General features: G+C 52.5%; 3 protein-coding genes across 8 annotated transcripts; 1 reads left to right on the forward strand and 2 right to left on the reverse strand.

Moving 5' to 3' along the window:
- Nucleotides 1–732: 732 nt before the first annotated feature.
- Nucleotides 733–16,809, reverse strand: MAP1S (microtubule associated protein 1S). Its single transcript, XM_004761007.3, has 7 exons — nucleotides 16,665–16,809; nucleotides 15,220–15,321; nucleotides 13,650–13,732; nucleotides 12,713–12,853; nucleotides 9,782–12,143; nucleotides 1,744–1,979; nucleotides 733–972 (listed from the first exon to the last, which is right to left on the reverse strand). The coding sequence occupies exons 1-7, from the start codon at nucleotides 16,783–16,785 to the stop codon at nucleotides 817–819; spliced, it is 3,201 nt and encodes a 1,066-aa protein (XP_004761064.1). The 5' UTR covers nucleotides 16,786–16,809; the 3' UTR covers nucleotides 733–816.
- A 13,975-nt stretch (nucleotides 16,810–30,784) lies between these two features.
- Nucleotides 30,785–93,474, forward strand: UNC13A (unc-13 homolog A). Of its 6 annotated transcripts, none has more exons than XM_004761009.3 (45): nucleotides 30,785–30,971; nucleotides 40,143–40,172; nucleotides 40,800–40,899; nucleotides 42,795–42,912; nucleotides 44,170–44,293; nucleotides 44,920–44,993; nucleotides 45,889–45,943; nucleotides 47,899–47,934; nucleotides 51,039–51,246; nucleotides 54,539–55,078; nucleotides 55,338–55,446; nucleotides 57,102–57,148; nucleotides 60,072–60,150; nucleotides 60,314–60,319; nucleotides 60,771–60,842; nucleotides 61,096–61,315; nucleotides 61,886–62,113; nucleotides 63,034–63,175; nucleotides 63,300–63,469; nucleotides 64,007–64,122; nucleotides 65,135–65,298; nucleotides 65,689–65,839; nucleotides 66,140–66,208; nucleotides 66,517–66,606; nucleotides 66,823–66,957; nucleotides 68,556–68,689; nucleotides 69,949–70,034; nucleotides 70,212–70,338; nucleotides 71,006–71,102; nucleotides 71,477–71,620; nucleotides 72,385–72,465; nucleotides 73,008–73,085; nucleotides 73,307–73,395; nucleotides 73,860–74,012; nucleotides 75,177–75,300; nucleotides 76,207–76,212; nucleotides 77,784–77,822; nucleotides 78,952–78,981; nucleotides 80,374–80,430; nucleotides 80,797–80,877; nucleotides 81,767–81,914; nucleotides 82,892–82,948; nucleotides 85,728–85,820; nucleotides 86,742–86,901; nucleotides 88,606–93,474. In XM_004761009.3, exons 1-45 carry the CDS (start codon nucleotides 30,950–30,952, stop codon nucleotides 88,904–88,906), a joined length of 5,190 nt encoding a protein of 1,729 aa, XP_004761066.1. In that variant the 5' UTR covers nucleotides 30,785–30,949; the 3' UTR covers nucleotides 88,907–93,474. The 6 variants fall into 6 exon arrangements, with proteins under 6 accessions (XP_004761066.1, XP_012916190.1, XP_004761065.1 ...); XM_004761008.3 differs by having other exon boundaries at nucleotides 30,786–30,971; nucleotides 72,385–72,468; XM_013060736.2 differs by lacking the exon at nucleotides 47,899–47,934 and having other exon boundaries at nucleotides 72,385–72,468.
- Nucleotides 93,475–101,427: 7,953 nt separating this feature from the next.
- COLGALT1 (collagen beta(1-O)galactosyltransferase 1) lies at nucleotides 101,428–121,625 on the reverse strand. The gene is made up of 12 exons (XM_004761014.3): nucleotides 121,186–121,625; nucleotides 119,871–119,981; nucleotides 119,272–119,389; nucleotides 114,359–114,493; nucleotides 113,000–113,204; nucleotides 111,018–111,137; nucleotides 106,321–106,397; nucleotides 106,128–106,234; nucleotides 105,833–105,965; nucleotides 104,536–104,663; nucleotides 103,292–103,498; nucleotides 101,428–103,115 (listed from the first exon to the last, which is right to left on the reverse strand). Exons 1-12 carry the CDS (start codon nucleotides 121,446–121,448, stop codon nucleotides 102,848–102,850), a joined length of 1,872 nt encoding a protein of 623 aa, XP_004761071.1. The 5' UTR covers nucleotides 121,449–121,625; the 3' UTR covers nucleotides 101,428–102,847.
- Nucleotides 121,626–121,896: the final 271 nt, after the last annotated feature.

The raw sequence follows: 121,896 nt of genomic DNA on the forward strand, positions 1-121,896 counted from the left end.
CCATCTCCATGTGGCCTTCTTCTCTCAGTGTCATCTCTTTTGTCTCTTACGAGGACAACTGTCCTTGGATTTAGGGCCCATGCAGATAATCCCAAGATCCTTCACTTAATTCCATCTCTCTAATCAGTCCCACTCACGGACATCAGGTGACAGGACAGAGGCAAGCTTTCTGGGTTGCTGTCTAAGCCAGTGCACCTGACACCTTCTCTAACATTACGTTCTAGGTCTCCCCACACGGGCAGGGGGCGGGCAAGGAAGGGGGTTCTTTCAGGAATTGATGTCTTGTAACCTTTGGGTTTCTGATTCTTAAGACCTGACGTGTGGGACTCTCCTGCCATGTGGGACTCTCCTGCCATGACATTGATCATCTCTAGAAATGGAGAGGAACCTGTTTTCCCAGCTTTAGAGCTTAGAGCCTTGGGTTCAAATCTCACCCGGTCACGGACGCACGCGTGTGATGGAGGTCCAGCAGCTGCCCAGGGGAACCAGCTTCCCCACTGGGAAAATCAGCCCCTCATGGTCAGCAGCACGCAGCAGCTGCTGGTGGTCCCTGCCCAAGAGGCCCACCCACCCTGGGCCTGGGTCCTTCCATCCGCAACATGGAGGCCAGAGCGTGCCTCACCTGGGGGCTCCTAGGGCTGCCCCTGAACTGGGAGGCCAGCAGAGTGGCGATGACACCCCCAGACGCCGCCAAGTCTCCTGTCAGCAGAAGGAACGAAGGCTACAGCCGAGTGGGGTACCTGGTTTATTTCTGATGCGGGGGACTCTCGGGCAGTGGTCGACTTCGGGCTGAGGGGCTGGGTGGCGGGCACGGGGCTAGAACTCCACCTTGCAGGCGGGGAAGGCCTCGTCCTGCATGGACACGGTGCTGTTGCTGCCCAGCACGGTGATGCCCAGAGCCTGGTGCCGTGCGTGCGTCTCCTCATACCACTCGTGCATCGCCACCGAGTCGAAGGTGGGGATCAGGGTCACCTGCGGGTGGGACAGACGGCCCGGCGGTGAGGGGAAGCACCCTCGGTCCTCCTGGCCCGGGCCCCAGCTCCACTCCCCGCACCTCAGGCCCTCCTCCTCTGAGCACGTTGGCTCGGCTTCCCTTCTCCCCTACCCAGATGTCTGAAGCTGGGGGCCAGCCCAGCCCCGAAGTCCCTTCTCTTCTCTGCGGCACCCAGGGGAAGGGAGCCTCCCACGACACAAGACGCTAGGCCTCCCTCCAGCCCCTCCCCTGCACCAGCCAGGTTTGCTCCACCGCCCTGCCCTGCGCCTCGGAGCCCCCCTCCAGGCTCCCTCCAGGCTGCGGGGCTCCCGTGAGGCTGGGTGCCAGCCCGCTCACAGGCAGCATGAGGGCCAGGAAGCTCCTGCTTCCACCCAAACTTGTCTCCTGCTCCAAGGCTCTGCCTCAAGGCTTCCTCTGAGGACAACCGCAGCCCAAAGGCTCCACGTTCCAATCTGTCAGCCGCAGGGACACCCCGCCTATTCCTCCCCACCCAGCACCCACCCCCAGGCTGCTGCTGACAGACCATGTGGGTGCAACAGGAACAGAGTCCTGGGAGCAGGTGGGACCTCTGCGCCTGCTTTCACTTCCGTGGCCCTGGGGGCACAGCTTAGTCTCTCTGAGCCCCACTCCCTCTGCAGATGGCTGAGGGCCGCACAGACCTCATGAGATGACGTTCAACGGGAAGGTTGCAGGAATCGTGGACCCTACCTTCTGCCAAGATTGCCTGAGGCCCTGGAGTAGTCACGCACCTGGAGGTCACGGTCCCACTGCTGCTTGCCGGCCAGCAGGGCGTCCAGGACAGCCCGCATGCCCTCTTCCTTACGCTGGTCCTGGCCACTGATGACGTAGCAGAGCGCACGCACCCTCCGGAAGAACTCCTCGTCCAGCAGCCGGGCGCTGCTCCCGCTGGGCAGGTAGGCCAGGTCAAGGTAGACGGGGGAGCCAGGAGGGGCTGCTGACCCACCTGGTCGGCTGCCAGCTGACCCTGTAGTTAAGAAGGACAACGTCAGTCCTGAGCTTCTGGAACCAGGAAGGAGCCGAGCCCCAGCTCCCCCTACACCTCTCCAAGTGGTTCCCTCCTCAGAAGGCCTGTTCTCACTATCTTATAGTTGATAAGCTCTCCCTGGTGTGGACAGTTATTCAGTGGTCATATCCTCAGGGGCTAGTCCCTGGGTGCAGATACCCAGGGCCAAAGGTAAGGAAGGTAGAACGGGGCAACCAGGGATGGCTTCCCGGAAGAGGAGGTTTTAGAGCTTTGGCTGCCAAAGCAACTGGTACCTAGAACAATGTGCTGCTTCTACAGCATCCATCTGTTCAAGTACTCAAGTGGCCTTTTCGAGGCTTCCTGGCCAATACGCACTGGGGACACAGCAGTAAGCAAGAGAGACGAAAATCCCTGCCGCCAAGGGCAATGGGAAGACAAGAGTGGGTGTGGGGGGGACAGAACTACAAGAGAAAGAGCCAGGATGTGGCATGGCTCTCAGAGCCTCATCCATGGCCTTGAATCCAGAGTCTCGGTGAAGGGGGATAAGGCCCCCAGTCCTGTGTGTCTCATAAGCAACTGACTGAGGACACACCTGGATGTTAGGCCCAGGTGCTTGGCACCCTATGATCATACACATTGCCCAGCTCAGGGTGTGGGTCCAGAGGGCTGCCGAGGCATTTGCAGAATGAATGGCTCCCCCAGCTCTGGGCACGCAGCACCCCTCACTCACTGCTGGGAACAGCGGTGGTGAGGATCTTAAGACTCAGGAAGAGAAGCCCCTATGGCGACGGGAGGCTCACGGGAGAGAGGAGCCATGGAGGTAAAAGACTGAAGGGAAGCCGCAGGGGAGACGGACAGGGGCAGAGCGGGGCCCTCCGCACCGCCTGCTGGCGTCCATGCAGTTCTACCAGGTGCCCGTCTGGTTAAGTCCTCAGCTGCTCTTCTGCCACAGCGCAGAGCTGAGTTGTTGGGACAGAGGCCATCTGGCCTGCAGAGCTGAAAACGTTCATATTCTGGCTCTTCTGAGACACAGTTCACAGACACTAGCACAGAGGGTCCGTCTGTCCAAGGTGGTAGGAGAAGGAGACCCCAAGTGGCCAAATGGCCTGGCAGACTGGGCCCTGGAGGACTCCCAGCCTCCAGGTGCTAGCCTAGCCCCACAGGCCGGGAAGCCACCTGCCACCGTGCTGGGGACCCTTGACCTACCAACTCTCACAAGGGCTCGTCAGCTGCCTCCCTTGGAATGTGCCCAACAAGGGTAAGAAGCGGCAGCTCAGGTGGGCACTGAGGCTAGGAGCCAACGAAAGGCCATGGGTCGAGTGAAGCCAGAGTCACAGTCAGGGACACCCAGGCACCTGGAACAGGTGAGCAAGCACTCACGGACACGAGCTCGAGCTACGATCACTGCCAGCCATCATCACTGCTCTCCCATGAGCCCCTGGGTCCTTCTAGGCCTCCACCACCCTCTGCGGTGTCACCAACCACTGCAATGTGGCAGGTACGCGCGGAGAAGAGCAGGGGCTACAAAACACATGCGAGCATCCAGGGCTTTTCTTTTTTTTTTTTAAAGACTTCTTTATTTTGGAGCAAGAGCACAAGCATGAGTAGAGGGAGTAGCAGGCAGAGGGCGAAGCAGGCTCCCCACTGAGCAAGGAGCCCGATACGGGACTCGATCCCAGGACCCCAAGATCATGACCTGAGCCGAAGACAGACGCTTAACTGAGCCACCCAGGCGCCCCCAGGCATCCAGGACCTGGTGTGGCAATGGGAAGCAGAACTAGCTAGTAATTTTTCATATCGATGACACGCTGGAATATTCTGATAGAGCGGTAGGTAGGACAGCGTGAACTCAGCAGGATTCGGGGATGACAGTGCAGCAGCAAACGCGGGAATCTGCCTTCTGACCCAGAGGACAGGACAGTTGCGCCGGCAGCCCCTCCCCAACTTACGCTGCCCGACTTACATGAGCCGGAGAGACCGGGAACACTTTCTCTCCTTTTCTCCCTCCTACCTCCCTTCCTTTCTCGTCTTCCCCCTTCTGGGAGCCAGACATGCAAGGACTAAGTCATTCAAAAGCCACTGTGCTGAATCACTGGTATTATACACCTGAAACTGGTGGAACACCGAATGTTAACTAGATTGGCATTAAAATAAAAAACTTAATAAAAAAAACAAAAGCCACTTCATATATAGGGGATTTAGCATAGTCCTCACACACGCAGGAGAAAGGTACAGGCTCAGAGAGGACTTGAGAAGACTCTCAGACTCCCCCGCAGACTGACCGCCAGCACGGAAGCAGCACCCAGCATTAACCAGAGAAGCCACGTAAACCTCCCCCTGGGGAAGGGGGAGATTTGGATCTCTGGAGTTAACACACTATTAAATCTGAACATCCAGTTTCCAGCAACTGCAACAACCACAAGGGATAAAAAGAAACAGGAGAAGTACAGCCTATTCAAAGGGAAAAAAAGGAAAAAAAAATCAACGGAAACCAGAAAGGCCCGATGGCAGGCTTACTGGACAAGAACTTGAAAGCAACGGTCTTTTTTTTTTTTAAAGATTTTATTTATTTATTTGACAGAGATCACAAGTAGGCAGAGAGGCAGGCAGAGAGACAGGAAGGGAAGCAGGCTCCCTGCTGAGCGGAGAGCCCGATGTGGGACTCGATCCCAGGACCCTGAGATCATGACCTGAGCCGAAGGCAGTGGTTTAACACACTGAGCCACCGAGGCGCCCCGAAAGCAACGGTCTTAAAGACGCTCTCAGAAAGAAAGGAAGACACGCAGGACAGCGTTGCACAAACGAAACAAATGTCACCAAGGACACAGAAAACACAGAAAGAAACCGGAGAGAAATCCCGCAGCTGAAAAGTACAATAACTGAAATGAAAATTCACCAGAGGAATTCAATTCATGATTCCAACAGTGATTTTTGATGATAGGATGAGAGCAATTATCAAGTCCGAGGAACGCGGAGAGATGACGGAAGAAAGTGAGCAGCAGCTTCAGGGACTTGCAGGACCCCATTAAAAGGGCCAACACGCACATGGTGTCCCAGGACAGAAAAGGGCAGAATGACTATTTGAAGAAATAACGGCCCCAAACTTTCCTTGATCAAAGGTGTTAATATGAACGTCTAAAAAGCTCAACAAATTCCAAGTGGGATGACCTCAAAGAGATCCACAGTGAGACCCACTATAATCTGACTGCTGAAAGACAAAGAGCGAATCCCTTTGAGAGGAAGCAGAGATAAAGGGAAAGTTTATACCTAAAAATGTTTATATTAAAAAAGAAGATCTTTTGGGGCACCTGGGTGACTCCGTGGGTTGAGCCTCTGTCTTCAGCTCAGGTCATGATTCTCAGGGTCCTGGGATCGATCCCCGCACCGGGCTCTCTGCTCAGCGGGGAAACTGCTTCCACCACCCCCTCCCCGGCCTGCCTCTCTGCCCACTTGTGATCTCTCTCTCTCTCTCTCTGTCAAATAAATAAAATCTTAAAAAAAACAAAACAAAACAAAAACTCAACGTGACAACCTTTCATCCCAAGGAACTAGAAAAAGAACAAAAGGAAAGCTAGCCAAAAAAAACAAAACGATAAACAGAAGAGTAGAGATTTTAAAAATTTAGACTAGAGGGACGCCTGGGTGGCTCAGTTGGTTGGATGACTGCCTTCGGCTCAGGTCATGATCCCAGAGTCCCGAGATCAAGTCCCGCATCCGGCTCCCAACTCCAAGGGGAGTCTGCTTCTCTCTCTGACCTTCTCCTCGCTCATGTTCTCTCTCACTGTGTCTCTCTCAAATAAATAAATAAAATCTTTAAAAAAAAAAAAAAAGAAAAAAATTGAGACTAGAAAAACACAAAAGATAATCAACAAAAGCAAAAGCTGGTTCTTGACAGCCCTTTAGCTAGACTAAGAAAAAAGAACAAAGACTCAGAAGTAAAAGTGGGGACACTACTACCGACTCTACAGACACAAAAAGCATTATGAGAGTGTTGTGAACAGCTGTACAACCAACAAACTGGATGACCTAGAGAAAACTATACAGATTCCTAGAAACACGAAACCTACCAAGACCAAATCACAAAGAAACAGAAAAGCTGAACAGATTCATTGTTAGTAAGGAGACCGAATCAGTAAGTAAAACCCTTCTTGGCTTCACTAAGTTTCCACCAAACATTTAAAGGAGAACTAACATTGATCCTTCTCAAACTTTACCGAAACCACTAAAGAACAGGAACACATCTAATTCATCCACGAGGCCAGTGATACCAAGGTCAAAGACATTATGAAGAGAACTACAGACCAATATCTCTTATTAACCTTGATGCAAAAATCTTTGACAAATATTAGCAAGCCAAATTCAGCAGCATATTAAAAGGATCAGACACTGTGATCACGCAGGATTTATCCCTGGGATGCATGGTTCAACACACCAAAAAGAAAAAAAAAAAGAAAAAGAAAAATCAATATAGGCCCATGTTGGGTATAGAGATTACTTGAAAATAAAATCCTTTTTTTTTTTTTAAGAATTTATTTGTTTGTTTATTTGAGAAAGCGAGAGTGAGAAAGCACTGTTGGGGTGGGAAAGCAGCAGAGGAAGAGGGAGAAGCAGGCTCCTGCTGAGCACAGAGCCTGATGCAGGGCTCAATCCCCGGACCCTGGGATGATGACCTGAGCCAAAGACAGGTGTTTAATTGACTGAGCCACCAGGTGCCCCTTAAAAACAAAATCTTAAAATAAGAGAAAAATCAACACAGTACATCAGATTAACAGAATGAACTATAAAAAAAAATACACAATAATTTCAATTGTTACAGAAAAGGCATTAGACAAAATTCAACACCCTTTCATGATAAAAACCCTCAACAAATTAGGAGTAGCAAGAAACTGCCTCAACGTAATACAAGCCATACATGAGAAACCCACAGCTCATGTCACACTTGGTTAAAGACTATAAGCTTTTCTCCTAAGAGCAAGGACAAGGCAAGAAATGTTGGCTTTTGCCACTTCTAGTCAACACAGTGCTGGATACCTTAAAGTTATCTCTGTTCACAAAGGATATGCTCTTATGTGTAGAAAACTCACACGCAAACACACCCCCCCCATCTACTAGAATAAACAAATCCAGCAAAGTAGCTGGATAACAAAATTAACATACAAATCAGTTATGCTCCTATATGCTAATAGTGAACAACCTAAAAAGGAAATTAACAATTGCATTTACAATAGTATCAAGAAAGAATAAAATACTTAGAAATTAACTTAACCAAGAAAATAAAATATACAAAAACTACAAAACACTTCCGAAAGAAACGAAAAAAGTCATAGAAATTCACAGAAAGACATATCGTATTTGTAGACTGGGAGACTTACTATCCACTGAGCTGCTGGCACTACCTAAAATGACCTATGGATTCAATGCTGTCACGGACCAAGTGCCAGTGATGGCCTTTTAGAGAAAGAGAAAAATTTACCCTAAAACTCCTATGGAATCTTAAGGGATTCGAGAAGGCAAGACAATACTGAAGAATGAAGTTTGGAGGACTCACACTTCCTGATTTGTAAATTCACGGAAAAGGGATACCAATTAAGACAGTGTGGTACTGATGAAAGACAGATACGTAACAGGCCAAGGGAACGGAGAGCCCAGAAATAGAGCCTCACATATATGGTGAAATGATGTTTGACAAGAATGCCAAGACTGGTGCTAGCAAAACTGGATGTCCAGATGGAAGAGAATGAAGTCGAACCCTTATTTAGCACGACAGGCAAAAAATTAACTCAAATCATCAAGGAGCAAAATATAAGAACTAAAACCACAGAACTCTTAGAACAAAGCAAAAGCTTCAAGAGACTAAATTTGGCAATGATTTTTTTGGATAGGACACCAAAAGCACAGAGGAGAAAAAGGAAAAGGCAAACTGGACTTCATGAAAATTATAAACTTCCGTGCAAAGAGCACTGTCAACAAAATAAAAAAGCAACACACAGAATGGAAGAAAATATTTACAAATCATGTATCTGCTCAAGGATTACCTACAGAACATATGCAGAACTCCCGTAACCCAACAACAAGACAACCGGATTCAAAAAGGGCCAAAAGACCTAAACAGACATTTCTCAAAAAGAGATATATAAATGGCATGGCCGACAGTACAGGAAAAAGGTGCTCACTAATTAGGGAAATGCAAATCAAAACCACCGTGAGATACCACCTCACACCCATCACGCCGCCACGATCAGAAAAATACAGAAAGCAGTGTTGGCAAGGATGTGGAGAAACTGGAACTTTTCTGCACCGTTGGTGGGAGTCTAAAACGGTGCAGCTGCTGTGGAAAACAGTATGGCAATTCCTCGGAAAAAAAAAAAAATCAAAAATAAAACTGCCGTATGATCCAGCAATCCTTCTTCCGGGAATATACCCAAGAGTTGCAAGCAAGATCTCCAAAAGATATCCGTCCAACCGCATTCACAGCAACGTGATTCCACAGTAGCCAAAAAGCAGAAGCTCAGGTGTCCATCAGCAGGTAAATGAATAAAGAAAATATGGTACATCCACGTTGCAGAATAATATTCAACCTTAAAGAGAAAGGAAATTCTTAACCCCCCCCCCCCAAAAAAAAAGAGGGAAGCAAGTTATAACCCAGGCTACAGCACAGATGAACCACGGAGACACTCTACTAAGTGAAGTAAGATAAATACAGTATGATTTTCCTTACACGAGATCCCTAGCGTCGTTGGAGCCATAGAAACAGAAAGTGGAATGCATGAGTGGTGGGTGCGGGGGACTGGGAGAGGAGGAACGGGAGTTAGTATTTAACGCTTAACGCGGACAAAGTTTCAGTTTTGCAAGATAAAAGGAGGCCTGGACAGGGACCCTGGTGATGGTTGCACAACAACGTGAATGTGCTTGACCCTGAACTGTGCGCTTCGGCAAGGTGAAGTCACGTCGCGTACATTTCACAACTAAGGAAAACTGGGAGAAAAGTTACCATGGTGGACACAAGACTGCCGGTCTCTCAGAGGTGACTTACAGGGTGGCCCCTGGCTTGAGTCTGGGGAAAATAGATCTCAGAAAGGTCCCCACTGCCTGCACGACAAGGGTGGCCCGCTGTGCCCACAGGTCTTGCAGCACTGCAGCTCCTGAATCCCTGCTTCCCCCTCCCTGAGGAGCCCGGAATTTGGGTGCGTGTCAGGCAGAGGGGGCCAACGTGACCAGCCCCCCGCAGAAACCCTGGGCACTCCGTCTCTAATGAGCCTCCCGGGGAGGCGCCAACTCCCGCGGGCCACACAGCTCGCTGCTCCAGCATTAAGGCACCTGGTGTGACTACTACGCCAGGAGGCAGCTCTAGAAGCCTATGCCTCATTTCCCTCCAGGGAACCCCACGCCTTTACCCTCGCTGATTCTGTTCCATATGCTTTTGCTCTAATACAGTTTAGCCACAAGGAAGCCTGTGTATTGAGTCCTCCCAGCCCAGCATTGAATCTGGTGGTCCAATGGGCTTGGGAATCTCCGTACAAAGGGGTTAAATGTGCTATTAAAATTAATTTCAGCTGTTTCTTCTTACTCACCATGGCCCCAGCAAGTTCACGAGGACAGATCCGCTCACTTCTGTTTGCACCAACGGCACTGCTTAAATGCCTCGGAAGTACACGTGCCTCAGCAGCGAGCCAGAACTTCCGTGTTATATGAGAATCAGAGGCCCAGAGAGGGGGGTAGGTGTGACTGAGGCCACACGGCAAGGAGGGAACAAAGACTTGGGCCACTAACCCACTGTAGGACCCTGAGTCTTGGGTACTTACCAGATGGGCCCCGAGTGGCCGCCCTGGGGACTGACGACTTTCTGGACAGGGGTGCCCGACCTCCCTTGTCACTGGGCTCGCTCCGGGCGCTGAGCGGCCGACTGGCTCGGTCTCCACCAGCCGGTCCCTTAGTCTTGGCAGTGACAGATGGAGTGGCTTTGGAGGCGGCTGTGCTGGGGTTAGTGCGAGTCAGGGACTTCCGGGTACGGTTGAGGCCCTCTGCCGGCCGGGCCTGTTCAGGGGGCAGCATCTCGGGGTCCACCATGCAGATGCTGGGTGGGGTGGGCAGCGGCGGGGGGAACTTGAGGGGCTCGGGCAGCGGGTCACGGCGAGGGACCCCAAAGCCCTCCATGTCCTCATCTGAGTCTGCGGTCCCAGGGGCGGCAGGCAGGGGGTCCGAGTCAGACAGGGTGGGCAGGGACTCGCTGACAGATGTGGGGGGCGTCTCCTCTGCCCCTGGTGCTCCAGCCCGCTCCTGGGACCGAGCACTGCTATCAGAGCTGCCGGGAGAGGCAGGGGCCAGCGCCACAGGCACAGCCTTTCGGTGCTCAAACTCACAGGGTGACACCAGGCACAGGTCCACGTCGTGCGGGGAGGCTGATCGCCGGACCCGGGGGCCTCGCAGTGGGAGGCTCAGCCCAGCCTCGCCTGCACTGGCAGGAGGCGGCGGAGGCAGCACCTGCTCGAAGGAGACAGACAGGGACTCATCTACCTCTGTGGAGTGTGGAGAGCCCACCTCGGCGGGCAGCGAGGGCGTGGTCACTGTGGGTGAGGCGTCCGGCCCTGCCTCCCCACCACGCAGCGGGCTCAGCGACAGCCGCCCGCTGCTCTCGGCTGGGCCCTGCTGGGCTCCAGTAGGCGAGGGTGTACGTGGCCGGGGGGTGCTGGCATCCAGGAGAAGCTCCAGCGTCTTCTCCTCCAAGGCGCTGCCGTCCTCCCCAGGTGGGCTCAACCCCAGCTCCAGCTCCAGGCTGCTCTCCTGGCTGGGTGTGGCCACCAGCTGGGGCGCTGGGGAACTGCAGGGCTCTGTCGGGGGGCTGGCCTCTCCACACCGGAAGCTGGGGGGGCTGCGGGGCCCATTCGCCGCTGGTGGGACACCTGGGCGAGGGACATTGGGTGCTCGGCGGGGTCGGGGAGCTGCTGGGGCCCCTGCCTTCTTCACGCTGGCTGAAGCAGAGGCCACCCGGCGGACTTCCCGGGGCTGGGTCCGAGGGGCACTTGGCTTGGGGTCCTTCTTCACCTCTCGGGAGACCCTGACTTCTTTCTCTGCCCTGCGGGGGGCCTCAACCCGAGGCGGGTCCTTCCGGGCCACCCCAGGGCGCTCCTGGGCTGGCCTGCTGGGTGCTGTTGTCCGACCTTCTCTTCTTGAGCTGTCCCGGGAGCCCACGCTTTCCTTGCTCTCGGCTCGTCGAGGTCCCAGCAAGTCCTGGGGGGTCACCACGGGCTCCCGCAGGAATCCCAAGTGCTGCAGGCGGACCAGGCCATCCAGGAGGCGGGCGGGTGGGGTGCAGCCAGGGAAGAGCACACGCACCACCTTCTCCATGGGGCCGGCAGGGTGCCACACCAGCAGGGCGCACACGGAGGCCAGTGTGCGCTCGGCGCCAGCCGCGGGCGGGTGCAGCACATACATGTCCAGTCGTCCCACGCCCATCTTCTGAAAGAGCACGGTGGGCTCGGCCGGGAGTGGACCGCGGTTCAGAGTCAGGGGTGTGATGCCCAGCCGGGCCAAGAGGCTGAAGGCCAGCTCCGCCTCGTCCTCACCACTCACCAGCCGCGAGGCGGCAACACGGGCATTGAGGAACACGACCCCTAGGTTGGGGGAGATGAGCCTGCGAAGCCGGTCGTCCCCCGAGCCCCCATCGGCCGCCGCCTCCTCACGCTCTGCCAGCTTGCGTCGCAGCAGACTGTTGAGGCCTGGGAGGCTGTCAGCGCCCGCGTGGGTCACTAGCACCGCGTCCACCCGGTCCAGGTGCCGTACCAGCTTCCAAAAGCTTGACTTGGGGTTGGAGCCCCCATTGACCAACACAGTAAAGCCGTTGACGGCGAAGAAGGCGGCGTCACCGAGGCCACCTGGGAAGATGTAGCAGCAGGGCCGGGCGAGCCTGAGGAAGCCCACGGATGCAGGCGGCTCGAGCAGGTCAAAGGGAGACGGCGGCTCCAGGGACTCAGCCACATATTCCAGGAATTCACGCAGGCCCTCAGATGCCGGCAGCTGCACAGGCGGGTTCCATCGCAGCTGGAGCGCGCTGTGGAGGCCGAGCACTTCAGGTGACAGCTGGGCCCAGTCGCCGAAGGTCGGGCAGGTGATGGTGAGCTTGGGCAGGTCTGCAGGTGGGGGTGTAGATGCCAGGAGATCCCGGATCTGCGAAAGCGGGTAACAGTTAGAAGCACCCCCTGGGAAAACTAGGCCAGGACACTCCCATCCTGCATCCTGGGCCTGGGAGAATCCCTTGCCCAACCCGGTCACCCTTGGGACAAAACCCAGCCCTTCCCATGGTCGACAGAAATGTATGGTCTTGCCTTACCACCAGCTTCCCTCTCCCACCCTTTCTCTTACTCTCCCTACCCCAGGGCCTTTGTACTTCTTGTTCTTTTCCTACAGCACAGCTTCCTCCAGGGAGACCTTCTGGGCCCTCTACCTCCATTATCTGCTTCTGATCTCACCCACCGTTACATCACTCTCATAATGTGAAAAGGTGGTTTACCAGATAGTTTTGCTCATTTGTCCCATCCAGACTAAGGACCCTAGAAAGGACCCTACCCTCCTGGGACCTAGCACCTCGGGTGCCACTTGAAGTCTCTGGGAGGTCTGCTGATCTACAGGCCTAGCCTCAAATCACACACTGTAGTGGGTGGCGGGAACAGGTCACTAAGGCCACAGAGCCTGATGGGGACGAGCCAGGGGAAGCAGGATAAGAAGAGGTGGCTTACCTCTTTGTCCCCTAGGACCTGGAGGAAGTGGCGGAGCGAGAATCCCCCTGTTTGGAGCAGCAGTTCCCCTGTCTCTTCCAAGCAAGGCCCAGCCAGCACCAGCAGCTTGTGAGGGGCAGGGTCAAGCAGAAGATTCCGGAGCTGAGGAAGGGGAGATGGTTAAAGCCCCTACTCTGTGCAGTGACAAAGCCTGCACACCCCACCCCACCCCACCCAACCGAATGACCTCCAGCCCCAAATCTACATATAACCACCCTACCCCTGTCCCCGTCCTGGTACTCAACAGGAAGCTGGAGCCCTGCACTCCACCCCAAACTCCTGTCGCTCAACCTAAAGCCAGGTTCCAGTGCCTCCTCTTCCTAGAAGCCCACCTTTCTGGACTCCCTCCAGCCCACTTCTCTCTCTGGCCCAGCCCCAGTGCCAACGGAAGGAGGATTTCTGTGTCTGACTCTATCTCCTTCAGAGCTCCTCAAGGGAACAAAATGGAGTGTTTTTGATCAGAAGAAGGAACCTGTACAAGGGTCTCTAGAGGAGTGTCCTGGGGCTCTATCTTGCTCATCTTTCCCATGGATAACGGGGAAAAAGACACAGACGTCCATAAGCTGGAAGTACTAAGAAGTCAATTCAGACAACTCCGGGGGCCCAGCCAGGAGGGAGGCACGAAACGCAAGCACCAGTCAAGTCCTACCTTCCTGCCCCCAGATGCTCCCTGCTCATTCCTTCCTCCCAAACTCCAGTCTTTCCTGACTTCACCCACTCCCACCATCACCCCTAAGGAAGGAATAAACTACAGCCAAGGCCTTCCGGGGAGGCTTCCTGGAGGAGGGGGCGATGCTAGTGGGTGTCAAGAGGATTTCAAACAGCACAAAGCCAGGGCCGCAGGAAGGCAGGACTTGGGATGGCTCCAGTCCCAGCAGATTCCCAGACTGTTCCCTACCTCGTCACACAGAGACCTGTCTGATGGGTTCAGGAGGACCAGGGTCTCCAGGGTGTCTCCGCGGTGGTGCAGGCTCCGCTGGCCTGTGGGAGAATTGGGCGCAGTGAGTTTGGGGCTGGGCAGTGTGTGTGGGGCCAGACTGTCCTGGGGTCAAACCCTGCCTCCCTGTGTGACTCCAGGCAGCCACAAGCCCCTCCAGGACTCTGCTTCCCAGGAATCCTAGCCAGCAGGTCATCTGAGGATCAACAGGCACATGGTCAAGCTGCAGGTCAGGATGAGGTAAGAACAGGAAACCTGCCTGGGCAGGCCTCACACTGGAAACAACAGTACAACAGGCCTCCACTGCTCGCTGGCCCCAATTCAAAGCAATCAGCCCTATGGGGGATAGGGCTGGGCTGTCACCCCCATTTTATAGGCAAGAAGCCTGAGCCCAGCGAGGGCCAAGGAGGTACACCAGGAAGAGGGCAGACATGGGCAAAGACTCTGAGGCAGGACTGTCTGAAGATGAGGAAGTGGCAGGTGAGGCCAGAGTGAGGGGAGCATAAGGGAGCGTGGGGGAGCATGGGGGCAGGGAGGCCTCCTGGGCCATGAAGAGGGGAGTAGAGGTGATTCTGGAATATGAACCCTGGTCGGCCCCCCAGATCCCAGATGTTTCAAAAATGGAGCACCAGGCCTGAGGCTGGGGACCTTGTGGCACTGGTCAATCTTTTATCAGTTTATCACAGGCTTATCGTCATGTACGGATATTGCCCCATTCCAGTGGGGAAACCAAGGCATAGAGAGAGGAAGTAGCTGCCGTAGTCACACAGAGCAGACGAGATTTCCAGCCCCCGCCCCCTCAGTCCTGCGAGGGGTCAGGAAGCCACCAGGAACGGCCAGGACAATGAGGCGAAGAACACTTCCTTCCCCTCCTGCAGCAGCCTGGGGCTGACTCAATGGGCTGGCTGAGGCAAGAGGGGCCATGGGTGACACCTGGAACCCGGCCATCAGCTGCTCCATGCGATGGGTCACCCGGGCTCTGTGGGGCTAGTCCGGGCATCTGACCCTTTCTTTGATCTTGCTCCTTTCCCAGCTTCCCATCTACTGCGCACCTACTGTGCACTCAGCCCTGTATGGGGGACACGGCCATGAGCCAGGCACAGTCCCTGCCACAGGGGGGCCACATTCCACCTTCCAAGCCTATTTTGCAGCCCCTCGCTTCCCAAGTATCTTCCCACTTTGCCTGGGCCCTTCCCTCCCCTTGACACATCAGTCCCAGATGCCTCTGATCCAAAGAACCCACTCTTGGAAGTCACCCTGTCCCCCACCCCTCAACTGCCTCATCTGCAAAATGGGAACAAAATACAAGCTCCTGCCTAGTGTACAGCTGGAGTAAGCTGGCTGGAGCTGGGTCAGGGCCCACCCTGCTCTGCATGCTATAGATCGCAGCTGTATTATTACTGCTGTTTAGAGCTATACCTGACCACCCTCCCCCCCGCCATGCCTGGCACATAGCTGGCACTCAGAGAACACGTGACTAGCTCATGAGTGGAAGGGGAGCATTTCAGGCATGCAGGATCTCCAGTCTCACCTTTCACAATGCTGGAGAAGGTGGCAGAGTGCCGGGACACAAAAACCTTGAGCTGCTCATCAAGGCTGCAAATGCCAGGGTCAATGTCCCAGGACCGGATGCCTGTTGCGGAGGAGAGGGGGTAGGAGAAGTGAGGTAGGACTCAGCTGGGCTCCCCGGCTCTGAGAACAGTTTAATAACCAGTATCTGGGAAGTGGGAGCAATCCCAGCCCCTCCCCTCCACTTGCCCTCCAATGCAAGAGCCTGGAGACTCAGAACCACTCAAAGTGCCCTTAGATTTTCTGCATCGTTTCAAGGAACCCAAAGCATAACTCAGCATTTCAAAGAGAAGAATCAACAACAAGAATGCTCCCACCTCTAAACAGTCACTTGGTCCCCTCCATCATTGCCCTCACCCCCACCACTGGTCTCACAGCTTCTACAACTGGCCAGACACACTCCCCAGACACACTCCCACTGCTTGGCCTTTGCACCAGCTGCTCCCACTCTCAGGAGGCTCTTCCCTCTGCTTCCACCCTTCAGGTCCTCAGCCGTTTGCACTGTTCTACACACTCCTGACAGCAGGTGAGCTTAAAACTTGTTCCATCTCCTCGCCCACTTTGGGTCCATCCCCCTACCAGACTGTTGGCCCCGTGAGAGCAGAGCTGAACCTGCCTGTGGTCCCCCACACTATCCCAGCACATGAGTCGGGGGGGCGGGGACAGGATGACCCAGGCACAGACGACGACATTCCCAAGCATGAGGACCGAAGTGTGTGCTAACCTCCCATTTTACAGGAGCCAGACCGCAGGCCCTGTCCATCTGGGTGGGGGGGAATGAATGCCCTCCAAACACGGTGTGGGGTGTACCACGCCCGCCGGTTCCACCGTGCCAAGTGGCTGCAGGTGAACTTTGCAGGTGCACCTATGACTCACCTCCCCAGATGCCAAATCCCCTGGGCAGGCCGCGCCCGCCCACACCCCAATTAGCAAGCTCCTTGTGGAGCAACAGAAAGTGGGCCCCGGGGCTTCAGGCCCAGCCTCCGCACCCTTGTTCCTCCTTCCAGAACGTCCAGGATGCTAAGACCGGGGACTTCGAGGTGACCCCACCCTCCCTTCGGCCTGCCAGTCTGGCGGGAAGCAGAGTCGTCGTCCGCTGTTGCCCAATCACGCGGGTCCCAAAGCCCAGGTCCCGCGCGTCCCGACCCTGGGCTGCACCCCGGTCGGGGCGGGGCAGCCCAGCCCAACCCAGACCCGGGCACCGCCTTCTCCGTGGGCACCGAAGGCCTCAGCCCGCGCCATACGCCTAACGGTGAGGAGGACCGAGCTTCCCCGCCCCAGGATCCCGCCGCCCCCCAATCCAATCCTCTCCCCACCCCCAACCCGGCCGCCCCACCCCCCGGCCCTCGGGCCGAGACGAGCGACCGCGCCCGCCTCCCGCACCCCGCGCCCCCAGGCCGGCCCGACCTCGTTCGAGCTCCTCCAGAACATAGGCAAGCAGCCCCGAGCACCCGCACTCGCCGCCCACCACGAGCAGCAGCGAGCTCGGCGCTAGAGCCGCCCCGGGACCCACCACCGCCGCCGCCATCTTCGCGCCGCACTGACGCTCCGAGCGCCCACCCCGCTGGCCCCGCCCCTTAAAGGGGCCAAACCGGAAGAACTGAAGACCCCGCCCGGAAGCCTCCTCGCCCCTCATCTGCCACGGTCGACCCCTTCAGGTTTCCGGAGCTGGGGGCCGAGCACTGAAGTGGTTGTCTGACTCTTGGAGAGCCACCCTGGCCACCCCCTCCCAAGTGATCATTCCTTCGTCCGTCTGTCCATCCATCCATCCATCCATTCATTCAACAAGCTTTGACTGCATGCCTACCACGTGCTCTGCAAGAACTTACCACATCACAGTGGGCCCAGTCAGAACCAGGTCCCATACATGCTTATAGGTCCCTGGGTCAGGGCTTGAACAGAGAAAGAAAGTTATCTTATAGCTAGGGCTTTAAGGGATGTGTAGGAGTTTGCCAGGTATGAGTGGTGGGGCAAGAGCATATGAAGCAGAAATTAGAGCATGTGTAGAATTTTAGAGGTAGGAAAGTACGTTTGTGTTTGCAGCATACTCCCGAGCCCACTGGGTCCTGAAGCAGGGTAACATGCTTGCATCTATGTGCCAGACATTTTACTCCGTTAGTTCATCAAATAAATCTATGAGGTAGGTAATTTATTATGGTCACATCAGAGAGGAAACAGGCTTGGAGAAATGAGGTCATCAGCCTCTTAAGTGATAGAACAGAATTGAACCCAAGTGAGTCTGATTCTAGGTCCAGCCTGTGGCAGGCACTGACTGCCAGTCTCACGTGGGTCCCCCTCCTTCCCCAAACAATCTCATTCAACCCTTTTCTTTTTTAAACAATTTTATTTATTTATTTGAGAAAGAGAAAGAGTGTGTGCACAGGCAGGGGGAGGGGAAGAGTGAGAGGGAGAAGCATACTCCCCACTGAGCAGACACCACCCCCCTAAGCAGGGCTTGATCTGAACCCAGGATCATGACCTGAGCTGAAGGCACATGCTTAATGAACTGAGCCAAACAGGCATCATCCCTCATTCAACCCTTTAAACTATGGTGGCCACTACTTTAAAAATTACATTGCATCAAACTTTTTGACGGTTGCCTGTGCCCAGGAAGGGCTGGGTTGTCTCTCTTGGGAGTGAGGTCTCCATCTCTGGAGGCATACAAGACAAATGAAAAGGCCTGGGAAACAGGATTGGCCTCCTGCTATCCTTCATTATCTAGGGTTGTTCAGCCCAACTTCCTCCCTGGTCAGTTGCTGGCCACGTGCTATCTAACGTCCTAGTACTCCACTTCCTCTCTCTCTTTTTAGCCCTGGCATTCTTCCTCTATCCCGGTCCTTCCTTCTTAGCTCCCTCCCCTGTGTCCTGGCTGCATGTGATTTCTTGCATTATTGTTATGAGCAATAATAGGAATGGGAGTGTCAGTGTCAGGCTCTATCTCACCTATTAGGCTGGGAGCTCAGTTGGAGGCGGGGCCAGGCAGCAGCTTCTCTGGAGCCCTGACCTTCTGTAACACATGGCTGAGTATCCTGGAAATGCATGGTTAAGGCTTGTGAAATGAGGGTGAAAAGCCCGTTCATCCATCATTCATTTATTCATTGATTCTTTCATGTGTATTTATTGGTTGAGTTTGGACTTGAATCCAAGACCTTCTGACCAAAATCTGTGCTCTTCCTTCCCGCCCAAGGGTGTGAGTTATGATTGTGGCTATTAAATCTAGTTTGTCTTAAAGGGCCCTGAAGTGTGAGCATGTTCTCCACCAGGCTGTCTGATTTGGGAGGAAAGGTCATCCCCAAGGACTCTGGGGGCTGATGTTCTCAGTGTTCTGGAGTCCTGAGGTTTTTCTGTCCCAGAGTGTCACCCAGGTGGATGACCCCCAAATGGGAAATGTGAGGAGCATCTCCCCAGCTATGAAGCATCTGGGGCATCATTTCTGAGATCCCGGGCACCAGACTTAGGTCACTGTCCTTCTGCCTTTGTCTACCCCCAGCTCCATGCCTCTTTCAAGGTCATCCATCCCTAGAGGGATCAGATGACAGCATTTGTGGGGGGAAATGGAAACCTTAGCCCTCAAGACTGCTGGACACCCTTGTTTTCCTACCCTGGCAATTCTTTTCTTTTCTTTTCTTTTCTTTTCTTTTCTTTTTACGTTTTTCTTGAGGTTTAACTTAAGGCATGGGCAAGTTCACAAATGTCTAACATGGAAATCGACAAGGATGATGACCCTTTGATCAGGATCTAGGACATGCCCAGCTCCTGGCAGTTGCTTGGACTTCCCACCTGACGCTCCCCTCCCTCAAGGCAACCACTGCCCCGACCTCTATCATTATAGGTGAGTTTTACCTGGTTCTGAACTTCGCATAAATGGGATCACAGAGGGTGTCCACCCTTGGATCCTGCTTCTCTTATGGCGAGGAGCAGGTGTTACTCCTTTTCACGGCAAGGTAGTAGTCTCTGGTTCCATTTTTTTATGTTGCAGTAAAATACATATGACTTATTTTAACCACTTTAAAGTATGTCATTTAGTGACACATAGTACCTCCAGTTCACAATGTCTTGGCACCTTCACTGACACTAGCTCTGCAACTCTTGCATTCCCATTAGCCATCACTCCCCGTCCCCTCCCCAAAGCCCCTGGCAACCAGTATTCTACTTTCTATCGCTATAAATACATCCTTGACATTTCATACACTATCTGGCCATTTCTATCAGGCTTCCATCATTCAGCATATTGTTTTCAAGGTGCATGCATATTGTATCCACGTACGACTCCTTTATTCCTGACATTCCTGGTTTATCCATTCCACCATTGGTGGACTTTTGGGTGATTTGTACCTTTTTGCTATTGTGACTAATGCTGCTGGGAACATTCGTGCACAAGTTTTTGCTGAATACCAGCTCTCCATTCCCTTGCGTGTATGCCTAGGAGTGGAATCTCTGAGTCACATGGTAATTCTATGTTTAGTTTTTTGAAGAGCTGCCAGACCCATTTTCCACGGCGGCTGCACCATTTCACATTCCCGTCAGCAACGTATGAGGATTCCAATGCCTCCACGTCCTTGAAAAGACCTGGATTTTATCATCATCATTGTTACTATTCTTGTTATTAAAAGCTCTGGGTACCAGCTTTATACCGTTTGTCCCTTTCACCTGTCAGTGGACATTTGGGTTGTTTCCGTTTTGGGCTATAGTGGATGAAACTGTTTTGAGCCTTTTTTGTACATGTCTTTTGGTGACTATATCTCATTCTCCCCCCTCCCCCTCCATAAATGTCTAGGGGCAGGATGGCCGGGAGTTGGGGTAAGAGATGACTGGACTGCTTTCCCAAGTGGTCTGTGAGGTCCATCCATCCTCAGGAACACTTTGATTTTAGCCTTTTCAATATTTGCCTTTTTTCCTGTCCATCCTCTACCCCTCTCACCAATGCAGTACATCTGTCAACATCCTTTAAGCATGTGTGTTGAGAACACTAGTTCTCAGCACTGGGGAGGGGAACAAAACTATTGGTCCTGGGTGTGCATCACTCCCAGTCTGGGATTGAAGGAGCCTGAGGTCCCTGGGGCTGTATGCTTTATATATTAGTTAATTTTACCTTTGCAACGATTTAGGACAAAATCTCTGAGTAAACACATTTAATAAGTGGGCAAGAGAGATTGGGAGAAGTCAAGGGGCAGATTCGGTGTCCAGCACCCTGGGTTCCAGGATGTGAACCCAGGACATCTGACTCCAGGCCCTGCAATACTCATTCATCATTCGTTTGTTCATTCATTCATCCCCTCTGGAAACACTTCCTGATAACTCTCCTGTGCCGCTAAGAGGTCTCAGTCCTGGTTCCCAAGAAGACCTCAGTATGCAGGAGGAAGAGCTGTCCATGGATGTCCCCTAGCCCTGGGGAGTCAGGGTTGGGCTGGAGGGTGGGTTCAGGAGCTGGAAGAATTGCGAGTAGAGGAGTGAGGGCTTTGACTGGGGAGAGAGAGAAGGTATCCTCAAAAAAGGGACATTGGATCTAGGGTTTTGAAGAGTGCATAGGAGTTCATCAGGCAGATGATGTATTCATTAATTCAACAAACACCTCCAGCCAAATCCTCTTCTGCCAAACTCACCCTAGCCTGTTCCCAAGGAGTCCCCAGGCTGGGGGAGTCAGAACCACACAGATTCCCCAAAAAGTCATGGGTGAGGAGCAAGGAGAGGTGGAGCATAAGTATGCCCTAGAGGAGAGGAATATGGGGCCAACAGGAGTCTCCTGGGAGGAGCCTGTGGCTCCAATTCCTCTTCTCCAGAGTAGAAGGAACAGGTGCTGAATGGTTTTTGCTTTGGAATGTATTCCTTGGGTTAAATGAGGCCACGGTGGCATGATTCTGCCTCAAAGAGATGCTTGGGCCTGGTCCAAGCCACTTCCCAGCAATGCAGCATCAGTTTCCCCAGGTGATATATTTGGAATGGAAAACAACTATCCCCTCCCTCTGGGCCTGGTGGTGTAGTGGTGATGGAGGAGCATTGAATTGGTGGTTGTGGGTGGAGGTCCATGCAATTGAGACATTTGAGACCTGTGAATGGAGCAGGAAGGTCCCAACCAGATCTGGAGAGATCTAGGAGGACTTCCTGGGGGCAGCAGCACTTGAGGCAGGACTTGAGGGAGGAGAAGGAGTTGAGTACAAGTATGGGACAGGGAAAGGAGCACCTGGAGGAGGAAGAGCACTTCCTGTGGGGGAGAACAGCATGTGCAAAGGCTCTAAGGCCAGAACAGACTGGGTGTGTTGGAAGAGTACAAGCCCACAGAATGGCTGAGTGGGGTGACTGGGAAATGCAAGAGGGTGTAGCTGGGGAGGCTAGTGGGGGTTGGGTCACACAGGCCTCCGGGTCACAGGAAGATTTGTGGATTTTAGACTGAGGGCCATGGTGGGGACCCATGGAGAGTGTGGGAGCAGACGAGACATGGAACACAAACTATAAAAAACGACCATGAGCTGGTTCCAAGCATTTTATAAGATTAACGCAAGTCACTACCCCATTCCATTGTACAGGTAAGAAAACAGGAATTGACAGGGTAAGTGACATGCCCTGGATGACATAGCACGTGGCAGACCTAGGATTTGAATCCAGATGTCCTCAGTTTTAGAGCACTTAGCCAAGAGCAGCCCGGTCCAGGTAGTGGCCAGCTTGCCATCAGTTCCTTCTGCAAAATCGTTAAGATGTGGCACAGGGAGGAGGGGAGTTATGAGTGGCGGAGGCTGCATTTTGTTTGTTTATAATCCAGTCTTCTGCGAGGACTGCTGCTCCTCCAGCAACCCCACCCAAATAACGCAAAGCCGCCAGAAATGGCGATTTCCTCCCCTCTACTCTCATCCGCACTGGATCCGCCTAAACCCCACCCCCAGGGCGGATTGGACGGGACAGCGTTACCGACACCCAATGGTAGCTCAGGATACAAGTTCCCGCCCCCTCCTCTCCCTCAGGCCACTCCCCAACTCCGCCTCAGGACAGTCCGTAGACTGAGAGCGGGTGGAAGGGAGGTGGCTGGTTGTACCCGTTTAGGTCCCTGGGTTTTTGCAGAGGACCATGAAGTGGTGCTTCGAGCCAATATTGAGCACCCCATCTTCCGAAATGACGCGCGTCTCTTCCTTCCTCCCACACACGTGTGTGGAGTGCATACTGTGTGCCAGACCCTGTTCCAGGCCAGCCTTGGTCCTGCCTTCAGGAGCTCCTAGCTCGGTGTTCTCAAGAGGGCCTAAGTTTTAATACCCGGTTCATTCATTCATTATTCCGCTTGGTATATGTTCTTGAGCAAGAGGTGACCTGCTTGCATGGCTTGCAGTCTTGGAAGCTGTTAGAGGGGACAAAGATGGGTCCTGAGCCAGCTTCCCAACCCCAGGCAGCGCCATGTCCTTAGGTCCAGACCTGAACCAAGTCAAACAGTCACCATTGTAGTCGCATCTCCTATGCCACTAATGACCGGATCAGGAAATGCAAAGTCGAGGATGACACAAGGGTCAAGGGCGCGGAACCCAAGTCTGGTGGTGTTAAATCCCAACTATGTCCCTTCCGAGTTGTGTGACTGCCCTGTGCCTCAGTTTCCCCAATGCTTGAACCCCTATCATAACAGCCTCTGCCCGGTAGGGTTTCTGTGATATTAAATGATTTACAGCATGAAGCAAAATCCAGCTCCGCCCGTGCTAAACTCTCACCTGGTTATCTATTCTTGTAATTTATCGTCTTACTTTGGAAATCGACTGGCCACAGGTAGCTCACTTCAGTAGACAGCTGGCAGTGACAGAGCTGGGGTCTTCCCGTGGAGCCCACATCCAACCCCACAGAACTGTTTTCTGATGCATTGATTTTAACCCCAGTAAAGCTGACATCCTGTTCCTGAACATAATTAAACATTGATTCATTTGGGCTTTGCTGTTCTCCTTTTGCATTCTGAATCAGTGTGTGTATATCTGAGTCGCAACATTTTCATAGGACTCTGGAGTACTTGGGAGCTCTGGGCATGAAGGGTTGACACAGTCCTGCCTGACAGTGCCTCAGTGGTAGTCCTAGAAGCATGAGAGGCCGAAGCCCTGAGTTCAAGTCCAGCTGTGCCATACACTGCCTGTATACCTTGGGCAGATACCGGGGCATCTCTGATCTGTAGTTTTCCCACTTGTCAAAGTGACAGCATGACGACGGTCCCCTGTCGAATGTTCTTAGCCACCCATTACCACCACCCCACCCTGCCACGTCTGGGTTCAAGTCCACCAGTCTCCAGTTGATCTGTAGTGGGAAAGCAAAATTCAAAGGGGTGGCATGAATGAGGGTGCAGCCCTGGACTGGCGCACAGCGAGGAACTTGTTTGGGGGCAGTGGGGGAGCAGGGAACTGGAGGCTAGAGAGGGCAGAGGCCTTAGGTTCTTACTGATCTCTCCCCTGAGCTGAACCCAGGGTAAACAGCGGATGAGCCTCATGTACTCTTGGCATTCTCACATTGGACCTAGAACTACCTTGGCTCCCAGAGTCATTTCTTTGTGCTTCCGTTTTCCTCATCTGTAAAATGGACATGATTGTACCTACCTGGGGGGATGGCATCTAAGGTACACAGGAAGAGCCCAATAATTGTTGAGAAGGAGTTCTTGTTTTGTTTTAAACTATCATTGTAGGGGATTTGGGAGTACAGGGATTAAGGACCCCAGCGGGCTGCTGGGATTTGAATCCCAACTCTGCCATTCACCTGCTTGACCTTGGGCACGTGGCTCACATTTTGGCTCTGTTTCCCTCTCTGTAAAATCGGTTAAGAGGATTAAATGAGCGAGCATTTGTAGAATTCTGCGCAGTGCCAGTCTCCGCTAGAGAAGGTTCCTGCCTGCAAGTGGCCCTCAGCCTTGGGATTGCCCTTTGGCCCAGTGCTGCCACCTGCTGGTTACTCTGGAGACTTTGGACTGAGCTCCGCCTCCGAGCCTGGAGCCCCGCGCCTACTCCCTCTGGACCTATCTCATCTCTCCTTACTTCTTCCGGATAGTCCCTCACTGGAGCCCCCAGGTCAGGGCTGGGAACTTGCAAAGGGCCCGCACTGCCCGCGCGTCCCATTAGCTCTCTAGGAAGTAATTACCTCTTTAATCCCTATTTTGTGGGCGATAAACCAAGATTGTCCTCATTGACTTCTCTTTGTGATCACTGGCTTGAGGGCCCCAAGTAGGTCCAGCAATATGTACAGCCTCACAGCATTGGCGCTCACCTTGTCCTCTACCAGGAATACCCTGGAAGACGCTCTGCCCACTCCCCATTAAAAAGCTGAGTTCAGGGGCGCCTGGGTGGCTCAGTGGGTTGGGCCGCTGCCTTCGGCTCGGGTCATGGTCTCGGGGTCCTGGGATCGAGTCCCGCATGGGGCTCTCTGCTCGGCAGAGAGCCTGCTTCCCTCTCTCTCTCTCTGCCTGCCTCTCCGACTACTTGTGATTTCTCTCTGTCAAATAAATAAATAAAAATCTTTAAAAAAAAAAAAAAAAGCTGAGTTCACAGGGGGCGCCTGGGTGGCTCAGTGGGTTAAAGCCTCTGCCTTTGGCTCAGGTCGTGGTCCTAGGGTCCTGGGATCAGCCCCGCATCCGGTTCTCTGCTCGGCAGGGAGGCTGCTTTTACCCTCTCTCTGTCTGCCTCTCTGCCTACTTGTGATCTCTGTCTGTCAAATAAATGAATAAAATCTTAATAAAAAATAAAAATAAAAAACTGAGTTCAGTAGGTGCTGTGGAGGGAGAGCTTTCTCATCTAAAGCCCTTGGCATAGGAGTTGGGCAAGTTTGGGCCCCTGGGAATTGCCAGGAGCTCATTGGCTGGGAGGTGTGTGTGTGTGTGTGTGTGTGTGTGTGTGTGCGCGGTGCGCGCGCACATGCTCATGTTTGGTGGGGGGGGGGTCTCTACCCGTGTGTGTGCATGGCAGGGGAGGACTTGTACTTCTCACCAGTCTGTGTACTATCTCCCATTATTTGTCTTTCAATGACTTCTTTGTGGATTACATAGGATGGTAAAGAGAGCGAAACATCAGAAGCCAAGAAAAGAGAGATAGAAAGACAGTGAGTGAGGATGAGTTTGCAGAAGACTTGAGTGTAGATGCATAGGAAGAGGAGCCAGGGAAAGAGGGAGCTGAAGAGAAGAGAGTGTAAGAGAAAGAAGCAGCATGGTATAATTAAATGGAGGGCTGGGGTAGCTCAAATAAATAGCTTTGGAATTAGCAGAGCTGTTGGTGGGGGCAAAATAGGACAGTGGGACTTAAAAAAATTAATTGGATCTGAGTGATCAGTTTATCAGAGGCTTTGGCTGATAGAGGGAGATGACCTGTGGGTAATAGGGAACAAGAGAGATCAATGCACATCAGATTTGAGAGATTGTAATTCACATTAACAGATTAAACAAGAAAACTTACATAGGCATTCCAATTGATTCATGGAATGTAATTGCTAAAATTTATCACCATGTGTGACACAAGCAAAAAATCCTAGCAAACTGGAAATAGAAGTGGACGTCTTTGACTTGATTTTCCGTTAAAAACCTCCAGCAGGGGGCGCCTGAGTGGCTCAGTAGGTTAGGCGTCTGACTCTTGCTCTCCGCTGTGTTGCTATCTCCCAGTCATGGAAATCAGAGCCCCCAGCAGAGGGGCTCTGTGCTCGGTGCTAAGTCCGCTTCAGATTCTCTCTCCTTCTCCCTCTCACCCACGCTCTCACGCGCTCTCAAATAAATACATACATAAATAAAATCTTTAAAAAACACAACCAAAAATCTCCAGCGTATATATTTAGTGGTGAATATTGCAATGTTCCCTTTAAGATGGGCAGACAAGGCCAGGATGTCAATCACCATGGTGTCTGAGATGGTACTGAAGGTACTGGCCTGCAGCATAAGGCAGGAAAAGTAAATGAAAGGTCCAAGAATTGGTAAGGAGGAAATAAAAGTGTCTTATTTTCTTTACTGTGAAGGGAAAGATAGATTAAGTTGAAGAATTTTAAATTAATTCCATAGACCCAGAAAGAAGATTGGTGGTTTCCAGGGGTTGGGAAAGAGGAGATGGAGAGTGACTGCCAAGGGAGACAGGTTTCCTTTTGGGGTGATGGAAGAGTTTTATTACTAGATAGAACTAGTGGTTGTGGAGCGCCTGGGTAGCTCAGTGTGTTAAAGCCTCTGCCTTCGGCTCAGGTCATGATCTCAGGTTCGTGGGATCAAGCCCTGCATCGGGCTCTCTGGTTAGCAGGGAGCCTGCTTCCCTTCCTCTCTCTCTGCCTGCCTCTCTGCCCACTTGTGATCTCCGTCTGTCAAATAAATAAATGAATAAATCTTGGGGGACAAAAAGAGCTAGTGTTTGCACAACATTGTGAATGTAAAAAATGCCACTGAATTGCACATTTTAAAATGGTTAAATGGTAAATTTTGGTATGTGTATTTTGCAACAATAAAAAAAAGAGATTTTAAAACTAAGAGTTTCCTAGATACTCCTGCTCCAGGAGGTGGAGCATAATTCCCTTGTTTTGAAGGTGGGCTGGGCTTAGTGATTTGTTTATAAAGAGCAGAGTAGGGAAGGAGAAAAAGAATAACTTGACAGTGGATAAACTTGGCAGACAGCATGTTACCCAGATGATCAAAGTAAAAATCCCCTGTGATGTCACGTGAGTATCAGGGACCTCTGGTGACAATAAGGAAACCCCATCTCTGTGATCTTCCCCCCAAAAGTCCATAACCCCAGTCTAATAATGAGAAAACGTCAGATAACCCAAATCAAGGGACTTTCTGCAAAATACCTAATGAATACTCTTTAAATGTGTCGAGGTCATGAATAATAAGGAAAGACTAAGAAACTCACGTTTATCAGTTTATCACAGTGTACTATCACATTGGTCTCACATTTAGGCAGCGACCAAGGAGATAAAATGACTAAATACAGTGTAGGTCCTGGAGTGGATCATTGACTAGGAAGAGAACATTAGTGGAAAAACTAGTGCAATATAAAGTTTGCAATTTAGTTAATAATAAGTGCCAATGTAAATATTTTTCTTTTGAAATGTATATCCTGGAAGTAAGTACATGTTAGATGTTAACATTAGGGCAAGCTAGGTGAAGAGTATATAAAAACACTCTGTACCTTTTTACAGCTCAGTGCCTCTACAACTTTCTGTATATCTAAAATTTTTTCAAAATAAAAAGTTTAGGGGTGCCTGGGTGGCTCAGTGGGTTAAAGCCTCTGCCTTTGGCTCAGGTCATGATCCCAGGGTTCTGGGATCGAGCTCCGCATTGGGCTCTCTGCTCAGCGGGGAGCCTGCTTCCCTTCCTCTCTCTCTGCCTGCCTCTCTGCCTACTTGTGATCTCTGTCTGTCAAATAAATAAATTTTAAAAATCTTAAAACAAAAAAACAAAATAAAAAGTTTATTTAAAAAATTAAGAGATTCTGTTCAGAAAATGATTCCTAAATAGAATGAAAACAAGCCACAAAATTGGAGATTTTTTTAAACAACACATTAAGTCAACAAAGGATTCATATTTAAAATGGTTAAAGAGGGGCGCCTGGGTGGCTCAGTGGTTTGGGCTGCTGCCTTCGGCTCGGGTCATGATCTCAGGGTCCTGGGATCGAGCCCCGCATCGGGCTCTCTGCTCCGCAGGAAGCCTGCTTCCCTCTCTCTCTCTCTCTCTCTCTCTGCCTGCCTCTCTGCCTGCTTGTGATCTCTGTCTGTCAAATAAATAAATAAAATCTTTTAAAAAAATAAAATAAAATGGTTAAAGAGCCACACCCGTAGGAAATGACAGTCACATTTTATTTATTTATTTATAAAGATTATCTATTTTAGAGAGAGAGAGAATTCATATGAGCGGGGAGGGGCAAAGGGAGAGGGAGAGAGAGAATCTCAATTAGACTCCCTGCTGAAGGCAGAGCCCAGCAATGCAAGGCTCGATCTCATGACCCTGAGATCAGGACCTGAGCCAAAATCAAAAATCAGACTCTTAACCAACTGAGCCACCCACATGCCCTTTTTTATTCCTTTTTTTTTTTTTAAAGATTTTTTAAAAATTTATGTGACAGAGATCATAAGTAGGCAGAGAGACAGACAGAGAGAGAGAAAGGGAAGTAGGCTCCCTGCTGAGCAGGAAGCCCGATGCAGATGCAGGGCTTGATCCCAGGACCTTGGGGTCATGACCCGAGCCGAAGGCAGAGGCTTTAACCCACTGAGCCACCCAGGCGCCCCACCTTTTTTTATTCATTTTTTTAAAAAATGTAACTATTGGAGCATCTGGATGGTTCAGTTGATTGGGTGTCCTACTTGTGATTTCAGCTCAGGTCATGATCTTAGGGTTGTGAGATCGAGCCCTATGTCGCTGGGCTCCCTGCTCCCTGGGGAATCTACTTGAGATTCTCTTTCTCCCTCTGCCCCTCTCCCCCTCACATGTGTGTGCTCTCTCTCTAAAATAAATAAATAAAATATTTTTAAAAGCGGGTAAAAAAACTTGAACCATTTCATCCTAAGAAGTAACCAATAATCACATGAAAAGTTCCCCCTCATGAGCAGTAAGAAAGCAAATCAAACCGAAATGAGGCTCCAGTTCTCCCCCTTCAGTTTGGCATGATTCAAAAACTGGGAGTTGTCCAAGTGTTGATCAGGGTGTGGAGCAACTGAATGCTTATATGGCGTGAGTGTGATAAAAATAGTTGGAGGCATGTCAAAAAACAATCTGATGTTATCTCGTGCAGCTGAGCATGTGGGTGTCCTACAATCCAGCCATCTTACCATGTGCGCCAGCCTACATTTCCGAGAATGACTATAAAAGTTTGTGGTTTTTTTTTTTTTTTAACTCAAAGTGGAAGCAATCTTAAGGTCCACCAACTGGAAAGTAGATAAATAATCAAAGGTATAGTAAACCAAGAGGATACTATAGAGCTGTGAAAAATGCATCTATTTGAGCACACGCAGAAATGTAGGTGAATATCAGAATATCAGAATCATGTTGAGCAAACAAGTTAGTAAAATATGTGATCATTTTATTCTAGTTACATAAAGTCCCCAAACACACAAAATGAAAGCGTGTATTGTTTGTTGATAAATATGTGGTAAAACTGGAAAGAAAAGTAGGGAGATGAAAAAGAAAATTTAGGTAGTTCTTCTTTCTGAGGGGAGGGATGTTGAGGTAGGGGAGAGGCCCATGGGGTCTTCCACTGTGGTGGTAATGGTCTTTATTCAAGCCTATCATTGCTGCCTTTTATTCCTTACCTAGGGCTGATCAGTATGTAATAAAAATTGGAAAAGCAATGAGAGTTACAACAATGGGTAATAATATACATTACTATTCCAAGTTCTTTCAGTTGTTAACTTACATAACATCTGCAACTCTGTGAGGCAAGACCTGTTATTGTTCCCATTCTACAGATTGGGAAAATGAAGCATAGAGTAGTTACATGACTTGCCCAAGATCATGCTTGAGATCAGAACCAGAGTTGGGTTTTTTTTTTTTTTTTTTTTTTTTTTTTTAAAGATTTTATTTTTTTATTTGACAGAGAGAGATCACAAGTAGGCAGAGAGGCAGGCAGAGAGAGAGAGGAGGAAGCAGGCTCCCTGCTGAGCAGAGAGCCCGATGCGGGACTCGATCCCAGGACCCTGAGATCATGACCTGAGCCGAAGGCAGTGGCTTAACCCACTGAGCCACCCAGGCGCCCCCAGAGTTGGGTTTTAAGCACAGACCTCACTTGCGACTAACTCCATGTACATTCTGTGTTTATGAAATTCCTTCATGTGCACTGGGGGTAGGGGATTCTGTGGAGCTCAGCTTCTTGTGCTGTTCTAGACACTGGAGGTGCAAAGTGAACAGGTTTGTAGGAACCTGACGCACAGGGAACTGCCCAGCTAGGTAAGTGGGGAGCCCTGGAGAGCAGAGATGTGTTGGAGTGAGGGCTGAGTCAGGGGAAGAGTTGGTGGCTGAGGAATTTCAGAGGGTAGGGTCCACGTGGGGAAGTCAGGGAAGTCTTCCTGGAAGAAGGGATGTTCAAACAGGGTATTGATGGATGAATAGGAGTTTGCCAGTTACACAAGGGAGTGAAGGATGGGATCCAGTCTGAACGTGTGCAAAAATCCACAGGCTGAGTGGCTTAAAGAGTGAAACAGATACTCAGAAAGGAGACCTAGACAGGGAGTGGCAAAGACACAGACTGGACAGAGAGAGGCTCAGAGGGAGACAGATGACCAAAAGAGACAAGGAGACAAAAAGAGGAACAGAGAGACACAGGGAGAGAAAGAGATAGAGAAACAGGCAATGAGAGACACAGACATAGAGACAGCAGAATAGAGGGAAAGCGGAGAGACAGCAAAGAACTCAAGAGAGAGCCAGAGAACCCACAGAGCGATTCCAGGGGAGATGAAAACACGCAGAACCATTAGGGAACCTGAGTGGGACTGCTCTCTGTCCCTCTGGTAGGGAAGCCCTGGGGGCGGGGAACCCTCACCCGGCTCCGGCCCTTTAAAGCTCCCCCAAGCCTGCAGCGCCCCCGCCCCATCAGGCGTCCCTGGGCTCCGCCCGCCAGCCCCACATCAGCACCACGTCAGGAGCTGTCCGCACCCCCGGTGCTGAACCAAGATGGCCGGCGGCACAGGCCGGGCCCCGGCGTGAGCTGAGCGCGGGCTGCAGCCCCGGCCATGCCCTAGCCCAGTGGCCGCTAAGCTCTACCTAACAGAGCCGGCCCGCCGGCGACCTCGGAGACATGTCTCTACTTTGCGTTGGAGGTAGGAGGCAAGGCTGCGGGGCTGGGGACCCGTCTGGACACGGACGGGGCTCGGGGTCCGTGTGGATGCGGCTGGATTTCGGACGGGGTGACTCGAGTACACGCGGCTGGACTTTTGAGAGGGGAGCCAGCCCTTGTAGACACATCAGGGCGCCTGAGGGGGTGATCCGTGCAGATGTAGCTGCGTTCTCAGGGGGTCCTGGTGGCCACTGCTGGGGGTCGTACGGACGTGGCTGAATGCGGAGGCCCTTGTGGACGCCAGCAGGGACCTGGGGCTCTATCTGACTCCCTAATCTGGACTGGGGTATCTGTGTAGACCAGGTCATTAGGTGTGGAAGGGGCTGGGCTGGGTAGTTCGAATGAATCATGTAAGGTACTTGGAAGGAGTCCTGTGCAGTGAACTGGCTGTGGGTCCTCAGGAACGTGAACTAGCCTCAGAATTCGAAAAGGAGTGCAGAGAGAGGGGTCTCCAAGACCTGAGCATGTAAGATTTGGGTAAGGGGGTTTAACTATCAAGACAACGGTGAGCTCTAGGAATCTCCCTCCCAGCCTTGGGTGTAAAGAGTCCTGGGAAGGGGCTGGGGAACACCCTTCCCTACGTCCTAGGAGGGTTGTGACTAGGGTCTGGGGGCGCTTTTCGCTTTAACTCTTTGGACTCCCGAGTTGGGGCTGGGGGAATCGCCTGAGGGCCTCCCCACTCCCCACCCCCTCCAGCACTCCGAAATGCAAAACGTGTAACGGGCCTTCTCCATAGGGAGCCGACCCCTCGAGGGTGCAGTGCAGGTCTGCACCCCTCCCAGCATCCTCACCTCACCCACTTTGCGCCGAAGCGAGGTAGGGAGAGGTGGGGTGGAGCTATTTTGGGGCCCGAACGCCATCTGCACCGAGGCCCACGCCCAGGCCCACGCTCTGCGTTGGGTTTGGGGTGGGGGAGAGAGACACAGGAGAGACATGATCGTTGCCCCGGACTTCTGGGGTGGGGGCAGACCCAGCCTGTCAGGACTCGTGTGTCCTGAGCATTCTTGCTAAGAACTCGGGCTCTGGGAGACCTTGGGCGGCGGTGGTTATGACGAACAGGGGCTCAAGTCTTATAGAGGTCTCAACCTTGAGTTTCAAGGACTGGGGTCCACCCCCCTCACTCACACCTACTCCCTCCAAGAAGGCTGAGGTCAGGGAAGAAATGTGTTGGCCAGGCCTGAGATGTCAGTCTTCGAGAGACCTTAGGCAGCAGGGATTGTGCTGTATATGTGAGAGAGAAAGAGACAGACAGCTGAACACCGGCTTCCGCCTGGACCCCAGTGAACAGGCCCAGATCTGGGAACCGCCCCCGCCGCCCCTCCCCCTCCTCCCCTCCCCCTCTGTCGCTCCATTCACAAACCCTGCCCCGCCCGCTCCCTGCCGCGCGGCGACTTCCAGAGTGCTGTCCCGCGGGGCTGGGCAGGCGTGGATGCGGGTGTTCTTAAAGGGGCAGGGACCTGCTTTCTCGGAGCTCTTCCCCAACTGTATCTGATGGTGACAGAAAGGCCCATAGATAAAAAGCCAACTACCCCCTGACCTAAGGAGTTAAGGGAGTGGGAAGGTGCAGAGGATCCCCTGGAACTGCCAGGGGCTAGGCCTAAAGGAAGTCAAAGGTGAATGTCCAAAACCCCTATTGGCCTCTTCCCCTCCTCTAAGTTGCCTAAAAGTGGGGGCCAGGAGGTGGGGGGCAGCATCTGGTACTGGAGGAGGGGGTCAATGTGAGTGTTCCTGGCTGATTCTCTTCTCTGCTCCTCCCACCCCCACCCTACCCTGCCACACATCCTCCAAGTTGGGTTCCGTGAGAAGGTTTGCCTAGTTGTGTGTGTGTGTGTGTGTGTGTGTGGCGAGGGGGGGTGGTGGGGGGTGGGGGGTGGGAATCTCACCATTAACTCTGACGCAAACTGGAGGCTGGACTGCGGAGGTGGTGTGAGGCGGGGAGCAGTAAGAAGGGTGAGGCTTCCAGAAACAGAGGCCTGGGGGAAGAATTATGTTGGATGATTCTGTGGAACTTACAGGAAGGGAATCACCAGCAGAGTGAAGGGGTGTTGGTGGGAGGGGCAGGGCCTGAGATGTATGGTGGGTGGAATAACACTGAGAGAGAAAGGGAGAGGCAGAGGGGGAGACCAGGATAAATGGAGACAGGGTGAAATACTGGGGGGAGTGATGCCCAGAGTGGGGAGGCCAGGGGGATGAAGGGTTGAATGGGAGGGGAGAGGGGGGAAGGGGAGCAGTGGAGCTGGGCTGGGAGGGCTTTCCGTGGGTCTGAGTTCATCCTTGGAGATGAGGAAATTCCTATATCTCCAACCAGAGGTCCACTCATGTTTGCCCACACCTGTACACACATGCATTGAAACGCTCATACACAGACAGTCTGTGTCGACAGTAATGCCCAGGATCCATCAAAGCTCCATGAAGACCACATGCCTGTGAATGCACACTTATGGACACATGTGCACATTCATGTGTGTGTGTGTGAACACACACATGTACATGGGACACAGCCACTCTGCCACATAGACATGGCCCCTGAAATAAAGGCAAGTGTGTCCACATGCATGTACACAGACATGTGTCTATCTGAACATGCTTGATGCACGGTCACAATATCCATGTCACATAAAGATCCACTCATACCCTGACATACAGGCACATACCTAGGTATACCTGTTAGGACCCCAATCTCAAGAAACACACATGTGTACACATAAGCACATGCCAAGGCTACATGTGTACACGCATGAAGACACTTGCCTGGACATTCAAAGCAGCCCCTTCCAGCAGGTGAATGCTGGTGAGTACACAAAAGTAAACAAATACACATTCCATATTGTATATTCCATATACAACTGTATAACACACACATCCATACACACACAATATATGTTTCTAATTGACATTATCACCTGTAAGTCCTCATATACCTAAACTCACACATACTAGCATGTCCCACATACAGTCACACTGTACTCCCTGACACATATGTACAGATCATCACTTGCATTCAGATGGTACAAGTAAGCACATGTCCTTCCATGCACATATGTACATATATACACACCTGCCTGCCCTGGTAACACTAACAGATACACATGCAAACATACACACATGCCAACTCTTACATACATACCTGAAAGCAGGACATAGGACAACACCTAATATAAGTCTTGCCTCTGCCCCCTCTCATTTCTTTATCTTTGTGGAGTCCCAATGTTCCCCTCCCCCCCACAATCCACTTGCTAGGGCTTGGTAGAGTCCTGAGGCTGCAAATGCCAAGTACCACCTGCTTCCTTCATGAATTTATTCATTTATTTAATCAGCAAGCATTAGCTGAGCACTTACTCTATGCCAGGCACTGTTCCTGGAGACCCAGCACTATTCTGGCCTCATGCTGGTGGAGTCAGAGTGGGAGGAACAGGGAAGGGCTGAGGGAGCCACGGAAGGTGGTATCCTGGGCTCTCTTCCTTGCAGAAGCCTGTCTTTACCTGCAGCCTCCGCCCCCCAACATCCATTTGCCTGGGTTTCCGAAGATGAGGGGGAGCTAAGCAGAAGGGAAATGGTGCTCTAGGTGGAGGGAACAGCACATTCAAAATCATGGTCATGAGTATTCAGGTCTAGAGCTTCTTATGTACCTTACAACATTTTGCCAGGCCACTCAATGTTTTCAAAGGCTCCATAAATATTTCATGAATAAATATTGCATACAATTAGCAAATTCATAAACTAATAATATCAACAACAAGCCCCATTTATCTGGCTTTCTACAAGTATGGTGTTGAAGGCTTTTTGCCCACTGCTTTCTCTAATCCTCACAGAAACCCACTTTACAGATGAGGCAAACCAAGCCTCAGGGAGGTTCAACAACTTGCTTAGTGCCACAGAGCCAGAAATGTAGCTGTCTGAGTCCACAGCCTACTGGGGTTTGGGAGTGAAAGTTGAGCCTCTTCTTGGAGGAAGGGAAGCCAAATCCCTTTCATGGGATGAGAATCTGTCCTGGGATCACCTTCTTCCTTCAACCACTCAATAAAGAGATGTTTCATTTCTCCCTGATTCATTGTGGGTCTTCCTCTGCTCCTCTCCCAGGAAGTCTCCATAAACCCCTCTGCTCCTGGCTACCTTGTTTCTGATACCATGTAGCTGGGGGAGTTTGTATCTGGGTCTTTGCTCTCACTGTACTCATAAGATACTCTCCAGGGTTGGCTCTGATTCATCTTCAGGAGTGCAGTCTTAGCCCCTTCCCTAACTTGTACCTCACTTTTTTCCCACATACAATGGGGTTCCTCTGTGAGGTGCCAATCAGGACATCCCTAGTCCACCAGGCCTGGGTTCAAATCCCTAAAACCACCACTTCCTGGCAAGCCCTTTATCCTCCTCATTCCTCAGTGTGCCCATCTGTAGAATGGACACATGAATAGTACCCACTGCCTAGGTTTGCTAGAACTCCGGTGATATGAGACACGCAGAGCCTTTGGCACAATGCCTCATCTGTGGAAAGGGTCTGTAAGTGTGAGCCGATGACAGGAAAAATCGATGATGGTGTTTTTATTAATGGGGACTAAAAGCTTTCCGTGGGTGTAGGACATTTCCTGAGAGCTCACTGCGTTCTCAGGCCTGAGGAGGGCTCAGTAGTATACAGGATGTAAAAAGACGTCCAAGTTCATTGGAGGTAATTGGGCAGGGACAGGGATTCAGCACCGTGGACAGAGCAGGAATAGCGCCCTCCACACCATGGACAGCGCCCGCCTGTGCCGATGGGGCTGATCCTAGGACAGGGCTGCTGGAGGAGGAAATTCTGTCATTACTTCATTGAACACAATTTAATGAGCACCTACTATATGTCAGGCTTAGTTCTAAGTGGCATCCCCTGGCAAAAATACAGACAGAAATCCCTGCTAAGGTTCTTGGTGTGTTTATGTTTCACACCGAAGTCTTCTGTCGGGCTCCGGCTTATTTCTGTCAATGGAGGGTGAAAGCCCTCTCTCCCAGTTGAAAGCCAGTGGGGCCAGTGTCCTTACCACAAGGCTCATGTAGGCCATCAACATCACATATAAAACCACCAAACATCTTAAAATAGATTTCTGAATTCTGAATTCTTTCTTCCCTCTTTCTCCATCTTGTAGTGTCTTCTGACACCCAGTAAGCATGTCCCAAAGAGGGGATTTCAGGCACTTCCCTTGATGGTTGGCATCTACTCTTCACCTGCCCCCACTCCAAGCCTGGAAGGTCATGGAGGAGGTGCCCAAAGACTGCAATTTGTCTCAATTAGAATCCAGGTTCATCTGGACCCGCTCACTTAGAACCCCACCAAATAATACAGATAGTAATGATATTGGTAACGGTAATTATAAAAATATTGGTTATGACAGTATAATAAGCCCAATTCTAATAATGATGAAAAAGAAAGGGGAGCAGGAAGAGAAGGGATATGGGAGGAAGAGGAAGGGGGAGAAGGCCCTACTTCGCTCCATTTTCCAGATGCAGAAACAGAGTCCCAGAGCCTGGCAGAACCTATGGGAGTCTCCAGCCTGAGCCCCAGCTCCCACTGCCACTGATTCTGCCCTGGCCAGCATCTGCCTATGTAATCACATTAATCAGTCAGGGCTGATGGGGCCCCCAAGGGCCGTGCAGGCTGCTGACAGTGGTGAGGAAGTGTCTCCCGCTGGCCTGTCAGAGGGGAGGGCAGTGGGCACCTCCTCCACCCACCACTCCCAGCTGTCACATCGCCCACGCCCTCTGTGCCCACTTTATAAATAGCCTTGTGCGTGTGACCAGGAGCCGGCAGGAGAGGGGTGGTGCTTCCGCCCTGGTGACCCCGATACTGCAGCTCGGCTCCAGCTCGAGTTCCAGCAGCGCCAGTGAGCAGGGGGAAAGTGGCAGGGCAGAGATGTGATGCCTGTGGTGGTGAAGGCGACAGTGACTCGGACCATTTACTGCCTGGAAAGACGGAAGGAGATGGACTTGGTCCCTTTTCAGAGCCCCACCAGCCCCTGCCTGAGTCCCCTCCTCCTCTGAGCCCCACCTCTGATGACATTTGCTCCTCTGCCTTCCTGCGTCCCCTCCCCCACCAAGACCTTCCTCCAGCTCTGGAGCTTTCTTCCTTAGTCCTCTCTCCTGCACCCCCTGCCCCAAACCCCATATCCCCTCTGAATGCTCCTCTCCACTCTGAGCCCCTTTCTTGATTCCTAATTTCTTTCTGAGTTTTCCCCTCCTCCCTCTGAGTTCCTAGTGATGAACACATATTGAGGTCTTCATTCTGGACTCACTGAAGGAGCCTGGGAGCCGGAGCCTGGCCTCAGGTAGAGCACCCCCCAATATCACCCCACTGCCGGTGGGCCCCAACTGAGCTCACTACCCTCTGGCCCACTGAAGCTTAAGGAGGAGGAAAGTGGGTAATCTGAGGGAGTGGGGGACGAAAGAGACAGAGACAGATGGAGAAGGAAAGGAAGAGAAACAGAACCAAGAGGAGGGAAACAGAGACATTCCATCCCCCACCAGGAAGAGAGGATGGAGGACAGACCTTAGATGATCAGCCTCCTCTCTGAGCCCTGCCCCTGGTCTGTAAAAAAAGGATACAGAGCAGGAGCTGCAGGCCCGGGCCCAGGCCAGGCCTGGCTAGACAACAATCAGCCCCTCATCTCTCCCTCCAACCCTTCCATTCCAACTCTGCCTCTTCTTTTTGCTGGCCCTCCCTGGTGGACGTCTGTGTGTCCCTCTTTTTCTGTGTCTCTGAGTCTCTGTCTCTGACTCTCATGACTTGTTGTCTAACCCCTCCTCTCTGCTTCTCTTTCTTTCCCCATGTTGATCCCTCCATGTGTGCGTGCCTTTCTCAGCCTGTCTGTGTCTCTTTCACCATTCTTCTTCCCTGCCCTGCCCCTGCCTCTGCATCATCCCCACTCCCAGCTCCACAGTCGCCAGGTCTGCAAGCAGGAGCTCCCCTAGAAGGGAGGTCTGTAGCTCCTGCTAGGTATATTCCTAAGTGTCCCTGAGCTTCGCTCAGCCCCAGGGGTGAGAGGCAGGAAGTTGAGCTCCCTATAGGCTGAGTGAGGCTGAGGGTATGAGAGGGGGCCAGTGGGACAGAAGCTGAGCATGTCTTCAGGAGAGGGGCCTTTACATGTGAAGTTATGTGCCTTGAATGAGGAGGTAAGAAAGACAGCACACGATGACTAATTTAGGGGTGTGGGAGAAAGGGAGACAGAGACACAAAGATAAAAAAAAAAAAACAACAAACAGAGAGAAGGCCAGATCTAGAAAAACAGAAAGAGAGAGACGGAGAGAGAGATGGAGGTGGAGAGAGGGGGATTCACTTTCCCAGGTTCACACAGCACTGTAAGCTGAACCTGGATCCACCTGACTCCGTGCTGAAATGGTGCTCATTGCTCCCAATGTCCAGTCAAGGGCTTTGTCTGCACTCTAACCTCCCAAACCCAAACCCAGGTGTGATAAGTACAATGCACAACCCATTTGCATTTAAAGTTTCGGTTTTCTTGGAGGGCTGGCATTGGCATAGGAAGATAATCATTCTCTCTCTTGCTCTGCAACTCTAGGGAGCTCACTTAGTACTTCTGAGCTATAATCCCCCCCCGCCCCCCCGCCCACCAGACACGTACTCCGTCTGTCTACAACAGGAACAAACAGTATTTATGGCAAGTGTTTAGAACTACTCCACGTCCCTCACCCTTGATGGCAATTCTCTCTTCTCTGGTTTCATTCGGGTGCTTTTGCAAGACAGAAACTCAAGTGATGAGGACAGAGATATGAACCCAAGATGGGAGACCATGGCATTTTCCCAGAAAAGGGCTGAACTTGACTCTCAAAAGAAAAGAAAAAATAGAAACACAATTTTGTTTCTAGGAATTTATCCTTCAACTTACTGCACATACTCTTCAAGATGCACTGAGAAACAGAAAGTTTCTATAGAGGGTGTAGCATGCTGCCATTTATGTAGAAAATAAAATAATGTACACACGCACACAATCGCCGAATCAGAGACTGTCTCTCTCTAGCACTACAAGAACCTAGTAACACGGATTGCACCAGATGGGATCGTGAGGACTGGGGTAGAAAAGAGCCTTATTCTCATTGTATGCCATGGATTTTGTAAAATGTGCCTGTACTGCCTACACAATCAAAAATGTTCATTGAAAAGGAGAAAAGCAGAACTGTAGAAAGCAGGGGGAAAGAGCTCAGTTTGGGAGCTGGTTTTGGGTGGAGACAGAGTGAATGGTAGAGAAGGATGCTGGGGGCAACTGCAGGGTACGAGAGATGTTGAAAGTAAGTTTAATATCCTGTGAGAAAAGCCAGTAAAGAGTGGAATTGCTTCAAGTCACTGTGAGTTGATGCGAAACGTAAAGAGACTAGACCACATGGGACCCTGATGTATATTTGGGTTTCACCTTTCATAAACAACTTGGGCTGGACAAGCTATGTGGGCACTCTGGAGCCAACTCTCTGGACACTTCTGTTCCATCTTGCCCAGTCCCCTTTAAATATTAGACCTCAAACCCCTGGAGCATTTGGTAGGACAGACTGAGCTGGATAATTGGAGAAGTCTCACTAGCCTGACAAGTGGAGGGGGTCATTGGAGATTGTCTTTCTCCTCTCTCTATCCCTCTCTCCTTCCCCAACTGTTCTCTCTCTGCTGCAATCCTGGAGGGCTTCCTGTGGGAGGCCCCTCTTATTCTCTGCTCAGCTCCTTCTTTTGAATCCTGTTCAATTGTGGGTAAAGGCACAGCTGGAGGTGGGGGAGCTTTGCATGGGTTTGATGGGGAGGGATGAGGGACAGGAATTACGCCCAGGATCCAAATTTCCTTCAACCCCTAGGTCTGCCTGTACTCATCCGTCTGATGGCTTCTTTCTCTCCCTCTCATCCCTGCCTCCCTCCTCTCCTTCCTGTTTCTCTTTGTCTCCTTGTCTCTTTGTCTCTGTCTCTGATCTCATCTCTTGATCTTGCTTTTGTTTCTGTCTTCTGTTTGGTCTCTTGATCTGTCTCTTTTGCTGTCTATCTTTGCCCTTCCTCTTTGGCTCGCTCTTTCTGTGTCTCTCTCCTCTCTGTCTCTCTTGTTACATTTCTATTTTGGTGTGTCTCTCTGTGTCTCTGTCTCTCTCTTCTCCCTACTCTCTACCCATCTCCCTTCCCTTTCTTTGTCTCTCTCCACAGTCAAAAAAGCCAAGTTTGATGGTGCTCAAGGTAAGTGGCCTCTATTCCTGCCCTGTCCTGTGTTGTCTGTCTGTGTCTTGGAGAGATAGCGGAGGGGGTCTGAGCCAGTGACAGGGGTCTTGGGCTGCATGTCTGCTGAGCATCACAGAGTGTCAGACTTGGCCTGCAATCCCGAAGTCGCCCCAGCCATCTCCTGGAGAATCCAAAGGAGGTGGTGTTCACCTTGAGTCAGGGGCCCTTCCCAGGACCCTAAGAGACAGGGTGGGGATACTTAGATCTGTCTACAGGTGGGAAAAGTGAGGCTCAGAGAAGTGAAGTGAGTTTCCTACTACCAATTTTGTTCTACTATCTGGGGCTTCAGTCTTCCCAGCTAAAAACCCAAAGCTATTGTACCCAGTAATTTCTAAGCAGCAAGATTAGGCATCCCAAAATTCCACATGTCCCTCACCAAGACCCTTCCCTGGGCTCTGCGGGACTGGCGGGGAGGGACTCTGGGGTTTAAGCACAGAAACAGCTCAGTCTATTTCACCTCGTTATTGGACTGAGGCCCCAAATACACGGAGACCCTGGAGGATCACAGCAGGGTCATCTAGAGCTCAAGAATGGGCACAGGGGGTCCCCGAACCCCTGTGTTGACCTCCACTCTCACCACCACAGAGAAATTCAACACGTACGTGACCCTGAAGGTGCAGAATGTCAAGAGCACGACCATCGCTGTGCGGGGCAGCCAACCCAGCTGGGAGCAGGATTTCATGTTGTGAGTCTGCAGTGACCGGGCTAGCATGGCCTGGCCCCTCACTGGTCCCACAGAGCAGAGCCGGACACTTGCATGTCGTCTGGGACTCCACTCCCTCCTCCCTCGGCCCCATGTCCAGCCATTAGCATTGCCTCCAAAGCCCTTCCTAAATCCAGTTGCTTCCCTTTATCTCCATGGCCACCAGCCAAGTCCCTGCTGCCCGCCGGCCTCCGCCCCTGGCCTCCTGCTGCTGCCCGCCTCCTGCCTCCCAGCAATCTGTTCTCCTCCAGGCAGCCAGGGGGATATTTTTAAAACTGCAAATCACATCCTGTCACTCTCTAAACTTGCCGGTGGCTCATGGCTTGTGAACCTCAGAACAAAACCCACACTCCTATCCACAACACCCTCTTTCCAGGTCTGCCCCCTCTGACCTGCCAGTACCTCCCTCCATCACTCCTGGCTCACCTGCCCCAGCCACCTCCACCTCTGGACCATTCCCCCGACATGTCCAGCTTTTTCCCATCCAGGACCTTTTCGCTTGCTCTTCTCTCCTTCCCCCTCCCTCCAGCAGGGTCCTTCTCGACCTTCGAATCTCCACTGAGTCACCTCCTTAGGGAAGCCCTCCTTGACCACCATCCTCAAGCTGCCATTGGAGAGTAATTTCAGGCCTAGCCACCAAATATCACTTTAGTCATTTGTCTGATTTCTCGACACATTTCTGTTTCCTGGTTCCGGACTGTGAGCCCTAGGAGGGTGGGTCCCAGTTGGTCTCTGTCTCCACTGTGAGTCCCACCCCCATGCCAAGGACAAGGCATGGCACACAGCAGGTGGCTCAATAAGTATTTGCCTAACAACTGAAAGAACTCAAGACCTGGACCCTCCCCTCAACCTGGAGCCACTCAGGGCCTCATATTACTTCCCATCTTCTCTGATGATCACCAACAACATATTTTATGTCCTCTTCTAAGACTTTGATTAAATCTGTTTTCCCCACAGCCCTGGGAGGGAGAGTGCTAATCTGATCCTCATTTTACAGAAGAGGAAACAGAGGACCAGAAAGGCCCAACCACTTGCTCAGTGTCACACAGCCTGCACTTGGCAGAGCTGAGATTTGGACCCACACAGCCCTCAAATTCCTGAGCAGTGCTTGGCTGGGGACGAGCAGCGGTGGAGGCCATAAGAGAACTGAGAGTCAGGATCTTGAAACAGAGGAATTTGGGGAAAGAGGGGAGGAGCTGGCCCTACAATTCTAGGGAAGAGGTGAAGGGAAGAGACAGTGTAGTCCCCAACTCCCTGAAAGCTTGTTATTGAATGACCAGGTCACAGCTATATGCCAGGAGAACATTCATTAAGATAAATCTTTGGTAAATTGGTAAATCCAGTGAGCTAGATATTCACCAAGGATTTCCCCCAAATCTGTGTATTTCAGGGTGAGTCCTGCAAGGAAAGTGCCTAGAGATGGTATCATTCATGTTCTCATGGGTGTCCCCCTATGATTGAATAGAGATGACCCTGGGAAGGATGGAGACATCCTGAATACCCTCATCGTGGAGTAATAGGGAGCCACAGAGGGTGTCTGAGCCTCTTCCTCACTTAGCAAGTACTCTCGGGGTCTGAGGGCTCAAGGAATGGCCAAGGGAATTGGCGATACAAGAGATGTGTGATGTATTTCCCCACTCCTTCCTTCCCAACTTGTAATCCTGGTTCTGCTGTGATACCCTGAGCATGTAACTTAACCCTTTGGCCTCAGTTTCCCTTCTGTAAAACAAGAACCACTGTGTTACCTTCCTGGTAGGACTCACCCAGGCCTGGGTTTGAATTCCAGTTGGCTGTGTGTCCTAAGGCAGGTGAACTGAACTTTCTAAGACTTTACTCCCTCACTCTTACCCCGTCATGCCCCTCCCCTCTCTCCACAGCGAGATTAACCGCCTGGATTTGGGGCTGACAGTGGAGGTGTGGAACAAGGGTCTCATCTGGGACACCATGGTGGGCACCGTGTGGATTCCCCTGCGGACCATCCGCCAGTCCAACGAAGTGAGTGGAGGGCCGAGGGCTGGGGGGGAGTGCCTTGGAGGGGCCCAGAGGCCAGTGGCCTTCACAAGATGAACGTGTCTCTCTCTCCCCCAACAACGTTTGCGACGGTGGTTCCAAAGTCACCAGGGGCTGAACTCCTTCCATCCTGTTGCTCTGCCTTTCTCCCTGGGCAGCCCAGGACGGCTGCTGGAGGATCCCCATTACATCTGCATTGCCATCAGGGGAAGAAAAGGTGGCAAGGGAGGGGGCTCACCCTCCCCGTTAAGGGCCTAACCTGGAAGCTGCGCACAGCCCTTCACTCACATCCTATTGGCTAGAACTTCGTCACGTGGACACTTAGCTGCCTGGGAAATGTAGTCTTAAGCTGCACAGCCCTGGGCCCCACTGAAAATGTATTTCTATGGAAGAAAAGAGAAGGGTTATTGTGGGTAATTAGCTCGTTGTGCTGGGAGAAGGCTACACCAGTCCTGAAGTTACTAGACAATAACCTCGGCCTCCTCCCTCGCCTTCTGGCCTTACATCTCACCCCTTCCACTCAGACCCTTCATGCCGAGCCCACCGGGATCTTAACCACCCTAAGACCTCTCCTTGCCATCCCTGCTCATCTCCTTTGGGGTGCCTTCTTGATGGCACTCGCTTACATTGCCAGCCTCATCTCCCCTGCCCCCCTCCAACTTCCCCCCCTTGTAGGCCCCAAAGATGGTCTCTGAACCTTCGCATGTACTGTTCCCTGGGCTTCAAGTATCCCTTCCATCGCCCTCTAAGCTCAGCCCCCATGGCCTCTCCTCCAGGAAACTTCCCTCTGAATACCCCAGCCCCACCCCACCCCACCCCTGGCTCTGCCCGGACCTCTCCAGGCTGGAGGTGAGTGTGTCACCCTCTGTCTCCTGTGACCGCAGCACTGGTTTGTTCACTTTCGGTGGGGAGTTCTCCCCTGGATGGGCATCAGGACTTTTACTGGAAACTAGGGCCACATACGCCCATGACAGATGAGGCATAGTTGTGCAAACTTGGGACCACCCCTGCCTGGCCCCACAGGGCCTTCTCTCTGGGTCCCTGCCTCTGGGCTTCTTGGACCCACCATGTTGCCTTGGACCGGAACCTTCTCTCTGCGTCAGTTTCCTTGTCTGTAGTGTGTGGGCATGACCCTTGCTCTTGGGGTGAGGGTGAGAGTCGGGGGGCTGCTGGTCAGCATGTAGCACATCCCTGCTCCACCCTGCATCACTTCGGACACTGTCACCCCGCCCCAACCCCCAGGAGGGCCCCGGAGAGTGGCTGACACTGGACTCTCAGGTCATCATGGCGGACAGTGAGATCTGCGGCACCAAGGACCCCACGTTCCACCGCATCCTCCTTGACACCCGCTTCGAGCTGCCTTTAGGTGAGTGTGGGGTGGGTAGACAAAGGACCCTCACCAGACCCAGGGGGATGGCCAGGGCTGGGTGGGTTCAAGACTGCCCTTCCTTCTGAGGATGAAGTTTCCTGTCCCCGGAAGACAGAGTGTCCCCAGTTGCAGCGAGTCAGAAGGGCAGGCACCTGCCACGTGCAGAGCACACCACAGCCCCCCCAGGTCACCAAGGGCCAGCAAATGCTTCTTGATCCATAGGACTTGGGTCTGAACTGACCGGGGCTGGTCCCTGGTGAGGTCTTAGACTGCAGGGTGAGCTGGAGATAAAAGGAGAGACAAACAGAGACAAAGAGACATGTAGAGAAAAACAGCAGAGACACAGAGAGGCCTCTCTTCTTCTCTCGGAAGCAGCTCAGTTCTCTCCACAGCCTTTTTCCAAGAACCCATGGCTTCCCCACCCTTGGAATGCTAGGAGGCATCCCCTCTCTCTTCCGTTCATTCCCAAGGCAGCTCTGGGGCTGGGAAATGGGACACCACCTTGTCTTCCCTTCCTCTTCCTCCACCCCCTTGAGACCAGCCCATAGACCAGCAGGCTGCCCCGGCTGGAGGCGGAGGGGCAGGGAGGGGTTCCAGACTCACAGCCAGGGCTCTGCTTCCAGACATCCCCGAGGAGGAGGCGCGCTACTGGGCCAAGAAGCTGGAGCAGCTTAATGCCATGCGGGACCAGGATGAGGTGAGCATTGGAGGGGGGACTCTGTTCCTCTTGTGCCTGTCCCTCCCTCTGTCTCCCCACGTCCTCTGCTTTCTGTCTCTGTTTTGCTCTCCACTTGTCTGCCTCTGTGTCTCTAACTGGACAAAATCAGAGCCTCATTTGGTGCCTTCTCAAAGCACGGAGGACATCATAGAACACACAGTCCTCCAATGATGAAACGCTTTCAATCCGCTGGAGTCCTGCCCTTGCCAGATACCCCCAAGGAGACACGGGGCCCCGCAGCAGCCCTCACCTCCGTTCTCTGCCCCACACCCCTCAACTGCTTGGTTCATACTTTTGGGCTTTTCAAAGCTCTCCCCCACCAGTTTGGTCTCTGTGCCCCTGTTCTTCCATGGCAACCCCCTTCTTCTTGGCTTTGTATCATCACAGTGCAAAGACCCAGTGGGGGTCAGAAGGCAGCCTTTGAAGGCAAAGGCTGAGAAGAAAAAGCAGGCGAGACCAGAGCTCTCTTTAGTGAGAGGTGGAGTGCCAAAAGGCAACCCTCACATTAAAATAGTTTTTGTCCAACCTCATCCCTCCTGATCTTTCTTCTGCTCCTTGACTCAGTTTCCCCCACTGCTCTCTCTTTCTTCCACTTCTATTTTTTTCTTTCCCTCATCTGTGTTTCTTTCTTTTGCTATTCCTGTTTCTCACTCTTTCTGTGTCAGTGTCTGTGTGTGTGTGTGTGTGTGTGTGTGTGTGCGTGCGCGCATGCGCGTGCGTCTGTCTTTCTTTGTGGATATCTGTATCCTTCTCCTGCAGACAGAGTGATTTGGGAGGCAGGGGTAGTCAGGATGGAACAGAGCCGAGGACCACCTTGGTCATCTGGCTTCTGGCCCCTCCTGAGAGGAACTCTCTCTCCTTCCCTCCTTCTCAGTATTCATTCCAAGATGAACAAGACAAGCCTCTCCCTGTCCCCAGCAACCAGTGTTGTAAGTACCTCTCAATTCCTCCCTGGGCATCAAATGAAACCTCTTCCTTCCGCTACCCATGGCTGTCCTGTGTAACAGGCCACCCCCCCGCCCAACCCCCAGCCAGAGGAACGGATCCTAGGAGCACACAGTATTTGCTCTGGTGCAGTGGAAAGAAAAGATCTGGGGCTTGGATGTGAATCTTGCCTTGCTGTAGGGTCATAGGCACGCCGGTGTCCCTTTCTGACCTGCAGAGTCCCTCTCTTTGAAAGAGGGCATTTGACATTGCCCTCACTCTGAGAGCTGTTGGAAAGGCACAAGAGTCCTACTAGAGATTTGGAAAACACTTTGCAGACCCTTTAATTCCATTCATCAGATCCTGAATGAGGACCTATAGCTCATTTGACAAACTTTCCTGGGGCCCCCACAGACCGCATCCCCCCAAGCAGCCCACAGTCTGGTGGTATAGACAATCTTGCTAACACAGATACAACAGGCAGACATACAATGGATGAAGGCTGTTTCCTCTGTCCATTTTCTTAGATAGAGATCTTAGATAGGTCTCTGTTTCTTAGATAGAGAAACAGAGGCCCAAGAGGAGAAGTGACTTGCCCAAGGTCACACACCCAGCAGGAGACAGAGCTAGGATTTGAACTCAAGGTCTGAGGGGCTCCAGCTTTGCTTTTCTTTCCACTGCTCTGCATCTATGGACAATGTTGGTCACGTTCCTCTGACTACCGCCTCTCCACGAAGGCTGAATTTCTTGGGAGTGTTTATCTTCCTTGGCCCTGTGGATACTCAGAAACACCCAGGCCAGTTCTGCATGGGCCAAGGAGATGTCTGTCCCCTAAAAGCGCCCTCTGAGTCCCCTGGCGTGGGGAGGAAGTGACAAATCATATAGTCTCAGGGCAGAGCCCGCCTGACATTTTGACCCTGCCTTTCGACCTCTTTCTCCTTTTCCATCTGCTTCCCCCTCCCCCTTTCATCCCTTCTCACAGTCTCCCCTATATCCATTGTCGAACCCCATATGCCCAGGAGGGTAAGGATGGAGCCCGGTGTGTGGAAGGGCTGGGGGACCGCAGTTGGGAGCCCCATTTCCACACTAATTTGGGGGAGCTATTGAGAAAGTCCTCTGACTTCCCTACTTGAGGAGGGGTCATCGCTGCCCTAAGAAATTACTAACCCCCACACTGGTGAATGGGGTCACTGAAGGACGGTGGGGGGGGACAGTGTCAGGCAAGTGGAGGCAGGAGCAGATGACGAAGAACAAACACCTGGGCAGGTGGACTGACCTGAGGATTGGGTTCAATTTGGGAATGGAGACCTACCGCCAGCACTTACCTCCAAGTTCTCTTGAAAATGTTTCGTCACCGCCATTTCTTGGAGGAGGCAGCCAAGCGTCAGAGGAGACAGGATTCCGGTCCAAGGCACTTTTCCAAGACGCCGTGTGCTGGGGATGAGGGGATGAGGGAAGATGTGGTTCTCTCCCTGGTCCTCAGAGGCTGTGTGACTTCAGGCTGCTCACTCTACCTCTCTGAGCCCTGTTTCTTCACCTGTAAAATGAGCAGAATGATTAAAACCCACCCATCCGTGGTGTTTCAAAGTTTAGGTTTCCAGTTCAGTGTTTTCTTTCCTTGTATTCCAGAAGGGGGAGGGAGAGAGTGGGGAGTGCTTACCCCAGAGTTCAGAGTCGGAAAACCCTGGGCCACAATGCCCCCTTTTATTACTTCCTGGCTGAACTTAGGGCCTCTGTGAAAAATGGGGAAATCCCACCTTCCTCCCAAGGTGATGATCGAAGGTGTCACAGATGTCAGTGGTGAAAGTGCTATTCTGAGAAGATACTCAGGGCAGGAGGGGCTCGGGGTCCTGGGGTGGGAGGAGGAGATGGGGACAATGAGGAGGATGGGGGAGTCCCCCTCCCCATGCCCCCCCCTCTGCCTGCTCCCTTTTATTATCTCTGCCCCTTCTCTTTGTAGGCAACTGGAATTATTTTGGCTGGGGTGAGCAGCAGAGTAAGTACTCAGCTTGATGTTCTGGGAGGCCATGGGGAGGTGGGTGCCTTGGCCACCCTGAGGCCCCCCCGCCCCACCACCGAGGACGCAGGGAGCCTATGACGGACACACTGGGGCCTGAGGACTCACAAGGCCCTTCCTGTGCCCTCCTGTCCCTTGACATGAACGTCTGTCTTGAGGGTCCTGCTCTGTTTGGTGGGGAGTGGGCACCATTATTGGGGTGGGCGGACTCAGCTGGGAGGAGTGGGCCCTTAGACCAGAGACCTGCCTGTCTCCAGCTAGGCACTGTGACCCCTTCCCCCTGTTCCCCGTGTATAATGTCATCTCCTCTCCTGTGACTCCTTCCTCTTTTTGTCTCCCCATCTTCCTCCTCCACCTGGAAATGGGCCCCAATGTCACTTGGCAGCGGTAGGTACAGGGTGAGAGGGTCTCAGAAGAAGCAGCTGGGCAGGGGCCCCCGGGCACTTATCCCTCCAGAGACCTCAGCTTCCAGAGTTCCCCACCATCTTCTTCCGATCTAACCCCTGGTTGAAGGAAATAAATAACCCTCACCGCCCCCCCCCACCCCCCAACTCGATGTTCATTTACTTCCTGAGCAATAAACTCATTTTCCCCATGTCCTGCCCCTTCCAGGGAAATCTAGTCTTCTAGCCTGAGCATGAATCTACCTCCTTCCCTCTGCCCTGCCCACTGGGTGCTCAGATCCTAATGGACAACTTCCACTATGCCCTCCCTTTAGGACCAGGGAAACTGCTTTCAGATACTTTGATCCAAAACAACTTGTCAAAAGCCATTTTGGCCCAAATAGGCATTTGGCAAACAAGAATTCTTAACAAACACTTTGCCACAAACAAACAATGCAGTCAAACACAAGCACATTTTTGGCTGAAACCAATTTGGCAAAAGCTGAAAATTATGACAGTTGGGTCATTTCATTAAAACCAGAGTGGCTGGAAATGCTTATTGGGAATCAGGCAATTTGGACAAGAACTATTTGGTAAAAAGCAGAGTCTGGGTGAAAGCAGAATGAATCCAGTAGGAAGCAATTTGCCCCAAAACAAGACAGTTCGTCAGAAAAAAATTAATAACTTGGCGAACACGCCCACAGCCCCATGCAATTTGGTTGGAAACACCTTGGCTCAGTCAAGGACAGTTTGGTAGAAAAAATGCCCATTTGGCTTAAGACTATCTACCCAGGTAATTGGGTGGAAAACGAGTTGGTCAAAGGAGCAATTTGGTGACACTGACAAATTGTCCGGAGTTCCCTTGGGGGACTGTCTGGGTTTCATGGCCTCACAATGACACCCTGATGCCTGCAGATCTGAGCTGTGGAAATTCACATCTGCTTCTGCCTAAAATGGCCGCACCGGTGGCGCACAACACATCAATCAGATGGTTGGCCACAGATGATGGGGACAGGATAAAGAGCCTGTAGGTCACAGTGGCCCAAGTCAGCTGAGAAATCAGGAAGTCAGAATTACCTCGGGGAGGCTGGCTTTGCTAGCTGAAAATGAAGTTAAGTTTTCTCAAAAGGCAAAATAGGTTTGGGAATGAATCCAACTAGCTTTCTACGTGAAGGGTGAAATTAATTTTTTCAACAGTTTACCACATTTTAAAAAATGGACCTATTTGTCAAATATATGGAAACGGACACGATTAGCCGGAAAAAAATTAGAAGGTTAAAATAATAAGGCAAGAAAAACATACAAACATCTGGTAAATAAGCAAAAAAACCTTACAAGGATAAAAAGGGGCAGGCCACCCCTTTGGCAACTAATGTGACCAGTAAATTAATGCCACAGACAAGAGCCATAAGCCACCCAGTCAGGGGTTTAATTTACTTTTATTTTTATTTTTTTCGCAGCCTATTTTTTTTCGAGTGTTGCTTTCTAATTTATTTTATTTTTATCTTATTTTATTTTATGGAGAGAAGGAGAGAGAGAGCATGCGCAGGTGTGCCTGCATGCAGGTGGGGACGAGGAGGGGCAGAGGGAAAGAATTTTACGAAGGCTCCCCACTGAGCACGGAGCCAGACTGGGCTCCATCTCATGACCCCAAGTTCATGACCTGATCCAAAATCAAGGGAGAGACACTTAAGTGACTGAGCCACCCAGGAGGCCCTCATGTTGCTTTCTAAATAAATTGAGTCTCTCCAATCCCACCACAATCTAACATCCCTCCATACTGTCCCCTTTTTATCAAGGAAAACAAACCAGATGAAAACGTCCTTCAATTCTTATAAAATACCTGAAGTTCAGCAATTCCACTCTGTTGCATTTTAGCGACAGATTCTGAGTGTGGTGATCTTTTCTTTCCCCTTTTTTTTAAAGATTTTTATTTATTTATTTATTTGACAGAGAGAGAGAGAGAGAGAGAGAGAGGTCACAAGTAAGCAGAGAGGCAGGCAGAGGGAAAGGGAGAAGCAGGCTCCCTGATGCGGGGCTTGATTCCAGGACCGCAAGATCATGACCTGAGCTGAAGGCAGAGGCTTTAACCCACTGAGCCACCCAGGCACCCCCGAGTGTGGTGATCTTGCCTACCTAAGAATCTAATCCTTTTTGAGGGCTACGGTATCTGTCAGAGCCGCTTCTTTGTTCCGACACACGTGAGTTCAGATCTAGAATCCGCATTCTCGGACACCATGAAATCTCTGAGTGTTAAAGGAAATTTATACTCCACCTTGTCCTCCTGATCGCCCTCTAAACGTCCCCTGGAATGTTCGTGTGACTCACTGCCTGATGGAAAAACTCATCTTGTTTTCAGAAAGCCTGGACTTTAGCAAAGTCTATTTTCACATTTGAGCTGAAGGACACCCTCCAATTTGTCCTTGTCTTCCTCATATTGTAGGACCTACTTTGGACCCCTGACTATGAACCCAGTCTGACTGGCAAAGCAAGGTTTTCACCTCCCTTATCCTAAAGCCTCTACTTCTATTAACATGGCCCAAGATCCTTCATTCGTTCTGGCAAAGATTCCTCTTTTTGGGTTAGCAGCCAGTGAAGACTCCCTAGTCTGCGAAGTCTGAGAGACTGCATTTGGCCTCCATGGTGTGCTTTCTCTCCCTCCCCTCCTCACTGTCTTCCCTCCCCTCCTCTCTCTTCTAGATGATGACCCTGACAGTGCAGTGGACGATCGTGACAGCGACTATCGCAGCGAGACAAGCAACAGCATCCCACCACCTTATTACACTACATCCCAGCCCAATGCCTCAGTCCACCAGTATTCCGTCCGTCCACCACCCCTGGGTTCCCGGGAATCCTACAGTGACTCCATGCACAGTTATGAGGAGTTCTCCGAGCCACGGGCCCTCAGGTGTGTAACCCTGGAGGAAGGGATCCGTGTGTGTGCATGTGCGTGTACGTGGCTGTGAGTCCCAGAGTGGAGAGAGAAATAGGGGACCTGGGCGAGCTGGAGGGGGAGGTCAGTGGGTCTAGGAAAGCAGCATCCGTACTTTCTTTTAGGTAATAGAGTCCTTTCTTTACTCTTGATCTTATAAGAAAAATCTCCCAAGCTTGGTAAAAGGGGATCTGCTTTGGCTGAAGGAAGAGGGATAAGCCAGGAGGATCCTGAGAGGTGCCCCCAAAATATGGGGGTGCCTAGGCACTCCCTTTAAGGGCCCTGGTTTCTGTGTACTAACTGGGCAGGGGAACTGTGGGTAGGGGAAGAGACGGGCATTCATGGAGGGTGGTGAGGCATAGTGACATTGAAAGGAGCCCCGTAAGCAGGTGGTTCATGGTCCTGCCATGGTGGTGCCCGGTCCTCCCTAATGGCTTCACTCTGTGTTTCTGACTGGTGGCCATGGGCACGGTGACACAGAAGCTGTACCTTGAAAGTAGGCTGTCCCATATCTGTCCCCTAGGTGGGTCCCCTGGTCCTCCTGAGCCATGCCACTGCCCTGTACAGGGTGCTGGTCCTCAAGCCTCAGAGGCTGACCCTCATGCCTGCCGTCCTTCCTCGCTGTCCCGATGACCCCAGCCCTGGTTTCCAAACAGAACGGTGGCAAACACGATATTGAGCAGACTGAATATTTGTAAAGCACTTAGAGTAGTATCTGTGAGCACTACACGGGGACTGTTAGATACAAGGCACAAATAATAGCGTTTGGAGCTAACCATGCACCCGGCGCTGGACCGGTACCTTCCCTTCATCATCTCATTTTATTCTCTGGGTGCGAATACTATTGGTCCCATTTGGTAGACAGGGAATCAAAGCACAGAGAGGTTAAGTCACTTGTTTGAGGTCACACAGCTGGTAAATCATAAGGACTAGTGTTTATGGGGAACCTACTGGATACCAAGCAGTGGCTTGGTGTGATTTTTGGTTGTGGGTCTTTTCCCTAAGTATTTGTTCCTGGAAGAATACATCTCCTTCATGAAAGCATCACTTGCCTTCATTTGCATACTCAAGATGGCTTCGTGCGATTATGGGAACAAACTTTCAATGTGTTGGAAACAGCTGAGCATATAAGATATCAAATATTAATAAACTATTAACTCTTTTGGAAGAAGGAAAAGTCCTCTCTTGGAGAAAATGAGCTGGAGAGTGACCATAGCATCAGACCCAGAGAAAATGCCGGGAAGTGTTTGGTTGGAGGAGTCTGTCTACTGTGAGCATTCCTGGAACAGAATGCAGTGGGGGGGGGGTGTTGGAGAAAGAGGAGTCTCCTCCCCTCGTGCTGTGGTTAGGCCACGCAGGGGTGAGGGGAGACCTTTCAGAAGGAGGACAGGATGCAGAAGCAGAAATGGCCTGCATTCCCCTGAGAGTGACTCAAGCCACACTCCCCGGGCATCCTATGGCTATGCTGCCTAGTGCTGGGTGATCCGAAAGGCTAGGGATACAGAGCCAGACACAGACATTCCATTCCATAGGTCGGGGCTTGGCTGTAAGGAGGGATACTGGATACTGGATACTCTAGGAGTGGGGAAGGGTAGAGAGGGCTTCCTGGAGGAGGGTGCCTGGGAGATGGCCCTTGAAGGATAAATGAGTCCGAGGCAGAGGAAATGGCTCGGCCACGGATTGGGGAGGTGCAAGGTGCCAGATCGTGCAGGAAGGCCCTTGGGTGGCTAACTCGGGGGCATGGGAGCCAGGGGAAGCATCTGAATGGGGGTAAGAGTTGTGTTGGAACTCAGTATGGCAGAGCCAGGATGGAGGATGGCCCCAAAGCCAAGCCTGGGACAATGTATGTGGTGCCTGAGTTGGCAAGTGGACACTTCCAGAGCCATGTTGGGATCCCTGTCCCAGGCTGCCCCCTTACCAGGGGCCCCAGAATGTGCTGGGCTGGACTTTAGGGGTATTCATCAGCGGTGGGACTTTGGAGCCCTTTCCACCCAAGTAATACCTGCTGATCCCCACCTGTCTCCTGCCATCTACAGGGATGGGCACCAAAAAGCAATCAACTAAAGTCATAAACCAGCAAATGTTGGCTAAAGGGAGAAACCCCCATTTTGGTTGCTACAGCATCCCTGGGGCTGTCTGGGGAAAGGGGTTGCATTCACTGAGAGTGGAGGAAGTATTTAAGGCAAGGAATGATGTTTGTTGAGTGACTGAGTGAATGATTATAAGGGGGATGAGGGGTGGCCTATGTGTCATGCTGTGCACCCCCAGGCAGAGATAGAGATTTCTTCCTAGTCATGCCCAGCACGATCCAGGGGGGCTTCTTAGGAGCATATAAAGACCTGACTTGGCCAGAGGGTGGGGGAAACTCACTCAAAGAAGGGACATTTCATTGGGCACCAGAGGATTTTGCCCAGAGGTGGGCAAGAGTATAGGATTTTGGAGGAACAGTGAGAAAGCTAATGTGGCTGGAGCCGGGGGAGAGGAGGGAGCTTGTAGGGAGATGAGTTGGGGAGGCTGGAGGGTTTGGGCCACACTGGGTGTAGTCTGGGTGTGCCGCACGGCACAGACTTTATTCCAAGGGCTCTAAAAAGCTATAGTAGAGTTTGGAACAGGGAGGTATGCGATTGCATTTATGACTTGAAGGAGTCCCTCTGTGGCTTCCATGGGAAGCAAGTAGTGTTGGGGATAGGACGGTAAGGCTGCGCCTGGTAGAGGCAGCGGAGCCTGGACGAGGGTGGAGCCCAGGGTGCAAGGAAATGGATGCATTTTGCACGAGTTTTCAAGGTGGAGTTGGGGAGACCCCCGGCAGGGTTGGCTGTGAATGGAGGTTAAAGCAAAGAATAGAGGCAGAGAGGTGTGGGACCCGGGGTCATCAAGAGCCAGGCGTGGCCATGTTCAAGTTTCAGGAGCACTAAGTCTCCAAAGGCTGGAGATAAGGGCACTAATTGGGGTCCCCAGCACATGAAAGGAGCATTTGCAGCCTCCACGGTGCATGGACGGAGTGACGCACAGTAGGTCATCAGTGATCTCTAATAGCATCCATCAAGTTTCCTGCCTGTATCTCCAGACCGGAAATGGCCCGGAAAGCCGAGATTTTTGTTTCTTCCGTTCACAACTGTGTTTCCCGGGTTCGTAGGGCAGAACATGATTCCCGGTAGGGGCTTAACCGATACTGAGTGAATGACTGGGTGTTGGAACCTGTGTGACTGGGGCTGGGTCCAGCAGTGGCTCTGTGCCTCCGTCGCTGAGCCCCAGCTGGTTCCCACAGCCCCACCGGCAGTAGCCGCTATGCCTCTTCGGGCGAACTGAGCCAGGGCAGCTCGCAGCTGAGCGAGGACTTCGACCCGGACGAGCAGAGTCTACAGGGCTCCGAGATGGAGGACGAACGGGACCGGGACTCCTACCACTCCTGCCATAGCTCGGTCAGCTACCACAAGGACTCCCCACGCTGGGACCAGGATGAGGAGGAGCTGGACGAAGAACTAGATGAGGAGCTGGATGAGGACCTGGAGGACTTCCTAGAGGAGGAGGAGGAGCTGCCTGAGGAGGAGGAGGAGCTGGAGGAGGAGGAGGAAGTGCCTGATGACATTGGCAGCTATACCCAGCGGGAAGAGGTGGCAGTGGCTGAGCCCAAAGACTTTAAGCGTGTCAGCCTCCCACCGGCCGCGTCGGAGAAGGAGGAGAAGGCTCCAGCTGTACCTGCTGAGGCCCACGACGTGGCCAAGGCAGCCTCTGAGCCAGCCGCCCCGGAGGAGGTGCCCACAGCTGAGCGGGCACCTGAGCCCGAACCCCCCAAGTCTGAGGAGAGGTAAGGGGAAGGGACCAAGGGGCTGTCACGGGGTCAGTGGTGCCGTGATGGGGTCAGCATGGACCTGGGGAATGGAGGGGAGTTTGTCACAGGGTCGTGGCTGGGGAAGCAGAAGGGACACTGATGCCGTCAGAGGGGGTACAGATGGGCCGTTGTGTCTCTGAAGGGCCAGAGAGTCCACCAAGGGCCTGACGTCACTCCAGTGGCTGGGGGTCAAGGGAGGGCCGGCCCTGGAGCCTCATGACATCCCTTGCCTCAGTTTCAGGCGACAAGAGGATGAGGAAGGCCAGGAGGGTCAGGACTCCATGTCCCGGGCCAAGGCCAACTGGCTTCGAGCCTTCAACAAAGTGCGGCTGCAGCTGCAGGAGGTGAGTGAAAGCCGCCACCTGCCGGGTCAGGCCCATGTCCCGCCCACACCCGTGCAGGGACCAGACTGCTTACCTCCCCGCCACTCTCGTTCCCCTCCCACCCGGGGCCAGTTCCCAGACCCCGCCCACAAGAGCCACGACACGCCCATGGACAGCTTGGCCACGCCCACTCCGGCGCCCCCTCCACCTTCTCTGCACCTTCGTCTGTCCCGGTCTTTTCATGCTCCGCCCACACCAACCTGGCCCCACCCACACTCTTCTCTGTCCCCGCCCCCCCCGCCCCGCGCGGTTCCCCGCCCAGTTCCTGCCCAATCGGACCTCTCTCTGGCCCTAGCTACACCTTGGCTTCATCTGTCTCCGGAAGGGCCGTTCTCTGTTCTCACCCGTGCCTGCCTGTCCTCTTCCCCAACCAGCTGGCCCCACCAAGGCCCAGCCCAGTCTTCCTCATGGCAGCTCGGAATTTTGAGGGGGGTAAGAAGGAGAAGTGAGCTGGAACCTGGAGCTAGGTCATGGGTATAGCTATGTCGGGCGGGGGTCAAGTTCATGGGTAGGGGTAGAGGTTAGGGATGGGGATAGGGCTAGAGGTCAGAGTTAGGGCAGCAGTCAGAGATCAGAGGTCAGAGTTAAAATTGGTGTCAGGGGGAGGAATCGATTCCTGGGATAGCATTGGGTACCAGTGTCAGGGCTGGGGAAAGTTCTGAGGTCTGGTCAGAGAAGAAATTAAGTGAAAGATAGGTTGGCATTAGGGTCAGGATGGCTGTTCAGATGGGCGGCAGGATTGAGGCCATTCATTTACCTCTTCAATTGCTCAGGCCACCCTAGGCTGGGGACAGAGCAGTGCCCTTATGCAAGTGGCCCTTCCAAACTGGGGTGAGGCTGGCAATAGGATATCCTAAACAAATTCCCAAAGTCCTAGACCGTCACACATCAGAGCCGCAGAAACTTCAAATCAAATTTCTTATGTTTTAAAACAGAATTCTATTTCATTTTTAACGAAGTACTCCAGTCACATGGTTCTAAAGGTAAAGGGTAGAAAAGAATTTGCAGCGTAATTTCTACTGAATAACTTTGACTAAATCAGCAAATTAGATGAAAACAACAACAACAACAACAACAACCAACAGCTACTCTTATAATGGAACCAGCCATAGAACAAAAAGTAAATAAATAAATATGGGCAGACTCTCTGGGTTTCATAGGAGCATAAAACTAATCCAAGACCATCAGGAAGACTCCCTGGAGGAGGAGACACTTAAGGAGAAGTGATATGCAAAATACATCAATAATACTTCCAAAGAGAGGGCTGGACCCTCTCCAATCTTTGCCCACCATGCCACCCTTTAGTTGCATCAGAGATGGGGGTGTCAACCCAGGGTCTGCCCTGAGATCCAAATGACGAATGGAGGCTGGTCGGGTGCCGTAGGTGGAGGGCATACAACGAGCTAGCACATCTCAGGCAAAGGCCCTGGGGTACAAGATCAGATGAGCAGGTGAGGCTGGATGAAGGACAGAACCTTACGAGGGTTTGAACCAGCCTGTGAGAATCCTAGGACTATAGAGCATGAGCACAAAAGAGATGGGGAGCCTACCCTGCCCTGGGGAGACAGTGACCGTATCTCTGTCTCAGAGTGACCATATCTCTGTCTGTCCCACAGGCCCGAGGAGAGGGAGAGATGTCTAAATCCCTATGGTTCAAAGGCGGGTGAGTAACGGAATTGTAGGGGTAGAAGGAAGTTTTGAACCTAGAGCTTGAGGCTGCTTTGCATCATAGCCTCAGCCCCGTGAGGGGAGCAAAGGGTTCCATTTATTTATATATTTAAGATTTTATTTGTTTATTTGTCAGACAGGGAGAGAGAGAGCACAAAGAGTGGGAACGGCGGGCAGAGGGAGAAGTGGGCTCCTCCCTCAGCAGGGAGGCCTATGTGGGACTCAACCTCAGGACCCTGGGATCGTGACTTGAGCTGAAGGCAGACACTTAACTGACTGAGCCACCCAGGTGCCCCCAGGGGATTCCATTTAGATGCAGGACAGAGCGAGTGACAGATCAGGTGAAATCATGTAACCCCAGACAGAAACCAAAGGTAGTAACACATGGAATTCTTACAACAAACCCAGGAGGCCTGCTAGCCCTATTTTACAGGTGGGGAAATTGAGTCCAAAGAGGTACATGCCTTGTCCCAGCTGCTTGCTTTATTCAAGACCACTCCCCTCCCCCCGCACCTTCCCTCCCCCACTAGAAATAAATGCAGGATAAAGGAAAAGTCTATTTCCTGCAGTACACCTCTGTAATCCTGAAGTGTATTTTTTTTTTTGCTTTGATCGTTATTTATTTATTTATTTATTTATTTTTCAAGATTTTTTTAAATTTGAGAGTGACATAACAAGTGAGAAGGAGTAAAACAAACTCCCCGCCAAGCAGGGAGCCCAATATGGGGCTCAGTCCCAGGATCATGACCTGAGCTGAAGGCAGATGCTTAACCGACTGAGCCACCCAGGCGCACCTTGATTCTGTTTTTAAATATCTCAGATTATTGCTGTGGCTGCTGGCTCTCTAATGATAATTATTTGGTCTTACATGGAGCAAGTTGCCGTATCTAATTTCTTGAGTTTCTAATTTTCGGGGCTTTCTTTTCCTTCAGCGTTTGAGTGGTGAGGTTAGAAGATGTAAAAGATATTTTTAAAATTCCACTAGTGTTTTAAAAATAGCAGCAGGAAGGTGACTGCCTTCCCTTACATGTCCCTTGCACACAAAGGCATGAAGACAGAAGCTGCTGCTCCCAGATGAGCAGGTGTCCTGGGTTGGGAGCCCAGGACGCAGGGACTGACACGGGGATGTACGCGTGCTTTATGCAGGAAGTGCCCTCAAGAGAAATCTGTGAGGCGGGCAGGGCCAGGATGGGGAAGCAGCCAGGCACAGGTGTAGTTCAGGAATCAGCACACCTCTGCCTGCTGGAGCATACGAATAGCATCCCAGGGCTTGTCTGGAGTCATTGGCTGCCAGGCATCTCTCTCATTGGACAATGAGAAGCTTCTGGGGAGGAACCACACCTGAACCCTCTTTGAGATGAGAGCAGCTCTCAGTAAAGTGAATTCGTACAGGGCACAGAGCTCCTTCAGATCCACCAGCCACCCAGCCACACCAACACTGCCAAGAGGCCATAGTCTAGATTTCCAGTTCCTCTCTTCCCATCAGCTTTTTTTTTTTTTTTTAGATTTTATTTATTTATTTGACTGACAGAGATTACAAATAGGCAGAGAGGCAGGCAGAGAGAGAGGAAGGGAAGCAGTCTCCCCGCTGAGCAGAGAGCCTGATGTGGGACTCGATCTCAGGACCCTGAGATCACCACTCGAGCCGAAGGCAGATACTTAATGACTGAGCCACCCAGGTGCCCCAAGACTTTATTTACTTATCTGAGAGAGAGAGAGAGAGAGCACAAGCAGGGAGAGAGGGACAAGCAGACTCCCTGCCAAGCAGGTACCCCGACATGGGACTCGATTCTGGGACTCTAGGTCATGACCTGAGCTGAAGGCAGACACCTAACTCACTGAGCCTCCCAGGTGCCCCATTCCAGAATAGATTTTTTTTAAAGATTTTATTTATTTGAGACTAAGAGAGTGCACTAGTGGAGGAAACAGGCAGAGGGAGAAGCAGGCTCCCGGCTTAGCAAGCTAGATCCCAGAGTCCAGGCATCATGACTGAGTCAAAGGCAAATGCTTAGCCGACTGAGCTATCTAGGCATCCCCAGAATAGATTTTAAATACACATATCTATTTCCAATTCTGAACAAAAGGGAAGGTTTCATGAATATCTTTAGTATATTATTTAGTTTTGCTTAATTCAAATTTTCTTTAAATGTAGGCAACAGCATCATCTCCCCATTTCCCAGATGAGGAAGCTGACATCTAGTATCTTCATTCCCCAGGACCACTATAACAAACTACCACAAACGAGTAGCTTAAAACAACAAAAATAGATTCTTCTACAGTTCCGGAGGTCAGAAGTCCAAAATCAAGTTGCTGGCTGGCCCCTACTCCCTCCGATACCTGTAGGGGAGATCCTGTTCTTGCCTTGCTAGCTGCTGGTACTTGCTGGCAATCCTCAGGATTCCTTGGTTTGTAGATGTGTCACTCTAAACTCTGCCTCTTCACATTGCTGTATCTCTTTTATAAAGGGGTCCACCTAATCTAGTGTGACCTCATCTTAACTAATTTTATCTGTGATGACCGTATTTCTTTCTTTTGTTCTTTTTAAAAAGATTTTATTTATCTACTTGTCAGAGAGAGAAATCACAAGTAGGCAGAAAGGCAGGCAGAGAGAGGGGGAAGCAGGCTCCCTGCTGAGCAGAGAGCCTGATGCGGGGCTCAATTCCAGGACCCTGAGATCATGACCTGAGCCGAAGGCAGAGGCTTAACCCACTGAGCCACCCAGGCACCCCAATGACACCGTTTCTAAATAAGGGCACATTCTGAGGTTCGAGGGGGCTAGGACTTAAATGTATCTTTTTGGTAAACACAATTCAACCTTTAATACCCAGGGAGATCAAGTGATGTCCGGGCCTCAAGTGATGCCTGTTGGAGGAAGGAGGGAAGCCTGGGCCCTTGACATCCCTGTGTATGTCTTGCAGCCCAGGAGGTGGCCTCATCATCATTGACAGCATGCCAGACATCCGCAAGAGGAAGCCCATTCCACTCGTGAGCGACCTGGTGAGCGCCTATGCCCTCTCCTCCCCCCGCAGAGCAGTTCTGCCATAAGCAGTGCTCAATCTGCACAACTGCCCATGGCAGACCTGGGACTGGGAGCTGGCAAGGTGTTCTCTGGGACTAATGTAATCTGATTTCTACCCTACCTGCTGCATGGACACTTCAGGCCATGGTGAGTGATGGTGACCTCGGCCTCTAGTCTCTGTCTCTTCTCCAGGAATCACCCCCCGACACAACTAGGATCTTTCAACTGGCCCCAACCCATGGGTTCTGGGAGGGATGACCCTGTCATGTCCTGCAGTTTATGGATGGGAGAGAGAGCAGGTGACTCCCAACCTTGGTTCCTGGAGTGGCTGGAGATCATGCCAAGTGCAGCTCCTGAGTCTGGTGGGGAGGGGGGTGAGTCAGGGGTGTGAGGCTGCACACCTTCCAGGGTCCCTTCTAACCCAGAGTCTCTGACACTTTCCAATTCTTTGCTGGCTCTGCTCCTGCTGCTGTGACCTGTTTCCTCTTCGTGGCTGTGGCTTCAATCCGTGGCTGGTGGCTGTGGATTCTGCTTGTGGTGACAACCCCATGGGTGTGAATCGACCCCTGTGACTCCCTGGGTGATTTCCCTGCCCTAGTCCCTGGTCCAGTCCAGAAAAGCAGGCATCACCTCGGCCTTGGCCTCCAGCACTTTGAACAACGAGGAGTTGGTGCGTGGGGCCCTCCCCTTTCACTGGTTGAAGGGTGGGCTGGGCTGGGGCTTCCTGGAGGAGGAGGAAGGGAGAGTGTGGCAGAGACAGGCATTCCTAGCTCCCCATAATCTGGTTTCCAGAACTGGGTTGTGCAACATCCTGCCGACATGATCTGTGCCCAGGAACCGTGGTCCCACGGTGTATTATACTCAGCAAAGGGGTGAGGGCGGGGCAGGACAGCGCCCCATGCCTCCCCGCTCCTTCCCCTCAGAAAAACCACGTTTACAAGAAGACCCTGCAAGCCTTAATCTATCCCATCTCCTGCACGACGCCGCACAACTTCGAGGTGTGGACGGCCACCACGCCCACCTACTGCTACGAGTGCGAGGGGCTGCTGTGGGGCATCGCAAGGCAGGGCATGCGCTGCACCGAGTGCGGTGTCAAGTGCCACGAGAAGTGCCAGGACCTGCTCAATGCAGACTGCCTGCAGCGTGAGCGCGGGGCTGGAGGGGCGGGGCTCCGGGGTAGGGGCGGGGCTCCACGGAGGTGGGGGGAGGGGCTGGGCGGGGCAAGAACCAAGGCCGGACTCCTTGGCTGGAGGGTTGGGGCGAGAGGAGGGGAAAGGAGATGTGAGAGAGTCAGGAAGTAGTGGCGCGGGGCGCAGGGACTAGCTGAACTGTGCAAGGGATGGGCTTACTGAGAGTCAGCGGTTCCCCTGGAGAAAAATGGGTTAGGACTAGGGTTAGCTCGGGAAGGAGGGGGCTCAGCGTGGGGGGAGGAGTCAGAGAACGGGCGAGGTCTTGGCAGAAGATGGGGATTCAGAGGGGGAGGAGACTCCCGTAGACTGGTGGGGACTGATGGGTAAATGGGTAGGAGGATTCAGAGAGCAGGTAGAAAGTTCTTAGCAGCTCTAGCTTTGGGGGGGGGGGTGAGTCACCTGAGCCCCCACGGCTTCAAGTACCCTTGGCCACAGCCGAGGAAGTTCTGGAATGGGAGTTGGGTTTCTCCCTGCGGTGAGGGAGCGCACTCTGGACAGTGACTACTGCTGTCTGCGTCCACAGGGGCCGCGGAGAAGAGCTCCAAGCACGGGGCAGAGGACCGGACGCAGAACATCATCATGGTGCTCAAGGACCGCATGAAGATTCGGGAGCGCAACAAACCCGAGATCTTCGAGCTCATCCAGGAGATCTTCGCCGTGACCAAGACCGCGCATACGCAGCAGATGAAGGCGGTCAAGCAGAGCGTGCTGGACGGCACATCCAAGTGGTCGGCCAAGATCAGCATCACTGGTGAGGCCGCAGGGGTTGGGGGTGGCCACAGGGCCCCTTCTTCTCAGCGCCCTGTGTTTCCTTCTATGGCTCTTCCCTTTGCCGAGTGTACTTGAGTGTGTCCGTGTTTTTTCCACGTCCATGTGTGTATTGGTGCTCCGGGGGGGGGCGGGGGGGATGTATGCCTCCAAATGTGAGCCGCGCTCTGTCTTGGTTGGTGCCCCCACCCCGCCCCCAGAATCAGACTCCAAGAAGAGGAGTTGAGGGCACATTGTTTATTTGTGGGGTGATGCAACCCAGTTGAGAGTAGAGAAGTGGGAGTTGGGAAGTGAGACTGGGAGGGATGGAGCCCCACACAGGGTGCCAATGATCCCGCAGTGCTGTGGACAACTGGGGCTCAGACCTGTGTGCCCCACCCCCACCCCCTGGGACCATTGGGGGACAGTGTTGAGCTCACATAGCAGAATGGTCCTACCCAGGGGTGGGGGCCTTAGTGTCCAAACTCATTCAAGTTTCCCTGAAAGCAGACCCCAAGATGAGGATTTCAGGGCAATGGGTATCCAGGAGGTGGTCCCAGGAAGCCCCAGTGCAGGTGGAGACATAAGTCTGGGAGCCGGTAGGGAAGGAGCCCTGCAGGTGACTCCCTGAGCAACTGTAAGCTCAGTCCTGCTGGAGATTTCACAACAATGTATAGAATGTCCCTATCCAGGGGTGGCCCTGGGCCACGTCCCCATTCTGAATCAGCTGAGCGCTCCCTGGGTGTTAACTCTCTAGCAAGCCCTTGATGTCTTGTGGGTGTCCCCAGGGCCTCCTGTGGTCAGCACAAAGCCCTCAGACCATGTCACAGGTGTCTCCAGCAAGAAACCTGGAGCGTGTGGCAGTAACTCTTCTCAGCCACCTCACTCCTTGAGGCTCTATTTGTATTTGTCTTTGTCTTACAGTGGTCTGTGCCCAGGGCTTGCAGGCAAAGGACAAGACGGGATCCAGTGACCCCTATGTCACTGTCCAGGTTGGGAAGACCAAGAAACGGACAAAAACCATCTATGGCAACCTGAATCCTGTGTGGGAGGAAAATTTCCACTTGTAAGTGCCTGGCTGAACCCCTGGGTCCCCCGGGGGGAGCTCTCTGCTGGGGCAGCTGAAGGGGCTCCAAGACCAGGCTGTGCCTGCCACCTGACTCCAGCCTCCGCCTCCCCCCGCCCTGCAGTGAATGTCACAACTCCTCAGACCGAATCAAAGTGCGTGTCTGGGATGAGGATGATGACATCAAATCCCGTGTGAAGCAGCGGTTTAAGAGGGAATCTGATGACTTCCTGGGACAGACGATCATCGAGGTGCGGACACTCAGCGGCGAGATGGACGTGTGGTACAACCTGGGTGAGCATGGGTGGTGTTCTGCAAGGGACAGGGAGGGCACCCCAGGGAGCCAAATCGGGGAACGAGTGTCAGGAGGAATTAGTCTAGGAGCCCAATCTGATGGGGAAGGCAGTGGCTGTAAAGTTGTATCTGATGGGGGAGGCGGAGGCTGTAAGGCCCAATCTGATGGGGCAGGAAGCAAGACCTGGAGACCCTAGTTTGAGGAGAAAGGCACAGACCCAGGAATCCTGTCTAAGATGAATGGATTCTGGAGCTCTTGATCTGATAGGGGAAGCAGGGCCTAGGGCTCCTGGTTAAAGAGGAAGATGCAGACTCGGGAATTTAACTGGAAGCAAGGTCTGGAGTTCTAGTTGAAGGAAGAGATATGACCTAGCAAGTTCTAGGCTAATAGGAATGGCACAAGCTTAAAGAACCAATCTGAGAAGATACCCAGGTCTTAATCTCAGGGAGTCCAGGAGGGCTACAGTCATGCATACATTAAAATACCCCAGGCTGTGTTGGAAAGTTCTGCTGCAGCCATCCATTTCTGTTTTCCAGACAAGCGGACTGACAAATCTGCTGTATCGGGTGCCATCCGGCTGCACATCAGTGTGGAGATCAAAGGCGAGGAAAAGGTGGCCCCGTACCATGTCCAATACACTTGTCTGCATGAGGTGAGGCCCGCTGCTCTTCCCTGCCTTCAGAGCTCACTGTGATCTTCCAAATTGCCTCCACTTACCATTCCTGCCTGCCCTAGTTCTACCTTCCTCTTTCCGGCCACACCATCCACACTCCCTGGGCCTCTAAGACTGTCCCCCATGTCATTCGTTCTGCCTGGAAAACTCCTCCTTATCCAGCCAGCTTCAGGGTCCCCTCCTTCTGGAAGCCCTCCCTGACTTCCAGGCAGACTCTCACTACACAGCTCCAGGTCTCCCATCTGTTCCAGACCTGAACAAGGGTCTCCTGGAGATAATTCAGTTTGTTGAATGAGTAAAGGATTGAATGGACAAATGGACAATGAGTGGATAAAAGGACGAGTGGACAGACAGATATGTGGTTGAACTGTTGGAAGTAGAGATGAGTGGATGAGTAAATTTGGGGGCAAATTAGGTGGATGGATAGAAAGATGGATGATGGGTGAATGGATGGATAAATTGATGGGTAGATAAATAGGTGATGGATGGTTGGATGGGTGGATAGATGAATTGCTGTATGGACACATTAAGCTGTGGGTAGTTATAGGGGGTGGATGGATGTGTGGTTGGATTATTAGAAGGGAGGACTAGTGCATGGATGAGATTTTGGGAAGATGAATGGGTGGGTGTGTGGATGAATGAATGAATGAGCAGGCAGACAGATGGAAGGTGAGATAGATGGGTGGAAAGATGTAAGAAAGCATAGAGGAGTGGGTAGGTGGATTCTGGGGTAGCTAGATCTCTGAGTGAATGAGTAGATGGATAGGTAAATGGATGGGTGGCCAGGTGGGTGAAGTGTCACAAGGATGGGTGATTTGCTCGGTGGAATTTTTGGTAATTGAATGAATTGGTAGGTGGTGGATGGATGGAAGAATAGACAAATAAATGAATGAATAAATGAGTGGATGATGTAAGCTTCCCCAGACCTGGGATCTCTGACCCCTTGTGTCTCGATGCGCTTTTCATGATGCCTTCTCCATCTTGGTGGCAGAACCTGTTCCACTTCGTGACAGACGTGCAGAACAATGGGGTTGTGAAGATCCCAGATGCCAAGGGTGATGACGCCTGGAAGGTTTACTATGATGAGACAGCCCAGGAGATTGTGGATGAATTTGCCATGCGCTATGGTGTGGAGTCCATCTACCAAGCCATGACGTGAGGCTGCAGGCTGGAGTGGACGGGAGGGCAAGGTGCAGGAAACTGAGAGGGCCACCAAGTGGACCCTGGCAGACCTAGCAATGGAAGGGTTCTTGGGAGAAGGAGCCAAAGAGGATGTGGGTTTGATGGGCATTCTGTAATCCCCTGGAGGTTGGAAAGTGCCATTTCTAGGAGCTGAAGTGATGGGGTGAGAATCAGAGGTAGAGCAGAGATAGGGCAACCCAGAGAGGAGACAGAGAGAAACTTGGAAGACACAATCAGCCAGAGGGAATGGTTTGAGTGTCAGAGGGAGCCACTCACAGATGCTGTCTTAGAGGCGTTCTGGGGGGGAACACTGCCTGTCCTGGCTGGATGCCAGGCCCAGTTTCTCCCATTCCCTCCTACCAGCCACTTTGCCTGCCTCTCCTCCAAGTACATGTGTCCTGGGGTGCCTGCCGTCATGAGCACCCTGCTCGCCAACATCAATGCCTACTACGCGCACACCACCGCCTCCACCAATGTATCCGCCTCTGACCGCTTTGCTGCCTCCAACTTCGGGGTCAGTCCCAGGGACTGGGGCTGGGGGAGGAAGGAGAGCCCAACCCTGTGCTGCTCACACCCCGTGTGACTCCCTCGTCTCCAACCTGGACCTGACTTAGTGTGTTACTTTGTACCAGTCACTTGCCCTCTCTAAGCCTCAGTTTACCCCTCTGTAGAATGGAAACGGATATTACGAGGGTTCAGATAGGGGTGCACTTAGTTTATAGTAAGCACTTACCCAATATGGCAGCCAGCTTTAGCTGCTACACTTGAACCCCATGTGCCTGCTTCCATTCATCCCCCTCTCTTCCCTCCTCAGAAAGAGCGCTTTGTCAAACTCCTGGACCAGCTGCACAACTCCCTGCGGATCGACCTCTCCATGTATCGGGTGAGAAGTACATGCATGATGACTTGCCTGCTCCTACACATGTGTGCCCGTAGGGGGGAGCTCCCAGCCCATGTGCACATGGGAGGACCCATCTTAACATGTGGAATGTGTGCCTTTGACATGAGTACACATATGTGGGCTGCACCTGCCCAGTATGCATCCAACTAGAACCCCCTGGTTGCTTCAAGGTGTTCTCATGGACCCTCACATACTTCCTAAAACTTGGGGGTCTCTTGCCTTTCCCCTAAAACAGTCTCCCCCCACCCAACCCTCTTCTATAACCCCACCTCTCTTCTCCCTTCCAACAGAATAACTTCCCAGCCAGCAGCCCAGAGAGACTCCAGGACCTCAAATCCACTGTGGACCTTCTCACCAGCATCACCTTCTTTCGGATGAAGGTAAGAAGGAGACCCAGTCCCATCAGTCTCCAACAGGCATTTTCTAACACTCTTAGATCCTAATCAAGTAAGGTTTCTCCTAGAGAATAGTGCCCTTTCTCAGTGACCCTCTGCTTTCATACTGCGACATTTCCTTAATCCCGTAACCACTTGTAGCCACTTCCTGGTACCTCCTGTTCCAGCTGTGCGGACTTGTGCCTCTCTCCCTCCCTCTAGGTGCAAGAACTCCAGAGCCCACCCCGAGCCAGCCAGGTGGTGAAAGACTGTGTGAAAGCCTGCCTCAACTCTACTTATGAGTACATCTTCAACAACTGTCATGAACTCTATAGTCGGGAGTACCAGACAGACCCGGTGAGGACCCTAGATAAAACAGAATAGAATAGGGGATACCAACCTGACCTTGGCCTAAGTCCCAGGTCTGCCACTTATCAAGTGATTTAACTGAGTCTCAGTATTCCCCTCTGTAAAATGGGGTTATAAAACCTTATCTCAGAATTGAGAAGAAAATTTAATGAGATGCTATCTTCAGATAAAATATAAGTAAGTGTTTAGCACCTGATATACAATAGATATTCAGTAAGTTCAGTTTTAGTTAAACTTAGTTGAGTTTGGCATGCAGTTTGCCTGGGATAGAATCACTATTCAATAAATGTTGAGTTGAATTTAATTTCTTGAGTAGAATTGAGTTTGGGCCATTTCAATTCAATTTATTTGAGATCTTTCAACATGTGTTTGTTTATCTAGACACATAATGCCAGGATTGTCAGTAAGGTTTCAAGGAGTTCATACCATTTTAGAAGAGAAAGATATATACACTGAAATTCATAATCTAGGGTGATTAGCTCTGGGATGGAGGAATTGCAGGAGACTGTGGGAGCTAAGGTGGCCCCTACTTCACCTTGGGCTTCTGATAGACGATAACACATAAGCTCACTTTAGTGATATTTTATTTCATTCTGTTTATTTACATTCAGTTGACTTCAAATTGAAGTCAACCTGAGTTGAAATCAAGTCACTTTTAATTGAATTGGGTTGAGGTTCTCTAGATTAAATTGGGTTGGGTTTAGTTCTATAAACAGTTTAGTTCCATTTATTTCTGTACGGGTGACTTAAAATTGCTCTTGGCTAGTTGATGAGCAGAACTGAGTTGGATTAAACTGAGTTTCACTTAATAAAAATCCATTTATTTATATTCAGTTGATTTGAAGTTATTCTTGACTGGGTTGATTTAGCTTGAGTGAGGATGAGCTGGGTTGTTGGGTTAGATATAGTTGAGTTCACTTGAGTTGGGTTGAGTTGGGCTCGTTTCAGTTGAATTTAGCTACATTTGTTTTCACTGATTGGCTACAGTTGGGTTTAACTTGCCTGAATATGTTAGGTTCAGTTGAGTAGGTAGAGTTGGACTGGACTGACGACTCAGTTGAGTTGAATTAGATTAAGTTAGTTGGGTTGAGTTCAAGTCAATTTATTTCCATTATTTTGACTTAGGATAATGTTGATTTTGGATGAGTTGATTAGGTTCAATCCAATTGAATTCATTTGAGTTTAATTCAATCCAGTTAAGTTTAATTCCACTACACTCAGTATAATTGGCCCAAGTTCAGTTTCATTGAATTAATTCTGAGAATCTCCATCTGTTAAGCTAAATGGGCCTGATTGGCATTCATTTCAGTTCCATTTGGTTTAGTGGGATTCAGTTTTTTTCAACTAAATTCAGTTCTATTCACTTTTATGAGTTGAGTCTAATTAAGACTTGTTGAGCAGCATGGGCATGAATTGTTTGGGCCAGTTTAATGAATTCAGTTCCTTTTCATATAGCTCTCTTACCTGAACCACCCATGTGTTAATGGGACCCTTTCCTCACTAACCTTCTGTCCCCTCAATAATGAACTAACTGAGGCGCCTACCCATGGACACCATTGCCCAATGTTTCCACTTCCCCACTCTAGGCCAAGAAGGGAGAAGTTCCCCCAGAGGAACAGGGACCCAGCATCAAGAACCTTGACTTCTGGTCCAAGCTGATTACTCTCATAGTGTCCATCATTGAGGAAGACAAGAATTCCTACACTCCCTGCCTCAACCAGTGAGTTGTGTATCTGTGCAGTTAACTATGTGGAGGTCATCGTGTGTATGTATGTGTATACAATTTTGTGTTTTATGTGTAAAGGTGATCATGTCTAATTACATATAAAATGATGTGTGTGTGGAGGCAACTATAGGTGTGGTTGTGCCAGAATGAAATAGGGCATAATTTGTAAACATAAACATAAAATTGTGTGTAGGTATAAAATCACTGGTATAATCAAACATGTATTTTGTATGTGTTGATTTGTGTGAATAACAATGTGTACATATGTATATAATTTTGTTTATGTGTGTGAGTTTATAAATAACAAGGGACACTGTTGCTCAAGTATTTACTATGTGCTAGATACTCTACTAAATGTTTTACATTTAAATTGCATTATATATTTTGTGGGGGTATAATTCTGTGTATAGTTGTGCCTTTGGGTTTAATTGTATATTGTATATGCATACAATTGTGGAATGCACTTCAATATACAATATTGTATATTATGTAATTGTGTGTGAGTATGTACACAGTTTTGGTTTATAGGTTTATACGTCTGTAGAATTTTCATCTTTGTTAACTGAATGAACTGTTGTGTCTTATTTTTCCCCGAGTGCTAGAGAGGCTTCTAACTTCGGTGTGCCAGTATCTCTTGGTTAGTTAGATATTCAGTTAAGATCAGGGATTTGGGATGGATGGACTGAAGAGTGGATGGAAGTACAGGCAGATGGATGGAGATATGATTGAATGGGGAGATGAACAGATGGATGGGTAGATGGTTGGATGAATAGGTGGATGGGTGGGTAGATTTGTGGAAGGATGAATGAGTAGTAAAGGAATGGACAGATGGCTGACTGGATGGAGAGATGGATGGATGGATGGATGGATGGATGGATGGATGGATGGGGAGATGGGTGAGTGGATGAGTAGGTGGATGAATGGATAGATTGGTGGAAGGATGAATGGTAAATAAAGGAATGGATGGATAGATGGTTGGATGGATAGATGGATAGACAGATGGGTGAGTGAATGGATGGGTAGGAAGGTGAATGACTGGGTGAATGAATGAATGAAGGGATGGCAAGATAGACAGGTAGAGGCTCAAGGAGAAACAAGGCTTCAGTTGAGTCACTCAGAAAGTCAGTGGCTTTGCGGGAGCTTGAATCCAGAACTGTCTGTCCCGTACTACCCTCTGGGCTAAGAAGGCCAAAGCAGCCTTCGCCATCCTGCTTCCTTCTGCCAAGGTTTCATACTTCCATGACTTTCATTAGGTTTCCCCAGGAATTGAATGTGGGTAAAATCAGTGCCGAAGTGATGTGGAACCTGTTTGCCCAGGACATGAAGTATGCCATGGAGGGTGAGTACCCCATCCCCATGTTTGCTACTCTGGCTACAGCAGGTAGCTGTGCCTCAGTAGTATCCCCTGCAAGGCTGTGAGCATCCTGGAACCTCAAGCTTGAGGTTGGACACCTGTGATGGTGAGAGCTGGTGCTGCCAAGACAGATGGTGGAGACTTTCACTCTCCCCCTACCAGAGCATGACAAACATCGCCTATGCAAGAGTGCTGACTACATGAACCTACACTTCAAGGTCAAGTGGCTGTACAATGAGTATGTGGCAGAGCTTCCTGCCTTCAAGGACCGCGTGCCTGAGTACCCTGCGTAAGTCCCTTGCCCAAAGCCAGAACCGTAGCACTGACAGCTAGACTGAGGCCCAGAGATGAGGGCTGACCTACTCAGAGTTCTTTGGGCACCAAGGGCATAGTGGGATACAATCCTGGCATTCTCTATTTTCAGTCATTGGACTATGGGCTCCCATAACCCAGACAATTATTGTCTAAATATCAGGAACTGCACTGAGCAGTGCTTTTTCTCATTTATCCTTTGACAAGGATTCTATAAGATGGGGGCATTATAATTTCCATTTTGTGGATGAGAAAATGAAGAGTTTAATGCTGAAGGGCTTGCCCAAGGTAACATTTAATAATGTGTTGTGTCAATCACTGCTTACAGTAGCACTGTGAGATAGATTCTCCGCTGTTGTACAGGTAAATGGGATCCCAGAGAGGAAATCCAGTTGTCCATGGGTATTTTATCTGAACCATGAATCCTGCGAGTATGAGGCTTGCCGTGACAGTGTCACAAGGTCTATTTCATGGCTGAAGTAACTGAGACCTGGTGGGGTAGGAAAGCAGGGGGTACCCACCCAAAGGACACAGTGTGAGTTCAAGGGAGAGAAGGACCTGCCCAAGTACCATTCAGAGCTAGGCAAAGCAGAGGGTTAGGGGACAAGAGGTGGCAAGACCCCCACCCATGCTCTCTATTCCAGGTGGTTTGAGCCCTTTGTCATACAGTGGTTGGATGAGAATGAGGAGGTGTCCCGGGACTTCCTGCACGGGGCCCTGGAACGAGACAAGAAGGATGGGGTAAGGAGACTGGCCCATGATCCAGCCCCTAGTCTGCTCACAGTGGCCTCACTCCCTCTGGGGTCCATTGGGATCCAGTATGGGGTCAAAAATTGCTCTTGAGATGAAGCCAGTCTCTGAAAGGTGGCCACCATCTTCGTCTTGTTCATAGTGTTGAAAGTGTTTTGTTCATTCAACAAATGAATGCAAGTTCAAGCTGGGAGCCCCTCCTTCCTCGTCGCCTCTGTGTCTACCTCTTAGTCATCCTTGCACACTATTTGCCTCACCCAGGGCAGTTGGTCTCTGGTTCTCCCCATGGAAAGCAGGAGGGTTAGATGGTGGGGACTGTCTGGTTCTGACTCCTCTCTTCCTTCCTGGCTTCTTTCTCACTGCAGTTCCAGCAGACCTCAGAGCATGCCCTATTCTCCTGCTCTGTGGTGGACGTCTTCTCCCAGCTCAACCAGAGCTTTGAGATCATCAAGAAACTCGAGTGCCCTGACCCCCAGATCGTGGGGCACTATATGAGGCGCTTTGCCAAGGTGCGGGAGTGCAGGTGGGGTTAGGGATGGAGTCCAAGTGAGGGATTGGGATAGGGTCGAGGCTGGGGTTGCAGTTGAAACTGGGATTAGGGTCAAGGTCAGGATTGGGGTTAAATTTGGGATTGAGGTCAAAGTTGGGGTTGGTGATATCAGTGGGATTGGGGTTGGGGTTGAGAACAGTGTTGGATTGTGGTTGGGGATAGCATTTGGGTTGGGGTTGGGGTTGAGGTCAGGGTTGTGGTTAAAGTTGGAGATGAATCTGCAGCTGGAATCAAGGCTGAAAATGGGGTTGAGATTGGGTTTGGGTTTAAGGTTACTATTAGTATGAGATTCAGTTTGGCATGGAGGTCGGAGTGAGTGTTGGGATTTATGTAGAATTTGGGGTAAGTTTGGAAGTTGGGACCATCTTACTGGGGTTGAGGGTTCCAGTTAAGTGGCTTGAGGCTGGGTTGCAAGTAGGAATTGGGATTCCTGCAAGTAGGAATTGGGATTCCATCTGGGGTTCAGTCATGCTTGTGTTTGGAGCTGGACTCATGTGATGGTTGGTTGCTCTGTGAAAGAGCTAGGTCTACATAAAATAATCTTCTTTACCTGGTGATACCTCCTGTTGGTTGTGAGGGTCATCCTGAGTGAATTCACTCATTCAAGTGGTCTATCTTGAGTGCTCATAGGGATTCAGGTTCATTCCTGATCTCACTAGTGGCTCTTGATGGACCCGCCCAGCCCTAGCCCCTGTTCTTACTCCCTATCTTTGTCCTCCCCAGACCATCAGTAATGTGCTCCTCCAGTATGCGGACATCATCTCCAAGGACTTCGCCTCCTACTGCTCCAAGGAGAAGGAGAAAGTGGTGACCTGTGGGGGACCCTATCCTGTCCCCTCCCAGCCCCACTCTGCACCTCCAAGTCTCCATCCTTCCCTGGGCCCTGATACTTATATCTGTGTGTGTCTGTGTGTATTCATGTACTTGACTATATGTATTGGGGGTGATCTGGAGGTGAGGGCACATGCCTTCAGTGTGTCATTGTCTGATTGTTGTGAATGAAGTCTTCAGGGTGTATGGATGTAAGTGCGCAAAGCTTTGAGCCCATGTAGGAGAATGTGGGTATGTGACAGGAACTCCCCCCTTCCTGCTATTCCCAGAATCCCAGCCCACCCTGGAGAAGTTACTTGAGCCCTATTTCCCTCTGCTAATCTCCAGAAACCAGCCCCCCACCCCAACATTTCCAGGAATTGGGTCCCAAATGCAGCCTTCCATTTCCCAATGACCCTATGGGGCCCTCCTCTGGACCTAGACCCTGAAACCATCCTGGGGTCCCTGGCAGTGGATGGGGGAGGCTTTGAGGAGGGGTCCTGAGCCCTGACTCCCTGCTATGTTTGCATCCCTAGCCCTGCATCCTCATGAACAATACTCAGCAGCTCCGCGTGCAGCTAGAGAAGATGTTCGAAGCCATGGGAGGGAAGGAGGTGAGGCGAGCCCCACGTAGGGTCGCCACTTCCCCTCCATCCCTGCAGTCCCCTGATGAATTCCATCTCAGCACTGCCTCTAATCCAAGCAAGCAGCTCTATCTTCTGTGCCTGTTTCCTCCCTAGTCCCTTGGGATCTCTTTCCCTGTGTTGGGTGAGAAAATGCCCCATTTATGTGGATGCTTTATAAATCTAACCTGATGTCCTTTTTCCCTCCTCAGCTTGATGCTGAGGCCAGTGACATCTTGAAGGAGCTCCAGGTGAAACTCAACAATGTCTTGGATGAGCTCAGCCGGGTCTTTGCTACCAGGTGGGGACACTTCCAGGGCTGGGAGCAGACAGGAGGGGGCAGCCCCGAGACCTGTGAGCCTGGGGCATCCAGAGACTCAGCAGATGTAGTGGTGAAGACTTCAGGCTTGGAGTTAGACAGAGCTGAGTTCAATCCTGGCTTCACCACTTGCTAAATATGTAGCCTTGGGTGAGTTATTTAACTTCTCTGAACCTTAGTTTACTCATCTTCAAAGTGGGGATGATGATAATAATAGCATCTGGGTAGGACTGTGCAGTGAAATAAACAGCACAGGTGAATGTCTTAGTTCTGTGCCCAATCCAGCTATCATACACCACTCCCTCCCCTGCTCAGTTATATGCCATGGCTCCTTGATGCTCAGGATAAAACACCAAGGTCCATGGTCAGCTTCTGAAGCCTCCTCTGGCCCTTTCTCTGGGAGGCCTGGAAAGTCTGGACTGAGCTCCTCCCCTCTGTGCCCCCAGCTTCCAGCCACACATTGAGGAATGTGTCAAGCAGATGGGCGACATCCTCAGCCAGGTGAAGGGCACGGGCAATGTGCCAGCCAGTGCCTGCAGCAGCGTGGCCCAGGATGCTGACAATGTGCTACAACCCATTATGGACCTGCTGGACAGCAAGTAAGCCAGGCTGGGTAGACTGGGACCGCCAGAAGAGGTTAGGGATGGGGTTCTTAGAGACTGGCCTAGAGAGGACACTCAGGGCATGTTTGCTGGTTAGATGGTTTGGATGGGTGTGGGGGTGGAGGTATGAAGGGTTGGAAAGATGGGTGAATGGTTGGATGGACTGGTGAGTCCTTCCGTATGAGTTAATGGATGGTGGTCGGATGGATAGATGACATGAGAAATAGGTGGGAAGACTGATGGGTAGATTAAAAGATAAATGCTTAGAAGGCTAGATGGAGGATAGATGGATAAAAGAAGGGATGGGTGGACAGGTGGATGGGTAGATGAAGTTAGGTGAAGATTTGAATGGATGGATAGATGGATTGATGGATGGATGGATGGATGGATGGATGCACTGAAATACAGATAAATGGATGGAAATGTAGATGAGAGGATAGATGCATGGGTGAAAGGAAAGAAGGGAGAGAGGAAGGATGGAGGATGGGCGGATGGATGGGTAGAAGGGTGGCTGGGAGGGAGGAAGCAGGGCAGGGGAAGCAAAAAGATGGAGGGGTCATTAAAGAACGTTGGGGGAGGAATCGTTTGGTGGATGGGTGGGTCATTTGCTGGATGGATCATGGTGGATCCATCAGAGACAGAGACTCTGTCTCTGTCAACCCCCATGCATCCAATCATGCATTCTTTGTTGTTTACCCTCTCAAGTTTGCCCTCTTCCCACCATTCCCTTCCTTTTTGCCTGAACATGGCCTCAGTCCCCTCACAGTCCGTAGTCTCTAGCCTTCCTATTCCAGTTTACCCCTCACTCTGTTCTTTCGAACAGGAAAGTCTGTGTCTGTCTCTCTTGAGCACTCCATGGCTCCCCATTGTCCTCACGCTAAGGCCCAGGCCTTCCTCCAGGTGCTGAGTCCTCTTCCAGCCTGGCCGCTGCTGACCTATCCAGCCATCATTTACTTTTAATGTGTGTCACAGATCAGAGCCCCAATAAACCATTCTGATCAATGGGGTCTCCTCAGACCCCATTTAGGGGTCCTTGTACAGGCTCTGTGCCCTCTTGTGTGTGCATGAAGCATTTTCCTGCCTTGCCCATTTGTTGAGGGAAAGGCAGTCTTCGGGTTAGGGCCAGCTGGGCTACCTCTCAGACCTGCCTCTTGCCTCCAGCCTGACTCTCTTTGCCAAAATCTGTGAGAAGACGGTGCTGAAAAGGGTGCTAAAGGAGTTATGGAAGCTGGTCATGAACACCATGGAGAAGACGATCGTCCTGCCGCCCCTCACTGACCAGACGGTGAGGCCCACAGGGGGCCATAGGGGATTCCTGGGCCACCTCCCCTGTGGGAGCCCAGAGAACTTGATGCCAAAGTCATTGGGGCTCAGAGGTCAGTGGGGCCATTCAAAGATCAGAGAGGTTGCATATGAACCAAAAGTCATCAAAGAATCAAAAAATTCCTTCATGGTTCAGATATGAAAATGTCAAAGAAGTCAAGTAGAGTTAAGAGGTATCTAAGGGACATAGAGGTCACATGTGGGTCAAGAGGTCATAGGAAGGTCAGAGATCACCTAGAACATAAAGAGATCAGCTTAGGGATCACAGAGGTCATAAGGGTCAGTGGTTTCATCAGAGGGCTCTTAGGGTCTATCAAGAGAAAAGGAGGGGAGATACATGGTCTTTAAAGATCAGAGACCAATAGAACAGAGGACTCCTAGAGGTCAGTCAGAGGTCACAGAGAGCATCCAAAGTCAGAGAGGTCAAGCAGAGGTCAGCATTCATCCAGGGATCCGGACCATGCCTCTGGAACCCTTTTGGGAAAAGCTCAGAGATCCTGTTCCCCAGGGATCAGCCTTCCAGGTGGGATTGGGTGAACATCTGTGGAGGGGTGTGGCTGCACTTGGGTTCCTCCAGGGAGGTGTGGGGGCCTGAGGACCGCAATGGCACACAGGCTGATGGCACAGCAGAGTGAGAAGACATTCCTGGGGATGGGGTGCGAGAGGCTTGGGGAGGGTGGGCAGGGTGCCAAGAGGCAATCATGGTGGGGAGGCTTTGGACCTCCGTCACCTGCCGGTCTCCTCTGGGCTGGGCAGGGGCATGGGGTCCCCCCTTCGGTGCCGTCTCCGCCCCCTCCCTGGCCTTCCTGGGAGACTCATGGTGACTTATTCCCCCCTCCCCACCACCCGCCCCCATCGCGGCTGACAGATGATCGTAAGTAGAGGCCCTTCTGTCCGTCTGTCTGTCCGTCCGCTCTGTGTCTGGACTCGGCCCACCGCGTGGCTGCATCCACCCCCACCCAGTGACCCCTCCTCACCCACCGGCCCCCCACCCACTGTCCCACTTTCCGCCTAGATGTGCCTGTGTTTGTCTGGGGCGGGGCATGGGGAGGGGGCGGGGCCTGGCGGGAGGGAGGCCACGCCCACCCACCCCGCCCCATTGTAAGTGCAGAAGTGGTGCTTTCCTGCTCCCAAACCCCAAACCCTGAGCCCAGCACCTTCACATCTGATCTCGTCCTTTAGTTGGAATTCACCCTTAATCCCATGCTCAGACTCCACCAGGATATTGGTCTCTCCCCAAAGCTGGAAGGTTAAAAGTCAACGGAGTCCCTCTGCCTCCCCTCTGGGCTCTGAACTGTTAGCAACCTCCCAAAATACAGGCTTTTACCACCCGGGTCCCCCTACTCAGCTTCAGCGCAGACCCCCCCCCCCCGCCCACCACCCCTACCTTCCCACTCCCATCACAAGACCACATGAATCCCAGACGCACACCCAGGCACCCAGGTGGGAAACAGTATTCATAACTTTGGTGACAGGCAGACTTGGTGTCAAATCCCAGCCCAGCCACACTCTGTGACCTTGGGAAGTCACTTCACCTCCCAATCTCTATTTCCTTGTCTGGAAAAAGGGGTTAACTGCAGTAACTCTCTGAGGGTTGTTGTGAGAACCAAATGGGATGATGCATTAAAGTGCTCATCTCTATGACTACCTGTGGCGTGCTCACAAAATTAGCGCTAATATTGTTGTTGGTGGTGGAAATATGTAAACACACAGTAGGCAGAGATCAATAAAACCACTCAGAGTCCCCCTTTGTGGACAAGACAGGCCATTAAAAGATTTCACCTGTCAAAAGTTCCTAAGTGCTCATCTCACTCCTTGGTAGCTGCAGTCTGCATCTTTGGCTGTAACCACTTGGTGGCAGCATACCCAACAACAGACATTGTGTTTGTGGGCAAGAAGCTAAAGGGATTCACATTTATTGGTGATGCTTTGTATGCTAGATCTCATAGTTGCTCTTATAGCCCACCTTCAAGACAACCCTTTTAGTGAGGTGGATATTATTATTCCCATTTTGCAGATGAGGAAAACTGATGCTCAGAGAGGAGGAGTCACTTGCTCAAGGCCACATAGTAAACATATGCCAGAGTCAGGTTTCAAATTCAGGTTTGTCTGAATTTGAAGGCTGTTTGATCTCCTGTTGACCCAAGAAACATATATATACAGTAAATGTAAATGGGTTATATTTTGGCAATGACTTCTCTTCTTTCTCTCTGGCTATGTATTTCTATTTCTCCTCTCTCTTTTCTATCTCTCAGACTCTCTTATAGCTTTTTAAGAGATGGTCATTAAGGTATGCACACATTCTCCCATGCAACCCAGCAATCAGCCCCCTGCGCAATATAGATGCCCCTTACCTCCTGTCCCCATGAGTACATGTGTGATCACCCTGGGTTCCCACCCCATATAGCTTGCCAGGTTGATCACCCTGTGACATTGTCTCTGCAGGGCACCCTCTTGAGAAAACATGGCAAGGGATTAGAAAAGGTAATGAGGGCCTCATCTGTGTTGAGGTCCTGAGCTCTGGTGTCTGGTGCATGTGTGTGTTCATGTGCATGGGTAGGAAGGTCAGCTGGGGATCATAGGTAAAGGCAGGTGTCCTAACAAGTCCCACAAAGCCAGAAGTCAGAATGAGTTGATTCTCCAGGGACAGGGCTTGGAGTGTGTGTGCACGTGTGAGCAGACATGTGTGCAAACAGTTCCCACCCTCTCATAACAAACCCCAAAACACTTATCTCAGCCCTGGGCTCAGCTGAATTCTGTGGCTTTGAGAAGGGCCCAGACACTGGACCACTGCCCTGGACTGAGATATGTGTTGTTTTCATGTAGATTTTGGTGTTGTTTTTATTGTTCTAATGGGTATTTGTTGTAAGGAGATGGAAGCTGTGGCAATCCATGAATAGTTGCCCTTGCTGTGCATTCATGCAGCAACTATCATATCTGTGAGCACACAAGTGGGGTCTCTGCTTCATGAACATGGGTTGTAGGGCTTCCCTACTCACTCATACAGCCCTTTGGGGGGGGGGCACATTCACTGTTCCAGGCACCATATACATGTAAGTGCATCCATGTGGGGGTGTGTGTGAGTTTATGTGTGTGATTGTGCACACATGTGCAAGTGTTTGGGAGTGCATGTGTATATTTTAGTGTGTGAGTTTTTCTGTGTGTACCTGTGCTGATCCAGGTGTGTGTGTATAAACTTTCTGCACTTGTGTGGATATACTTGGTTGTGTGTCTCTACATTGAGGGAACTTGTGATACCTATAAGTACATTTCTTTTAGAGTCAGGCCTGCTGGGGAAGTCTTGGGGGTTGGGAGAGGAGAGAAACCCAAGTTCTTTCTCTTTGCTCCCTCTGCCCAAGGCACCCCATTCCTAGACAGGCTGTCCCCAGGTGATGGGCTGGTTGTAGCCAGCAGTCTAGTGTCTGGCCAGAGCCCCCAGTGGGAGACAAGGGAAGATGCCTAGCTGGGGAGGGGGCCCAGTGTTAGACTCAGGACCTGGGGGGCAGCTTGTGGGCTGGGGAGCGGGACTGTGCTTTGAGGGGGCAGGGAAGCCCCAGTGAGCATCCTCCCAACAGCCACCCAAACTCTGACCTCCACCTGATTCTCTCCACAGGGCAGGGTGAAATTGCCAAGCCACTCAGATGTAAGACCAGCCTCTCACTGTCTGTCTGGCTCCCACCCCCAACCCCCTCCCCACCCCATGCCTCCTTCCACCTCTGTGGTCTGTGCCGTCTGGGGGCGCACTGTGAACCCGTCTGTGGTCTCTTCTTCCTTTGTTTGTCTGGTTTGCTTGTGAGGGTTGGTGGGTGGGAGGGAGGCAGGAGGGGAGGAGGGGTGGCAGGGGAAACCAAGGACCAGACAGCTGGGCTCCTAATTAGCTACGCCTCAGGACAGCCTCAGGGAATCACAGACATGGAACCAAAAGAGTAGCAACAGCCAGGATGATGGTAAGGATATTAGTAGCAGCAGGATAACCAGCTCCCACTGGCCAGCTGGTAGACCGTCAATGTGATTCCAAGCATCCCAGCTGTGACTGGCCCTCCTCCCTGCCTAGTCCGCTCAGGACCCCAGACCACCCCAGGGCCCAGTAAATGCAAGACCTCACTGATACTTAGGCCTACCCTATCCCCTAAGCTAGTATAGGTGCCCCTGTCAACCAGGAAAGGAAACAGACCCAGAAAAGTCCAAGGACATGCCTCAGGTCACCCAGCACAGTGATTGAGGGGGGCAAGACTCGTGATTTCCAGGCCAACGATTGCTCCCAGCACTGCTCATAACCTTGAAACCGGATGATAATAACAGTGAACATTGAACAAAGACACATTTGGCTCCAGCTAGACCATGAAGTGGATATGCTTTTCCCCAACTAGATAGGAAAGCTGAGGTTCAGAGAGGTTAAGTGACTTGCCCAGGACCACACAGCAGAGCTGGGATTTGAACCCAGGCCCCCTCGGCTCATTGGAGCCATAACTCAGATGCCATCTTGCTGGTGTCTGTTTTGGGTAGGGTGGGGGATGGGTACTGAGGTGTGTGTTGGTGGGGAGGATTCTTCCTTTTACAGGGTCAGACGAACAGCCACCCAGATGACCGGGGAAATTCTCCCACAGTGGCATTGGGCCCCAGGAGTTGTGGTGGTGGGGTCACCAGAGACCATCCCATAGTTTTCTTAAAACCCCCTGACTTTGGGTTGGCAAACCTGTCCCAAACTGACAAACACCATCCAGAGCTCCCCGCACCCATGGCTCCTCACTGCCTACTCTTTCTTCTCTGTCCCATAAACCTGGGGTCCTGGTGGAGGTGAGAGGGTGGGTAGTGTGCCCACACTGGGATCTGCAGGGACCAAGTCACCACCTCCTCCTCAGCACTTCCTGAAGGGGAGCTCCAGACCTCTGCCCCTGGGACACTACCACTGCCTTGCCCAGAGCCTCTGGACAAGAACCAAGATGGTGTCCAAGGCTAAAGTGTCAGTAGGGCTGTGGGGATTGGTCTGGAGGACCCCCATCCTCACTTTGGCTGTGACTGTTGTTACCTGCAGGGAACCCAGATGATCTTCAATGCAGCCAAAGAGCTGGGTCAGCTGTCTAAACTCAAGGTGAGGCAAGGGTGGAAGACTGGGGTGGGGAAGCTTCCTAGGGGAAAGGTCACAGAATGGTGACGTGCTCAAGGGACAGAAACCCTACTCAGACCAATTTAAGCCCGATTTATTTGCTCCAGTGTGTTGGAAAGATCTGCAAATCTCAGCTTCAGATACAGTTTGATCAAGGGTACAAATCATTTATTCAACAAATATTGAGCCCCTGCCACGTGCCTGTCATGTGTTAGGTACCAGGGACACAATGATGAAAAGACAGACCCACTACTGAACGTGTCAGAGTTTTACAGGGATTAGGCCCATAGCCAGGCAGATCCCTAAGGTGGGGCCTGTCTGCCTACCTGGGCCCTGTCTCCATCCATCCAGGACCACATGGTACGAGAAGAAGCCAAGAGCTTGACCCCGAAGCAGTGTGCAGTAGTTGAACTGGCCCTGGACACCATCAAGGTGAGAGGTCCCACCCCTGTCCCAATCTAGGTGGAGCAGGCAAAAGGTTTGACTGGTGTAGACATGGACCTAGGCTTGAACCCACCTTACTTCATCCAATTTAGAAATACTCCCTGATGACTCCCTGATGCTTCTGTCAGTTCCAGGCTGGCTGATGGCTGAGCCCTGAGGAGCCCTGGGTTCAGGGGGCCAGCCAGACACAGACAGCCCCAGCTCTGTGGGGCCAGGGTAAGGTAGAAGGAAGGATGGGGGCTGGGAGAGCCCAGGGAGGGAGAAGAGAGGGCTTTCAGAAAGAAGGCATGTGGGAGGTGGGTCTTGAGGAATGCATAGGAGTTTGCAAGGCAAAGCAAACAAAGCATTCTAGGCAGAGGACCAGCCCATGCAAGAACTCAGTGCAAGGCACCGTGGTGTCCATGAAATGAAAACTACTCTGAAGGGAATTTTTGCTGAAATAATTATAGTGAAACAGGAGGGTGGTCAAGGAAGGTTCCTTGAGATCTTAACCAAGGGAGGAAAAGGAACCAGCTATGGCAAAATAAGGTGCTTGAAGTTGTTTAGAGGGTGGGGATGTCCCACCAGGGAGCACAGTAAGTGCAAAGACCCTGAGGCAGGTACGTTCTAGGGAATACCTTTAGAGAAAAGGCTGGGAGGTTGCAGGGCTGGGGCCACAAAAGGCTTGAGGAGAGGCGAGATGGGTATTATTTTGAGAGGGCTGGAAGCCCACCGTCGCCTTTGGGGCAGGGCTGGAGGTGGAGGAGTAGCAGAGCACGGCTGGGTTGTTCTGAAGGACCCCCCTCCCAGCCCATCACCACTGAAGGGCAGCGGGGTTGGGGAGGGGGTATTGGGGCTGCCTAACTAGTCTCACCTCTCCCCACCTTGTCCTCCACAGCAATACTTCCACGCGGGTGGCGTGGGCCTCAAGAAGACCTTCCTGGAGAAGAGCCCAGACCTGCAGTCCCTGCGCTACGCCCTGTCCCTCTACACCCAGGCCACGGACCTGCTCATCAAGACCTTCGTGCAAACACAAGCGGCCCAGGGTAAGTGGCGGCCTGCCAGCCTGCGGCAACCCAGCCCCTAGCCAGCGAGGCTGCCACTGACTCACCTCCTCTGTGACATGGGCCGGGGCAATGGACAGCTCCCGGGAGCGCCTGAGCTGCGTGATGGCATGCGGCCAATGAATGAAAGACTACTCGTGGGGGCGGGACCTCTGACGTCATTGGGCCAGGAGGTGATTGGCACCTCCTGGGAAAAATCTGTGACACCGTGAGGCCAGGAGGTGACTGAAAGCTGTGGGGCGGGATTTCTTTGAAGCTGGACCAGGAAGTGATTGACAGCTCCTAGGGACTGAACTTTGAAGTATTGGATTCAGGGAGCGGCTGACATCTTGGGGGCGGGGTGTATGACGTCATGCAGCAAAGGAATGATTGACAGCCCCGGGGGCGGGATCCCGACCTGGAGGCGTGGACCGCAAGGGACTTTCCATTTCTCAAATTCTGTCTTTCTCTGTCTCTTCTCTTGCCTCTGTCTCCTGTCCCTCTCTGAGTTCCCACACAGCAGCTGGGGCTGGGGAGAGCAGGACTCCAGGGTCCTCGTTCCCCTCCGTGAGGACCCCATACAAAACTGGTCCTAAGACAAGGGAAAGAAGTTTGGCCTCTGACCCAGCAGTGGGGTGGGAGGGAGAGCTGCCATGAAGCAGAAGCTGGGGGCAGGGGAGCGACCCCCTCCCCCCACAGACAGACCAGGGCCTAGGGCCCTCCCTGGGCGTCGGGCCTCCAGTCCAAGCTGCTGCTTTTAGTGTCCCTGGTGTCCCCCCCGGAGCGGGAGGCTGTCTGTCCATCCGTCTGCAGCTGACGTTTCTCTCTCTCTTGTTTCTCCTCCCTCTCACTCGCTGCCCCCTCTCCGCGCCTCCCCTGCTCCCCGCCACGCACACTCACCCTCCATCCTCGCCTCTCGCTCGCTCGTCTCTCCCCCCACCCCTCCCTTCCCTCCTTTCTCCACCTTCCCCTGTGATTAGTCCATGGTGGAAAAGGGACTAGGTTTACCCTTAGTGAAGACATTTATCCTGAGAAGGGTACGTGCCTCCGCCGCCCGCCCGCCCGCCCGCGCCCGGTGCCCGGTGCCTGCGCCCCTCCCGGCCCCGGCTAGTAAAAGGCCCGTCCTTCCGCCTCCCCGGCCTGCCGGGCTCGGCCCAGGCCAGACTGGCTGTGGGGGCCTAGGTGGATGAGGGGGAAGGACAGCTTGCTGGTTCCACGTGGGGAAGGAGAAGCGATTCGAGTCGGAACCCGCTTCTTCCTGGGTGCATCTTAAGCCAGATCCCGGGTCCCCTGGACAGCGCCTGCACCGTTAAGAGTGGACTCAGATCCCAGTGGGCTCCGATCCCAGCTCCGCCACTCTGGTGGCTGGGCGTCTGCGGGATTATCTCACCTCCCTGAGTCTCAGTTTTCCCATCTGTAAAACTGGAACAGTCAAGGGCCTTAATTCATAAGATTACTTTTAGGATTAGATGAATTAAATTTGGAGCAGTTCTTGACCTGTAATACCTGTAGTAGCTCCCAGGAAGTGTATTGTTATTGTTGTTGTTATTATTATTATTAACTATTATTAATTACTGATGTCATTCTTCCAAGCATAGAAAACTATCAATTTTCAGGCTCTAACTCTGAGCCAGCGCTTGTGCCAAGAAACATTTCTCAGGGATTTTTGAAAAGATTTCTCCCAATTGCCCCACAGGGCGGTGCATCATTCCACAGATGAGGAAGCTGAGTCTCAAAGGAGATTAAGCTACTTGCCCAAGGAACCTTCCCCTACACGGGGGCCAGGGACTCGGGGAGGGGTGGGATTGGGGTAGGTACAGAGAGGCCCAGGAAAGACCCTTCCCCTTGGAGCCAGCAAACCACGGGATGGGGGCGCCCAGCATTGCCCTCCTCCCCCTTCTTACTAGCTTTGGCCATGGTCTAACCCCTCACCCCACCCACCACTGTCCAACTCCCCCCCTGGCACCCTCAGTCTGGCCCGGATTGAGCTTGCTGAAGCATAAGCCTTGGGGTGGGGGGAGGTGAGGCTGAGCATGTGACTGGTTGGGGGGAGGGGGGATCCAGAGCCTGAGATGACAAGGAAGGTGGCCTGGGGTGGGCAGCGAGTTTGGGGGGGTGCACGCCCCAGTAGTGGGGTAATGGGGGTCTCCAGACCTCTCTGTCCCCTGAGCCTCAGTCACTTCCCACCCAGTGCCAGGTAACCCAGATTAACCTTGAACACCCACCCCTGACTCCCCATCTTCCTCCCCCCCCATGCATGGGGTGCTCAAGGTGTGGGAGCTTCCTGAGGGGCAGGGAAGGAACCCGGGGGTGCTGGCGGTCACAGGTCCCCAGGCCCCACAGGATGCCCTTTCCAGAGCCACAGAGAGACAACTTTTAAGCTGCCCCATTCAGTGACCCCATCAGAACCCATCCATCAGGGCATTGTGGTGGCCACAAACAGAAGCACACCTTACCCAGACCCAAGCAGACAAGGGAATTTGTGGGCCTGGAACTGAAAGATTAAGGGCTGTGTTGACATCAATAATAGCTGGATCCAGAGTTTCTGACAATGTCATTGGTTACTGGTCTCTGTTGAGACATCTGTGATGTAGGCTTTTCCCTCATTAGGCAGACAGCCTTGCCAGCTTAGCACCATACTCTTTCCTCAGAGTTACAGCTAAAGTCCCAGGGCTAACTCTGATTGGCCCAGCATGGGTCACATGACCATTCCTGAGCCAATCTCTGCAATTAAGGGCAGAGAATGCTCTGATTGGGCAACCATGGTTCATTTCATGCAAGATGGAGCCAGGAGATCTGAGGTGGTCTTGGAGGCCATTTCTCAATGGAAACTTGAGATTCTCAGTTGAAACAGGAATAGCGTTGGGGCAGGGAAAATAAAGATAACCCTACAAACTGTCACTTCAGAAGAAGTGAGGACTCTGGATGAGGTTATCACCAGCGTTTTGGAGAAACAGTGAGGAAGACTGTGTGGCTTCCTCAGAGCTGAGTGAGCAAGGGAGAGAGTGGACAGAGGTGAGGCAGGAGAGGTAATAGTGAAGACACATCGCGAGGGACATTGCAAAAGGACTTTGATTATTTCAGAGGGAGATGGAAACCATGGAAGTGTTTTGAGCAGAGGAGGGAAGTGTGCTCACCTAATAGGATTTACTCTAGCTGGTGTATGGAGAGAAGCTGAGAGGATTCGGGAGACAGGGTGGGGGCTACTGCAATAGTCCAGGCATGTGATGATGGGGGATGGAACATGATGGAGCCAAGGAGGCGGGCTCCTTGTACAAATTCTTGTATTTTGATGATAGAATCAGTAGGATTTCCTAGTGTGTGAGTACTTTGAGAGGGAGTGAAGACAAAGAAGGGAGTCCCAACAGTTTGACCATTGAAAGAGGAGGCAGTGACTAAAGAGTGAGAAGCAGCAGCTAATCTGTAGGAAGAGAACCTAAAGAGTGTGGCATTGGTGCAACCAAAAGGAGAAAATGAGACACAGGAAGCCAGGGTGTGTACAGTGGTGTGTAAGATGAAGACTAAGTTTTGACAACATGGCAGTCAGTGGAATGAGAAAAATCAAGGGCAGATGCATTAAGCTCAGAGAGGTTAAGAGATCTACCAGAGATCATGCAGCAAGGTAGGGAAAGGCCCGAACCCAGCATTCTTGGCTTCCTAAGGTCACTTGCCATCACAGCCCCACCCTCAGTGCCACCCTGTCAGGGCTGATGACCTGGTGCCGCCAGCACATGGTAGATGGGAAGTGGTCCAGGTCCCTTAGAGTGGGTGGGAAGAATGGAGCTCATGCCAAGCATCCTCCCCTACCCCGCCCAGGCTCGGGTGTGGAAGACCCTGTGGGTGAAGTTTCAGTCCACGTTGAGCTCTTCACTCATCCAGGAACTGGGGAACACAAGGTCACTGTGAAAGGTGAGTAGTCTGAGTTGGGAGAGGGAGTGCCTTTGCCAGGACTCACTAGGTCCTATGACAGAAACCAAACTCAAACTAGCTTAAGCAAGAAAAACATTTTTCATTTAAAAAAAAAAGTCTCATAAAGCTAAACATTCCAGAAATAATTCACCCTCAGGCATGGCTGGATCCAGGGACTCAGTGTTATGGGACTTAATTCCACCTTCTCCATCTCTCAGCCCTGGCTTCCTTTTGTTGGCTTTTTTTGTTTTTTGTTTTAATTACAACACAGATTGAACTGTTTTAACCAAGGCCTAAAATGACAGTGGCTTAAACAAGATAGAATGAAATTTTCTCAGAGGTAGCCAAGGACAATCAGCCCAGAGCTGACATTGGAGGCTTCACAGATGTAGGCACCCCTGCCATCTTTTGTTGCACTTTCTCTCTCTTTTTTTTTTTTTTAAGATTTTATTTATTTATTTGACAGAGAGAGAGATCACAAGTAGGCAGAGAGGCAGGCAGAGAGAGAGGGAGGAAGCAGGCTCCCAGCCGAGCAGAGAGCCTGAAGCAGGGCTCAATCCCAGGTCCCTGAGATCATGACCTGAGCCAAAGGCAGAGGCTTAACCCACTGAGCCACCCAGGCACCCCTTTTGTTGCACTTTCATCCCTAATAGGGTACCTTTCCTCCTCTATAGGGTACCAAAGAATTCAGTACCTAGCAGCATCCCAGCCTGCAGCTAGAAGAAAGAGAAAGTTTAAGCCACAACCTGAAATTTGTCCACATCACTTCCCTTCACTAAAATTGAATTGGCTAGGACTTAGTCATAAAGCGACACTTCACTATAGGAATGCTCTGGGAAATATATTCTTTCAGACAGGCTTTGAAAACCACAGCTGTGTTGTAGTGGACCTGACAGCCTTATCCTCTATTTCCCGTAACAGTCGTGGCTGCCAATGACCTCAAGTGGCAGACTTCTGGCATTTTCCGGCCATTCATTGAGGTCAACATCATCGGGCCCCAGCTCAGCGACAAGAAACGCAAGTTTGCAACCAAATCCAAGAACAACAGCTGGGCCCCCAAGTACAACGAGAGCTTCCAGTTGTGAGTCTAAGAATGGTTTGGGGAACACGGGCAGGGGACATCTGCTAGGTGAACCTAAGGGTCTACTAGAAGAGGGATGTCTGGTGGGGCGGTCATTCCTTGGCACAGGGATGAGAGGGGTCACATCCTAGGAGAGGGAACTGGAAGGAAGGCACCTTAGTGCATGAGTGACATTGGTGAGGGGATGGGTGTAACCACTCTGGGAGACAAGCAGTTCCCAGGGGAGGCCATGAATGTAATATAACATGTTGATGAAGGCTTGTGAAGAAAAGGGGAAGTCTGGGAAGAGGGGACATGTTGGGCAGGGCCATTTCCGGGGCTGTAGACTCGGGTCTAGTAAGGGCCATGAGGGGCCATGATGGGGCAAGGAATGTGTGGGTGAGGGTCTCAGGGGCAGGGGGCAGGTCTCCTGGAGTCAGCAGTGAGCCTTGTCATGGCAGGGCTGGAGGAGTCACAGGTAGGGGAGAGGAGCCAAGTGTGGTCCAGGGATGCCTGTCAAGTGAATGAGGGTGGGGTCCTATCCAGACGGGGCATCAGGGGTCCAGAGGGGCAGATGAGCTTGGGAGATCAAATAAGTCTGGTCAGGGTATTGCTTGCAGTGGGCACATATTTGGGTCAGGTGCCAACCTCACTGGGGCAGGATCATGTTGGGGGTTGTTCTCGGGGGACAGAAGTGCAGAGGGGTAAGGGGAGAGGACAAGAATAGGGCACTTGGTCAAAGGACTTTGGAGTGGTAGGATACCTGAAGAAATAAATGCTTGGGAGCAGGGGCTAGTTGTGGGGCAGAGGTTTCCTGCGGCGGGCGGTAGTACTTGAGGGCTGGGAAGTACAGTGAGGGAGAGTGTTTCTTTTTTTTTTTTTTTTTAATTTATTTATTTGACAGAGAGATCACAAGTAGGCGGAGAGGCAGGCAGAGAGAGAGTAGAGGGAGAAGCAGGCTCCCCGCCGAGCAGAGAGCCCGACTCAGGGCTCGATCCCAGGACCCTGATCATGACCCCAGACGAAGGCAGAGGCTTTAACCCACTGAACCACCCAGGCGCCCCAAGGAGGGTGTTTCTGGGGAGCAGTGTGGGCATGGCCCATCAAGGGCAGGTCCCCTGGGGGCAGAAGCCCAGCCTTAGGGGCCTAGCTTGGGGGTAGGGGAGGCAAGCTGAAGTGTGTTGGGGGGTCACTCATGGTGAGGCATGAGAGCAGGTCGTGTGGAGAGAGGCTTGGGGGTAAGAAGGAAGAGCTAGGGAATATGGGGGAAGGGACACGTCAAGGAGAGAACTTGGATTCAGGTGAGAGCCCGGTAAAGGGACTTCTGGGTGTGGTATCTGGGACAAGATAGTGGGAACAGCAGCTCAGCTGGCCAAAGGTGTGCACGCAGATATCACGGGGTGGAAGCATGGTCTAACCAGGGAGTCTTGGGGAACCATCACCTGGGTGGGGATGTGGACCCGGGGCTGGGAGTGGGATGGTGGGGGGGCGTTGTCGGTTTGAGGTGGGGTGGGGGGAGAAGGGAGGAAGGAGAGACAGGACAGCGATTACCGGGGAACAGGGGTGTGGGTAAGGAAATGTGGGCGTGTCCCTGCGCTGGTGGCCTGGGGGCGTGTCCCGGCGCAGAGGCGGGGTCAGCCGTAGGGGCGTGGGAGCCCGGCAGGTGGGACTGTCCTTACGCCCAGCCCCCTCTCCCCCACCCCTTCACCCCTCTCCGCCCCCCAGCACGCTGAGCGCCGACGTGGGCCCGGAGTGCTACGAGCTGCAGGTGTGCGTCAAGGATTACTGCTTCGCGCGCGAGGACCGCACGGTGGGGCTGGCCGTACTGCAGCTGCGAGAGCTGGCCCAGCGCGGGAGTGCCGCCTGCTGGCTGCCACTGGGCCGCCGCATCCATATGGACGACACGGGCCTCACGGTGCTGCGCATCCTGTCACAGCGCAGCAACGACGAGGTCGCCAAGGAGTTCGTCAAGCTCAAGTCGGACACGCGCTCCGCCGAGGAGGGCGGTGCCGCGCCTGCGCCCTAGTGCGGGGCACGCGGGCAGGCAGCACTGCGCCTGCGCACGGGGCGGGGCGGCGTCTGCGCGCTGGGACCTCCCGGAGGGCGAGTCTTCGGGCTCTGTGCAGAGGGCTGGCTGCGCCTGCGCCCTTGACTTAGCGCGCCCCTCTAGGGAATTGTGAACGGATGACGCCCCGCCCCCTCAAGAGGCCATGCCCTAGGGCGCTATGAAGGAAGAAGCCACATCCCCTACAAGAAGCCAAGTCCCCAGCGCCTAGGGGATCTTTGGAGCTGGGATGGGAGGAAGTCTCGCCCCCTATGGAGGAGGCCAGATACTGGGGCTCTGGTACGGGAAGGCCCTGCCTCCTGTTCCCTGGAAAAGCCATAAGATGGGTCCCCAAGCCCTGGGGCCCAAGACCAATTGCCAAGTATGGAACTCTCAGCTCCCTCAAGGGGCGGGCCCTGGGCGAGGGGCAGGGCTTCCTGGAGCGCCCCCTGGGGTGGCCTCGGGGTTGGAGGCACTAGGATGCTCGTTGGAGGGCCCAGGTTGGACCAGAGTGTCTTTTCGTTTTGTGCAAAAAATACACGGGGAAGGAGGGGAGGATGGGATTTCAAAAGCACATGCGTCCTCGGGCGCCCAAACCCTGGAGGCCGAGTGGACGGCTCTGAAGCACCCGCGCTGCCCCCACTTCCCTGTGGGGGTTTGCCTCTCCTTTTCCCCTAACATATCCCATTCTCATATCATAGAGTTCAACCCACCCATTTAAGAGATGGCAAAACTGAGGCCTAGAGAGCTGCTTGAGACTTTGCTGAAGATCCCAGTGCCATGAGATTTTGCTGAAGATCCCAGTGCCACACCCTCTCCCTACTACTACTTACTCCCTTTGGCCTGTGTGCCCCATCTAAGGGTGGGCTGACATCGGACGACCCGACACAGCTCCCCATTGCTGCTAACCCCTCTTCAGGGGACCTCCCCCAATCCTTATAAGGGATGGGGGTTCTGGGCCAACACCCCCACTTCCCCCGTCCCATGTCTGGCTGCCCAGCAAAACCCCTGCCCTTGACCCTTTCCACTGGGACCCTATGGGGAGATTCTGTGAGAACTCTAGCTCTCCCACCAAAAAAAGAGGATTTGGGATTCCCTGGACCCAGGCACCCCCTGAGCCCCTTTTTCCTCTCCCAGAATTCTCCAGGCAGGCAAGAAAGAGACCAGGAACTCTAGGGCTGTGTGTGTGTTTGTGTGTGTGTGTGTAAATATATAAACATACTTGGAGCTTAGTCTCCAAAATCTTATTCATTCATTCAAACATCGTGCCACAGGATACCTCCAAGTGGGACCTCTACCGGCCTAAAGATTTTCCTCTAGGAGGCAATAGTGGGGCAATCTGGCCAGAGTCAAGTTTCCCCATTGTAGTTCATAAAGGCAGAACATTTGGGGAAAGTTTGTCCTGGCCTGTCTTTGCCCGCAATCTGCTTTTCCATGTTGGATGGGTGCTTGTGTGCCCTTTTTTTTTTTTTTTTTTTTTTCTGCCAGACTGACAAGTACAAGATTTTCTTGTACTAGGAAAAAATTAAAACAGGGGCAAGGTGAGGAGTAGCTGGACTCCTGGAGTGATGGGGCCTGTGTCAGACAGGAAAGGGAGGGCTTTCAGAGGAGGTGAAAAAGGAGAAGGAACCACCCATTAGAGAGACAAAGCTCCAGGTGGAGGGAACAGTAGGTGCAAAGGCTGAGGTGGGCAGGCTTGAAGCACAGCGAGGTCAATGTGGCTGACAAGGGGGACAAGGAGGAGGTGTTGATGTCCGGGAGCCCTGTGGAGACGTCAGACCAGGCAGGGCCTTGTGTGCTGCACTGGGAGTTTTTATTTTATGCTAAGACTTGGGGAACACCAGGAGATTTAAAAGCTCAGGAGAGTCTGGAAGTCAGGTTTCAAAAGCTCCCTCTGGCCACCTCATGAAGAATGGACCAATGCAGTTTGGGGGAGAGGCAAAGTGCTTTGGGAACACTGAAACTAATACCTGAGAAGGTTTTTGAAGGATACATTAAAAAGAAAAAACAAACTCACCCCTTAGATGAACCCCAATCCACTAGGTACAGTTGTCCACATTGTGCACTGCCCAAGGGTTTGGCATTTCTAAGGAGGCCATGTGCAGACCTTAGGCATTGAGAGTTGTATGTTTATATTGATGATTTCCTGGTATGTGAACAAGTCTGGAAGAAATGGCACTACTTTCTCAGAGAAGTTACCTGGAGGTGTTCTTTGTCCCCTGATTTTAGGCAGATTCAGGTGCCAGAAGGTTCTAAATCAGTCTTCCCACAGGATGGTGGGGGAGGGGGCTGGAGCCAGGGGCAGGTGGGGGTTGGCAAGGAGGGAGCTTAGAATCTATTGCATGGACTGAGAGGCAGATTTTAAATTCAGACCGCCTTCAGGGGTAGGTGGGAGTGAGGTGGATACATAATTCAGGTTGAGAACACCAGCAACACTCCTAAGGGGAAGTAATATGACCTGGGGTGAACCCAGAAATATTTATGGATGACCAGCAGGAAAAGGGGGAGCTGAGCTTCTGCCTGAGAGAGCCAACTTATTTCCCTAGAGTCCTTGGGAGTCTTTGGTCAAGGCCTGCCCATGTGTGTGAATGAGTGAGTGTGTGTGTGTGTGTGTGTGTGTGTAAACTTCCCCAGCACCGCCCAGACACATGGAGGGAGCTTTAGGTAGCATTTGTTGAATGACTTTCTGACTCCCAGGCTAGAACTGTTTCGGAAATTTACTCCCTCTAATTTCCCCCAGAGAACTCCTAGTTATCCCTCAAAACCCATCACAAATATCCTCTCCTGTAGAAAACCCTCCCTGCTCCTCCTCAGAACTTCCCCTAGCCTCTGTCCCTGATGCCAAGGGGTGGGAGTTGTCTGTGACACGCTCTATTTCCCCCAACTAGGGTCTGAGGCCTCTGGATAGGCCCAAATTCGCCAAATACAGACTGGGCACAGGGGATGATGGGGAGGGTATGACTAGTAGAATTATGTCTTGGGGTGGGGGGTTCACGTGCATGTCTATCCATGTCTGTCCATACCACCCTTCCCCTCCCACGTAAGCCTGGGCACACAGAACGTGCTCCAGCAAGACTGCGGCTGAGTCACACAACACAGAGTAGACAGAGGGCCAGAGCAGACAAGGAGGAGACAGGAAAGGAGTCTCAGGGCCTGGAAGCCTTTGGAACTACAAAGTTTCTGTATCGGAACAAGCGTCAGAGAGGAGCAGGGTTTCCCCAAGGCCATTCACCACCTCACCTGGGGTGCCCAAAGTTCTGAGCCCTGGTGGGGCCTCATTTCATGCCAGGAACGTGCCCTAGATTTTCACGGGTCTGGGAAAGGACAAAGTAGGGTTGGCCCTTTGTTGGGGAGGGGGGGTGTGTGATATTGAGGGGCATTTTGGACAGAGCTGATCACTTCTTCCTGTGCCCCCACCCCCCCCAAAAGGGACAGTGTCCCAGAGTAAGGACACAATGAGAGAAGAGGGAAGGATAGAGAGAAAGAGAAGGGGAGAAATCAAGAGGGCGAGATCATGCCCAGGAAGATCTTGAGGGTCTCTGGGTGGTGGTGGAAGGGGCATAGAACAGCCTTGAGATGGAGACTCAGAGATGGGGAGAAAAGTAGGGGATCTAGAAGGAAGAGGAACCCACTGTTCTCTCTGGCTCTCACCAGCCCATCCTGGAAGGATTTATGTGAAACGAGCAGGTGCCTGGCCTTGACCCGCAATCCTTCTCAGGCCCCAGAGCCTGAAACCTCACCGTGCCCCCATCAGAGATGCAAAAAACTTAACACCCAACTAGAAATCTTTGGGACCTCAGAGACCTTGCTGTCCCCCACACCCTGCGCTGTTCATTTTGTAGATGGGGACACCGAGGGGCGGGGCAGAGCAGGGACAGCCCAGAGTCGCCCCTAAACTCTGCTGCCCCAGTGGAGCGGGAGGGGAGCTCACTGGGGGGTCGTTTCGGATCACGACACCGTCTGCCCCCTGAACATCCTTTCCTAAGAACTGTCAAGGACCAAAGTCGTCTTCGCTGACACGTGTTGCTTTTCTCTTTGCCTTTTATTTTCTTAAAGAGAGAAATCAAGTTGACGGTGTCTAGTAAGACCTCCCCCATTCCCCAACCCACGCCTAACCATAGTGGCTCTCTTGAGGCACCGGTCACCGGCGGAGTGGGCACCCCCACCCCCACCCCCATGCATCCCAGGCCATACAGCCAGGGGGACTTACTTTGCACCCCTGGCCCCGGCCCCCTGAAACCCCCCAAACCTGGCCACGCAGTCAAGGGGGGTTCTTCCTCCACACACCTTCTCTTAGCATGTGATTGCAAATGTGAACTCAAAATGCTGTTTGTTTGTTTGTTTTAATTCCATCCCGTTGGTCCGGTGTCTGCACAGACGCCACCCCCACCCCATCTCTCTGTAAATATGTGACTTGGAACAAATGTTTAAAACCAACGAGAAGTGGTCATGAATGCATGGTGTTGAGATGTTTTGCACTATTCCGACTTTTTGGTCTCTGTAAAAATATTTTATTAACAGCAGACATTAAAAAAAGCAAAAGCACACAACCTCAGACATGTGGTGGCCTTCTTGCATTCCAATATTGGCAACAAACCCAGGGACCCCTTAGTACTCGCAGACGCTGCTGAACACACTTCCCGCCCACGAATGCAACTGGTCCACAGGTAGGTTTGGAGAAGGGCAAGTAAGGCCCAGAGTGGGGGCATATTGCAGAGTGGGGAGAGCCGGCATCTGATAGGACTTTGGGCAGCTCCTGCTCTTAGCTCAAGCGACTTAGGACACACTCATACTCACCCTACAGCCCCATGTGTGGCTGTGGCGTTGTGTTGTGTTGTGTTTTTCCCAGCTTAAGTAATAAAAATGTATTGAGAATTCCTGGGATGGTGGTGATCGCCTCCCAGCCTGGAGGGAGGAATCAACACTGCAAGAAATCGCTCAGAAATCACACTGTCGGGACGCCTGGGTGGCTCAGTTGGTTAAGCAGCTGCCTTCGGCTCAGGTCATGATCCCAGAGTCCTGGGATCGAGTCCCGAGTTGTGCTCCCTGCTCGGCAGAGAGCTTGCTTCTCCCTCTGCCTCTGCCTGCCACTCTGTCTGCCTGCGCTCGCTCTCTCTCCCTCTTTCTCTGATAAATAAATAAAATCTTGAAGAAAAAAAAAAAAAAAGAAATCACACTGTCCTGGGGCATCTGGGTGGCTTAGTCAGTTAAGCGTCTGCGTTTGGCTCAAGTCATGATCCCAGAGTCCTGGGATCGAGTCCATGGTCTGAGTTGGGGTCAGGCTCCCCACTCAGCAGGGAGTCTGCTTCTCCCTCTGCCTTTCATCTTGCTTGTGCTCTCTCTCTCTCTAATAAGATTTTATTTATTTGTCAGAGAGAGAGAGAGAGTAGGGGGAGCAGCAGGCAGAGGGAGAAGCAGGCTCTCCACTGAGCAGGGAGCTAGCACGGGACTCAATCCCAGCACTCTGGGATCATGACCCGAGCTGAAGGTGGACACCTAACCAACAGAGCCACCCAGGTGCCCCTCTCTCAGACAAATCATATATATATAAAGACTTTCTTTATTTATTTGACATAGAGAGATCATAAGTAGGCAGAACGGCAGGCAGAGGAAGAAGCAGGTTCTCCCACAGAGCAGGGAGCCCGACACAGGGCTCGATCCCTGGTCCCTGGGATCATGACCTGAGCCGAATGTAGCCGCTTAACCAACTGAGCCACCCAGACACCCCTCAAATAAAATCTTTAAAAAAAAAAATAAAAGAGGAAGGAAAGAAGGAAGGAAGGAATCAATCCCACTGTCCCAACACCTCTGGCCAACATAGGAAGGCACAAAATTGTTCCCCAAAATTAGTCGGGCTTTGTTCATCCAAGAAGTGTAGGGAGGACAGACGCAGGAGGGACCATCCCATGATACTGGGGGTGGGATGGGGGTGTGCTGGGACCCCAAGCTGGCTCCTCAAAAACCAGGGAAGAAGCCAATCTGCTTCTTCTCTGGGGGTGAGTTCCTGGTCACCAGGCTCACTTCTTACCCTTGACAAGGCTGTCCCTGCCCTGGGTAACACTTTCTTCCTATAGGTTCAGGTCAACGTCATCAGCAAGGTTGTTGGCAGTGAGACAGACGCGGTTCTATGATGTGAATATCGTCCTGGAGGTGTTCTGGCTTGCCGGGTCTTATGCAGTTTGATAAAACAGGGTTCCTGCCTAGGCCTCCTCCAAGGGGAGTGGGTTGGGACTAAGGATCTCACCCCCTGGCCTCATCCTCACCTCCAGCCTTTCTCTGGGCCATCAGTCCAAGGCTGTGCTCAGATAGGTCCTGCCCAGTCCCACTTTGGTCCCTACCTGTTTTGTTTTGTTTTGTTTTTTAATGTAGCAGGTGAGAATCTCATTTCATAAACACACAAAGAACAAAATCTTATTTTTCTGCAGTTGAATTTAATTTTTTAAAAGATTTATTTATTAAAGAGAGAGAGTGCACAAGTGGGAGGGGCAGAGGGAAAAGAAGAGAGACTCTCAAGTGGATTCTTTTTTTTTTTTTTAAGAATTTATTTATTTATTTGACAGATCACAAGTAGGCAGAGAGGCAGGCAGAGAGAGAGAGAGGAGGAAGCAGGCTCCCTGCTGAGCAGAGAGCCCGATGCGGGGCTCCATCCCAGGACGCTGGGATTATGACCTGAGCCAAAGGCAGAGGCTTTAACCCACTGAACCACCCAGGCACCCCTCTCAAGTGGATTCTGCACAGAGCCGGACGTGGGGCTCTAACCCACGCACCCTGAGATCACAGCCCCAGCCAAAACCAAGAGTCAGACGCTTAACTGACTTAGCCGCTCAGGGCGCCCCTGCAGCTGAATTTAATTTCTGTTTTGCGCCCCCATCCCACCAGGGAGCAGAAGTGGAATTTCGCACAGCTCAGGGTTTTCTCTCTCTCCTCTGAGACCAGGCAGTTTCCAGAGCTAGATGTGTGGGCTACACAGCGTGACTTCTCCATCACAGCTCACTCCCTGACCCAGGGGACAGACTTGTTTGTTGCTTGCAACCCCAGGGGCTCAGCCCTTGGTCCCGTGTCCCTCAGTCTGTGGTCTCTGTCACGTCACCCGCGAGGCTTAGGGACAGAGGCTCACTCCTGCTGTTTGCTGTGCTCCGAGAACCAAACAGGCTGGCTTTGGAACCACTGAGGCTCCTGGCCAACACCATACCTGTGGGCATGGGACCTTCTCTCTGGTGTGAGGGCAGCTCTTCTCTGACAAAGGATGTGAATGAATGTTAGACACGTGATGTTGACGGGGACAAAATCAGTCTTACACATCTTCACAGGGCATGACCATGGCAAGCCAGCCCAGCGACTAGTTACATATATTTACAAACACAGATCTAGTTTCAGGATACGTACGTGTGATTAATTTAAAAAAAGAAAAGCACAACATCAAGGATTTTTTTTTTTTAAAGGAGGATTCTACCTCTTATCATCAAGAGGCTACTACCAAAAACCCCAGAAGGCAGCAAGCATTGAAGATGTGGGGAAATCAGAACCCTCGTGTCCTGTCAGTGAGCATGTAAAACGGAGCAGCCCCGGTGGAAAACAGGAGAGAGAGTCCCAAAGAGATTAAAAGTAGGGGCGCCTGGGTGGCTCAGCAGGTTAAAGCCTCTGCCTTCTGTTCAGGTCATGGTCCCAGGATTTGGGGATTGAGCCCCGCATTGGGCTCTCTAGTCAGCAGGGAGCCTGCTTCCTCCTTTCTATCTGCCTGCCTCTCTGCCTACTTGTGATCTCTCTCTCTCTGTCAAATAAATAAATAAAATCTTTAAAAAAAAAAAAAAGAGGCAGAGAGAGAGAGAGAGATTAAAAATAGAATTACCATGTGACCTAGCAATTCCACTTCTGGGAATATCCTCTAAAGAACTGAAAGCCAGGTCTGGAAGAGGTATTTGGACACCCATATTCAGAACAGCATGGTTTACAAGAGCCGAAATGTGGAAGCAAGCCAGTGTCCATCAGTGGAGGAATGGACCAGCACGAGGTGGGTTATCCACAGCCTGGAAGACTCGCCAGCCTTGAACAGGAAGGAGGTTTTGACCCAGGTCTCAACACGGGTGAATCTCAAGGACCCCTTGCTGAGTGAACGAAGCTGGTCACCAAAGGACGAAGACTTTTGATCCCCCTTGAATAGCCAGATCCACAGAGACAGAATGTAGGACAGTGGGTGACAGGGGCTGGGCGGAGAGGGGAGCAGGAGTTTGTGTTTCATGGGGACAGAGTCCCAGTTTGGGAGGATGGGAATTTCTGATGACTGCACACACTGTGAATCTACTAAATGCTGTGCAATCATCCACTTGCATACAGCGAAGTTTAGAGTATCTCAATTTCATCCCCATTTTAAAGATTAAAAAGAAAAACAGTTGGCTGGATGGTCTTGGGCCCCTGGGCCAGAGGGTGCCAACTTCTGACCTAATCCATTATTCAGCTCCCCGCTCTAGCCTCTTTCTCTGCACCTCCCCTAGCCTGTGGCTAAACTCCAACACCATCCCCATGCTCAGCCCACCCTCCACTGTCCCGGAACCCCCAGCTTCAACCTCACCCTGTCCTCCAGCTCTCGCCCCCACCCCTTAATCGACTCTAATCCCACTCCCATCTCCCCACACCTCCGCATGCCACCTGCCACGATCACCCAGGGAACAAGATAAACAGTTTCCCGGAGGGCATTACACATTTCTGTGATTCATGATCTATGTGCGATTACATTTCATTACATAATTTATTATATCGCATGATAATTACTGTGTTCCTAATGCTGCAATTACATATAATAGGTTCCGTGATTATGCATCCTACAATTACACAGTCATTCTTCCCATCACCGTAAAGTACAGTAATAAACGAGGAGGAAGTGGTGGGTTGACTTCAGGACCTGCCCTGATCCAACCCCTTTCCAGGCAGAGGCTACAGAGCTGCAGCCAGGCTCATAGTTTGCCACAGCTGGGCACGTGTTCAGGTCCAGCTATGGAGAAGCCTGGGGGCATGTGGAAGGCAGAAGAGACCAGAGCTGTCTTGGTTTTTTCTTCCTCTTCTCTCCGCCAGCAACCAGCCATGGAAACACCTGTTGTTCTGGAATCTGCATTCCCTTCTCCAGTGACAAACTTGGTGGGGGTTGAAAAGCCGTCATGGCAACACAAAGGTGGCATTCTATTTCTGGATTGCAGATACAGGGTGTGTGCCCAAAGTCAGAGGTTTCGAGGACCTCCTGCACCCTGCCTTGATTTGAGGGAGCCTCGGTTCCCCCCAGTGAGCAGGTTCTGCAGAGTTATTCCTGTAAGACCAGTCCTGGTCCTGCTCCCCTGCACCAGGAGTGGTAAACTCTGCCGCGTGGACCTCATCCAGCCCACTACCTATTATTATAAATAAAGTTTTATTGGCACAAGGCCATGCTTCATTCATCCAACTCCATTTCTGCTGCTCTCATGCTACAACAGCAGAGTTGAGTCTTTGTGAAATTCCTATATGAAACGCTTTGTGTCAAAAGACCTCAAGGCGTTTTTTTGAAGTGCCTGGCTGGCTCAGTCAGTAGAGCATGAGAATCTTGATCTCCAGGTCATGAGTTCAAACCCTGCATTGGACATACAGTTCACTTAAAAAAAAAAACACCTCAAGTGGTTTCTATTTCCCACCCTTAATTCTGACTGCTGTGCTACATTATGATACATAAGAAATTATGACACATCCATAGACCCAGCCACAATTACAGCCTGCTAAAAGGATGAATATGGTAGACTAAATAAAGCCTCCATCAAAGATACCTACATTCCATTGCCCAGAATCTGTGAATGTTACTTTTTTTTTTTTTTAAAGTAGGCTCCACGACAGGGAGCTTGAACTCACAACCCTGAGATCAAGACCTGAGCAAGAGCAAGAGTCCGACGCTTAACTGACTGAGCCACTAGGTGCCCCTGTGACTATTACTTCAAATGACAAAAGGAGCGCTGGCTTTGGCAGCGCATATGCTAAAAATCAAAAGGATATAGAGAAGCATAGCATGGCCCCTGTGGAAGGACACGTGGGAATGGCAAAAGGAACATTGTAGAAGTGACTGAGGATCTTGAGATGATGGGAACATTATCCTGGATCATCCAAGTGGGCCCTAAGTGTAATCCAAGGGTCTTTGTAAGAGGGATGGAAGAAGGTCCGATGAAGAAGTAGAAGATGCGATGACAGAAGCAAGGGATTGGGGAGATACAGGAAGGGGCTGAGTCGAGGCATGCCAGCAATCTCCAGAAGCTGGAAAAAAACGAGAGCACAGAATCTCTCCTAGATCCTCCAGGAGGAACCAACCCTGCTGACATCTTGACTATACCCAAGTGAAACTGATTTCAGACTTCTGAATATAACTTGTGAGATTTTATATATTTATTTATTTATTTATTTATACGCAGATTTCCATGTATATATGGAATGAATATGTGTGTGTGTGTGTGTGTGTGTGTGTGTATCTCAGTGGAAACATGGAAACATACATATATCAGATGATATTTATATAGATAAATAGATAGATGATATAGATATCTATCTATCTATCTACCTATATATTCCAGAAGGAAGGATATGAGTCTTTTGGAGATTTTATTTAGAATAAAATTGGCGGGGTGGGTGGCTCAGTCATTAAGCATCTGCCTTCGGCTCAGGCCATGATCCCAAGGTCCTGGGATCGAGCCCCGCATCGGGCTCCTTGCTCGGCAGGAGGCCTGCTTCTCCCTCTCCCACTCCTCTTGTTTGTGTTCTCTCTCTCGCTGTGGCTCTCTCTGTCAAATAAATAAAAAAATATTTTTTAAAAAATAGAATAAAATTGGGATTCCCAGTCACCATCTCTAAGCTTCTAACCCCTTCAGTCTGAAAGCAAAGCCTGAGAATCTGTTTTAGAGAGATTTTGTAGCAAAGGAAGCTTCACTTCATGCCACAGACTCAGGTCCCCAAGAGGCTGAATGGAACTGGCGCAGGATTCTCAGTGAGAGCCCTGTGGACTCTGAGGCCAAATCAGTCTTTGTCAGGGAATTGCCCTATGCCCTTGCCCTTGAGGATATGCAGGGGCATCCCTGCATTCTAATAGCACCATCCCCATTCTAATAGCACCACCCCCAGTCACCACAACCACAAACGTCTCCAAATGTCACCCGATGTTTCGAGGAACAAAAACACCCCAGATGACATTCACTGGGTTAAAATAAGATTTAGAAACGTCCCACATAACTGGAACACATGAGAAATGACTCCAACGTTCTATGGGAGGTTAATACACTGGCATCATCCCCCTCTGTAAACACACGAACAGACAAGATCGAGCAAAGAGGGTCAATACGGTAAGAAGGGTAAATACGGTAGCCGCATGCAATGAGCCCTGCACACACGTGAATCCAGCATTTTCACCTGCATCGATTCACCCAACGGAAATAACTCCAGCAGGAAGGATGGGGCATGTAGCACGGCTCTCAGTCAGGCGGTGACTGTCTGGGGTCAGAACGGCCACGTAAATGGCAGTCTGTCACCATCGCTGAACATTGTATGTGACAATCCATGAGAAATTCATAGGAGTCTGCCCTGATTAGAACGTTCACAATATGTTGTTAAATTTAAAAAAGAAAATTGCTGAAAAACCAGGTGCCAATGGATCCCATGTTTATGGAATAAAAATGTGTACAGTCGGGCGGGGGGTGGGGGGGAATCGAATCCGTATATGGAACATGATCCTCTTTTTGAATATGCATGTATATTTGCACCCTGCACATGGGTGAGGCTGGAAGGTTTTTTTCACCAAAATGTTCATTGTTATCTTCTCTGAGGATATAGGATTTAACTGGACTTTTTCAGTTTGTTTAGCTGTATGTTCTAATTCTTCCACAAGGATCACACGCCGTCTATGTTATTTTGTAAAAGGCTTGGGTATGCACCCACATGCTCCGAGGGCTGAAGGATCTAGAGAACCTTCCAGTATTTGATGAAGAGCTGGGTGTGGCTAAGTGCCCCGCCTCCATTGCCCCTGGGGCAGGACCTCTCAGAGGCGCATGCTCCCTGCTCTCTCCCGCGGCCCCCAGCAGCCCAGACTCAATTGCTCTTGGGGGCCTCCTTCAGGGCTCCTTCCCTCCTTGTCTCACGTCCCCACCCGCATCGTGGCTTCCTGGGGTCACGTCTGGGACAAATCAAATCCTCATCTTGGGGGTGTGATTTCTGGAGACCCCAGAACATGACAGCGTCTCTCCTCCTGTGACCAGAGACGATCCTGCAGTTGGCGCGGGGTGGGTCATCTGTCCCTGGGCTATTTCAGGGAGGTTTTATGGGGCGGGTAGGCTGGAAACGGGGCTCACACCACCCTCACCCCACACTCCCTCCACCAGTGGGCTTCCCTCCAGCGCCTGGCTGGCCGTCACCTTCTCCCATGTCTTGGCCAGGCAGTTGGAAGGTATGGAAAGTGTGAGCCTGTGTTGGTGGTGAGCAACGCAGTGGACCAAGAAAAGCAAACACTGATGTGAAAACCAACCAGCAACGTTTAATAAAAAAATAAGCAAGTTATCCAGGACCCGACCCAGTGAGCAGATGTTCCCAAGAGAGCAAAGCACTGCTGGCCGGCTTGGACATTCATTCCCGGCTGGAGGCACAGCAAGTTCCCCAGCCGAAGCCGGGCAGCACCGGCCCAGGCCCCGGGCAGTACCCTGGTGCAGCCGAACCCCTGCAGGGCCCCAAACACACAAGCCCACCAAAGGCTTGAACGCAGGAACACCATGGAGCGGGCAGAGCCCACGCCTGAGACGCAGGACAGGAAGGTCAAGCAGACGGGATGACAAGTCAAAACAGGAGAGGGGGTGAGCACAGGAGACCCAGCCCCTGTTTTATCCCTTGCCCCCGCCAGGGGGGCTGGGTCCAGGGAAGCCTGGCGTGGCTGTGTGGTTGCTAGGACCCGCGGCTGTCCCTGGTGAGGGGAGAGCCACCCTCCCTCCTGGGTGGTGGGGGGGGATTTTGTCTGCACACAGCTTGGGTGACCAGGCTGGGGGGGGGGGGCAGGCAGGGATCAAACTCTCAGCCAACAATTCTCCAGTCTCACGGGGAGTCCACGAGGTCTGGTACACAGTAGGCGCTCCATCAACGCCTGCTGCAAGGAGAAATAAGATTCATCTTGTTCATTTGGGTGGCCCTGCACGCAGGAGGGTCGTCTTAATGTCCTGACCCAGCACAGGCTGTGCTGTTTGGTTTCGCTAATGCCGGCCCCCAGGGGGCGCCCTCTACACGTGTGTGGAAGAAGCCAATAGAAGAGTGAAAAGCACCTTGTTGATTTTCACCCCGGCACCAAGCTCAGTTCCCAGCACACAGCAGGCACTCAATAAATGCTCTCAGTTAATAAGAACTTGTCTTTGTGTTCCAAGTACCAGGCACATGGTGGGTGCTTCATTGGTATTCAGAGAAACAAATGAAAGTATCTTGTTTATCCCGGTATTCCCAGAGCCCAGAATGGTTGGTGCCCGACATACAGCAGGCATTCAATAAATATTTCAATGCATTAAAACAATGACTGTGTATCACTAGTGCTGATTCTTGGGGTGGGGGTGGGGGTGGGGAATTAACAAAAGCTTGATGGACCAAACGGTCACTAGCTGAAGGAATAATTATGCCCCATCCACCGCCAAACGCGGAAGCCTGGTACCCGATGAGGACTTCCAAGTGTTTGGCACCTGAAGACAGGAACGAGGTCTGGCTCTCTTCCGATGCCCTAGTGCCAAGCCCCATTCCCGGCATACAGTAGGCACTCCATTAAAGCTGCCTGCGTGCACGTGATTGCTGAGCCAGAGCCGAGCCAAGCCAGCTGCACACTGCCTCGAGGGGAGAGCCCTCTGCGGCCTACCAGGGGTCGGGCTGTGCCGGTGAGGCCGGCTTCAGCAGCTCGGCCCCCCGCGCTCAGAGCTCGTCGCGGGCCGCGCTGTCCAGCGGCGACTGCAGCACGTCGGAGTTCTTGGCCTCGCGGCTCAGGGCCTGCTGCTCCCGCATCTTCTGGGACTTGGCGCGGTCCCAGTCGGTCTTCACGTGCTCGTTGTTCCACACCACCGAGGTCTCCGTGTCGCTCACATAGCCATCGTCCCCCGTGTAGTGCGTGGGGTAGACGAGCAGGGGCTCCACTGAGAAGGCGCGCAGGTTGCGGGGCGAGAAGTGGGCCTTGTACTCGGACCTGGTGGGGGAAGAAAGGGGGGCCGCCATGGGTGGGGAGTCCTGGCAGACCGAGGGGGGTGTGGGTGGGGCGGGAGGGGTGCAGGCACCTAGGAAAGAGTGGGTGGAGGGAAAGCCACAGGACAAGGTCCACTCCGCCCACCGACTCAGGCCCGCCCCTCGGCCCGCCCCTCTCACACTGGGTGCTTGTCAAACATGACCGGCAGGAACTCATCGACAGGCAGCATCTTGGAGAGCGGCTGGGCGGCCAGCAGCTTGCGGGCGCCCTGCAGGGAGATCACGTAGGCCAGCGTCCAGTAGGAGTAATCTGCTTCCACCAGGTTCCTCACGCGGGGCACGGCCTTCTCCGGGTGCTCCACCTGCATCCGCTTCCGGCCCACGTAGCTGCGGGTGCAGAGTCAGGGTCCTGTCACCCTCTTCGCCCCCGCAGAGAATGCTAACGGAGCGAGTCTGAGGTCTGGTGAGCCTCCGTCAGGCCCTGGGGTGCAAGCGGGCTGGGCGTGTTTGGGGGAGCAGCCAGGAGGCAGGGGTGGCTGCCGGAGCACGGAGGACCTCAGGGATCTGGGACGTGCAGGGAGGAGACTGTGTTTTTCCCAAGGGTACTAGGGAGCCATGGGAGGATCTGGAGCTCAGAAGGGGAAGACGTCCTGGACACTCTGAGGTTGAACCACGGGAAGGACTGGGGCTAGGAGGGAAGCTGTTCTGAGTTCAGAAGGCTGTGGGGCAGCTGGGCAACGTGCGGGAATGTGGTGAATGGCTGGGGAGGAAGGGGTATCGCTCCTAGTCCTCTGACTAGCACAGTCCAGTCTGGGGCCCAGCACCTGCATCAGGGCCCTGTACACCGTGGGCCCGGGGGGGACAAACCAACTCACCTAGGGGAGATTCCAAAGGACTGTCCAGAAATACGCTGGCCACATCAGACCTACTGCTAGTCTAAGACCCAGGCTTCCTGGCCACGCCCCCACACTCAGACACGCCCCCCGCTTCTGGACCCAGCTCCAACCCTGACCACACCCACCCCACCCCACAGCCGGAGATCTTCAGCCCTGAGCACAGGCTTCCACCTCAAATCTCAGGCAAACCCCATCCCCTCTAGGACTCCTCAAGCCTCCAAGCCCTCTCGAGCCCCCTCCCCACAGGCCAGGTCCCTAGATTTCCAGGTCATCTTCACAGGCCACAGGCCCTACCCCCCAGGCCTTAGTCTAAACCCTGAGTGCTCTATGGATCCAGGGACCACAGGCTACACCTGAGTCCCCTCCCGCCACACCCCTGAGAGTTGGTGCGGCCTATTACCCTGCAAAGGCCCTCAGACCTCCAGCTCTAGGCCTTACTTCCCGAGTCCAGACTGCAGCTCCACCCACTCCAAACCGAGCCCCCAAGTCCCGGACCCACCCCAGTGCCACTCAGGGGCCCAAGCTCACATGAGGTCCCAGTCCAGACCCTCCCGCTCCACGTCCCGCATGAGGTTGAGCAGGCGTCTCTTGAAGAAGATCTCAAAGCGCAGGTCATCCTCGAAGACAAGTGACTTCCGCAGCCCTCGGTCCACAACCTGAGGGAGGATGCCCTGCCCACATCAGACGGGGACCAAGGCCAGACCTGACCCAGAAACCAGCTCCGCTTCAAGGCCCTGGGGCCACAGGAGAGAAGCAAACACAAGCCTTCCTCACCATCGTCTGGATCGACCTCTTGGCCATCAGCTCCTTGCACACTTGGCGACAGGTGCCCTGGCCTTGCCCTTGGCCTGACTGCACCTTCCCACCCCAGGGCCTGTACCTGTGCCAATGCTGACGCAGAGTGCTCCCCCCGCGCCGCAGCACGGCGGCAGGCTGGCCCCCAGCCTTAAGGCCTGGGCTCAGAGGTCACCTAGGAGGCCCTCTCTGACCACTGGCCACAGCTGTCAGCTGAGGACAATTCGTCCTCGTGTGGGTGCGTCACACTTAGATTACTGTGGTTTGCCATCAGAGTCCCCATCTCCCAGGGCCGTGAGCCCCCTGCCAGGACCCGCATCTGTCTTGGGTGGCTGTCCCGCTCCCAGCACCAGGCCAGATGCACAGCAGGTGCATGGGTGTCCCCAAAGGCACTTGAGAAGCCTCAAGACTGAGGAGGGTGACTGTCATCTTCAAGAACAGGGCACCCTCCTCACTCACAGAGCTCACCCCTCTGTGAGGCAGGGCTTGGCTTGAACCCAGATCAGGCCGCCTGGATACAGGAACCTCGGCCCCTTGCCCTCCATGATGAATCTCACTGAGGAAGAGAGGAACCATCACCTCAAACGCCCGGACACCCCGTCTGGCCCCCTGCCCGGTGGCTCCATGTTTGAATCTCAGCCTCTGAGAGGGGCTGACAAGACCCCGGTGTGGGGTTAGCGTTGCTGACTGTCCCCGTGGCTGTCACTTCTACTGGTAAGTGCTGAGCACCGAGTCCAGGCTCCAAAGACCCGTGGCAGCAGCGGGGTGAGAAGGGGCCTCACTTAGAGGTCCTGGGTCTGAGACCCCACCTTCTATGGAAGCTGGACACATCCCTGCCTCCCTCATCTGCACAACGACGGAAGGATAGCAGCTGCCCATCCAGGCTGCCCTGACATCCTGGTGGAGGGTTCTGGGAACCGAGGCCGTGTCATGCTGAAATTCCAGAAGCCTGCAGGGGGCGCCTGCAGCGAGTCCCTCCCTAGGTGGCCGGAAGCCTGAGCGCAGCCCTGCCCTCCCCCGCCAAACCTACCTCCTTCCAGATGTTGTAGTGGCTGAGGAAGCAGCCCAGCTCGCCCTTGGTAAGGGGCCGCCCGTGGTAGGGGTCCCGGTAGCCGGGCAGCATCTGGATGCCCAGCGCCTCCACCTGGCTGGTGTTCATGGCCCTGGAGGTGGGGACGGGAAGGAGGGGGTCAGAGTAAGACGTATGTGACAGTGCAGGCCTGGGAGCCCTCTACACCCAGGTGCCCTGCCCACCCACTCCAACAGCCACAAGCCCCACCCCCCCCCCCCCCCCCCCCACCCCCGGGGCGGGACTCGGGACGCACTTGCCGTCCACAGCCTCCACCAGCCGGCACTCGATCTCCTGTGCCTGCAGGGCCCGCAGCATGCGCTCCCGCCGGTCCTGCCGCCGCTTCAGGTTGATCATGAAGACCTGCGGGCCCAGAGCTCCCGTCGGACCCTCCAGGCCTGGCCCCTGCCTCCGCCCCGCCCCCACCCGCTGGGGTAAGCCTGGCTCACCTCGTCGAAGCCCATCTTGTCAGGCTTCTTGGGGGGCACGGAGATGAACCTGGAGGGCTCCGCCGGTGGGTGCTTTACTGTGAGGCAGGCAGAATCCAGGGTGTCAGTGGGATCACCTGGGGAGGCGCTCCAGCCTCCAGTGCCCCTTCCTTTCCCCAGCCCCTCTGGGACCCCCGTCCCCCTAAGCTCCTTAGCCTGGAATCATTGACGATGTAGCACCGACTCACTCTGGCTATTGGCACTGCCCCCAGATGTACTCCCTCCTACCTCAGGACCTGTGTACATGCTGGGCCTCCGCATGAAACACCTTCCTTCCTCCCCTCCTTCTCCTGAGTTCTCAGCTAAGATGCCCTCTTGAGCTGGAGCAGGGTACCTCCTCCTGGCTCCCACAGCATCTGGCCTTCCATCATCAAACCCCAAATCTGTGAGCCCACCTCCCTGGCTTTCTATCTGTCTGCCCCAAGCACTGCAGGACAGACACCACATCTGTCCACTCACACTGAGTCCCCAGTGCCCAAAGCTTGGTACACAGCAGGCATTCAATAATTACTCAGAGAATGAACCAAAAAATGATGGCAAACTGTGTGACCTTGACCTACTGGGGCCTTGGCTTTCTTCATCTATAAAAAGAGACTCCAATTTTATTTTATTGAGGATTTATTTATTTGAGAGAGAGAAAGTGTGCTTGAGAGAGAGAAGTGGTGGTGGTGAGGGACAGAGGGAGAGAGAGAATCTCAAGCAGACACCCTACAGAGCACGGATTCCCAACATGGGGCTCAATTTCAGGACCCTGAGATCATGACCTGAATTGAAACCAAGGTCTGATGCTCAATTGACTGAGCCACCCAGGTGCCCCAGGACTCCAATTTTAAAAACCTCCTCCTCAGGATGCCTGCGTGGCTTAGTCAGTTGAGAGTCTGCCTTTGGCTCAGGTCATGATGCCAGGGTCCTGGGATTGAGTCCCACATCGGGCTCCTTGCTCGACAGGGAGCCTGCTTCTCCCTCTGCCTGCTCTGCCTATTCTGCCTGTAGCTCTCCGTGCTTCTGCTCTCTCTCTGACAAATAAATAAAAATCTTAAAATAAAATAAAATCTTAAAAAAACAAAAATCTCCTCCTCCTCCCAGAGGTTTCAGGAGATGCCATGAAATGATGCACATTATGGGCTGAATCGTGTCCTCCCCAACAGGATGGAATCTTAACCCCCAGTACCTCAGAATGTGATCTTATTTGGAAATAAGGTCTTTACAGAGACAACCAAGTGAAAATACTGACTTGGATCCAGCCACACACGCAGAGGGGAGACCACAGAGATACACTTGCAGAATGTGACCGTGGGACCGGAGTGGCATGTCTATAAGCCAAAGTATGGCAAGAATTTCAGAGTGGCCATGAGCCCCGCCCCCAACATGCCAGCTGCTGTCAGCAGCGCTCAGACCACATCTCCAGGGCCTTGTCTTGGCAAAACCCTGGCAGCTTCCTTCAGAAGGATCAGCTCCACTGGTGGACAGGAGGCTGGAGAGGCTGGCCCAGAGGAGCCCAGCCTGAAGGTGAGTGCGCCATCTGCCCCATGGAGAATAAAGGCCCCGTGGGAGCCCAAGGGAGAGACACAGACCCCTCTGTCTGGGACAGGCTGGGGCGCGGCCCAAAGCCAACCCGGGCCCCCCAGAACACCATATCCCGGGGTTTCCTCCTGCCCTGGGCTCTTCACAGCTCTGCCCCGCCCCCCGCCCCCACCCTCTTGGGGGAGCTGGAGCTGGAGAACAAGATGCTGAGATGTGAGCACCCAGTTCAAACTCCGGATGCCTTTTCCCTTCTCCTTCTGAGCTTCTGCCCCTCCACTGCAGGGTGCGGAGGGCAACAAGGCTGCCTGTGGGGCGGGGGGAGCTCCTCACTGTCCACAACAGGCATCCAGAAGGAGCAAAGCAATGCAGCCTTTCCAGAAAAATCACAGCACAGTGATTACAAAAACCAAACACCTCCAGACCCATTGTGGGGGTGAATAATCAAACCTACCCAAAAAGACATCTGGCCTTTGTCCCCAGCACCTGAGAGGTGGAAGCCCTCTGAACATTCTGCCTGACAGAACCATCTTTGTTTGCCTGGGCTCTCGGGCCACACTGGGTGGTCTATGCCAACAGTGTGATTTAGGGGAGGGGTCTTGGGCCACGTGGAATCAGCTCACCCCCTGTAGGGGCTAGAGAGGCAGTCAGCCAGGTCCGTGTGAGTGAGCCCCAGTAAAAAAACCTGGACCCTGGGGTTTAGGGAGCATCCCTGGACAGTAGTACACCATATGCGTGGCCATACAGGGTGCTGGGAAAACTGGAAGCTGTCCACACGAATCCACAGATGGGGGACACCCGGAAGTTCATGCATAGAACTCTCTGGGTTGCCACCCAGACACCCCTTCCCTTTGCCAGTTGTAACCTGCATCCTTTTGCTTGTAATACACCCTAACTGAGTGTAAGAGCAAGGGTTACCAGGCGATGGGGAAAGATACTCCACTGTCCACAAGCGGGGTTGGGGGGAAGGGAGCAGGTGGCAGGATCCCCCAGCCCCAGGGACGTCACTGAGCCTTCCTGCAAGTCTGAAATTTCATCACTGGACAGACTTTTGAACGCATGAAAAATCACATGCACAGTCTGGGATGGAGATCACATCCCCACACAGGGATGGAGAGAAAAATACAGTCTTCACTCAGACCGGAAGGAAGGATTTACACAAATATCTGAAACCCCCAGACCCTCCTTCTGTCTGTTCCATAGGCTTTGCTCTGGCCCTCGAGACATAGGAAAATATTCACTCCTCTGGTGACGTCAGGTTCTAATACTTTCTAACTGAGCCTGGGTGGCTCAGTTGGTGGAGCATCTGACACCTGATTTTGGCTCAGGTCATGTTCTCATGAGAGCCCTGCATCGGGCCGGGCTAGCTGTGGAGACAGTGTAAGATTCTCTCTCTCCCTCTCCCTCCATGCCGCCCCTGCTCTCATGCGTGCTTTCTCCCTCGCTCTCAAAAAATGAAAAATAATAAAAATAAAATTTATTAATACATAAATAAAAATAACATTAAAAAAATAATAAAATCAAGTAGGAAAACTCTGGCAGCCTGTGAGACATTTTTCAGAGGCCAGTCACCGGCTGGAGCTGGCGACGCCAGAGATCCTCCCTCTGTGAGTGTGGCCTGGTGGGGCTGCTGGACCAGGCCTGGGCATCTGTGTGTGACAAACGCTCAGGTACTACAAGGGTCTTCACCCTGGTGACCACGCAACCTACAGGTGTCACCTCAAAGTACCTAATGTCCCCCCCAAAACAGAGGGCAGGGTGCCATTCCATCTTCAGCCACCAGGGGGGGTGTCTTAGAACTTTCCAGAGAGAGGTTTAACCGTGGGAAAGGTTAAAGGAGCAGGGCTCCTCCCTGTCTGTGCAGTGGGAGGAAAGGCCACGCTGCCTCAGAGGCCTTCTGGGGGATGTGCGTGGCCAGCACTGGGCGAGGCCCTCACAAGAGACACTGTCTGGGGTCTCTGGAGAGCCCCCGCAGGAACAGGAGCCCCCTCCTCAAACAACCTTGGTGGCAGCTCAGCCCTTTGTGCTTGTCCCATCTCAGGGGCCCACTAGAGGGATGGCTAGTTGACTAGTTCATGGATTTATTTGTATATATATATATATATTAGAAAGGCACAAGCTTGCAACTCTAGTAAAAGTACCTAGCTTCCGGGGCACCCGGGTGGCTCAATCATTAAGAGTACACCTTCAGGGGGCGCCTGGGTGGCTCAGTGGGTTAAGCCGCTGCCTTCGGCTCGGGTCATGATCTCGGAGTCCTGGGATCAAGTCCCGCATTGGGCTCTCTGCTCAGCCGGGAGCCTGCTTCCTCCTCTCTCTCTCTGCCTGCCTCTCTGCCTACTTGTAATCTCTCTCTGTCAAAAAAAAAAAAAAAAAATCTTTAAGAGTACACCTTCGGCTCGGGTCATGATCCCAGGGTCCTGGGATCGAGCCCCAGGTCAGGCTCCTTGCTCAGCAGGAAGCCTGCTTCTCTCTCTCCCTCTGCGTCTCCCCCTGCTGTGTTCCCTCTCACTGTCTGTCAAATAAATAAATAAAATCTTTTTTAAAATTCCTAGTTTCCTTTTTTAAATGTATTCAAGTGGGGGAGAAAAGTGTCTGCTTAAGGTAAGTATTAAATAACGCTGGGTCTGGGTTTGGCAGCGGCATGGAGGAGGACACAGCTTGCAATGGTGGAGCCCCAGACACTGCCATGCCCCTTCTGCTCTCACACCCTCTATAGCTCCCAGCTCCCTTTGGGCAAAAGCTCTGTTCCTCAGCTTGGTGTCAAAGGCCCCTGTGCTGGCCCTGCCTGTCAGCTCTGCCCAGCTCGCCGCCTTTATTTCTGTCCCGTCAATCTTGGCTGTTCTCTGAGCTCAAGTCCCCTCCAGCCTCCTGGCCTTTGCCCGTGCTGTTCCCTCCAGTTGTAATTCTCTTCCGGGCTAACTCCTACCCACCACGCATCTTCATGCCCCCTCTTCCCGGGAGCCCATCCTGACTGCTCTCAGGATGCTGCACACAGCTTCCAAGACCAGGGACAACCATCCACCTTGTTCGTGCCAAGTCCCCCGCTCCCAGCCAAGGGACTGGCACGCAACAGATGGGACAGAGGCAAGGTGGTAGAGAAAGGGAGGTGACTCAGCCCTCCGTGTTTGGGGACTCACCCATGACCTCCAGCTGCACATGCATGAAGCTCTCGGCCTCATCCTGGAGGGTGCTGTGTGACCGCAGCGGCACAGGCAGGAAGCCGTACTCCTCCTTGTTGCAGACGTACATCTGGACCTCTGCGGCCGAGGGAACAATGCAAAGTGAAAAATGGTACGAGGCAACAGCGGCTCCCAGAAACCAGACGCACCACTGAGGGTGAGCCTAGAACCTCACCAGGGCCCCCCTGTTCCCGCACCCGGCGGGGACTCCTCAGCTCCCCAGCTGCCAGGCCGGCCTGGGAAGAACTCCAGAGCTGTTCACGAGTGCCTCGCACGGCCACTGCCATGATCCCCCGCGGGGTTCCAAGACACGGCCAACCGCACAACCCCAGGGAGGGCAGCGCAGAGGCCCATTGAGGCAGGAAAAGGAGACGCGGCTGACCCAGACAGAAGCAACAGCACCTCCATCTGCATTTGTCCTTTTTGGGTGGTTTAAGGTTTTATGCATATCTTTTCTTTTTTAAGGGAAAAACCCAATGAAAAATGATTCCACTTGAACTGGTTAACTTTTTCTGAAAAGAGCCAGATGGTCAATATTTACACTTATGGGCCAGACGGTTCTATCTCAATGACTCAGTTGCAGCTGGAACGCAGCAGCAGCCAGAAATGAGGCTTCAGTGAATGGGCGTGGCTCGTGCTGATGAAACTTTATAGGCACTGAGATTTGAATCTTATACGATCTTCAGATGTCACAAATGTCTTCTTATCATTTTTTTTTTCCTGTTCAGATGACCAAATACAGACTTGGCGTATATATTTGGTCTTTGTCCACAGGTCCGGGCTCAGTTCCCCAAATCCTTGGAATTTCCTAAATGTTGAGAGCTTAGAGGTGTCTCTCACATTACTAAGTGACTTTTGGAAAGCACTTAAAGAGGAACCTCCCTCCCCCAACACACACACTGGTTGCCAAGGGGAATCAGCCATGAACAGAGGGCTGGAACTTTCAGTCCTACCCCTCCGGTCTCTGGGGAAGGAAGGGGAGCTAGAGGTTGGATTGCTGAGAGCCAATGATCCAATTAATCACATCTACGTAAAGAAGCCTCCATAAAAACCCAAAAGGATAGAATTGGTGAACACGTGGGGTGTGGGGAGAGTAATGCACTGGAGCCTGGAGGGGGAAAGGAAGCTCTGCGCCCCTTCCCCCGGACCGCACACAGCCCACATATCCCATCTCTTCTCCAGGGCTACTCCTGAGTTAGAGCCTTTTAGACTAAACTGAGGCATCTGGCGAGTAAATAGGGTTCCTGAATTCTGTGAGCTGCTCTTACAAAGTAACAGACCTCAAGGAGAGTGTCTTGGGAGCCTCAGGTTTATGGCCAGTTCCTCAGAAGCATGTGGGTTTATGGCCAGCATCTGAAGTTGGGGTGGCGGACAGTGTTGTCCAACTGAGCAACCCCCAACCTGTGCGATCTGACACTATCCCTGGAAAGACTGTCAGAAGTGAGTTGAATTGGAGGATACCCTGCTTGTCTTACAGAGACAATGGCTTGTTGGTATGGGGAAGTCGCCCCCACCAACACACACTCTCAAGATAGAATTAGGTCCAGGAACCCAAGACATACTTGGCTTATTGCTACAGGAAAACAGATGGTGGGCCAGATTTGGGCCATGGGCCATTGTTCGCAGAACCACGGTTTAAAAAAAAATGAGAGGCCAGCTATGGCTGTGTTCTTTTTTTTAAAATGTTTCCTCCCTAACTGTATAATTAGCGAACAATTATGCTCAACTACAGAAAACTGGGAGAACACAGGAGACTATTAAGGTGACAATAACCTCCAATAAAGAGATCTTAAAGATAAGAGAAGCGAAGTGACCGGGCGAAGCGGGGGCTAGAAGAAAGGGAGTACTGGGGGCATCACCTGAACACCTGGATGCAGCCACACCTGAAACAATCACTGTACCCTGCAGTTCTAGTTTCTGGGAACCTTCTGTGGGCTCACCTGCTTGCTTGCAGGAGAAGGCAAAAACGATGATGTCGTCAAAGGACCAGGTGTAGTCAGGGTGAGGAGGGTAGAACGCCAAGTTCCTGGACGCTGCCTTCCGCAGGTCAATGAGGAAGGTGGAGTGCACCATGGGAACAGCAAAGCAGCCCCGGCGGTCCCGCTTGCGAATGGGGATGTAGGCGGGGGTACGTTTGTAGTAGCCCTGTGGGGGGGAGGGTGCAGCTCTATGGGGGGATCCTAGAGGTAAGGCTGGAGGCCTGGGACAAGGGGAGGCATGGAACACTTAGAGAGCAGGACCCAGATGCCAGCCTCTGGCTGTGGTGGGCTTTCCCCGAGTCCAGAACTCCGGGGGTGGTCAGGGCTTGTCCCCCACACCCAGAGCCACAGGCAGTAGGGTAGGGGCCAAGGAGGGAAGGGCCGCAGCTGTGTGTCCACCTGCAGACCTAGCTCAACACTTCAGATCAGAAAGGCAGCACTTGGAGGAAATGAGGAAGCTGAGAAAGGGACCAGATATTTGCGATTCCTTGATTTACACAGGACTGAACATCAGAAGTAGGACTTCAAGAAACACGGGGCAAAATCTTTTTAAAAACAAGTTTTAACCATCTGAAGTTGTTCTCTCTTCATCATACCTTTACAAACTGGAATTGTTAGAGTGTAATATTTAGATTTCCATGACATATTTTTTTAAAATAGAAACTACTGAAATGTTCACTTTAAGAGGGTGAGTTTCCTATTATGTGAATCACACATCAATTAAAAAGACAGGAGGAGACAGGAGGTCCTGGCTCTGGCAAGCCCCCCCACTCCAGCACCTACCCTTTCACTCCTCCTGGTGTTGCCTGCAATCCCAGCCTCAATGCTGGGGTGGGACTACAGGCCCAGGATCAGTCAATCAGAACCTGGCATTTTCCTGGCTTCGGAAATTGGCTCAGGTGTAGGAGGAGACTGGACAAGGCCCAAAGTGGACTTTGGCTGGATGGTGCTAGGATTGTGCTCCAGGAGTCTGACAATGAAGCCACCCAAAAGATGGAGGAAGATGGGAAAGTTGTTTGAACACCTGGATCAAGCTGTGCCTGAAGTCCTCCCTGGCACCATGGCTTCCTAGCTGTGTGATCTCAGGCAAGTCAAGTCCTCTCTCCCTGCGTTTCTGTCTCTGCCTCAGTGACTGGGAAGGGAATGGGGAGGAGAGGGCACAATCATAGACCTTCCATCAAGGAGCTAGTTAAGGATTACCACAATGGTGTTGTAAAGGGCCTACCATGAGGTGGTATGGAAAGTTAGGCTCCAGCCACAGTTCCCAATCGCTTGCGCCCACCATTCCTGGCCCCCACCCTCCCCCAGCAGCCCCCTCACCTGGGAGGTCATCCCGCACCAGAAGTTGGAGTATGCAGCCCGCGAATCCAGCATGGGGGCCACCACCGTCTTATTCTCAGCAATGAGGAGGCTTAGTGTGTTCGGATTAAGGATCAGGTTGTCTGCATCCACAAACTGCAAAACACCCAGCAGAGAATCAGCAGGGCCCATGGGACTGACCCAGGCTGGCCAGGGGCTCTGAACAGCGGTGGCAGCGGCCAGCGTCCTGGAGGGGAGGAGGTGGCAGTCTGGGGATCCTAGAGTTGGGATCCTAGAGTAGCAGATGGGGCCCTGGAAGCCAGCCCGTTCCTCCACCATGGGCTCTGCCCCTGGTGACAAGCCCAGTAATGCTCATATAACGAAATACACTCTGTAGCAAGAGAAGGGACAGACCACAACGCACAAAGCAACACAAATGGGGTCCAGACGTGGCGCTGGGGGCGGGGGGGAGGGGAACACATCCAACTCGACAGCTAGGACACGTGGCAACATTTATGGGAACTTCTCAAAAAGGCAGCCCCTGTCCATGAGTAGGACGGTAGGAGCAGAGGCCAGGGGACTGGCAGGGAGGAGCGCACTCCTGTCCAATGTGAATTACGGGCTGACAGAGTGTATACAAATCCGGTCTTTACGGAAGCCCTTAGTTTTCCTGTAACACCTTACATGTCGGGATAAAAAAATGGTAACTTAGGGGTGCCTGGGTGGCTCAGTGGGTTAAAGCCTCTGCCTTCAGCTCAGGTCACGGTCTCAGGGTCCTGGGATTGAGCCCTGCTTTGGGCTCTCTGCGCAGTAGGGAGCCTGCTTCCTCCTCTCTCTCTGCCTGACTCTGCCTATTTGTGATCTCTGTCTGTCAAATAAATAAATAAAATCTTAAAAAAAAAAAAAAGATGGTAACTTGCTTGGTGCAGCATGGGATGAAATCCACCAACCCAGGAAAAGGGTCACCATCGGGGCGCAGGTGCCTGCTGTTCCCCCCAAAACCATGTGTCACCAACACTCCCCAAAGAAGCCCCACCCGGAGGCTCACTGCAGTGCTGCTGACCACACTAACTGGGGAACAACGCAGGAGTCTAGCCATGGCGAACCGGCTAGAGAAGTTCCGGCCCCATCCCACTGCAGAGTGAGCCCAGACAGCTAGGAATTGCACCACGGAGTAGGATCAGGCGAGGGTGTCCCTGTCCACGGGAACATGAAGACACCAGGCCACCACGCATCACGGAACTCTTAGGACTGATTGATTTGTTTTTCTTGTTGTTGTTGTTTGTTTAAAAGATTTATTTATTTATTTGTTTGTTTGACAGATAGAGATCACAGCTAGGCAGAGAGAGAGAGAGGAGGAAGCAGGCTCCCCACTGTGCAGAGAGCCCGATGTGGGGCTCGATCCCAGGGCCCTGGGACCATGACCTGAGCCGAAGGCAGAGGCTCAACCCACTGAGCCACCCAGGTGCCCCTGATTGATTTGTTTTTAAATGCATCTGGTCCACAGATAGGCTTTCTTTCTGTCCCCCACACAGGATTTTTTTTTTTTTAATATTTTATTTATTTATTTGACAGACAGAGATTACAAGTAGGCAGAGAGGCAGGTAGAGAGAGAGAAGGAAGCTCCCTGATGAGCAGAGAGCCCGATGCGGGGCTCGATCCCAGGACCCTGGGATCATGACCTGAGCCAAAGGCAGAGGCTTTAACCCACTGAGCCACACAGGCACCCACCCACACAGGATTTTTAAAACCTATAAATCACTTGCCACACGCAACAGCAAGAACTAGAGTCCCAGCCTTCCCTGGCAATTCCAGAGTGGCACTCCCACATGGCAACCCCCAGCTGGAGATGGAAGGCGGCTGCCCCTTGGGGCAAGCCGCGGGGCTGTTCCCTGCCTGGCCCCTGCCAACATTTGTATGTGTGACCTTTGAATATATACACAATAACAGCCAGAAGGGTCTGGCGGTTCCTCCAAGAGTTACACAGAGAACTACCTAATGACTCAGTGAGTCCACTCCTAGGTATGCACCGAGACAACTAGAAACAGGCACCTGCACACCCACGTTCACAGAAGCACCGGCCACGAGAGCCAGACAGTGGAAATGACCCACGTGTCCGTCAACGGGAGAATGGATGAACAGAACATAGTCTGTCCATACAATGGAACATCATTCAGCCATAACAAGGAACACAGCATGGACACACGCCACAACAGATGAACCTTGAGAACATTGTGCTGAGTGAGAGAAGCCCGACACAGAAGGCCACAGAGCGTATGATTCATTTATAAGAAACATCCAGAACAAGCACATCTACAGACACGGAAAGCACACTGGTGGCTGCCAGAGCCTGGGGGAGGGGCGGGGGAGAGTGAGAGACTGCTCCTGGGGACAGGGCATCCTTCTGGGGTGACGGAAACGTTCTGGAACTAGAGGTTGTGGTTGCACGACATAATGAATGTACTAAATGCCGCTGAGTTGTTCCCTTTGAAACAGTTAATTTTATGTTATGTGAATTGCACGTCAATTAGAAAACACGGAAACCAGCCAGAAAGGGAGTCTCTCTGGGAGGTAAGATTACAAGGTTCGCTTGTTTTTTAATTCCCTAGGTTTCTTATTTTTTCTTGTATATTTTCTTATAAGTAACACCCGGAGCATTTACAAAAAAAGAAAAAAAAGTGGTCCTTTTTAAACATCTTTTTTTGCTTTTTCTTTTAAAAAGAGGTCTTTAAAAAAAGAAAAAAGAGGTCCTTTTCATAACAATTTTAAAACACTGGACAAATGATTTCACACCCCAATATGGATTTCCAAAGTCCCTAGTTACCAAAAGATACTAATGTGTCAAAAGCTGCTTTGAGTTTTGAACCGACATGTAGAGTTCCACCCAAGTTTGCAGAGGGAAAAAAGTGAAAACCAACCAGGCTCAAACCCTGAGAGCAAAACCCAGGGAAGCAAATAAGGTGGCCTTGTGCTAGACAGTTCCAGAAGGTTCCGGTCCCACCACTGCGCCTCACTGGTTCTGAGACTCTACCAACAAGCACGTTGTCCCCTCCATCTCTAAGCCTCCATTTTCCCATCTATAAAATGGTCTGATAAGGCATCAACCCATAGGGCTCCAAGGAAGACCTTGTTCCATTCTTCCTCCTCTCTGCAGAGCTCAGGCCAGGCACACGGGGTCCTCCCGGCCCCCTCACATCCAGTCCCTGAGCAGGGTTCGTCCCCTTGGCCTACGAAGGCAACCTCAATCTACTTGCCTTTTTTCACAGCCCTGCTCCACACTGGCCTCCTGCTGTTCCCCGTCTAGCCCCAACAGGCCCTGCTCCCCACAGCAGCAGCCACGAGCTTCTGAAAATCATAAATCAGAACACAACTCTCCCCTGCTTATATACCCTCATGGCTCCCCATTACCCACAATGTAAAAACCAAATCTCTGCCTCGGTCTGCATAGTCTGGCCCCCTCCCACCACTACAGGACCACCTCCATCACCCCCACAGGGGCCTCAACCGTCCCTGAAGGCCTCAAGCTTGCACGCTACTCTGCTCCCTCTGCCCCAGTTTCCCGAGGCTGGCTTCTTTGTTCCTTCAGGTCACAGCTAGGGTTCCCTCCTAAGAGAGGCACCCCCAACCCTGCTCACTCGTCACTACACCCTGACTGTGCCATCTGTTGTGGATTGAACGGTGGCCCCCCAAAAGGTTGAAGTCCTGACCCCCAGGACCCTGCGACTGTTTTCTTATTTGGAAATAGGTCTTTGCAGATGTAACTAGGATGTAGGTTAAGATGGGGTCACACAGGAATTGAGCTAAAGTCAATGACTGATGGCCTGGTACGAGGAGGAGGGACAGAGAGAGAAGCCCACGAGACCATAGAGGCAGACAACAGAGGGACACAGCCCCAGGCCACAAGCCCAGGAGCACATGGAGCCCCAGGAGCTGGAAAAAGTGAGGAAGGACCCTCCCCTAGAGCCAGCGGAGGGGGCAGGGCCTGGCTGACACCTTAACTTCAGACTTCTGGCCTCCAGAACTGGGAGACAATGAACTTCCGCTGTTTGCAGTCCGTCCCCCGCCTCCCCCGCCCCACCCCCCAGCCCTCATCAGGGCGGGGAGTCCTTTGTCACAGCAGCCCCAGACACTGATCCACCAGCCCCTGCCTTTCCACAATCACAGCAGGGGCTGCTCTCAGTTCTTCACTCGGTTTTGGTTTCTGGCCACGGCCCCCCTTCCTGGGACACTAGGAAGGCAGGGCTCAGCCCGGGGCATCCTCACTGCATCCCCAGGCTCTGGCAGGTGGAAGAAGGTAGAGACCACAGCTCGGGGTCTGGCGCCTGAATGAAAACCGACCACAGGCTCTGTCGGGCGGGCATCAGGGGAGCTAGGCCTGGCAGCAGCCCGGGTGCCATCCAGTCCCATCCACACCGGGGAAAGGGATCACAGACTGATCAAAGGGATGGACTCAAGGAGCTCGCACAGGCCTGTGGGCAGGTACCTTCACATTACTGCGATCCAGCCTGAACCGTCCCTTCCTCCAGAGGCAATGGCTGGCCCAGGAGAAGGAAGTGAAAGTCAGGCCTCAGCAGCCTAGACTCTCCACCAGCCCCCAGACCCCCACCCCATCTTCCTGCTTCTCAGCTGTCACCCAGAGGATGTCACTGTGGGGTGCGAAGAGGTGGCGATAAAGTGGAGACAACCCCAGGGTGCAACCCCAGGGGACAGTCGGGGACACCACCTGATGTTAAGAACCCCGGTGGCCAGGGATCGAATCCCAGCTCCTCCGCTAACCAACTGTATCACATCGGACAACTCATTCCCCCCTCTCAGAGCCTGTTTCCTTCTGTAAACGGGCTTAAGGATGATCTCCACATCCCACTGATCCCCCTTCCCTCGGTGGCCACCCAGATGTCCCGCATGATCTCAGAGTAGCTGACTGAGAGACTCACCAGGATGTAATCAGCCCACATGTCCCGGGCAGATTTCAAGGCTGCCTGGCGCAACTTCATGATGTGCTCGTAGCGTGAGTCAGACCAGTGTTTGGGGCCCTCCTCATCCGGGTAGGACCTGCAGAGAGAGACGGTTGTGATGTGCAAAGGATGGAGCGCTATGGCAACACAGAGGGCAGTGGTCAGAGAGGGCTTCCTGGAGGAGGGAATGTGTAGGCAGACACGTAAAGAAATAAACCCGGAAAGGCTGAATGGAACAAGTGGTCTGCACTGCCCAGGGGTTCATGAGGAAACTATGCATAAAATGAGACTGGGAACAAAGCAGTAGGTGTCCACCAGGAGGACAAGGGAGTGAGGGAACTCTAGGTGGAGAGACCTGTGGGGACAAAGGTCCACCTGGAGGATTATGGCCCACTGAAGCTGAGGGCGGGTCAGAGCAGTCAAGGCCAGCCCGTACAGCTGCAGAGTTGGGCCAGAGAGGCAGAGGAGGAAGGGCTGGGGTTCTGTCACAGGACAATGGGGAGTCATGGAAGGTGTGTGAATAGGGGCACAGCCCAGTTGACTTGGGGAGGGGGGTCAGGGCAGAACCTGGAGCTCACCTGGGTTCCTCCGCTGGTCGCCACTCCACAGAGTGGTACAGACTCTTCACGGCCACCAGCCATTCCCGCAGCACAGCCGATGTGTTATCTGAGTTGTGGTCTGTGGCCACCCTGCAAAGCAGAGCAGGGCAGTCAGCGTGAGGCTGGGGAGACTGAGGCAGCCCCGGGTAGCAGTGAAGCAACATGGGCTCCACACCCCGAAGCTTGCCTTCCAGCAGCTTATACAGCCCTGAGCAAGAAGCTTCCCTCCTCCATGCCTGCTTCCTCATCTAAAACAGAGATGAGGGCAGGACCCACTGCACTGGGCTGCAGAGGGGATTAAACAAGCTTTTTGGGAAAAAAACAGCAGACACTGAGCACCCAGGATCTCATAACCACGTTAAGGACTAAATATGGTGATTTAATTTAAAAAATTCTGTATCATCTACCGCCACCCCACCATGCTGGACTGTCTCCTATCAACAACAGCACCTTAGAGTGGCCTGTGCTTACTGGTTAATTCAACAAACCTTTCTTAAGCACCAACTGTGTGATTGCATTATCCAGGCTGGCGAATCTGGGATGGAGGAGTAAGGGGCATTTAGGAGTCCACAATAAGTTCTTATTAACTTGCCAACATGAGCAGCCATGACTAGTAAGGACAACATAACCATAACCACAGTTCTGGTCACCGAGCACCAAGCTAGAGATCCCAGGCTCAAGGCCTTGAGTGCATTAACTGGTTAATTTTCCGAGAGGAAGGCAACCAGAGTTATATTAATGCCCCCATTTTCCAGAGGAGGAAACCGAAGCAGGAGGCAGGAAATCACGAGTTGCGATATAGCTCTGCCCACTCCCCCACGCACCCACCCACCCACGCTGGTTAGAGGGCAGGGGATCGACTCTGGCTGGATTCAGGATTCAATGCCCCAGAAACTGAAAAGACTTCCTGTTAGTGGAAATGCAGTGTGGGCCGTGGGGGCTCCAGGCTCCCCTAATTGGAGCTGTGAGTGCCCTGAAGGCGGTTTGAGGGTTCGTCCCAGGCAGAGCAGCCCAGCCCTGGCCTGGGCACCAGTGGTTCGGAATCTGCCCCAACCGCTGGACCAGAGGCCAGAGCACGGTCCGTCAGTACCACAGCGGCGGAGCAGAGACCGGGAGGGAGGGACAGCAAGCGGAGGGCCAGCGGGTCTGGCCGGCCCGAAGAGGGAAACAAGCAGGGGCCACGCGTGGGTCCCGCCCGCCTTGCCCGGTGCCAGGGCAGCAGTCAACGCGCGGGGTGGAGCCGGCTGGATGGGGGAAGCAGGCCGGGCGCGGGGAAGGCGGGTGCCGCGCTCACCACAGCGCCGTGCGCTCCCGCGGGTGCCGCAGCCGCTCAAGTGCGCCCAGCGTGGCGGGCAGCGCGTGGGCCGCGTTGCGCGCCACCAGAGCGATGAGGACTCGGGGCGCCTGCAGCGGCGACTCGGGGCTCCAGCGTTCCTCCGGGAAGTAGGCGGCGGCGCCCGGTGGGCCGCCCGGGGGCGGCAGCGCCAGCAGTAGCAGCAGCAGCAGCACCGGGCGCAGCCGCCAGCGCCGCCTGCACGCGCGTGGGGCCGCCGCCATCGCTCCACGCGTCGCCTTTAAGCCGCTTTTCTGCCGGCGGACGCGGACCGCGCCCTGAGCCAGCCACCGGGCCCCGCCCTGCCGCGCGCCTTAAAGGGGACGAGAGTGCCTGGAGTGAATCAGCCTTCTGGGCCGGCTTCCCGGACCCGTCCTCCCGAGGGCCTTAAAGGCTCAAAGTGCTGCGTACGCGACTCCCACCGGGAGTCACGTCAGTCCCGCCCCGACGCCCCGCCCCCCGCTCCCGCCTTAAAGGCACAGAGTGCTCCTAGCGTTCCGGTTTCACGTGACTCAGTGCCATAAAGGTGTCAGAGCTCACAACGCCCCGTTCCTCCCTACACCCGCCCCCGCCTGGACCTTCCCCTAATACGCCGTGCCACTTCCATTTGTGTAGGATCCAGTCTCTGCCACCAGGCGGACCTGGCTAGTTAGGACCTGGTTTCAAAGGGCT

The sequence above is a fragment of the Mustela putorius genome, unplaced genomic scaffold (genome assembly GCF_011764305.1).
Source record: "Mustela putorius furo isolate JIRA1106 unplaced genomic scaffold, ASM1176430v1.1 tig00000095_pilon_pilon_pilon, whole genome shotgun sequence".
Taxonomy (NCBI): Eukaryota; Metazoa; Chordata; class Mammalia; order Carnivora; family Mustelidae; genus Mustela; species Mustela putorius.

Coding starts and splice junctions, on each gene's coding strand:
- UNC13A (XM_004761008.3), top strand. CDS start 30,950: ATGTCTCTACTTTGCGTTGGAG. Junction 66,958..68,555: donor GGGAGTACCAGACAGACCCG/GTGAGGACCCTA, acceptor TCCCCACTCTAG/GCCAAGAAGGGAGAAGTTCC. Junction 68,690..69,948: donor TACACTCCCTGCCTCAACCA/GTGAGTTGTGTA, acceptor GACTTTCATTAG/GTTTCCCCAGGAATTGAATG.
- COLGALT1 (XM_004761014.3), bottom strand. CDS start 121,448: ATGGCGGCGGCCCCACGCGCGTGCAGGCGGCGCTGGCGGCTGCGCCCG. Junction 106,235..106,320: donor ACAAGATGGGCTTCGACGAG/GTGAGCCAGGCT, acceptor CTGGGCCCGCAG/GTCTTCATGATCAACCTGAA. Junction 103,116..103,291: donor ATGTTTGACAAGCACCCAGT/GTGAGAGGGGCG, acceptor TTCCCCCACCAG/GTCCGAGTACAAGGCCCACT.
- MAP1S (XM_004761007.3), bottom strand. CDS start 16,785: ATGGCGGCGGCGGTGGTGGGTCCCGGGGCGGCTCTAGCGCCGAGCTCG. Junction 15,322..16,664: donor TCTGGAGGAGCTCGAACGAG/GTCGGGCCGGCC, acceptor CCTCCGCAACAG/GCATCCGGTCCTGGGACATT. Junction 13,733..15,219: donor CTTCTCCAGCATTGTGAAAG/GTGAGACTGGAG, acceptor ATTCTCCCACAG/GCCAGCGGAGCCTGCACCAC.